The sequence below is a fragment of the Rhinoraja longicauda genome, chromosome 36 (genome assembly GCF_053455715.1).
Source record: "Rhinoraja longicauda isolate Sanriku21f chromosome 36, sRhiLon1.1, whole genome shotgun sequence".
NCBI classification, from domain to species: domain Eukaryota; kingdom Metazoa; phylum Chordata; class Chondrichthyes; order Rajiformes; family Arhynchobatidae; genus Rhinoraja; species Rhinoraja longicauda.
This window is the reverse complement of record NC_135988.1, coordinates 19493288-19618435: the sequence shown is the minus strand read 5'-3', so window position 1 is coordinate 19618435 and position 125148 is coordinate 19493288. Positions and strand designations below refer to the sequence as shown.

The window sequence follows — 125148 nt, the reverse complement described above, 5'->3', positions numbered from 1 at the left end:
GATCTTTACGGTCGCCCCATGGCCTTCAACGCTCCTGGAAAATCGATGCAGACTAATCCCAAACCCTCAAGATGCTCCGAGTGTCCCTGCGGGGAGCTATCATCCCCGTACACGGGAGAGGGGCAGGGATAGGGAGGGGAGGAGAGGGAGGGGATGAGGAGAGAGAGAGGGGAGGGGATGGGGAGAGGGAGGGGATGGGGGGAGAGGGGGGGATGGGGGGGAGAGGGGCAGGGATAGGGAGGGGGGAAGAGGGAGGGGAGAGGGAGGGATGGGGAGAGGGAGGGATGGGGAGGGAGGGGATGGGGGAGAGGGAGGGGATGGGGGGAGAGGGGCAGGGATAGGGAGGGGGGGAGAGGGAGGGGGGGAGGGGATGGGGGGAGAGGAGGGGATGGGGGAGAGGGAGGGGATGGGGGAGAGGGAGGGGATGGGGGGAGAGGGAGGGGATGGGGCAGGGATAGGGATGGGGGAGAGGGAGGGGATGGGGGAGAGGGAGGGATGGGAGGGAGGGGGGAGAGGGAGGGGATGGGGGGAGAGGGGAGGGTATGGGGGGAGAGGGAGGGGATGGGGGGAGAGGGGCAGGGATAGGGAGGCGGGAGAGGGAGGGGATGGGGGATGGGGGGAGGGAGGGGATGGGGGGAGAGGGAGGGGATGGGGGGAGAGGGAGGGGATGGGGGGAGAGGGAGGGGATGGGGGAGAGGGGCAGGGATAGGGATGGGGGAGAGGGAGGGGATGGGGGGAGGGGGAGGGAGGGGGGAGAGGGAGGGGATGGGGGGAGAGGGAGGGGATGGGGGGAGGGGGAGGGAGGGGGGAGAGGGAGGGGATGGGGGGAGAGGGAGGGGATGGGGGGAGAGGGAGGGGATGGGGGAGAGGGAGGGGATGGGGGGAGAGGGAGGGGATGGGGGGAGAGGGGAGGGGATGGGGGAGAGGGGCAGGGATAGGGATGGGGGAGAGGGAGGGGATGGGGGGAGAGGGAGGGGATGGGGGGAGAGGAGGGGATGGGGGGAGAGGATGGGGGAGTGTGGGGCGCCGCCCTGTAAGCCGGTGCCCTGATCCGCCCTCAGTCCCGCAGTGATCGCTGAGCCCGAGCGGCGCCGCCAGCAGAGGGAGCGCCGGTCCCGGGGCCGCGAGTCTGATGTAAACACTCGGGTCCCGGAGCCTTTGTGTTTTGCGGCAGAACTGAAGCTGCAGCGGCGGAGCCGACCCCGCCCGGGACACTCACCCCCCGCCCGACACACTCACACTGCCCGGGGATGCCGGGGCCGCTGCGCCGCTGAAGGGGAGCGTTGTCGTTGTCGTTGCCGGGGCCGTTGTCGTTGTCGGGGCGGGGAGACGGGAGACGGGCGATGGTCGCCAGGCGGGGAATCCATCCCTGCGTTTCATCCTAAGGTGAGGTTGGATTTCCCTGCGTTATTCCTCAGTCCGCGCTAACGTTTATTCAGCAGAATTACATGATGCTCGACGCATTTATTTAAAAGACCGTTTGCATTCGGCGCAGTTACCGTTGTGACCGTGAACTTTTGCACCGTCGGGTGGATTGTAAACGTTGACGATAAACAGGGACATGTTCCCGAGCCGGGTTGATGCGGGCCGTGCCGGGTTGATGCGGGCCGTGCCGGGTTGATGCGGGCCGTGCCGGGTTGATGCGGGCCGTGCCGGGTTGATGCGGGCCGTGCCGGGCTTATGCGGGTCGTGCCGGGTTAATGCGGGCCGTGCCGGGTTGATACGGGCCGTGCCGGGCTGATGCGGGCCGTGCCGGGTTGATGCGGGCCGTGCCGGGTTGATGCGGGCCGTGCCGGGTTGATGCGGGCCGTGCCGGGCTTATGCGGGTCGTGCCGGGTTAATGCGGGCCGTGCCGGGTTGATACGGGCCGTGCCGGGCTGATGCGGGCCGTGCCGGGTTGATGCGGCCCGTGCCGGGCTGATGGGGGCCGTGCCGGGCTGATGGGGGCCGTGCCGGGCTGATGCGGGGCGTGCCGGGCTGATGCGGCCCGTGCCGGGCTGATGCGGGCTGTGCCGCGTTATTCTGCAGACGCAGAAGCCTCGATCCCCGCCCCAGCCTTTGTGGGCAGCGCTGAATGTTCCTGCTTCTCATTAACAGCGAATAACCTGCGTCCCATTGATAACTCGAGTCTATCTAACTGTCTGAAGAAGGGTCTCGACCCGAAACGTCACCCATTCCTTGTCTCCAGAGATGCTGAGTTACTCCAGCATTCTGTGTCTGTCTTGGATTTAAACTTCCTGCACATTGTATGTACCTGTGGTGTCTCGGATTACGTACGGGCTGGGGCGACTGTGTTAACTTGTACATTTGCAACATGACGTTTCATTTCCTTTGGCGAAAATTTCTGCACAAAAATGTATTTTTGTAAAGAACTCCCGCTGTGGTTTGTTGAAGTGACATTGACAAAGTGAGGTGTTATGTGGAGATAAATCACTGAGTCACAGCAGCTCATCGTCCCGACCTGACGACAAGTTCGCCGTTACATTTTCAATTTGGATATTTAAAATGTTTTATAAACCAAATCTTTTGGCACATCCTGTGAAATCAATTGTCGTGTTTCACTCGATATAAAATTAGATCAGCGTAGTTCTCCTCTCTCTCCCTGAGCTCCTCTCCCAGCCCCCCCCCCCCCCCCATTGCAGCCGCAGTTCAGGAGGCGCCGACTGACACCGTGGGCCGAAGGGCAATACTGTTCTCGTTCTCAGGACGCGGGAAGAAGATGGCAGGAACTGCATGAAACTGTTTTAGGTTTATTATTATTGTCACACGTACAGGAACGGCTTTGTCTTGCAAGTTATCCAAACAGATCAGATGTCCAATACAGAGAATTTAGTTAGAACTCAAGTCCAATCGGTGGAGCAGAGGGGAAGATATAAAGGGCAGAATGTAGTTCTCAGCATTGTAGCGCATCAGTTCTGTACATATCACAAGAGGCCGAGGCCTAGGCCACATCTCTCTGCCACCTCTTGCCTTCCTGTGCATTGAAATTCCTATTACAGGCTCTCGTTTTAAGGATAAAAAAGACACAAAGTGCTGGAGTAACTCAGCAGGACGGGCAGCATCCCAAGAGAACTGGGATGTGACGTTTTGGGTTGGAACCCTTTACAAACCCAGTCCAAACCCAAAACATCACCTCTCTGTATTTTCCAGAGATGTTGCCTGAACCGCTGAGTTACTCCAGCACGTTGCGTCTTTTATTGTCAATCACCATCTGCAGTTCCTTGTTTCAATATTTTGACTGGTCCACTGCAAAATCTCCTCATTTGCCTACTTTGGGAAGTTCTTCTCTCTCTCCCTGAGCTCCTCTCTCAGCTTCATCCCCTCCCCCCCCTACAATCAGTCTGAAGAAGGGTCCCGACCCAAAACATCACCTATCCATGTTCCCCAGAGATGCTGTTTGACCCGCTGCGTTACTCCAACACTTTGCTCTTTTTTTGTGAAACAGCATCTGTTTCTGTTTCTGATTTTAAGGTAATATCCCTTTGTGGTGCAGCAGAAGAAATAGTTCCTCTCTCTCCCCTCTCAAATCTTTTAATCATTTAGGCCATGTTAATTGGATCATTTGTTATTCTTACATAGATGAGGATATACAAGCTGAGTTAACCTTGGTATCACTCTAGAGAGATCTCTCTGCCATGTGGTGCCCCGCAGGAGATGGGGACTATCACTGACTTGATGAGCCAACGGCTTAACGATCGTATGAAGCTGATTCAACATATTACAGCAAATGATGCGACAGCCAAGTGTAATACTTGCCAGACTTCTGCACCTCCAGAAGTTTCAGTTGATCTTTATAATTAGGCTAGAGTGGGCTTTATAGTTTTATTAAAATAAGGAAATATTGACATTTGTTCACTGCTGTTTGCAGTCCGTGTTTTTGCGTGTTGCCACTGCGTTGCCTGTCCCGCTGAATGTTTCATGTCCAGCAAGTGACCATTAGCTCAGGGCAGGTTCGTTCTAAACCTCTGCTTTTACCCAGTCTGTAACAACATCTCAACTGAGGTGGACCAGTTCTGTGAACAAGGTTTTGAGCCTGTACAATATCCATTTGGAATATATTCACATCGCACGGGACTCGCAAGTCAGGTCCACAAAGTTTCTGTGGAGCTTAAACTTGTAGTTCAGGTGCTGATCTTACAGAACGCCGCCTTGAAAAGCATCATTCAATAATGTTTGTAAATCGGAAAACACCGGTTGAAATGAAGCAACGTAGAACATTCCCTTGCTGTTGACTTGGGCTGGGCAGTGTCCATCAGAACGTCTCCCATTCATTATATAAAACACCAATGAGGTGGAAACGGAGGAGCTGTGTTTACACAGCTCACACTGGCCAGACTCCCTACCATCCACACATCACTGGTGCCAACATAATCAAGCATCTTTCACACCCTGGCCATTCCATCTTCTCCCCACTCCTGTCTGGCAGAAGGTACAGAAGTTTGAAAGCACAATTCCTTGCACACCAGGTGAAATTTTACAGAGGCCAATTAACCTACAGACCTGACATCTCCACCACATTGACACAGCTGGTAGAGCCGCTGCCTCATCGCCAGAGACCCGGGTTCAATCCCGACCTCAGGCGCTGTCTGTGTGGAGTTTGCACGTTCTCCCTTTGACCACGTGGGGTTTTCCGGGTGCTTCGGTTTCCTCCCACATCCCAGAGGCGGGATTGTAGGTTAATTGACCCTTTGTAAATTGTTCCTCGTGTGTAGGGAGTGGATTTAAAAGTGGGATAGCATGGAACTAGTGTGATCGATGGTCATTGTGGACGCAGTGGGCCGATGGGCCTGTTCTATGCTGTAACTTTCAACCAACCAACCATGTCCGTGTTATGTATCAGATACCTCTGTATAATCCCATTGACAAACACGGTCAGTTGCTTTTGTCTATAAGGGTTGAATTAAGAATAATTCTCGCTCTCTCCCCACCAATGACATATAGTGTTGGAGAGCAGCTGGTTCAGAACAAACCCTCTGGGTCGGGGATTAATCCCCCCTCTGCCTCTCACACGTTTGCACTAACGACGATGCCGCCCGTTTTCACTGCTGCCGAAACTCACAGTGCACGGTGTATGTAGAATCATTGTGGCTTCGTGTTTTAATCTGTTCTTGGCTGAAGTTTGTACTTAACCAAAGTGATGGTTCAACGTCATATGGAAGTACTAATGATGAGAAATCAGATGAAACCATTTGCCACGTCCAGGAATAACTTGGCAAAGGTCAGGTTGAGCACAAATTAGCAGCGGGAAGCAGCTGGGTCCAATGGCCCTTTTCTTCGAGACCTTGTGTTATAATTCACAATGTGTCTGGAGATTACTGAAGTGTTGCGATCCTTTGTCGGCATCGGGTTGGGGCCCTTTGAAGCCCCAGACCCTTTGCTGAAGATTCCAGTCCCTTGTGTCTGCCACACAGAGACAGATGTCGGCAGGTTTATTCTCGTCTGTCTGATGAATGGAAGTTGCGTGACGTGACCACGGATTATTGTGACTTGCAGTGAAACTTGACAAAGATCATTTGTGTCAATGCTGCTCACATTCCGAATCCTGGAGACGGGGAAGGTAACCGCTGGGAGAGAGATTCCCCAAACAAAACACTTTGGTGAAAGGGACTGAACTGAGAGTGTCGCTGGGCGCCAGACATGCTGATTCTGTGACCATGGGTGATCCATTAGGAAAGGCCAGTTCTGTGAGACTGTACAATCTGCTCAGAATCAAAACAATACGATTATACTTCAGCAAATGAATGTTGTGCAAGAACTGAGAGTCCATTATGGCATTACCACCAATCTCAGCCGGTAATCAGCCGCAGTGACGTTGAGCTGATGCTGTGAGTGGTGGTGACACTAACTCCCTCCCATTGACGGCAACCTTGCTGACCAATCCCAACTTCAGGAGGAACAAGATTGGGGAGAAGGGGATGGGATGGGAGGGGCAGTGGGTGAGGGAGGGGGGGGGTAGTGAGGGGGGGGGGTTAGTGGGTGGGGCTGAGGGGGGGTAGTGGGAGACGGTGAGGGGGTGAGGGGGAAAGTGGGTGGGAAAGGGGGTGAGGGAGCGAGGGGGAGGGGAGGGGGAGCGGGTGGAGAAGGGGAACGGGTGGGAGGGAGAGGGGAGTGGGTGAGGGAGGGGTGGGTGTTTGAGCAGAGTTCAGCGTCTGATCTCCACCTGCTTTCATGTTTACTACACCATCTGCATTCACAGTCACAGGTCACCTTGTTTAGTCAGATAATCATCTTATTTGAGAGAAATGCAGACTGTGGGGGTTTGAAACAATGAAGAGATGTACTAACATCCGTGTGATTTGCCTTTGTGTGAATGATCGTTCAAGGAGTCGGTAGGGGCGATGTTTATAAAGAATGTGGTGGGTTTGGGAGTGTCTTTGCAGAAGGTCACTGATGATTGCAGGAGGACACTGCCTTGTATATTTATAGCGATCAGTGTTACTGCAGGATGGCAGTCCCTGTGTGATACAGCTCACAGATACTGCGAGCTGACACTTGCCTGCGTGTTCTGCAGCACGCTGGGCAGCTGAATGTTGACACGCGTGCCGTCTCTATAATTGGAGAACACGGTTGCTCAAGTGATGTGAAGCCGACTGTGTAGCTGCAGGATAATACACACGTGCATGTTATAAAGTGCGCACTATTACTGGGGTGGGTGGGACCCACTATAACACAGTGTTACTGGGTGTGACACACTATAACACAGTGTTACTGGGGTGTGACACACTATAACAGTGTTACTGGGATGGGTGTGACACACTATAACACAGTGTTACTGGGGTGGGTGGGACACACTATAACACACTTACTGGGATGGGTGTGACACACTATAACACAGTGTTACTGGGTGTGACACACTATAACAGAGTGTTACTGGGTGTGACACACTAACACACTGTTACTGGGATGGGTGTGACACACTATAACACACTGTTACTGGGTGTGACACACTATAACACAGTGTTACTGGGATGGGTGTGACACACTATAACACAGTGGTACTGGGTGTGACACACTATAACACAGTGGTACTGGGGTGGGACACACTATAACAGTGTTACTGGGGTGGGACACACTATAACAGTGTTACTGGGGTGGGACACACTATAACACAGTGGTACTGGGGTGGGACACACTATAACACACTGTTACTGGGTGTGACACACTATAACACAGTATTACTGGGGTGGGACACACTATAACACAGTATTACTGGGGTGGGACACACTATAACACAGTGGTACTGGGTGTGACACACTATAACACAGTGGTACTGGGGTGGGACACACTATAACACAGTGTTACTGGGGTGGGTGGGACACACTATAACACAGTATTACTGGGGTGGGACACACTATAACACAGTGTTACTGGGATGGGTGTGACACACTATAACACAGTGGTACTGGGGTGGACACACTATAACACAGTGTTACTGGGTGTGACACACTATAACACAGTGTTACTGGGGTAGGAGTGACACACTATAACACAGTGTTACTGGGGTGGGTGTGACACACTATAACACAGTGGTACTGGGGTGGGTGGGACACACTATAACACACTGTTACTGGGTGTGACACACTATAACACAGTGGTACTGGGGTGGGGCATACTATAACACACTGTTACTGGGGTGGGACACACTATAACACAGTGGTACTGGGGTGGGACACACTATAACAGTGTTACTGGGGTGGGACACACTATAACACAGTGGTACTGGGGTGGGTGTGACCCACTATAACAAAGTGTTACTGAGGATTAGCGATGCGAGGGTTAAACTTATGTTGCACAACGGAGAAATGATGTTGCAGATGGGAACTGAGCTGAAATGTGGACTGGGTTGTGTAAAGTTTCCTGTGGAGTAATGTGCAGTAATGTTCAGATTAATGGTGATTGGTGCTTGTGGCATATGTAGGAAATGGGGGGAATCTGTTATTGAAAAAGGAAGAGTGGCATTTTCCACGCTGCCCTGAATGAGTGGCTGGGCATAGCTTGGTGGTTGGGAGGTGGCAGGGCGTTGGGTTCCTCCACAGGACTTTAGTTCAGCTGCACATGGATCCTGTGGGCAGTTCTGGTCCAGTGCTGAATGCAGCATCTCTGGAGAACATGGATAGATGACGTTTCAGGTCAGGACGCTGCTTCGGTCTGACCCGAAACATCACCTATCCATGTTCTCCACAGATGCTGCCTGACCCGCTGAGTTACTCCAGCAATGTGTCTTTACAACCCCTTGTCCGTTTGCCCATCTGTTGTTTGTCCAGTGTTAAACTGAATGGTCTGTGGTTCACTGGGACATTTCTATCTCTCCCTCAGTCCTTTGACACAAACATTGGCTAATTAAATATGTATGATATTGCCTTTGCTTGATATTATCTTGTGAGGATGAGCAAATGCAGTCAGTCGACCAGAGCTCTTAGCCTCTAAAAATGATTGATTTATTGAAAGTCTCTAATTTACCTACAGCGTGGGTGCACTTTATTTCATCTTCTGATGTCATGACCACTTGAAAAATACTGTATAATTTTATATTTACAAAATTATATGATAGTATAATATATTATATTATATAGTGTACAATAATATCTAATTATATGTAATCCTTTGAACTGTCTTTATCGGACTTCAACGTTATAACTTTGCAGTAAATGTTGCACCCGTTATCCTTCGTCTGTGCACTGTGGACGGTGGATTGGACTCAAACAATAGCTTTTCACTGTATCTCGGTCCACCTGTCAATAATAATGAGCAAACACACAAAATATTGTATATGGAATGTTGCCATCAGTGTCTGGGCATTCACTGATATGTGTTCAGTGCCGGTATCACCAAATGCTGGAGTAACTCAGTAGTGTTAGGGAGTTAGATGTGGCCCTTGTGGCTAAAGGGATCAGGGGGTATGGAGAGAAGGCAGATACAGGATACTAAGTTGGATGATCAGCCATGATCATATTGAATGGCGGTGCAGGCTCGAAGGGCCGAATGGCCTACTCCTGCACCTATTGTCTATGTTTCTATGTTTCTATGTCAGGCAGCATCCATTCACCCCTTGCTGCATCTTGCTCTTTGCTTTTCTTTACCTTTAAATATAATTTTGCCTTTGCCTTCCACATGGTCTCTCCCAGTTTGGTTGCACTTTCTTGTCATACCCCCCCCCCCCCCCCCCTGCCTTCTGTTTGTCCTGTCACACCTGGAGCTGTTTCTTTGCACATTTATCCATGGTGTCTCACTTACAAGCTCGGCTGTAGTGAGAACAGCAGCCCAGGTATTTGTAACACCAATGTTTGTCGGTAGAAACCTCTCCAGAGGAAAGAGGGAGAAGGGGCAGCTGTCTGTGTGTAGTTGGGGCGTAGAGTTGTCCTGTTTTATCTCGTGTGTGCACGTAAATGCAGAAGTTACTCTTGTTATCTCTCTGTGACATGTGCAGCCCACGCCCTTGTTCTGCGTCTTCACATCGGCAACAGGCTGCAGTTTACAAGAATACTTCTCGTCCTCTTCCTGAAACACAGAACAAAGCCCAGCGTGCCAACTCAGAGAGTCCAGTACAGTTCCGTGACAGGAGGTGATTGGAGATGCAGCTAGCACATGAACAGGCCCTTCGGCCCAGTAATGCTGTGCTGACCATGATGTCAGTTTAAACAGATCCCAGCTGCCTGCACATGATCTGCGCCCCTCAACGCTCTGTCTGTTCATGTATCTGTCTACATGCCTCTTTAAAGTTTCCATCATATCTGCTTGCACCTCAGTGTGTTCCAGCCATGCACCACTCTCTGTATTAAAGACCTTGCCCCACACATCTTTAACTCTCCCCCCTCTTGCCCTGCCCTCCAGGCTTTGACATTTGTACCTTGGGGGTTAAGATTTTCTGACTTTCCACCCTATCCATGTCTTTCATGAGAAACCAGTCCATATTGTCCAACCGCCCCTTGTAACTGACAGATCCCATCAGTGTGAGACAGAGCAGCTTGTTGTGTCTTGCCCCTAAATAATGGTGACTGAAACTCACAGTAATCTCTCCCGATGATGAAGAAATTAAGTCAAGATCCACATTTTGCTGTCGTGACGAATTCCACCTTGGCTGTTCCATGTTGGGCGGCAGATTATGAACTTGGCTCTTCTAGATTTAGTTTAGTTTATTATTATCACGTGTACATCAGTATCGTGTACATTGAAAAGCTTTTTTGTTGTGTGCTATTCAGTCATCGGAAAGACTGTACACGATTACATAGTGTACATACAAAGGGAATAATGTTTAGTGCAAGGGAAAGTCCAATTAAAGATAGTCCGAGGGTCTCCAATGAGGCAGATGGTAGTTCAGGACCACTCTCTAGTTGGTGAGAGGACGGTTCAATTGCCTGATAACAGCCGGGAAGAAACTGTCCCTGAATCTGTAGGTGTGCATCTCCACACTTCTGTACCTCTTGCCTGATGGGAGAGGGGAGAAGAGGGAGTGACCGGGGTGAGACTGGTCCTTGATTATGCTGCTGGCCTTGCCGAGACAGTGTGAGGTGTAGATGGAGTCGATGGAAGGGAGGTTGGTTTGTGTGATGGTCTGGGCTGCTGGCCTTGCCGAGACAGTGTGAGGTGTAGATGGAGTCGATGGAAGGGAGGTTGGTTTGTGTGATGGTCTGGGCTGCGTCTACAATTCTCTCCAATTTCTTGTGGTCCTGATGGAGCTGATCCCAAACCAAGCTGTGATGCATCCTGATAAAATGCTTTCTACGGCGCATCTGTAGAAGTTGGTGAGAGTTGTTGGGGACATGTCGAACTTCCTAAACCTTCTGAGGAAGTCGAGGTGTTGGAAAGCTGCTGATTTCCAGCCTCAGTGGAAATGAAACCAAATATTCTCTGAGATCATTCCATGTCTCCATGTTAAATCCACCCTGCCCTTCACAACAGTGATAACCAGCTGGACACGTTGCCATGGTTACCCGCTACCCTCTCACCACTGGTGCTGTCCAAACTGTGGGGGAGAAATCTCTTCTGTAGCGGGTGAAACGATCAACAACCTGCATTTACATAGCGCCTTAGGCAGAGCAAAGCTTCCCAAGGCCCTTCATAGGAATGGGGGAGGAACCAGGACAGATGGCCAAGAGTTTGGTCAATGTGCCAGCTTTCAGGAGAGTTTATAATGGACGGGCCATGACAGGGTTGAGTTAGCCTTGGCAATGAGACATTTTAAATAATATTTGGTAGTTCTATATGTGGTGGGTTTGGAAGAAAATCAATACTCTAACCGTAAATAATTAGTTTAATAATTAGTCATCTTCAGAGTGGAGCAGCCATGAAACGTCATTCTTGCTGCAGCGGTCTGGGTGATGGAGATTAATTGCTGGTGTATTCTACAGTTGACAAGTCCACCAGTTTTCAGACCCATTGTGCAATCATACATCGTCTTTGTGATGAACCCCGAATAAATAAACTCTTTTCAACAGGAAATATTAAACTGGGAAACATTAAAGACTGTACATGAATGCAACCGAGCCGCGCGCAGATGAAGGATAAAGGTTACAACAGTGAGTGCAAGATGTAGCACCAACTGGACTTGCTCTCTGCTTCTAGCTGTTCGCTCCAGGCACCCATTTAATCTCCACAGCAATAATCATTAAATTGCAGAGGAAACGAGGCCAGAGTCCCAGAATATCTGAAAGCAAATAAAACCCAATGCATTATGTTATTGATCCTGACAGACGCTGATACAATGGAGCAGTTATTAATGTCTGATTGACACACCGGAGTTTCAATGTGATTCTTTTCAATTAACTAAATGGAAGAGGCTTTTCTGCCTTAACCCATTAATTTGATGTTAGATGTGGGCGCGTGTTGAAGGAGTTAGACTGACTCCCATTCAGGGAGATGAGAGGAGAGTCACCAGTCCTCGTTTCACCAACCTCTGCAGTCACCCATCGACCACCCACAGCAATGACCACTTCCCCACGGTCAGGGAACTGACCGACTGACCGAGGCCAGAGAGGGATTACGTGTGAAGGTCGGGATTGTGCAGATTGATGAGCTGCAGGACCATTGCCCTTCCAATGACCGCTGCAGCAGGATGAAACGGAACCCCAGTGTCAATAAACAATAGGTGCAGGAGGAGGCCATTCGACCCTTCGAGCCAGCACCACCATTCAATGTGATCATGGCTGATCATTCTCAATCAGTACCCTGTTCCTGCTTTCTCCCCATACCCCCCGACTCCGCTATCATTAAAAGCTCTATCTAGCTCTCTCTTGAAAGCATCCAGAGAATTGGGCTCCACTGCCTTCTGAGGGTCTTTCTGAGGTGCTTTTTAAGAATGGCAAGGTTAGTTTTATTTTTAGTTTAGTTTTGAGATTCAACATGGAAACAGGCCCTTTGGCCCACTGAGTCCGTGCCGACCAACGTTCTCCTGTACACTAATGCTATCCTACTCACTTGGAACAATTTACAGAAGCCAATTAACTTATAAACCTCCGCATTTTTGAGTGTGGGAGACTGAAGCACCCGAAGAAAACCCACACAGTCCCAGAGATTGGCACAGATACAGGATAAAGGGAATAACGTTTTGAGCACGATAAAGTCCAGATTAGTAGACAATGCTGCTGTTGGAGTAGAGGTTTAGAAGAGTGGAGCCATTGTAATGAGCGATTGCAGGGACCAGGAGCAGAGAGAGGCCTGGCCTCAGTGCTGATGGGAGAGGCAGGTCAACATCGAAGGGCCTGTTCCTGTGCAGTATTGTTCCATCTTCTAAATAGAAGATTGCAACAACTTGCTGCATGATTTGACTTCCTCTGTCAGTTCTGGTTCATTCTCCCCACACTTCATGTTCTAACTAAAGCCCGACCCAACCCACTGTCTGAATGACTAAATACAAGTGAAACTGGAACACCCAGACCCTGGAGAGAAGTGCCAAGTAAATCTCGTGCGGCTAGATTTTGGTGTCTATAATTTAACCCGGCAAGTTACTCCAGCACTCTGTGAAACGTCACCTATCCATGTTCTCCACAGATGCTGCCTGACCCGCTGAGTTACTCGGTGGGATCTATCAGGATTAGGAATGTGGAATGCTGGACCACTGATGCCCAGAGTATTGCCTTGTAGCTGGACCTTCTACACTTCTCCCAGATTCCACGCCACAGACGTTCAGCTCATTGGCTCCGAATGCCCCCAAGTTCCCCTGTATCAAGCAACTGCAGACACTGCTGAGTGAAACACAAAGTGCTGGAGTGACTCAGCGGGTCTGGCGTGCAGCTTGGTCTGTTTCATCATGCCCACTCTGGTTCCATGGTCATTCACCTCCCCGGGGAGGTCATGTCATTGGGATGTGCCCCACATGTGTCCACACGGCCGCTGAGGGAACGTACAAATCCACGGCATGGCACTCAAAGCAAACGGCCGGGTCTGGAATCCATCCTCTACTGGTCGGTACAAAGGCAGCAGCTACGAAGGAACACCAGACCCAGTCTCACCTTCAGGATCAGCTTCTTCCCCTCTGTTATCAGGCTTCAGCATAAGCTAGGGTACTGTCCCATCCACCTCTACCCCATGGTGGACATTGGACTTTGTCTCTGGAACTAATGCGCTACAATGCTGAGAACTATATTCTGCACTCTGTATCTTCCCCTTTGCTCCACCTGTTGGACTTGAGTTTGGCTTGATTGTATTTGTGTATCGTATGTCTGATTTGATTGGCTAGCATGCAAAACAAAGCTATTCGCTGTACCTCGGTTCACGTGACAATAATAAACCTGAACCAGCCTGACTTTAACACGACCTCTGTTCCTTTGTCCGCACTGGGTCTGAAACATGGACCTTCCCACAGCAGGGTGGACCTGGAGCTCTGAGGGCTGACGGGATCAAGGGATGTGGGGAGAAAGCAGGAACGGGGTACTGATTGTGGATGATCAGCCATGATCATATTGAGTGGCGGTGCTGGCTCGAAGGGCTGAATGGCCTCCTCCTGCACCTGTTTTCTTTGTTTCTGTGATTCCATGTTTCTCTGTTTCTGTGTTTCTCTGTCTCTGTGTCTCTATGTTTTCGTATTTTTCTATGTCTCTGTGTCTCCGTGTTTCTATGACTACATGCACCAGGAGGCAGTGGTGGTGGATCACGTCTCCTCACGGCTTCTCAAGGGCATGGAAGGTTGTACAATATCGTCTGCCTCGCACGATGCCCACAGTCTGTGAAGGAACGGTGGAGACTGAGTGCCTGAAATTAAACCTGGTCAAGTTGACTTGTCCAGAGATTGATTATCAGGCAGAGGCCAGATGTTGAGGATAATGTGCATGTGCTAAATCTGGAATAAAGACATGTGGTCTTTCTCATGGGTCTGTGCTGAGAGGAACCATTCATATTATTTATTAAAGAATTAAATATCAGAAAGAGAGAGCGACACAGCCACGTTTGTGAAAGGTGTTAATGGGATCGCAGTGGATAATGTTGTTGGCTGTAAAACCACAGGGGTTTGTGGAAAGAATAAATTAATGGGCAAGTGATTAGTGTGGGGCTCAGACCAGGTAAACTCTGAATGGTTTCAGAATGACTGGAGGCAATGGGACATTGTGAATGTCTGTACATTGTTGACAACACAATAAATCAAATGGTGCATCAGACAATCAGCCTTCGTGATGAGAGATCTGGAGGATTATTCACTGCAGCCAGAGGGATTATTCCTGTAATTTGTGAACTGTACACTGACCTGCAGTTCCAGCAAACTGAGAGAACTGCAGGTTAATGAATTCTGGATTAAACGGGGTGATTTGATGAGCTCTTTGGAACCGTGGAAGAGGAATGTAACTCGTGCTGGGGCAGCACGGTGGTGAATGTACCGTCGGGGTGAACGTAATGATCTAACTGCAGGAGACCTTCACACCTGCCCCATGTACAATATGACCTCACACCTGCCCCACCCTCATACCTGCCCCACCTTCACACCTGCCCCGCCCTCACACATGCCCCACCCTCACACCTTCCCCACCCTCACACCTTCCCCACCCTCACACCTTCCCCACCCTCACACCTGCCCCACCCTCACACCTGCCCCGCCTTCACACCTGCCCCACCCTCACACCTGCCCCACCCTCACACCTGCCCCACCTGTCCCAGGCCTCACCTGTCCCAGGCCTCACCTCCTCTTCCGTGCCACTCCCTCCCTTCCCCAATCCTTCAAACACGTGCTTAGTTTAGAGATAGTCTGGTAAAGGCCCTTCAGCCCACCGTCCATGCTGACCATCGATCACCCACTCACACTAGTTCTATGTTATCCCACTTGTACATTCACTTCCTACACACTACGGACAATTTACAGAAACCAATTAACCCAGAAACTGCATGACTGGACAGCTGCTGTAAGTAAAACAAAAGCTGTGTGAAGGTGGCAGTGAGGAGTGGCTGGTCAACTGGCCACTGTAACTTGCCCCAAGTGTGTGGCTCAGAGTGGGGGAAATAAAGTAGAATTAACACGGGCATGAAGGTCAGTACAGACATGTGGGCCGAAGGGCCTGTAGCCATGTCGTGTAGCCTCTGTGATGGTCAGTACAGTGTAGGTGGGCCGAAGGGCCTGTAGCCTCTGTGATGGTCAGTACAGTGTAGGTGGGCCGAAGGGCCTGTAGCCTCTGTGATGGTCAGTAGTGTAGGTGGGCCGAAGGGCCTAATTCCGTGCTGTATCTATCTGTCTGCGTCTATAACTCCAGAGGGAATATCCATGTTTCAGTGCCAGTGAACACTCCTTGCCTGCAGCAAGTGACAGGGTAATGGTTATAATCAGACTAGGTGCCACTCGTCAGTAATGAGCTGTGATCCGGTCACTGAGAGCTAATTATGATTATCTGCAGACTCGCCCTCTGCACAAAGCAACGATCAAATATTATCCACATTTAATTATTTTTTAAAATCGATTAACCTCCCTGCTGCCGATGTTTGGTGAATGAAGGCAGTTCGTTTATTTGCCTGTGTGACCGGGTGCTTCGTGAGTCTTCACCTAAGGAAACATTTTAAATCTCACAGTTTACAGTTTTTGTTCCCGATAATTGCAGAAAATAGGATGTGTTCACTGGTCGGATGGCAAAACCCAGTGAAGACACTGGGAACTGCAGGTGCTGGTTAACCAAAAAAGACCCAAAGTGCTGGAGTAACTCAGCAGGTCAGGCAGCATCTGTGGAGAACATGGATAGGTGATGTTTCACAGAGTGCTGGAGTAACTCAGTGGGTCAGGCAGCATCTGTGGAGAACATGGATAGGTGACGTTTCGAGTCGGGACCTTGTTCAGAATGACCGGGACAAGGTCTGGCAAGTGATAGGTGGATACAGGTGATGGATCGTTTGATTGTCAGGTGGTTGGGGAAATGCCAGAGGTGAGGATGGGGGAGACCCCACCCCAGAGCACTCTGGGAGATGACAGAGAGAGGACCCCCCCCTCATCTCTGGGCAAAGTGGACGGCCCTTCCTTGTGTGTTCATTCGAGGGGCAGCACCTCTCAGTATTCCCCGTCAATCCCCCCCCCCATCCCCCCCACCGGCTCAGCCTTAACTCGTTATGCTACTGGTGGGCATGGGGGGCACATGTCTGTGCCCGGGAGACAGCGTCTGCTGTGCTGCCCTCCCACCCTGGGCTGGGGGTCTCTCTCCCACCCTGGGCTGGGGGTCTCTATCCCACCCTGGGCTGGGGGTCTCTATCCCACCCTGGGCTGGGGGTCTCTCTCCCACCCTGGGCTGGAGGTTTCTCTCCCACCCTGGGCTGGGGGTTTCTATCCCACCCTGGGGCATTGTGATCCCAGTGAGGGAGGGAGGGGCGGGCAGATTCAGCACAACGTTCACACTATATCCTCGTCTATAATTTCCATGCAGTTGCAATTTATCTGGGGCCTTATTAAAAATGGATCTGAGCAATTTGCAATAACAGATGTTAAACTAATTGGCTTATCTTCCCTCTCCCTTTCCCACTCTATCCTGTTACAGTTATTTTTTCATCCCTTGGGACCTTTCTGGGATCAAGGGGAGTTTAGATCACAGCCAATGATCCCTGAGATCTGCAGAAATTGAATTAATCCCATGTTCAGGGTACTTTCTCTCCACCTCTCCACACACACTCCTCCACCCCCTATTTCCTGCTATTTGTGGTGTGTTTATGGTCTTGTATTGTGAAGACAGACGCCAAATGTTTATGTAGCCTCACTGTGATGTCTTTAATTATGAATTATTAAGGCTTTATTAATTATTCTGTGGGTTTAACTGTGAGAGGCAGTGGGACAGTTCTGCCAAAGTAGCCCTTGATGCCTAAATACCAGAGCAGTCCAGCACAGGAACAGGCCATTCGGTCCACAATGTCCATGCTGAACATGACACCAAATTAAACCAATCTCCTCTGCCTGCATGTGACACATGTCCCTCCATATCCATGTGCCTATCCAAAAGCCTCTTAAACGCCACTATCATATGAGCCTCCACCACCACCGCTGGCAGCGCGTTCCAGGCCCCCACCACCCTCTGTGTAAACATAACTTGGTCTGCTCACCTCCTGCACACTTTGTGTCTATGGACTGCAAGCTACATCGACTGTTGTGGGAACGACTACCGTGTGTGCAGTAAATCCCAGCGCTGTCACGGTCACAGGTTTAGAGGCTATCCTGCTTCAACATCGTGATTGTGGCCCAAGTCATGTTGCGTTTGTTGTCATTGCAGGAGTCTGGTGAGGTTAAGGTGTAATGACAAGCTAACTCCAGCCCTGATGCACAGAAGCGGACCGCACACCACTATCATAAATCAGACATACATTTTGCAAACAGTAAAATAGAAAATAAGATTGCAAAACACAATTTAGAAAACAAAATACTGGCTGATGGCAGTGGGAGAGGTGGTCCGTAGATAGGGTTAGGGTCCCTGCAACAACCTGAGGCTGTTGTTGCACCTGGGGGTGTCAGGCTTCTGTACCTCCAAACACCCACCACCCTTTGTGTCAAATAGTTGCTCCTCAGGTACCTAGTAAATCTTTCCTCCTCACCTTAGAGCATGTTTAGAGCACGTTTCCCAGCCCATATCAAATTCAGCGAGCTCAGTGGCTAACTCACCTGCAACTGTTATCAATGGCCAGCGATGATTTCCCACAGAATGTCAGTAACTATGAACTTAAACTAATTCCTTGGCTACAAGGCATTGCGGTCATGTATCGCATTCTACAGATGGTAGTTGTACTCTCCTTATGGCAAGGTTATCCTTCCTCAGAAAATGGGGGTGATGGTTTAGTTTAGTGTAGTGATACAGCGTGGAAACAGACCCTTGTAGTCCACTCCAACCAGCGTCCACCTGTCCTGTATGTTGTACAGCAAGAATGTTCTCCACAGATGCTGCCTGACCCGCTGAGTTATTCCAGCACTCTGTGAAACGTCACCTATCCATGTTCTCCACAGATGCTGCCTGGCCCGCTGAGTTACTCCAGCACTCTGTCTTTTTTTTCGAATGTATATGCTGTTGGTCAGATGTCACCAAACATGAAAGGCGTTCTGGTGCAGGACAGTGGGAGGTACCTGGCTGTTGTGCTTCATGTATTTGCCTGAGAAGGTGGATTGTTGGCGTTGAGTTGACCTGTGTCTCCTCCGCACCTGGAGACCAACAGAGGAACAGGTCCTGTGGCCCACTGTGTCTGCACGAATCTAAACCAATCCCACCTGCCTGCACATGGCCTCTATCCCTCCTCCCTGCTGTCAACATCGCTATCATCTATGCTCCCCTCCCCTGGCAGTGTGTTACAGGCACCAACCATTCTCTGTGTAACATAACTGACTTTGCAAATCTCCTGTCATCTGTCCCCACTCTCACCGTAAACCTCTGCCCTCTGCCATTTGCACCTGGACATCTATCTATCTATATCTATCTATCTATCTATCTATCTATCTATCTATCTATCTATATAATACTAAAACTCAGATCTTGTGTTATATATATATATATGCGCGTAACAGCGGTTTCTCTGATTTCGTCAAAACGGTGAACCGTAGCGCCACGATTTTTGCACCGCCTTAATCACCACGCGGTTATCTGCTGCAAAATTGTTTTTTATTTAATTCGGTCGCATGTTTTTTAAGTTACAGAGGTTTTAAAGCGCTCCCCCCCCCCCCCTAAATTATAGGGGGCGCTGCGGTGCAGATTTAGTTTTCAGCTTGTGGCTTGTGACGGCTACATTTGTTTCGAAAAGTTTCCAGAAAAGGATTTAGTTTTCAGCTTGTGACGGCTACATTGTTTCGAAAAGCTAAATTGTTATTGCAAGTCAAGTCAAGTCAAGTCAATTATCTTTGTATAGCACATTTAAAAACAACCCATGTTGACCAAAGTGCTGCACATCTGATTAGGAAAAAAAAAAAAAAGAAGGTTATAGTGCTCACTTGACATACACAGATCAGGAGGACGGGCCCAACGGGCACACTTGGAGAGTAAGAGTGGGGCTGGGGGAGGAGAGAATGGGGGGTGTGGGGACGGGCCCAACGGGCCCGCTTTGAACGGGCACACTTGTTCTAGTATAATACTAAAACTCTGCGTTCGTATGTATGTGTGTATGTGTGTATGTACGGAAGATTCCGAAGTTTAACTTACAAACCCTACTCCTCCAAGACGGTACACCAAAGCGCTACCGCCGTATTCACCATTAACCTGGGCAACTATTGTAAGTACTTTCCTTCAAATTGAAGCTACCTTTTTAAAGCTAGAGAGATATTAAAGTTTAAATTTTCATTTCTAACCCTTTTCTTCAAAGGGCTACATTTGTTTCCAAAAGTTTCCAGAAAAGGATTTAGTTTTCAGCTTGTGACGGCTACATTGTTTCGAAAAGCTTCCAAGAAGTCTTTTTTGTTATTGCAAGTCAAGTCAAGTCAAGTCAAGTCAGTTTTATTTGTATAGCACATTTAAAAACAACCCACGTTGACCAAAGTGCTGCACATCTGATTAGGAAAAAAAAAAAAAACATCTGATTAGGAAAAAAAAAAAAAAAAGAAGGCTATAGTGGTCACTTGACATACACAGATCAGGAGGACGGGCCCGACGGGCCCAACGGGCACACTTGGAGAGTAAGAGTGGGGCTGGGGGAGGAGAGAATGGGGGGTGTGGGGACGGGCCCAACGGGCCCTCTTTTCTAGTTGTCTATAAACGGCTGTGCTCTCTGCCTCTCATAATGCTACGTACTTCTGCCAAGTAGCACATTGCTTGGGTGAGCGTGAGCTGTACACATGAGGCCGTTGTTTGACGTCTGGGCACTGCTTTGTAACACTAACTCCGTGTCTGCTTTTGTCCAGGTGCCCAGGGGAGTGGGCAGTAGGTGGGCAGGATGAGCAGTGAGGGCAGCCAGGAGGTGGTATCGCAGCCACCAGCGGCCAGCTGCCCCCGGAAGGAGGGCTACTTTGAACAGGTGGAGAGTGACCCGGAATACCTACGGCTGAGGAACCAGGCGCCCACCCTCAGGCAGGACTTCAACCTGATGGAGCAGAAGAAGAGGGTGACCATGATCTTACAGAGCCCGGTGAGCAATGGTCAGCCTGATGGCAACTATTGGTACCTCCTTGACTGCCCCGAACCGTCTCACTGACCAGATGGCCCCCATTGACTGTCTCGCTGACCAGACACCCGCCCACTGACCGTCACACTGACCAGACGGCCCCCATTGACCAGACACCCCACTACTGACCATCACATTGACCAGACATCCCACTACTGACCATCACACTGACCAGACTCCCCACTACTGACCGTCTCACTGACCAGACGGCCCCCATTGACTGTCTCGCTGACCAGACTCCCCACTACTGACCATCACATTGACCAGACGGCCCCATTGACCGTCTCACTGACCAGACACCCCCACTGACCAGACTCCCCACTACTGACCGTCACACTGACCAGACGGCCCCATTGACCGTCTCACTGACCAGACACCCCCACTGACCAGACTCCCCACTACTGACCATCACACTGACCAGATGGCCCCCATTGACCAGACACCCCACTACTGACCGTCAGCCATGATCATATTGATCAGCCATGATCATATTGATCAGCCATGATCATATTGAATGGCGGTGCAGGCTCGAAGGGCCGAATGGCCTACTCCTGCACCTATTTTCTATGTTTCTATGTCACACTGACCAGACGGCCCCATTGACCATCTCACTGACCAGACACCCCCACTGACCAGACTCCCCACTACTGACCATCACACTGACCAGTGCTCTGAATGATCTGGCAAGAACTGGTCAATTTTGGTGCCACTGCCCCTGATTTGAGTGAGTTCCCCCCTCCCCCCCCCCCCCCCCGGCACGCTGACGTGTGGCCGGAGAGTGTCCGCCGTTGTTTCTTGGTGCCTGGGAATAAATGACCGTGATCCATGGCCCTCCCGGGATGTGATGATCGGGGTTACCTGGATGTGATGACCGGGTTTACCAGGGTTACCGGGATGACTGGGATTATCGGGGGTACCGGGATTACCGGGCTGTAAGTGACCAAATCCTTGATGTCTTCAGGCGTTCCGAGATGAACTGGAATGTTTGATCGAGGAACAGATGAAGAAAGGGAGTGACTCAGGCAAGCTGTGGGCCCTGCAGCAGATTGTGGACTTGATGAGCAGCAGCTCGATGGGCATTCCCACCTCACCACCAGGTCAGGTCCATGTTCAGGGTTACTGGGCAGGGAAGCTCTTGGCAACAAACATTTGGAGATTCTGTGAACACAAGGAAGAGGCCATTGGGGCCGTCCCACCTGCTCCACCATCAGCACCACTTCCCCTCCTTCCACCGGCCCCTTACCCTTGCACTGTCTCCAGTGTCACCACTTCCCCTTCCACCGGCCCCTTACCCTGTCACTGTCTCCACTGTCACCACTCCCCCCCCCCTTCCACCGGCCCCTTACCCTTGCACTGTCTCCACTGTCTCCAGTTCCCCCTGAACAGATTCAGTAACTCACCCCATCGCTTCCTCAGAAAAAACATTCCAAAACACTTTGGGGCAGCATGGGAGAGCTGCTGCCTCACAGCGCCAGAGACCCGGGTTCAATCCCGACTACGGGCGCTGTCTGTACGGAGTTTGTACGTTCTCCCCGTGACCTGCGTGGGTTTTCTCCGAAATCGTCGGTTTCCTCCCACACTTCAAAGACGTACTGGTTTGTAGGTTAATTGGCAGGGTAAATGTAAAAATTGTCCCTAGTGGGTGTAGGACAGTGTTAATGTGCGGGGATCGCTGGTCGGCGCGGACTCGGTGGGCCGAAGGGCCTGTTTCCGCGCTGTATCTCCAAACTAAACTAAACTCGCACATCTAAGTGACAAATCTCCTCCTCATCTCCATGTTAAATGGATTATTGGTTATAAAGTTCTGATGTGTGTTACCCTTGTCTTGTGTTAATCTGTCATGTGGCACCTTATCATTTATCTTCTTGAGATCCAAGTACATTCAACGGGCTCATTTGTGAATGATTTCCATCCAAGGGGTGACGATGGTGGCACCAATCAATGACCTCCGCGCCATGGGCTCGATGTCCTTTGCCAAGGGGGAGAGGCTGATGCGTTGTAAGCTGGCCGGCACCTACCGTATACTCGACCTGTTTGGCTGGGCTCAGCTGGCCGACACCTACATCACAGTGAGTGGGCAAGCAGGGGAAGGCAGCGGCCTCCTTCTGTTTGCACTCAAGCATCTCCATCCTTCTCTCTCTCTCTCTCTCTCTCTCTCTCTCTCTCTCTCTCTCTCTCTCTCTCCTCTCCCTCTCTCTCTCCTCCCTCTCTCTCTCCATCTCTCTCCCCTCTCCACCTCTCTCTCTCTGCCTCTCTTCTTTTCTGTCTCTGCATCTCTCTCCCCCTATTCCTTTCTCTCTCTCTCCTCTACCCTCCTCTGCCTCTCTTGCTGCCTTCAGTTGAAAGCTGACAGCCAGACCAATACTGCACGTATTGCAGGAAATGTTTTTTCATCAGAAGCTGCTGGTTTATCTGCGGTTGAGGATGAGGGACATTGCCATGGATACGGGCAGCTTCTGCAGTGTGTCCAGCCTGCACGGTTCCCTCACCAAGGTGCTCTGGGATCAGCGGCCCCACCTGTGGCAGGAACAGAATTGTGGAGCGTCTCTTCCACGAGTCATTGCAGATGCTGCAGGACCACGAGTCTGGCACATCTGTGGATGGACCCGGGTCTGTGGTGCCCTGAGGCAGCAGCTCTACCCGCTGCACTACCGTGCCGCCCCCTGCCTTCCTGTGAACATTGGTTAATGACTGGGGGACAGGGCAATGGATGTGATGGGGGACTGGCCAATGGTTAATGACTGAGGGACAGGGCAATGGTTAATGACTGGGGAACTGGCCGATGGAGGTGATGGGGAACTGGTCAATGGTTAATGACGTCTTCTCTGTTTCTCCCTTCAGCTCCGTGTCAGCAAGCAGCAAGATCACTTCCTCATCATTCCCAGGGGAATCTCGTACGGAGAAGTGTCGGGATCCATCCTGGTGAGTGAGTCCCTCCATCGTCAACGGCAACGGGCTGTTAACCCTCGCACTCCTGGGCCGGCCTTGTTATAGCAACAAAGAACTGCAGAAGCTGCTTCACAGAAAAAGACACAAAGCGCTGGAGTAACTCTGGGACAGGCAGCATCTGTGGAGAACATGGATAGGTGACGTTTCACAGAGTGCTGGAGTAACTCAGCATCTGTGGATGGAAGGAATGGGTGACTTTTCAGGTCAAGATCCTTCCTAACCCTAATTCCATTGGGCCGAGCTTCTTTTCCAGATTGAAGCAACTATTTCCAGATTATTTTGTTTTATTTAGAAATGGGAAGTGGGGGGTGAGTGGGGTTGGGAGTGAGTGGGGGCTGGGTAAGTGGGGGTGGGGTGGGGTTGGGGGTGAGTGGGGGTGGGGTTGGGGGTGATTGGGGGTGGGGTGAGGGGTGGGTGTGAGTTGGGTGAGGGGTGAATGGGGGGTGAGTGGGGGGCGTGAGTGGGGAGTTGGGGTGAGGGGTGAATAGGGGGTGGGGTGGGGGGTGAGTGGGGGATGGGGGTGAGTGGGAGTGGGGGGTGAGTGGGGGTGGGGTTAGTGGGGGGTGAGTGGGGGTGGGGTTAGTGGGGGGGTGGGGGGTGAGTGGGGGTGGGGGGTTAGTGGGGGAGTGGAGTGGGGGTGGGGTTAGTGGGGGGTGAGTGGGGGATGGGGGTGAGTGGGGGTGGGGTGAGTGGGGTGGGGGGTGTGGGGTTGGGGGGTGAGTGGGGGGTGTGGGGTTGGGGGGTGAGTGGGGGGTGTGGGGTTGGGGGGTGAGTGGGGGGTGTGGGGTTGGGGGGTGAGTGGGGTGGGGGGTGAGTGGGGGGTGAGTTTGGGGTGGGTGGTGGGTGGGTGGGGGGGTGAGTGTGGGGTGAGTGGAGGTTGGGGGGTGAGTGTGGGGTGAGTTGGGGGTGGGTGGGGGGTGCAGGCAGTGGTGGTGCAGCGAGGGTTGACGTTTTGTCTCTACGTGTTTCTCCGCAGGTGAAGGTGAACATTCTGGGTGAGGTGGTGGGTCGGGGCAGCACCAGTCACCCTGTGGACCGCGCTGGCTTCAGCCTGCACTCGGCCATCTACTCGGCCCGGCCGGATGTGCGCTGCATCATTCATCTGCACTCTCCGGCCACGGCCGCGGTGAGTGACCGGTGACCCCGGTGACCCCGGGCTCTGAGCTTCGTGGTGATCCCGTTACCCTGAGCAACGTTCCCACCGCCGTATCCACGGAGGGGAAGTTCCTGATCGGACATCGGCCGGAATATCTGCCCCGGTCGTCAAACCTCAGCTCCCACCGACCGCAGTGAAAGCCCTGGTGCCAGACCAGTACAACATCACTCCCACACACACCCGTCACTCCCACACACACCCGTCACTCCCACACACACCCGTCACTCCCACACACACCCGTCACTCCCACACACACCCGTCACTCCCACACACACCCGTCACTCCCACACACACCCGTCACTCCCACACACCGGTCACTCCCACACACACCCGTCACTCCCACACACCCGTCACTCCCACACACACCCGTCACTCCCACACACACCCGTCACTCCCACATACCCGTCACTCCCACACACACCCTTCACTCCCACACACACCCATCACTCCCACACACACCCGTCACTCCCACACACACACCCGTCACTCCCACACACCCGTCACTCCCACACACACCCGTCACTCCCACACACCGGTCACTCCCACACACACCCATCACTCCCACACACCCGTCACTCCCACACACACCCGTCACTCCCACACACACCCGTCACTCCCACACACACACCCGTCACTCCCACACACCCGTCACTCCCACACACACCCGTCACTCCCACACACCAGTCACTCCCACACACACCCATCACTCCCACACACCCGTCACTCCCACACACACCCATCACTCCCACACACACCCGTCTCTCCCACACACTGGTCACTCCCACACACACCCGTCACTCCCACACACACACACGCCGGTCACTCCCACACACACCCGTCACTCCCACTCACCGGTCACTCCCACACACACCAGTCACTCCCACACACACTGGCCACTCTCACTCCCACTGGTCACTCCCACAGCCACCAGTCACTCACAGCCCAAGTCACCGGCCAATCTGTCACACGAGTGGCACTGGCCGTTGGCGTGTGAGGTAACACCGGCCGTTCCTTCTGCCCTGGTGGCCGGAGGGATCTCTTGCTCCCACCCATCCTCTCCTCCAGCCGAGGACAGACGCTAAATGCTGGAGTAACTCAGCGGGACAGATGGCATCTCTGGAGAAAAGGAATGGGTGGTGTTTCAGGTCAAGACCCTTCTTCAGACTGAAACGTCACCCATTCCTTCTCTCCAGAGATGCTGCCTGTCCCGCTGAGTTACTCCAGCATTTAACATCTGTCCGCGGTGTAAACCAGCGTCTCTTCACATCTTCTCTTGTCCTGCAGGTTTCAGCCATGAAGTGCGGCATCTTGCCTTTATCCCACGAGGCATTGCTGGTTGGCGATGTGGCTTACTACGAATACAACGGAGCTCTGGATACCGAGGATGAAAGGATCCAACTACAGAAGTGCCTGGGACCCACCTGCAAGGTACCTGCCCTTACACCTGCAAGTACCTGCCCTTACACCTGCAAGTACCTGCCCTTACACCTGCAAGTACCTGCCCTTACACCTGCAAGTACCTGCCCTTACACCTGCAAGTACCTGCCTTTACACCTGCAAGTACCTGCCCTTACACCTGCAACTACCTGCCCTTACACCTGCAAGTACCTGCCCTTACACCTGCACTGCTCATGGGTTTACATTTACCTTTTCCTTACATGTAGAAATGTTTGAAGCTTCCATTGCAAGCTGACGCTGGAAGAGTTGGCAACTTCCTTTCACAGTTGAGACGAGATTCCTCTAAAACCTGAAACCATTTGGTCTTGTTCCTTGAACCAAACATTAATGAGATGCTTGGCCTTATCTCTCCTCTCCAAACTCACCACAAACATGTCCACCTGTGTGATCTCCTGTCCTTCCCTGGAGCCCAGCCTCGCCACGCTGGAGCCAGGGCGTGTCGGCACGTTGTCTCCAGATCCCGCACACGGCATCTTTGGCAACATCTCTCGCGGTGGGTGGGTGCCAACTGTGAGACGTGACACACGTGTTAATCACCTTCCACCCAGGTCCTGCTTCTACGCAATCACGGCCTGGTGGCTCTCGGTGAAACTGTGGAGGAGGCTTTCTACAAAATCTACCACCTTCAATCAGCCTGTGAAATACAGGTACGGGCTTGTGTCGCCTATTGCCAGTTGATTCCAGTTTCGAGTTGTGGTTCCTGTGATGTACTGTTGTTCTATGTTCTGATTGCCCATTAATTCTCCAACAAGCTGCAACCTCCTCTCATGATGTTTTCAAGAGAGAGTTCGATCCACCTCTTAGGGCTAACGGAATCAAGGGATATGGGGAGAAAGCAGGAACAGGGTACTGATTGTGGATGATCAGCCATGATCACATTGAATGGCAGTCCTGGCTCAAAGGGCTGAATGGCCTCCTCCTGCACCTATTGTCTATGTTTCTATGTTTCTATTCTGTGCAAAATACCGCGGGTGGTGCAGCAGGAGAGTTGCTACCTCACACTGCCAGAGACCCGGGCTCAATCCTGACCTCGGGAGCTGTCTGTGTGGAGTTTGCATGTTCTCCATGTGGGTTTCCTCCGGGTGCTCCGGTTTTCTCCCACATCCCAAAGACGTGTGGATTTGTAGGTTAATTGGCCCTCTGAAAATTGTCCCTAATGTGTAGGATGCGAAAATGGGATAACATAGAGCTAGTGATTGTTGGTCAGCACAGGCTCGATGGGCCAAAAGGCCTGTTTCCGCACTGTATATCTAAAGTCTAAAGTGTGTGTAGGATAGTGCTAGTGTACGGCCTGATCGATGGTCAGCGCGGACTCAATGGGCCAAAGGGCCTGTTTCCGTGCTATACTGTCCCTGGTGGGCTGAAGGGCTTTGATGGGCAGAAGGGCCTGTTTCCGTGCTGTACCGTCCCTGGTGGGCTGAAGAGCTTTGATGGGCAGAAGGGCCTGTTTCCATGCTGTATCTGTCCCTGGTGGGCTGAAGGGCTTTGATGGGCAGAAGGGCCTGTTTCCATGCTGTATCTGTCCCTGGTGGGCTGAAGGGCTTTGATGGGCAGAAGGGCCTGTTTCCATGCTGTATCTGTCCCTGGTGGGCTGAAGGGCTTTGATGGGCAGAAGGGCCTGTTTCCATGCTGTATCTGTCCCTGGTGGGCTGAAGGGCTTTGATGGGCAGAAGGGCCTGTTTCCATGCTGTATCTGTCCCTGGTGGGCTGAAGGGCTTTGATGGGCAGAAGGGCCTGTTTCCATGCTGTATCTGTCCCTGGTGGGCTGAAGGGTTTTGATGGGCAGAAGGGCCTGTTTCCATGCTGTATCTGTCCCTGGTGTGCTGCAGGTTTCCTCGCTGGCCTGTGCGGGCAGTGTGGACAACGTGATTCTGCTGGACCGTGACGCTATGAAGCCGCTGGAGATGGGCTCGGTGGGACGGGCTGGGACCACCTTCGGACCGATGCACAAGAGCAGAGTCGGGGAGCAGGAGTTTGAGGCACTGATGAGGGTGCTGGACAACCTGGTGAGTCCCATCTCCAGCAGCCCTTCTGACCAACTGTGTTTCTCCACAGATGCTGCCTAACCTGCTGAGTGTTTCCAGCATTTTCTGACTTTATTTCAGGTTTGCTGCATCTGCAGTTGTGTTTACGTTGTCAGGATCGGCGCGGTTATTGGGCAGATGTAACTGAACAGTAGGTCATGGACAGCTCGTTGACAACCAAGTTACGTAGCAATTACAGCCGCAGAAAGGTGATGTTTGATTAACACACCCCTCAGCCCAGCGCACTCTGCAACGAATCACATCGTGGTGGAAGAAATGCGACTGAACTGTCTGCAGCACAATGCAGGGAAGTCCCGTCCAAACTCCGCCAATCATGTTCAGTTAGAGTCCGGGGGTCAATAATGGCCAGAGGGTCAAGCCCTGGACTCTCAGAGCTGCACATACTGCATGTGGTCTGAAGAAGGGTCACCCATTCCCTCTCTCCAGAGATGCTGCCTGTCCCACTGAGTTACTCAATAAAACATTTATTACTGCTCTTTAAAATTAATTAAAAATCTAAACAGATAAGATGGGATCATGGAAAACAAGTAACATGTGTGCATACATTTGAGGTGGCTCCAGCGAACACGTAAATGGAGCAGACACTGGACTGTGCTAACTCCAGATGAAAGCTTTCAGTATTCGTTGAATTTAGCTGGCAGATAGCACTCCCCTGGGCTTAAAGACTGTATGCCTCGCTGTCACCTTCCTCTCAGCGTGCAATGATCCATTCTACATTTCCTTTAGCAGCATCTGCTTTGATCTGTCGTTTTCACACCTTACCTTTCCACATATCTCTAGTTTCCCTCTCCCCTGACTCTCAGGCTGAAGAAGGGTCTCGACTCGAAACGTCACCCATTCCTTCTCTCCAGAGATGCTGCCTGTCCCGCTGAGTTACTCCAACATATCAGAGCTGTACCCTGCAGGATGCAGTGGGTTGATAGTGATCTAGTGGGATTATGAAGAGCAAGGGAGAAGTGTAAATAGAAGAACCAGAAACAGAACAATTATCCAAGACTACAGGGGAAGTAAACTGGTCACATGTACCAAAACAGAACAAAGATATCGTTGCTTGCAGCAGCTCAACAGGACATGTCAACACCGTGCTCTGGGAACACCGTACGATGCAGCAGAGCATTCAGTTTATATATTAAATATATAATACAATAACGGTGCAAAGACAAGTACAGTGATCCACAAGTTTATATAGTTTGTAGTTTAGGAGGTTGTTGTGTTCAATAGCCAGTTGGCTGTTGGGAAGAAACTGTTCCTGACCCTGGACAGTCCCGGAATGGCGGGACTGTCGTATGTTGAAAGGCTGGAGCAATTAGGCTTGTATACACTGGAATTTAGAAGGATGAGGGGGGATCTTATTGAAACATATAAGATAATTAGGGGATTGGACACATTAGAGGCAGGAAACATGTTCCCAATGTTGGGGGAGTCCAGAACAAGGGGCCACAGTTTAAGAATAAGGGGTAGGCCATTTAGAACAGAGATGAGGAAGAACTTTTTCAGTCAGAGAGTGGTGAAGGTGTAGAATTCTCTGCCTCAGAAGGCAGTGGAGGCCAGTTCGTTGGATGCTTTCAAGAGAGAGCTGGATAGAGCTCTTAAGGATAGCGGAGTGAGGGGGTATGGGGAGAAGGCAGGAACGGGGTACTGATTGAGAGTGATCAGCCATGATCGCATTGAATGGCGGTGCTGGCTCGAAGGGCTGAATGGCCTGCTCCTGCACCTATTGTCTATTGTCTATTGACGTTAGTTTTCAAGCTCCTGTAGCTTCTTCCTGATGGTAGGAGAGTGGCCAGGGTGGTGTGGGTCAGTGAGAGTGTGGCCAGGGTGGTGTTGTGTCAGGGAGAGTGTGGCCAGGGTGGTGTGGGTCAGTGAGAGTGTGGCCAGGGTGGTGTGGGTCAGTGAGAGTGTGGCCAGGGTGGTGTGTGTCAGTGAGAGTGTGGCCAGGGTGGTGTGGGTCAGTGAGAGTGTGGCCAGGGTGGTGTGGGTCAGTGAGAGTGTGGCCAGGGTGGTGTGGGTCAGTGAGAGTGTGGCCAGGGTGGTGTGGGTCAGTGAGAGTGTGGCCAGGGTGGTGTGGGTCAGTGATGATGCTGGCTGCCTTCTTGAGGCAGCGACTCCTGTAGATCCCTTCGATGGTGGGGAGGGGGGGCCGCGGGGGATCGGTGAGGCTACAGGCACACACACACACATACGCACACGGACACACACACGGACACACACATGGACACACACACACACACACACGCACACACACACACCCACACGGACACACACACACACGGACACACACACACGGACACACACACTGACACACACACACAGACACACATACGGACACACACACGGATACACACACATGGACACGGACACACACGCACGCACACACACACGCACACGGACACACACACACACATGGACACAGACACAAGGACACAGACACATGCACACACACATAGACACATGCACATGGGGACACACATGTACACAGATGCACACACACATGCACACGAACGGGGACACACATGCACACGGACGCACATGGACATACACACGGACATAGACACACATGGACATAGACACACACGGACACGGACATAGACACACACGGGGACACACACACATGGACACAGACACACATGGACACACACACACACATGGACAGACACACATGGACACACACACACACATGGACACACAGACACACATGGACACACACACGCACATGGACACAGACACGCCCAGACAGGGGCTGTTGTTGCTGACCTGTCTTGTGTTGTCAGGGTTACCGGACCGGTTATGCGTACAGGCACCCAGTGATCCAGGAGAGGACACGACACAAGAGCGGTGTGGAGATCCCGGCCACAGTCACCGCATTCAGCTTCGACGGCGACGTCTTGTTGCAGCCGGCACACTGGCGGCTCGGACACGGACACGGACACGGACACGGACACGGACACAAACAGCAGCAGGAGAAGAGCCGCTGGCTCAACTCACCCAACACCTACCTGCGGCTCAGCGGCGACCAGGAGCCTCACCGGGGACCAGGCAGCCCCAGGCCCAGCACCGCGGTAAGGCCACGCACACGCACACGCATGTGATGAACAGCTGTGGAGGTGCAGAGACGGGGCTGCGTGGGTGCAAGGTGTGGGTGCAGGGTGACTGAGTGCAGGGTGACTGGGTGCAGGGTGACCGGGTGCAGGGTGACTGGGTGCAGGGATGGGTCTGCTGCATTGCAGGGGTGGGTGGGGACTCTGTGTGCCTCCAGCACCCTCTTGTGGACGCCGCCAGCAGGGCAGCTTTCAGCCGCAGGGACTGAACGTGTGGAATTATCCTCTACACTTCCAGCTGAAGAGAGAGAGTTTCACGATGTTCCGGGTCGGAAAGCTGGAAGAGAGGAGGAGCGGGACAACGCCTGGCGAGTGATGGGTGGAAACAGGTCACCGTGAAGGTTCTCCCCCTCTCTCCAGCGGCAGTTCTTGTTGTACTTCGTGGTCCGGTACCTGTTGTACCTTTAGTGACTCTGGACGGACCACAAGTACACTTGTGTAAAAGGTTACATTGCTGGAGCTCAACTCCAGGCTGTTTATTCCGTGGTCATCTGGATCCAGAGTGACCGCCTAATCACACCCATCACTTATATACACAGCCATACAAAGTAGTTCTGGGATACACAAAGTAGTCCCAGCAATATCACAACATCCCCCTTGTCTTATATAAAATTGTTTTCTTTACCATTCGAGGGCTAAATATATTTAACAAACAAAACCAAAACATCATTGCTTTTTGCAAACAAAACCAATAGCACAACTAAACACAATTGCTTTTTTCGCCATCATGGTGGTCATTCCTCTGCGGAATTTTACTCATCGCCGGGTGGTCACACATTGCCGGGTGGTCACTCATCTCCGGGTGGTCACTCCACAGATATATACATTTATACAAAAGCATCAAATATAATACATTAAGCTTTCAGTACATATCACTACACAGGTCATTAAACACAAAATATTCATTTTGTTCCATATCTTCCCCTCAAGAAGACGTGCTGTGTAGATCAAACGTAGTGTAGGCTCTAGATGCTCCACCACCATGATTTGCCTCCCACTGCTGGGCTCCCACTGCTGGGCTGTCACTGCTGGGCTGGCACTGCTGTAATCGCGGTGCGCTGGCCCCGCCCACATGTGCTCCCGGCCCCGCCCACAGGTGCTCCCGGCCCCGCCCACAGGTGCTCCCGGCCCCGCCCACACGTGCTCCCGGCAGCAATATCACAACAGTTCTGTCAGATGTTCCACTACTGTCACCCCTGCCCCACCAGAGTCCCCACCAACATGTGCCCGCCCCACCACCTTCCCCACTTGGCTACCAGCACCGGGTCCAGCGGCAGAAGGGTCCCGACCCGAACCGTTCCTGCATGGTTGACTAATCCTGACCCTGACCTTGACCCTGGCCTTGACCCTGACCTTGACCCTGGCCAGACTGGCAGTATGTGGTGAGGAAGGTCCAGAGGGAGATGCTTGAGCTCCAGAGGGCCGCCTACTGCCCAATAAATGATGACCTAACCAACGCGGCACTGTGGGCACGGTGCCGCAGCGGGTGGAGCTGCTGCCTCACAGCGCCAGAGGCCTCTGGATCACATTCAATCCTGACCTCGGGTGCTGTCTATGTGGAGTCTGCTTGTTCCCCCCCGTGACCTCATGGGTTTCCTCCGGGTGCTCCGGTTTCCTCCCACGCTCCAAAGACGTGCGGGTTTGGGGGTTAATTGCCCCTCTATAAATTGCCCGAAGTGTGCAGGGAGTGGATGGGAAAGTGGGATAACATGGAACTAGTGTGAATGGGTGATCGATGGCTGGCATGGACTCAGTGGGCCGTAGGGCCTGTTTTCGTGCTGTATCTCTAAATGAAACACGCCGTGTTTTGCTGTCAATGTCTCTGTGTTCATTGCCACCACACATGGGTGCCCAGCCAACCCCTGCCCGCTCCCCACCAGTACCCACAGCCCCTCTGCCAGTGCCCCAGTGCCAGTGCGCCAGTGCCAGTGCCCCAGTGCCAGTGCGCCAGTGGCCCAGTGCCAGTGCCCTCCGCCATTGTTCTGCCAGGTAGGGTGAGCATGTGTGAGGTGATATCTGAACCTCTGCTTTGTAACAGTGGCTGAAGACTGACGAGGCCAAGAAATGCAGCAGCGGGACTCCAATCAAGATTGAAACGTCCAACCAGTTTGTGCCGCTGTTCACAGACCCCCGCGAAGTCTTGGAAACCAGGAACAAGGTGAGGCAGGTGGGGGGGAACAAGGTGAGGCAGGTGGGGGGAAACAAGGTGAGGCAGGTGGGGGGGAACAAGGTGAGGCAGGTGGGGGGGAACAAGGTGAGGCAGGTGGGGGGGAACAAGGTGAGGCAGGTCCGGGGGGGAACAAGGTGAGGCAGGTGGGGGGGTGGGGGGGGGGGAACAAGGTGAGGCAGGTGGGGGGGAACAAGGTGAGGCAGGTGGGGGGGTGGGGGGGGAACAAGGTGAGGCAGGTGGGAGGAGGGGGGGGAAACAAGGTGAGGCAGGTCCGGGGGAGGTGGGGGGAGGGGAACAAGGTGAGGCAGGTTGGGGGGGGGGGAGAACAAGGTGAGGCAGGTCCGGGGGGTGGGTGGGGGGGGGCTATTGGGCGGCACTCTGGGGCAGTGGTCATTCCCCAGACCAGTCGTCACTGGTCACTCTGGGTCAGGTCACGTGTAGCGAGGTAGTGGTCAGCTTTGCTTTGCATGCTGTCCAATTACATTAAATAATGCTGCATATAGATACAACCAAGTCATCCAGAACTAGAGCAAAGGGGAAGATACAGAGTGCAGAATGTAGTTCTCAGCATTGTAGCGCATCAGTTCCAGAGACAAAGTGCAATGTCCGCAATGGGGTGAATCAGACAGTACCCTAGCTTAAGGAAAGCCCATTCAGAAGCCTGATAATAGAGGGGAAGAAGCTGTTCCTGAATCTGGTGGTGCGCGCTTTCAAGCTTCTGTACCTTCTGCCGAACGGGAGCGGGGAGAGGAAGGAATGACCGGGGTGGGACAGGGACACGTCTGTGATCATGTCAGCTGCTTTCCTTCGGCAGCGTGAAGTGTTGATGGAGTCGATGGTGGGGAGTGTGGTGTGTGTGATCGGCTGGGCTACATCTACAATGGTGGGGAGTGTGGGGTGTGTGATGGGCTGGGCTACATCTACAATGGTGGGGAGTGTGGTGTGTGACGGACGGTGTATTGCGGTGGGTCAGGTTGTGCCGGTGGGCGTGCTGAGTGTGTGTCGCGGTGGGGCGGTGGGTCGGGTCGTGCCGGGCGTGACGGACGGTGTTGATCCTGTAGATCCGGGAACAGAACCGGCAGGAGACAGCGTGGGCCGGACCACAGTCCCAGCTGCTGGCCGCAGTGACCGACAGGAGCCGCAGCCCGGTGAGTGGAGACACCTGGGGTATATGTACATGTACGTGTGTGTACATATGTGTGTACGTGTATCTTTGTATCTGTGCGTGTACATGTGTGTGCATGCTGCGTGTACATGTATGTGTATGTGTGTGTGTGTACGTGTGTGTGCACGCGTATCTTTGTATCCGTGCGTGTACGTGCGTATACGGGCATGTACTTGCGTGTGCGTGTGTGTACCATGTTGCCACTGATCATGTGTGTTGCCCACAGTCTGCAGAAGCTATGCTGCTGCCCGTGGCCGCAGAGGGACCGGGGCCTGAACCCCCGAACCCCTTCAATGAGCTGACGGACCAGGAGCTGGAGGATTACAGGCGGGAGGTGGAGCGCAAACACCAGGCGCCGGACGGTAACTGCGGCTCACGTACCGCGCGGGGGAGGGGAGGGCTGGGGTGCGTGCACATGTGGGGTGTGCGCGCGTGTGTGCGCATGGGGTGTGTGCACGTGTGGGGTGTGTGCGCGTTTGTGTGTGGGGTGTGTGCGTTTGCGTGTGGGGTGTGTGTGGTTTACGTGTGGGGTGTGTGTGCGCATGTGGGGTGTGTTTTTCGTGTGGGGTGTGTGTGTGTGTGGGGTGTGTGTGCGTTTGCATGTGGGGTGTGTGCGTGTGGGGTGTGTGTGCGCATGTGGGGTGTGTTTGCGTGTGGGGTGTGTGTGTGGGGTGTGTGTGTGTGGGGTGTGTGTGCGTTTGCATGTGGGGTGTGTTTGCGTGTGGGGTGTGTGTGTGTGTGGGGTGTGTGTGCACGTGTGGGGTGTATGCACGTGTGGGGTGTATGCACGTGTGGGGTGTGTGTGCATTTGCATGTGGGGTGTGTGTGAGCATGTGGGGTGTGTGTGCACGTGTGGGGTGTATGCACGTGTGGGGTGTGTGTGCACGTGTGGGGTGTGTGTGCACATGTGGGGTGTGTGTGCACGTGTGGGGTGTGTGCGTTTGCGTGTGGGTTGTGTGTGCACGTGTGGGGTGTGTGTGCACGTATGGGGTGTGTGCGTATGCGTGTGGGGTGTGTGCGTATGCGTGTGGGGTGCATGTGCGTGGGCTCATCTGACTCTCTGAAATGAAACACTGGCTACCACGCCGGGTGTCCAATGGCAGAAGTTGGTGAAAGTAAGAATGGCCTCCGTCGATCCTATCATGGACACGCACACACGGACACACGCACACGCAAACACGGACACGCACACACGGACACACGCACACAGACACGGACACACGCACACAGACACACGCAAACACACACAGACACGGACACGCACACAGACATGGACACAGACACACGGACTCATGCAGGGACACACACACACGGGCACACACACATGGACACAGATACACACGGACACACACATGGACCCCCACACATGGACATGCACACACGGATACGCACACATGGACACGCACCCACAGACGCACGCACATGGACACGCACACACGGACACGCACAGACATGGACACACGCACACATGCACACAGACACGCACAGACACGGACACAGACACACGGACTCACGCACGGACACACCGGTGTGGGGCTGTGGGCTGCATGTTGGTGTTAAGGTGGGTCACTTGTGCCTAAGGTGGTTGAAGCATGATCTGGCCATGTGTGTGTTGAGCGTGTTCCCGTTGTACGCAGGTGGGGACGAGGAGGACACCTCTGCCGGCATCTCTCCGCTAAAGACCCCACTCACCTCGCCCGCAAAATCGCCCACCTCCCCCGCGGCCACAGGTAGGTCCAGCGACCCCGTGACCTACGACCCCGTGACCCCGCGTGACCTGCAACCCCGTGACCCTGCGAACCCGTGTGACCTGCAACCCCGTGACCCTGCGTGACCTGCGACCCGTGTCCGTTACTCCCCGTGTGATCCGGGCCCCTGTTACACTGGAGCAGCGGGGCGGGGCTGTGGTGAGGGGCGAGGCCGTGGTGAGGGGCGGGGCTGTGGTGAGGGGCAGGGCTGTGGCGAGGGGCGGGGCTGTGGTGAGGGGCGGTGGTGAGGGGCGGGGCTGTAGTGAGGGGCGGGGCTGTGGTGAGGGGTGGGGCTGTAGTGAGGGGTGGGGCGGTGGTGAGGGGCGGGGCTGTGGTGAGGGGTGGGGCGGGGCTGTGGCGAGGGGCGGGGCTGTAATGAGGGGCGGGGCTGTAGTGAGGGGCGGGGCTGTAGTGAGGGGCGGGGCTGTGGTGAGGGGCGGGACTGGCGAGGGGCAGGGCTGTGGTGAGGGGCGGGGCTGTGGCGAGGGGTGGGACTGGCGAGGGGCGGGGCTGTGATGAGGGGCAGGGCTGTGGCGAGGGGCGGGGCTGTGGTGAGGGGCGGGGCTGTGGTGAGGGGTGGGGCTGTGGTGAGGGGTGGGGCAGTGGAGAGGGGCGGGGCTGTGGTGAGGGGTGGGGGCGGGGCTGTGGCAAGGGGCAGGGCTGTAGTGAGGGGCGGGGCTGTAGTGAGGGGCGCGGCTGTGGTGAGGGGCGGGGCTGTGGTGAGGGGTGGGACTGGCGAGGGGCAGGGCTGTGGTGAGGGGCGGGGCTGTAGCGAGGGGCGGGGCTGTGGTGAGGGGCGGGGCTGTGGTGAGGGGCGGGGCGTATTTACAGCCCTGGATCTCGGCATCGTTTACCGGAGGATACTCTTTCCTGGGATTCCGTCTCTGGTGTTGTCATCTTGCTGCTGCGTGCGTCGTCCCGTGTGCTGTGCGTGTTGTCCCATGTGCTGTGCGTGTTGTCCCGTGTGCTGTGCGTGTCGTCCCGTGTGCTGTGCGTGTCGTCCTGTGTGCTGTGCGTGTCGTCCCGTGTGCTGTGCGTGTTGTCCCGTGTGCTGTGCTGTGAACCATGATGTCCTCACTGTGTTTCACTGAAACAAGAAGCATTCGCCCTCAGCCGCGGTGTTGCCCTTTGGCCTGTCTTCAACGAGGCTGGCCCACCCTGCAGGTCAGAGGGCAAGGGGAGGGGCCAGGTCCACCCCAACGTTGAACCCTAATGACCCCACAGTGACCCCCAGACCACGATGGTCTCTGCCTGTACGTCCTCGCTGCCCTTCTGGTCTGGGCCACCCCATCCCCGCCTGAGAGCCCCGCAACCCCAGCGTGGCACATGTGCACAACACGCTACATGCCAACACTGGCGTGTAGTTCACGGCGGTGTCGTTGCCCGCTGGGGCACAAATGAGAAGAAATGGTGGGGGCTGGACTTGCCTGTCAGAGCGGGCCCCTGTGGTGGGGGCAGGGGAGGCTCTGTACTGCCCAGCACCATGGGAAGAGGAGAGGGAGAGAGGGGCTGAGGGGGTGAGGGGAGAGAGGGGGAGAGGGGAGGGGGATGAGCAGGTGAGGGGGAAGAGGGTGCGAGGGGGGAGAGGGGCTGAGATGGGGGTGAGGGGAGAGAGGGGGAGGGGGAGGGGGAGAGGGGGGATGAGGGGGGAGAGGGGAAGAGGTGGCGAGGGTGAGGGGGAAGAGCGGGTGAGGGGGTGAGATGGGGTTGAGGGGGGGAGAGGGGGAGAGGGGTGATGAGGGGAAGAGGGGGTGAGGGGGTCCTGCATGACGGCTGACCCTCAATGCTTCGTCATTGCTGTGTGTTTCTGGCGTCCGCTTCTCACTTGTCGCCATCTTGTCCATTCTTGTTCTCTTGTGTTTTTTCTTTTGTTTACCTCGCGCTCAAGGAGTTCCACCTGACCCTGAGTACTTGTCATTGTAGTAAGTATATTGTTCGGCCCCTCCCCAACAGCCCCCTCCTGCAGTCCCTGACCCCCCACACAACACCACTCACACCTCCACAACACCACTACCCCCACAACACCACTCCCCCCCACAACACCACTCCCCCCCCCCACAACTCCAATCCCCCCCAACACCATTCCTCCCCCCACAACACCATTCCTCCCCCCACAACACCATTCCTCCCCCCACAACACCACTCCCCCCCCCACAACACCACTCCCCCCCCCCCACAACACCACTCCCCCCCCCCCACAACACCACTCCCCCCCACAACACCACTACCTCCCCCAACACAACTCCACTCCCCCCCCCCAACAACAATCCCCCCACAACACCACTCCCCCCCTACAACACCACCACCCCCTCCCGCCGGCCACAACTAGGCAACACCACACCCCTCCATACGTCCGTCTGCATCGCGCGGCTCCAACGGCTCCCACCCAATGACCGACTCCCCGTGTCTCCCACTCCCACACAAGGCCGCGAGGAGAGATAATGATTTCATGCACTAAGTGCATTTTGAGGATTTAATTCTGTTGAACATAGGATTAATTTGGACATTGAGACTGGGTTGTGAAACAGGATAAGAAGATTAGAAACTCACAACCGTTTAAATTAATGTTGTGCAGATAAATCCTGGTGCAGTCTAGTTTAATTTATTGTCCCGTGTACCGAGGTACAGTGAATGGTTTTAGTTGCATGCTGACCAGTCAGCGGAATCATGATCCATAATTACAATCGAACTGTGCACAGTGTACAGATACAGGACAAAGAGAATAACGTTACGTGCAAGGAACAGTCTTGTAAAGTCTGATTAAAGATAGTTTGAAGATGTTATACCCACACCACACCTGGTGATTGAAGCAATGGGGACAAATGGCAGCCGTGTGGATGGTATGATTGTGGCTCCTCCACTCCACATAAACCAGCACCATCCTCCCTCAACAGTGTGCAATGTTGGGGCCCGGAATCTGGGGACCCCCCCCCCCCCGGACCGAGACTGGGACAGCCTGCATCTCCCCACACCATCTGCCCTTCGCCCAGTGTGTGGTGATCATGGTTAACCTCAGCCCGCCTTCCATCCCTGCTCCTCGACTGCTGATCCTCCCCACAGCCAATCTACCCCCCCGCAACGCCACACCATCACGTCTCCCCCCCCCACAACGCCACACCATCACGTCTCCCCCACAACGCCACACCATCACGTCTCCCCCCCCACAACGCCACACCATCACGTCTCCCCCCCCACAACGCCACACCATCACGTCTCCCCCACAACGCCACACCATCACGTCTCCCCCCCCACAATGCCACACCATCACATCTCCCCCCCCACAATTCCACACCATCACGCCCCCCCCACAACGCCACACCATCACGCCTCCCCACAGCCAATCTACCCCCCCCACACAACGCCACACCATCACGTCTCCCCCCCACAACGCCACACCATCACGTCTCCCCCCACAACGCCACACCATCACGTCTCCCACCCCACAATGCCACACCATCACGTCTCCCCCCCACACAACGCCACACCATCACGTCTCCCCCCCCACAACGCCACACCATCACGTCTCCCCCCCACAACGCCACACCATCACGTCTCCCCCCCACAACGCCACACCATCACGTCCCCCCCACAGCCAATCTACCCCCCCCACAACGCCACACCATCATGCCCTCCCCACAGCCAATCTAACCCCTGCAACGCCACACCATCACGTCTCCCACCCCACAATGCCACACCATCACATCTCCCCCCCCCACAACGCCACACCATCACGTCTCCCCCCCCACAATGCCACACCATCACGTCTCACCCCCCACAACGCCACACCATCATGCCCTCCCACAGCCAATCTACCCCCCCCCCAAACAACGCCACACCATCGCGCCTCCCTGCATGCGGGGTTTGTTCGCTGTGTTGCCGATTCATTTACCGCAGAGTCCCTGCCCCAGTTACCATCTTCCTCCACACCATCATCTCCAGCAACCGATCGGCACCAGGGAAAGGATGGGTGACGTTTTGGGTCTGAAGAAGGGTCCTGACCTGAAATGTCACCTACCCATGTTCTCCAGAGATACTGCCTGACCCGCTGTGTTACTCCAGCATCTTGAGTCTACCCGAGACTGTTCTGTAACACTGAGCTGTTGTGCTTTTCTCTTCCCTCCCTCAAGAACTCAAGCCAGCTGAGGGTTTGACGGAGCTGGCGGAGCGAGAAGTGGGGGCCAGTGAGGGGGTGTTTAACGGGAAGGAGGAGGACCTGCCCGTGGAGGGATTGAGGACCAGCGTGGAGAACGGCACTGAGCCACCTGTTAAACCGGCCACGGACAAGACCGAGCCCCCGGCTAGTACCCCTCTCTCGCCCGACGGCTCGCCTTCCAAGTCTCCGTCCAAAAAGAAGAAGAAATTCCGAACCCCGTCCTTCTTGAAAAAGAGTAAAAAGAAAGAGAAAACGGAGTCGTGAAATGGGAACAGAGGGACATAAATGTAAACAACGTGACTGGCAACGAGCCCTGCCACGTTCCAGCTGTCTGCCGTACTGCACCAAGACTTGTCATGTTTGCACTAACCACAGTGAGCACCCACAGACACACACACTCACACACACACACACACCCACACACACCCACACACACACCCACACCCACACACACACCCCACACACCCACACACACACCCACACACACACCCACACACACCCACACCCCACACACCCGCACCCCACACACCCACACACACACCCACACAAACACACACACACACCCACACACACCCACCACACACACACCCACACAAACACACACACACACCCACACACACCCACACACACACCCACACACACACCCACACAAACACACCCACACAAACACACACACACACACACACACACACACCCACCACACACCACACACACCCGCACACACACCCACACACACACCCACACACACAAACACACACACACCCACACCCCACACACACCCGCACCCCACACACACACACCCACACACACACCCACACAAACACACACACACACACCCACACACACCCACACACACACCCACACACACACCCACACACACACCCACACAAACACACACACACACACACACCCCACACACACACCCGCACCCCACACACACACACACCCACCACACACACACACACACACCCTACACACACCCACACCCCTCACACACCCGCACCCCCCACACACACTCACCCACACACACACCACAAACACCCGCACCCCACACACACACACACACCCACACACACTCACACACCCACACCCCACATACACCCGCACCCCACACACACACCCACACACACACCCACACAAACACACACACACACCCACACACACCCACCACACACACACCCACACAAACACACACACACACCCACACACACCCACACACACACCCACACACACACCCACACAAACACACCCACACAAACACACACACACACCCACCACACAGACACCCACACCCCACACACACCCGCACCCACAGCCACACACACACACCCACCCACACACACACCCACACCCCCACAGCCACCCACACACACACCCACACACACCCACCACACACACACCCACACACACACCCACACACCCACACCCCCACAACCACACACACACCCACACACCCACCCACACACCCCCCACACCCCCACAACCACCCACACACCCCACACCCCCACAGCCACACACACCCACACACACCCAAACACACGCACGCGCGCACACACACACGCACACGGCCTGACTCTCACTCTGCTCCACGAGTCTTACAGTTGCACACCTTATTTTCATGAGTCCCACACCCTTCCATTTAAAATTGGTTCCTGGTTTAGATAGTTTCTGCGAACAGACGTGCAGCGCTGTGAGCATCGGTGTCCACATGAACCATTCTGTGTGCGTGTGCGTGTGCGTGTGTGTGTGCTTGCCACACAGCGGACCCGGCCAGGCGCTGGTTCGATGCCCTGTAAGGCAGCAGCCGCAGTGGGCACGGTGGTCACACTGATGCCAGGGCAGGCCTGGCACTGAGCATTAGGCCTGGCACTGAGCATTAGGCCGGGCCTGGCACTGAGCATTAGGCCGGGCCTGGCACTGAGCATTAGGCTGGGCCTGGCACTGAGCATTAGGCCTGACACTGAGCATTAGGCCTGGCACTGAGCATTAGGCTGGGTCTGGCACTGAGCATTAGGCTGGGCCTGGCACTGAGCATTAGGCTGGGCCTGGCATTGAGCATTAGGCCTGGCACTGAGCATTAGGCCTGGCCTGGCACTGAGCATTAGGCTGGGCCTGGCACTGAGCATTAGGCCTGACACTGAGCATTAGGCCTGGCCTGGCACTGAGCATTAGGCTGGGCCAGGCACTGAGCATTAGGCTGGGCCTGGCACTGAGCATTAGGCCTGGCACTGAGCACTAGGCCTGGCCTGGCACTGAGCATTAGGCTGGGCCTGGCACTGAGCATTAGGCTGTGCCTGGCACTGAGCATTAGGCCTGGCACTGAGCATTAGGCCTGGCCTGGCACTGAGCATTAGGCTGGGCCTGGCACTGAGCATTAGGCTGGGCCTGGCACTGAGCATTAGGCCTGGCACTGAGCATTAGGCCTGGCCTGGCACTGAGCATTAGGCCAGGCCTGGCACTGAGCATTAGGCTGGGCTTGGCACTGAACATTAGGCCTGGCACTGAGCATTAGTCCTGGCACTGAGCATTAGGCCTGGCCTGGCACTGAGCATTAGGCCAGGCCTGGCACTGAGCCTTAGGCTAGGCCTGGCACTGAGCATTAGGCTGGGCCTGGCACTGAGCATTAGGTCTGGCCTGGCACTGAGCATTAGGCCTGGCACTGAGCATTAGGCCAGGCCTGGCACTGAGCACTAGGCTGGGCCTGGCACTGAGCATTAGGCCTGGCACTGAGCATTAGGCCAGGCCTGGCACTGAGCATTAGGCCTGGCCTGGCACTGAGCATTAGGCCAGGCCTGGCACTGAGCCTTAGGCTAGGCCTGGCACTGAGCATTAGGCTGGGCCTGGCACTGAGCATTAGGTCTGGCCTGGCACTGAGCATTAGGCCTGGCACTGAGCATTAGGCCAGGCCTGGCACTGAGCATTAGGCTGGGCCTGGCACTGAGCATTAGGCCTGGCACTGAGCATTAGGCCAGGCCTGGCACTGAGCATTAGGCCTGGCCTGGCACTGAGCATTAGGCTGGGCCTGGCACTGAGCATTAGGCTGGGCCTGGCACTGAACATTAGGTCGGGCCTGGCACTGAGCATTAGGCCTGGCACTGAGCATTAGGCCGGGCCTGGCACTGAGCATTAGGCTGGGCCTGGCACTGAGCGTTAGGTTGGGCCTGGCACTGAGCATTATGCCAGGCCTGGCACTGAGCGTTAGGTTGGGCCTGGCACTGAGCATTATGCCAGGCCTGGCTCTGGGTGGGTTCCCCATGGAGCAGGGGGGAGAGCGGAGCGGGGAGCCACTGTATCGCATGTGTAATCTCTAATCTCGGTGCTGAGCAGAGGGAGGGAGGGGGGGAGGGGGGTTCACCTTCAGTTGGTGCTGCAGAGGTCGACACACTGCCACATCTCCATTGTAGGAAGCCTTCGGCTGTATTCAGTGTCACGTGTACCGAGGTACAGTGAAAAGCTCTTTGATGCGTGCTAACCAGTCAGCGGAAAGACTGTACGTGACTATACGTGACAGTTTAATGCAAGAAATTCTGAAAGGCAGCGGAGAGACCGCAGTTGAAGTGAGTGAGGTAACTAGTGATATTTTATCAACTCTCCCAAGCAAGCTGGCCCTGAACCGCCATGTCCATCTGTTCAGCAAGGAGCAGTGCAGTGGGTTGGGGGGAACTGTGGGGTTGGGGGGATCTGTGGGGTTGGGGGGGGTCTCTGGGGTTGGGGGGAACTCGGGTTGGGGGGAACTGTGGGGTTGGGGGGAACTGTGGGGTTGGGGGGAACTGTGGGGTTGGGGGGAACTCTGGGGTTGGGGGGAACTGTGGGGTTGGGGGGGTCTCCGGGGTTGGGCGATCTCTGGGGTTGGGGGGAACTCTGGGGTTGGGGGAACTGTGGGGTTGGGGGGAACTGTGGGGTTGGGGGAACTGTGGGGTTGGGGGGGGTCTCTGGGGTTGGGGGATCTCTGGGGTTGGGGGAACTGTGGGGTTGGGGGGGTCTCTGGGGTTGGGGGATCTCTGGGGTTGGGGGGAACTTTGGGGTTGGGGGGATCTCTGGGGTTGGGGGAACTCTGGGGTTGGGGGGATCTCTGGGGTTGGGGGAACTGTGGGGTTGGGGGATCTGTGGGGTTGGGGGGATCTCTGGGGTTGGGGGGAACTGTGGGGTTGGGGGGAACTCTGGGGTTGGGGGGAACTCGCATTGAGGGGAACTCTGGGGGTTTGAGTTCCAGTGGCCCAGTGTCCGTGTCAGTGTACAGGGCTTGTGCTGCTCTGTCATGTCTGAAGCAGGGTCTCCACCCGAAACGTCACCTATCCATGTTCTCCACAGATGCTGCCTGACCCGCTGAGTTACTCCAGCACTCTGTGTCCAAAGTAGTGACCGTTATAAACACTGGCCTGAGTGACCCCCCCACTGCACTGCTCCTTGCTAAACGACAGAGGGACAGGGCAGGTTCAGAGCCAGCGTGCTTGAGAGAGTTAATAAAATATCACTGGTTAACTCACTCACATCACCAGTGTTCTCTCTCCTGCCTTTTAGAATGTCTCACAGTACAGAGTTTGTACGTTCTCCCTGTGACCATGTAGGTTTTCATCAAGTGCTCTGGTTTACTCCCACACTCCAAAGTCTTGCAGGTTTATTGGTTAATTGGCTTGTGTAAATTGTCGCTAGTGTGTAGGATAGTGCAGGTGTACAGGGTGACCACTGGTCAGCACAGACCCAAAGGGCCTGCTTCCACGCTGTATCTCTAGTCTAGTGCAAGCAACTATACGTGTACCAACACCTTGTTTCCAGATAAACACTGCCTGCTCCAATCTCCTCCAATCCAAGGGTGGAGCTGAACCCCGCCAGCCCGTCACCCCATTCCAGTCTCTCCCACCTCTGCCGTGGGTTCTCCCATCCTTGATGAAGTCTGGGGAGAGAGTTGTCGCCAATCTCGCGCTGTTCCCGTGGCCCAGTGGCGGCAGCGTGGGTCTGTACTGTCCACTGCTGCTGGGTCCATGTGTACCCACACTCTGTGCTGTGTCCATGTCACCCTCAGTGATGATGTTCCTCGCTTACATGTGCTATCATCCCGTACAGCACGTCTGGGATATCATCAGACAACCACCTTCTGACCTGGGGTGTGATGTGTGAATCAGGCCATAGCCCCAGCCCACAACAGCACAGAGCCAGCCACACAGCAAGGTCTCGATGCCTCTGCCCACTATGGTCCACATCCTTCCCTCTGTGTATTTATCCAGATCCCCTGTGGCTGCTGTCCATGTGTGTCCATGCGTGTCCACATTTATCCATGTGTATTCACATATGTCCATGCATGTCCACGTGTATTCACGTGTGTCCATGCATGTCCACGTGTATTCACGTGTGTCCACGCTTGTCCATGCTTATCCATGTGTATTCACGTGTGTCCATGTTTATCCATGTGTATTCACGTGTGTCCATGACCTTCCTGGGCAACGAGGAGTTTTCTGCTTCTACAACCTACAACCATAAACCTGCACTAACTCATTTACACACTCACTCACTCACACACACACTCGCTCGCACTCACTCGCTCATACACACACACACACTCACACACTTGCTCACACACTCGCTCACACTCATTCACAGTTACACTCCTTCACACACACACTCTCACACACACACTCGCTCACACATACTCACACACACACACTTGCTCACACTAGCTCACTACCACCACCCATTAAACGTTTGATGTTGTTTCTCCTGATCCCAGCCATTCATGATTTGGGGCACCCCTTCCCCCCCCCCCCCACCTGCCCCCATTAAATGGGAACAATGCTAACTCCACATCAATCTACAGAACTATTCCCCCAGTGTACATAAACTATTCGAAGCTCACTGCCCTTGTGCGGTGGTCCAGATTGGATGTAACTTCCCCAAGCACGAGAGCTGTTGTACTCTCGAACTCTCCCCTCATCCTTGTGTTCATCTGCTCAGTGCCATCAAAGGTGTCTGACACAGAGCCCGAGGGCAGTGTGTCACTGCTGTTAGTGTCCAACTGACCATGTGAATGGTTTCACCACCTGCATCCTATCAAATCCAGCACCCATGTTACACTAAAGTGATCAATCAAACACAGCAGCAAAAATGTGCATTTAAAATCTATTCACTAAATACATTTGTATATGTCCTCATCAATTTCTTCACTGAGTTACTGAAGTGAATTTGTACTTCTAAATGTTGTGTGACACCATTTCATTCCCCAAGAGGCAAGTGTTAATAATTGTAGCCCGTTATAGGATATATCCAATAAACTAGGAAATATTCTCTAGTTGTTTCAATTGTTCTGCCTGTTTTGGTCATTGTAAGTGGTCATTGGTCAGTAGGTTAATTGGCTTCTGTAAGTTGCCCTGAGTGTGTCGGGAGTGGGTGACGAGGTGGGATAACATAGAACGAGTGTACGGATGATCGCTGGTCTGCGCAGAATCGGTGGGCCAAAGGGCCTGTTTCCGCGCTGTATCTCTAAATGAAACTACAGCCTCTCTGAGCCTCTCTCACTGCACCTCCCCAGAGCATGGACCAACTGCAGTACAGTACAGTACAACTCCAGTACAGTACAACTCCAGTACAGTACAGTACAACTCCAGTACAGTACAGTACAACTCCAGTACAGTGCAACTCCAGTACAGTACAACTCCAGTACAGTACAGTACAACTCCAGTACAGTACAACTCCAGTACAGTACAACTCCAGTACAGTACAACTCCAGTACAGTACAAGTCCAGTACAGTACAGTACAACTCCAGTACAGTACAACTCCAGTACAGTACAAGTCCAGTACAGTACAGTACAACTCCAGTACAGTACAGTACAACTCCAGTACAGTACAACTCCAGTACAGTACAACTCCAGTACAGTACAGTACAACTCCAGTACAGTACAGTACAACTCCAGTACAGTACAACTCCAGTACAGTACAACTCCAGTACAGTACAGAACAACTCCAGTACAGTACAACTCCAGTACAGTACAACTCCAGTACAGTACAAGTCCAGTACAGTACAGTACAACTCCAGTACAGTACAGTACAACTCCAGTACAGTACAACTCCAGTACAGTACAGTACAACTCCAGTACAGTACAACTCCAGTACAGTACAGTACAACTCCAGTACAGTACAACTCCAGTACAGTACAACTCCAGTACAGTACAACTCCAGTACAGTACAACTCCAGTACAGTACAACTCCAGTACAGTACAGTACAGTACAACTCCAGTACAGTACAACTCCAGTACAGTACAACTCCAGTACAGTACAAGTCCAGTACAGTACAACTCCAGTACAGTACAACTCCAGTACAGTACAGCCCCAGTACAGTACAACTCCAGTACAGTACAGTACAACTCCAGTACAGTACAACTCCAGTACAGTACAGTACAGCCCCAGTACAGTACAACTCCAGTACAGTACAGTACAGCCCCAGTACAGTACAGTACAGCCCCAGTACAGTACAACTCCAGTACAGTACAGTACAGCCCCAGTACAGTACAACTCCAGTACAGTACAGTACAGCCCCAGTACAGTACAACTCCAGTACAGTACAGCCCCAGTACAGTACAGTACAGCCCCAGTACAGTACAACTCCAGTACAGTACAGTACAGCCCCAGTACAGTACAACTCCAGTACAGTACAGTACAGCCCCAGTACAGTACAGTACAGCCCCAGTACAGTACAACTCCAGTACAGTACAGTACAGCCCCAGTCTACCCCAGTCACCACATCTAAGTTGCACCACGACTCTGAATGTTGGGAAGGCCACCAACTGATCACCCGATGCAATGGCCACCCTTGTGCTGAGCTCCAGAGGTCGTGGGCTGAAGGCTGACGCCGCGACACAGCACAAACATAAGCTCTGTCGGTGGTACTTATTTGTGAATGAGAAGTTTACCTGAGGGTCCATCTCATGTCAGACGGATCAAACCCTCCACAAGGTACTGGCAGCGGAAGGAAGTCTCTGGGGCAGGAAAAAAACTGCAGATGCTGGTTTAAATCGAAGGTAGACACAAAATGCTGGAGTAACTCAGCGGGTCAGGCAGCATCTCAGGAGAGAAGGAATGGGTGAGGTTTCGGGGTGAGACCTGGGGTGCTGGCTGGTTTTATCAGAAGATGATGTTCTGTTCACAGTTTTGTGGGAGATTCTGATGCTCGGTTTGCACCACAGAGGTGGGGACACTGCTGGCAGTCGAGTATTTTGGAATGTTGTGTGTGTGGGGCCAGGGATGTGCGTTCCTCCCTTGCTCCCCGTGTTCAGCCTTCAGTGTCGGGTAGTCGAGAGGAGCTGTGCAGGGCCACATCTTGTGTTCAGTCACAGTGTGAAGTGGCTGAAAGCTGGGGAACCATAGCTGGGGTGGGTGATTGCACAAGGCTTGGCTCCTCGTGCTTCTTGAGTTTATAAACTGAGAACCACATTGTGTACATTGTCCCCACACCCCCTCCACACACACGATCGTGGTCTAATCAGCGGTGTAGAGGCACCCCCTGTCGTCACCAATAGTCTACACTCCCACTCCACACACACGATCGTGGTCTAATCAGCATTGTGGAGGGACGCTGTTATCACCAATAGTCTACACTCCCACTCCACAAACATGATCGTGGTCTAATCTGCATTGTGGAGGAAGGCTGTCATCACCAATCCACTACACAAATGGTTTTGCAATTACACTGAGGATTTTGACAGCTCTGCTCCATGAGACGGGTTCTGTGAGTTAGTCCCTCGCTCTGTGAATGGCAGTTCCTAGAATCGGCCCTGGTTCAAACCTCCCTCGCTTGTCTGTGCTGACCCTTGCCCTGTACCTTACAATGAATGACTCCACGTTCCTTTCCAAAGCGACCACTCTCTGTGTGAGCTCGAGGGAACTCTGCCCGGATTACATCCAAATGCTCCTCACTCTGTCTTAAATAGCCTTTTCACGTTGGGCACCTCCCATTCTAAAAGAAGAAATAAATTTGAGATAAACACAAAATGAAAACCAAATATTAAAGACTGAGGTTATTGTCATTGATGTTTCTGCCTACGCTGTATAATAAACCATTGTTTCCCACCTCCACTGGTTGTGACCATAGCATTTAAACTGAAGGATATATTGTCCCAAGATTTGATGCATCCCTTGTGCTTGTGTGCAGAGAGCTGTGTTACTTGTGCTGTCCGTGACAATCTTTGCTGAGCGCCACGATCCAATGTGATGTACATGGCTTGATGTCGATATATACAAGATAAAGAAGTGTTGGTGCTTTGCATTTGGTGCCTCACTGTGATCTGGTTTCCTGTAAATACTCATGTGTCTCCGCTCAATGTGTGCCTGGTCTTTGTATTCTGCAATCCGTACTGTAATTAAAATGAACCTTGAACCGGCAAATCTGAACTATTGTGTCTCTGCGTCATTGTGAATCCATCAGCAAGATGAATGGGAAATGCTAGACCTACCAAATCCCTCTCTGTTCACTTTAGTTTATTGTCACTTGTACCGAGGCACAGTGAAAATCTTTTGTTGTGTGCTAACCAGTTAGCGGAAAGACAATACAACTCTGGAGGGGGGTTGCCCGAGTTCCATCTGCGACAACATGTCCTGAATCTTGTGGGGTTGTGTATGGGGAAACATCATTGGGGGGGGGTAGCACTTTATTGGGCTGTGATCTTTTATACCTGAGTGAGCCTGAAACTAATATTTGTCTGGCCTTTCTCCCCCTCCCAGAAGATTTATCTGTTGATTAGAATGGCACAGTGGCACAGTGGCACAGCTGCTGACTCTGCACCAGAAACCAGGTTCGATCTTATCCCGGTTGCTGTCTGTGTGGTCTGCATGTTCTCCCTGTGATCATGAGGATTTCCTCTGATTTCATAGAGTCATACAACATGGAAACAGGCCCTTCGGCCCCACGACCATGCTGATCAAGATGCCCATCTAAGCCTGTCCCATTTACCCGCGTTAGGCCCATATCCCATATTTGGATGTTGGAATTAGAAGTAACATTAGCAAATTGGCAGATGACACAAAGTTGGGTGACAGTGTGAACTGCGAAGAGGATGTTAGGAGGTTGTAGGGTGACCTGGATAGGTTGAGTGAGTGGGCAGATGCATGGTAGATGCAGTATAATGTGGACAAATACGAGGTTATCCACTTTGGCAGCAAAAATAAGGAGGCAGATTATTATCTCAATGGTGTTAGATTAGGTAAAGGGGAAGTGCAACAAGACCTTGGTGTACACCAGTCCCTGAAAGTAAGCATGCAGGTACAGCAGACAGTGAAGAAAGCTAATGGCATGTTGGCCTTCATAACGAGAGGATTTGAGTACAGGAGCAAAGAGGTCCTTCTGCACTTGTATAGGGCCCTGGTAAGACCACATCTGGAGTATTGCATGCAGTTTTGGTCTCCTAATTTGAGGAAGGACGTCCTTGCTATTGGGGCAGTGCAGCGTAGATTCACGAGGTTAATCCCTGGGATGGAGGGACTGTCATATGAGGAAAGTTGTGTAGGAAAATCACAAAATGGTGGAGTAACTCAGCAGGTCAGGCAGCATCTCTGGAGACTCAGCGGGTCAGTCTGAAGAAGGGTCTCGACGTCACCCATTCCTTCTCACCAGAGATGCTGCCTGACCCGCTGAGTTACTCCAGTACTCTGTGATACCTTCATCATATGAGGCAAGATTGGAAAGACTGGGCTTGTATTCACTGGAGTTTAGAAGGATGAGAGGGGATCTAATAGAGGCGTATAAAATTATAAAAGGACTGGACAAGCTAGATGCAGGAAAAATGTTCCTAATGTTGGGGGAGTCCAGAACCAGGGGCCACAGTCTTAGAATAAAGGGGAGGCCATTTAAAACTGAGGTGAGAAGAAACTTTTTCACCCAGAGAGTTGTGAATGTGTGGGATTCTCTGCCACAGAGGGCAGTGGAGGCCAAATCACTGGATGGATTTAAGAGAGAGTTAGATAGAGCTCTAGGGGCTAGTGGAATCAAGGGGTATGGGGAGAAGGCAGGCACGGGTTACTAATTGTGGACGATCAGCCATGATCACAATGAATGGCGGTGCTGGCTCGAAGGGCCGAATGGCCTCTCCTGCACCTGTTTTCTATGTTTCTATGTGTCAGTCCCGCCATCCCGGGAATTAATTTGGTGAACCTACGCTGCACTGCCATCACGTCACCCGTTCCTTCTCCACAGGTGCTGCCCGTCCCGCTGAGTCACTCCACCATTTTGTGTCTATCTTCAGTGTACATTTCCCCCCAACATATTGACAGTGGGCCTCACCTCACCTGGCGACGCCTCGCCTGGCCTCACTGTGGTCCTCCGGCCACTGGGAGCACTGCCGGCCGCTGGCGGCGCTGTGGTCCTCCGGCCGCTGGGGGCGCTGCCGGCCGCTGGCGGCGCTGTGGTCCTCCGGCCGCTGGGGCGTGCCGGCCGGGGCCGCTGGGGCCGGGATTGCGGCGGGCCCGCGCTTCTGGAAGTTTCTGGCACCGGGTCAGGGCGACGGCGGACATGGGGCGGAGCCGGAGCCGGTCCCCGCGGAGGGGTAAGTGCGGCGTGCCGGGGGGAGGGAGGAAGGAAGCTACCGGGAGCCCTTTGGCCCGTCGGAGCGGTGCGGTCCCTTCCCGTCCCCAGCGCCGCCGCCCACGGCCCGGTCCTCCCCTCCCTCTCCCCCTGCCCCCACTCCCCCCCCCCCCCCTCTCCCCCTGCCCCCTCTTCCCCCCCCCTCTCCCCCTGCCCCCACTCCCCCCCCCCCCCCTCTCCCCCTGCCCCCTCTTCCCCCCCCTCTCCCCCTGCCCCCTCTTCCCCCCCCCTCTCCCCCTGCCCCCCTCTTCCCCCCCCTCTCCCCTGCCCTCTCTCCCACTGCTCCCCCTGCCCCCACTCCCCCCCCCTCTCCCCCTGCCCCCACTCCCCCCCCCTCTCCCCCTGCCCCCACTCCCCCCCCCTCTCCCCCTGCCCCCACTCCCCCCCCTCTCCCCTGCCCCCACTCCCCCCCCCTCTCCCCTGCCCCCCTCTTCCCCCCCCCTCTCCCCTGCCCTCTCCCCCTGCCCCCACTCTCCCCCCCTCTTTCCCCCCACTCTCCCCCTGCCCCCACTCTCCCCCCTCTCCCCCTGCCCCCCCTCTTTCCCCCCACTCTCTCCCTGCCCTCTCTCCCACTGCTCCCCCTGCCCCCTCTCCCCCTGCCCTCTCCCCCCCTGCCCCCACCTCCCCTGCCCCCACTCTCTCCCTGCCCTCTCCCCCCCGCCCTCTCCCCCACTGCCCCCTCCCCCTTCCCCCACTCTCTCCCTGCCCTCTCTCCCCCTGCCCCCTCTCCCCCTGCCCTCTCTCCCTCCTGCCCCCACTCTCTCCCTGCCCTCTCTCCCCCCTCGCCCCCTGCCCTCTCTCCCCCCCCTGCCCCCACTCTCCCCCCCTGCCCCCTCCCCCCTGCCCTCTCTCCCCCACTGCCCTCTCTCCCCCACTGCCCTCTCTCCCCCTGCCCCCTCCCCCACTGCCCTCTCTCCCCCACTGCCCCCTGCCCCCCCCTCTCCCCCCTGCCCCCCCTCTCCCCCCTGCCCCCCCTCTCCCCCCTGCCCCCCTCTCCCCCCTGCCCCCCTCTCCCCCCTGCCCCCACTCTCCCCGCCTGCCCTCTCTCCCCCCGCCCTCTCTCCCCCGCCCTCTCTCCCCCCCGTGCCCTCTCCCCCCCCGTGCCCTCTTTCCCCCTGCTCCCTCTCCCTCTGCCCCTGCCCTCTCTCCCCCACTGCCCTCTCTTCCCCCACTGCCCCCTCTTCCCCCACTGCCCCCTCTTCCCCCCACTGCCCCCTCTGGCTCGCGCCCTCTGCCCCTCTTGTATGAAAGTTAAATGTATCGTTTCCGCAGAAATCAATGTGATTAAAAGCGAGGGGGCTGGACCAAGACGTACAGGTATGTAGGTTAATTGGCTGGGTAAATGTAAAAATTGCCCCTAGTGGGTGTAGGATAGTGTTAATGTGCGGGGATCGCTGGGCGGCACGGACTTGGAGGGCCGAAAAGACCTGTTTCCGGCTGTATATATATGATATGATATGATAAGAGGCATGGAATATGTGTGGTGCCCCAGAGAAGATAAATGACCTCAATTTCAACTGGCAGGTTCCCCTAGATGTTATGAAATGCATGGATTGAAAAGGAATCAATGTATTCCCACTACTCATGAAAGGGTAGAAAGGTGAGATGCTGGAGCAAAAAAAACAAGCTGCTGGAGGAACAGTGGGTCAGGCAGCATCCGTGGAGGGAATGGACCGGTGACCTTTCAGGGCAGGTCCAGGCATGTTTCTGTGCTCCATGTTTATTGCTTCTTGACCTCTAAGACAGCCACCTTATGTAGTCCAGGACTGAATGGTTTTACACAGCTATCCAATGGATTAATCTTCCCTGCCATCACATTCCAAATGTCACGATACTCTTCCTTCATGTGGTTTTGGCATCCATGCAACACTACGGGGGAAAAGAATGTTTGTAGTTCTCATGGTAATAGATGAAGAAAGGTTCCAACCCCAAATGTCACCTGTCCATTCCCCCCCCCCCCAAGATTTTCTTTATTTCCAAAAATAAACTTTATTCAGAATATTAAAATATGTATAAAACACATAGACAACAGTGCAAAAATTCTTCTGACATTCTCAGCGTGTAAACATTCATTAGCGTCATGTTCGGAAGTGTTCGCAAATTATCCTAAACCCAAACAACCTTGCTACTCATCACCCGCTGAGTTCCTCCAGCAACTTTGTGTTTTGCTCAAGATTCCAGTATCTGCAGTCTCTTTGTCTCCATTTTAAGGCTCAGTCAGAAGAAGGGTTCCGACCCGAAACATCGCCTATTCCTTCCACAGGTGCTTCCTGGCTCGTGGAGTTCCTCCAGAGAAAGAGAACGTGTTCCTGATGCAAATTACCAGGGAAGTTTTGGATTTGCGATAAAGGTTGTGATAGCAGGGCATATGGAAAGTCATATTTGTGAAAGATGAACAGTTTTGTGAAAAAGAACAAGTGTGTGAAAAGTGCCACTTGAAAACTCCATTGCCAGAGTGAAGCAACATGCATACCACCTCATATGCCACTTGGGTATCTTACAGCCTAACGGTATCAACATTGAATTCTCCAATTTTTGGAAACTTAACAACCCCTCCCCTGGATTTGCACCCATTTCTCCCTGTCACCTTCTCCCTTGCCCTTTTCCTTCCTCCGGCTTCACAATTCACGCCGACTTTTTGTCTTTTCATCTCTGCCCTTTGTCCAAGACCATAAGAAGTATGAACAAGAATAGACCAAGCAGCCACCTGAGCCTGCTCAGCCATTCAGGAGCATTGCAGTTGATAACAATCCTCAAGCTGACTTTCCTGCCCTTCTCCGTAATTCTTGATTCTCTTGCTGATTATCAATCTCAGTCTTAAATATATGCAAGGTCTCATCAGTTGCAGCAAGGAGTTTTAAATCTCGGGGGGGGGGGGAGTCTTTCTTGTATTTCTTTTAAATGGCCCCCTCTTTATTCGGAGACAGTGCCCTCTGGTGCTGGATTCTCCCACAAGCAGAAACATCCTCAGCATTTTCATTTCTAACCTCTATGCAACAATAAAGACTGCCCCTCATACTGCTAAAGACAGAATAGCTCAGACACGAGCACTGTGATGCCATCTACTCCCCTAATCCCACGGAACAGCATTGGTCTGTATCCCTCTACAGTCTTCCTATCCAAGTAGCTGTCTAAATGCCTTTTAAATGTTGTAATTGTATTTGCCTCCACACCTCCTCTGGCAGATCGTTCAATATAACCACCTTCTGTGATAATAAAGATCTTTCAAATCTGTTAAATTTCTCTCCTCAAACTCATACTCCAGTTTTAAGCTCCCCTGCTAGGAGTTCATAGGATCGACACAAAATGCAGGAGTAACTCTGCGGAACAGGCAACATCTCTAAGAATGGGTGAAGTTTTGGGTCCAGACCCTTCTTCAGCCGTCTGAAGAAGGGTCTCGACCCGAAACGTCATCTATTCCTTCTCTCCAGAGATGCTGCCTGTCCCGCTGAGTTACTCCAGCATTTTGTGTCTATCTTTGGTTTCGACCGATATCTGTAGTTCTACACAGGAGCTCATAGGAGCCCCTCATAATTTCGTAAACCTCCCTAAGGTCACTCTTCGGCCTCCTATGTTCCAGTGACAATAAACCCAATCTCTCCTTATACATCCAGGCATTTATTGAGACAAAAAAACAAATGCAACAGAAATTTGTTCAAGATCCAGGTGAATAATTGGCATACAATTTAGAGTGCACAGTAGTGGTGAAGCAGATTTGTACGTGTGGTTTGGGAACACATTGTGAGGTCAGCATGTGCTCATGACCACCTTAAGGCATTTTTAAATAACATCTTCCATCTGCTCCACAATTTATCAACAAGTTACTGCTGGGTTTATGTCATTGACCTCGTTGATTCTGGCTTATAATGGAGTTCGGCCTACTTGTTCACTGATTTACACCAACTTTGTATTTGGTTATGTCGGCATCATTAAGGCAACGGAATCCACCATTTTATTCAGTTAGCATTTTAGTTTGGTAATATTTATGGATATAACATTTTTTATCTCTGACTGCAGAGCGCCGTCGGTCAAGATCGACATCCAGAGAAAGAGAAAGAGTCAGGCGGCGTGAGCGATCCAGGTCACGGGAGCGAGACAGAGAGCGGAGGAGGAGCCGTTCAAGATCACCTCACAGAAGACGGTCAAGGTCTGTTTTGAACGATAAGACATTTATTACATTTTCTGCTTTTTGGAAAAGATTCTACGGCATTGTTACAGCATGTGTGTAAATCGCTGAGTAATTATATTTTTCTGCTTTCTGATGGGACGACAGGTCTCCACGACGGATAAGGTCAAGTTCAACATCTCCTTCAAGGCCGAAAGATCAGGAGGCAACAGAACATGAGATCTCAGGTAAGTGATAGGTCAGCCACAATCTCTGCTTCATCAACGCAGGTACAATCTGCAATTTCATGTGTCTTGAACAAATAGACATTTACTCATCTCCAATTGACTAGCCCAAGCAGTGATGACGTTTCTGGTCGAGACCCTTCTTCAGACTGATGTCAGAGGAGGGGGCGGGACAAAAAAAGGATGTAGTTGGAGACAGGAAGACAATGGTAGAACTGGGAAGAGGGAGGGGAAGAGAGGGACAGAGGAGCTATCTAAAGTTAGAGAAGTCAATGTTCATACCGCTGGGGTGTAAGGTGCCCAAGCGAAATATGGGGTGCTGTTCCTCCAATTTGTGATGGGCCTCACTATGACAATGGAGGAGGCCCATAACAGAAAGGTCAGACTGGGAGTGGGAGGGGGAGTTGAAATGCTGAGCCACCGGGAGATCAGGTTGGTTGAGGCGGACTGAGCGAAGGTGTTGAGCGAAACGATCGCCAAGCCTGCGTTTGGTCTCGCCGATGTAGAGAAGTTGACATCTGGAACAGCGGATACAATAGATGAGGTTGGAGGAGGTGCAGGTGAACCTCTGCCTCGCCTGGAAAGACTGTTTGGGTCCTTGGATGGAGTCGAGGGGGGAGGTAAAGGGACAGGTGTTGCATCTCCTGCGGTTGCAGGGGAAAGTGCCTGGGGAGGGGGTGGTTTGGGTGGGAAGGGACGAGTGGACCGGGGAGTTGCGGAGGGAACGGTCTCTACGGAAAGCAGAAAGGGGAGGAGATGGGAAGTGGTGGCCAGTAGTGGGATCATAGAAACATAGAAAATAGGTGCAGGAGTAGGCCATTCGGCCCTTCGAGCCTGCACCGCCATTCAATATGATCATGGCTGATCATCCAACTCAGTATCCCGTACCTGCCTTCTCTCCATACCCCCTGATCCCTTTAGCCACATGGGCCACATCTAACTCCCTCTTAAATATAGCCAATGAACTGGCCTCAACTACCTTCTGTGGCAGAGAATTCCACAGATTCACCACTCTCTGTGTGAAAAAAAACTCTCTCATCTCGGTCCTAAAAGACTTCGCCCTTATCCTTAAACTGTGACCCCTTGTTCTGGACTTCCCCAACATCGGGAACAATCTTCCTGCATCTAGCCTGTCCAACCCCTTAAGAATTTTGTAAGTTTCTATAAGATCCCCCCTCAATCTTCTAAATTCCAGCGAGTACAAGCCGAGTCTATCCAGTCTTTCTTCATATGAAAGTCTTGCCATCCCAGGAATCAATCTGGTTAACCTTCTCTGTACTCCCTCTATGGCAAGAATGTCTTTCCTCAGATTAGGAGACCAAAACTGTACGCAATACTCCAGGTGTGGTCTCACCAATGCCCTGTACAACTGCAGCAGAACTTCCCTGCTCCTATACTCAAATCCCCTCGCTATGAATGCCAACATACCATTCGCTTTCTTCACTGCCTGCTGCACCTGCATGCCTACTTTCAATGACTGGTGTACCACGACACCCAGGTCTCGTTGCATCTCCCCTTCTCCTAATCAGCCACCATTCAGATAATAGTCTGCTTTCCTGTTCTTGCCACCAAAGTGGATAACCTCACATTTATCCACATTATACTGCATCTGCCATGCATTTGCCCACTCACCTAACCTATCCAAGTCACGTTGCAGCCTCCTAGCATCCTCCTCACAGCTAACACTGCCCCCCAGCTTCGTGTCATCCGCAAACTTGGAGATGTTGCATTCAATTCCCTCAAACAAATCATTAATATATATTGTAAATAGCTGGGGTCCCAGCACTGAGCCTTGCAGTACCCCACTAGTCACTGCCTGCCATTCTGAAAAGGACCCGTTTATTCCTACTCTTTGCTTCCTGTCTGCCAGCCCGTTCTCTATCCACATCAATACTGAACCCACAATACCGTGTGCTTTAAGTTTGCATACTAATCTCTTATGTGGGACCTTGTCGAAAGCCTTCTGGAAGTCCAGATATAACACATCCACTGGTTCTCCCTTATCCACTCTACTGGTTACATCCTCGAAAAATTCTATAAGATTCGTCAGACATGATTTACCTTTCATAAATCCATGCTGACTTTGTCCAATGATTTCACCACTTTCCAAATGTGCTGCTATCCCATCTTTAATAACTGACTCTAGCATTTTCCCCACTACCGATGTTAGACTAACTGGTCTGTAATTCCCCGTTTTCTCTCTCCCTCCCTTTTTGAAAAGTGGGGTTACATTAGCTACCCTCCAATCCTCAGGAACTACTCCAGAATCTAAAGAGTTTTGAAAAATTATCACTAATGCATCCACTATTTCTGAGATCCCGTTGGAGATGACGGAAATGTTGGAGGATAATATGTTGTATACGCTGGCTGATGGGGTGGAAAGTGAGGACAAGGGGGACTCTATCCTTGTTACGAATGGGGGGAGGGGGAGCAAGAGCGGACAAGACTGTCCCCGTTCGCTTACAGACTTCTCTCCAAGTAGCTGCTCTCTACTTTGCCAAGTCCTTTCTTGCATTGAAATCCTAATTCAGGTTGTTAATTTCCAGTCCATCTGTCCTCTAGACAATAGACAATAGACAATAGGTGCAGGAGTAGGCCATTCAGCCCTTTGAGCCAGCACCGCCATTCAATGCGATCATGGCTGATCACTCTCAATCAGTACCCCGTTCCTGCCTTCTCCCCATACCCCCTCACTCCGCTATCCTTAAGAGCTCTATCCAGCTCGCTCTTGAAAGCATCCAACGAACTGGCCTCCACTGCCTTCTGAGGCAGAGAATTCCACACCTTCACCACTCTCTGACTGAAAAAGTTCTTCCTCATCTCCGTTCTAAATGGCCTACCCCTTATTCTTAAACTGTGGCCCCTTGTTCTGGACTCCCCCAACATTGGGAACATGTTTCCTGCCTCTAATGTGTCCAATCCCCTAATTATCTTATATGTTTCAATAAGATCCCCCCTCATCCTTCTAAATTCCAGTCTATACAAGCCCAATCGCTCCAGCCTTGTATTAGTTAGATGGTGTATAAATTGTAAATTGCTTACATACATATATATGTTTATATTTAGAAGCAGACATGGAGGGTAAAACAGAAGAAGAGATTGAAATGTTAAAAATCATGGGATTTGGTGCTTTTGATACTTCAAAGGTAAGTGTGGATAGTTAAAAGCTCTAATTCATTTTTGGACAAAAATATGTTTACCTTGGATAATGTCTGTTAAAAGGAAATTAGATGAATTAGTTGGATGTCATCTGGATCAGGTCTTGATGAACAAGGCACTGCCATTGCAAAGTCACTTCACTGACAAATATAATTACATTCCCAAATATTTTTTAATAAACTGATATTGAATCACGAGCAAGAACTTGACAAATGAACATAAGCAAAATTACAATAATGAACAAAAACTAATCTGACAGAACCAGGAGCATTTAACTTCCACTGCAGTGTTTGGCAGAAAGGTAGTGACAATATTACAGTTCCTGGTTGTGCAGTTCTCTCAGTTGGAAAACGATCCCTTCAAGTTAGCAAAGTACCCATATTATGGAAAGCAAGAGGAACAAATTCAACACAATGCCTATTATCAGGACTTTAAAGGGTACAGTTCTGAGAAACTTGATACAATCATTTTAGAAGAGGTGAATAATAGTGGGGAATGTTGATGGATCTTATTTATATTGACTTGTGGAGTTTGATAAATACTTGCTGTAACAGACATATAGCCAAAATTGAAGCATGTAGAATTGAAGTCAAATGAATGGGCTGGATATGAAATTGCATACACCTCGGGACACAGAAGAGTCACCGCATATCTCTTTGTTTTGTCTTTTGTGGTGCACTGCAAAAGGCATGGAATCAGAACATTATGGCTAGCTAGGTGCAGATAAGCAGTGGTGCTTTATGGAGGCTCCAGCTAGCATGCAACTTGATCCAGTGAAAATACCCACGCAATTGCAGTATGGAGTTAGCAAATTAATGGCGTGTGCACATTTTTAAGCCACTACAAGATATTGTTGACCACGGTGAAGACATGACGTACTGAACCCTCTTCTGTTGAATAGTATTTATATTTAACACTTCAGAACATGCCAAAATAAATGGTGCTTTATGAAAGCAATTTCCATTTGGTTGATTTTGTTTTGTTTGCCATGGATTTTAATTGGATTAATGTGGTTATTAAAAAAAAACTTTGGCCTTCCAGAGGTTTAACAATTGAACTGGTAAATTAATTTGAGTTGAATGCTGCTGCATACTAAAATTTGGGCTCAAGAATTATGTTTAGCTGTAGAGATTTTCAACAACGATTGCATTCCAAAATACGTATTCACTGTAAAAGCACTTTAAGACATCGAGAATGCAACAGTAACTAGACTAATGCATGTTCGTTCTTTAGAGTCGGTACTTCCAATTGCTTTTCACTGAATCCTACCAAAATTGTGGATCTTTGGACATTGTGAGATGAGATGTAGGATATCTTGTAATCGCATTGGTGCCTCATACGTATGTGCATTATAAGAATGATTGACATGTAGATTATGATTATTTGCCCAGCGGAAGCTGAGTGAATGTTGTTCTACAGCTACATTTGTCTTGCCTATTAAAAATCTGAATACTATGGAGTTACTTCAGAAATGGAAGTTAATATCAGGTACCCTTAAGCATTATCCAGATGTAATAAGAATCTGATGATTTTTTTCTACCTGATCGTCCATATCCCTTGATTCGTTTAGACAATAGACAATAGGTGCAGGAGTAGGCCATTTGGCCCTTCAAGCCAGCACCACCATTCAATGTGATCATGGCTGATCATTCTCAATCAGTACCCCGTTCCTGCCTTCTCCCCATATCCCCTGACACCGCTATCCTTAAGAGCTCTATCTAGCTCTTTCTTGTGTCCAGACGTCTGCCAATCTTGCCCTGGAATTTGTTGAATGTTTACAAGCTTCTTGGGTGGTGAATTCCAAAGAATCACTTTAAGTAAAATAATTTATTTCCATCTCTGAATTAAATAACCAAACTCTACCTTGAGACTGCACCATTTTTCTCCATGATTCTCCAACCAGAGGAAGCAGCATCTTATCCTTTCAAAATGTTATATTGCACATAAATATCTAATTTCTCCAAAGCCCAGTGAGTCGATTTCCCACCTTTCTCAGTCTGTTCTAATGGCATAGCTCCCACACCCCAGGAATCATTCCAGCACAGATCCACGTGGGCCAACTCCCTAGACTGCTATAGTGTTGGTTACAAAAACACATCTCCAAATTGTACACCAGATGTTTTCACCAGAGCTCTGTGTAATTACAGTAAAACTGCCTGTTTGTAGTCCATTCCCCTAACAATAAGCACCATTTACCTGCCTATTGACCAGCATGAACATGACTTTACCTACATTTCCTGAACGATTAATATATACATGCTTTATTCACAAAATGCTGGAGTAACTCAGCATCTGCAGTTATTTTCTTACAATATATACATGCTAGTACATGTTGATAATACCAATGAGTCTTAGTGACAAACCTTTTATGTTTATTGTCCCATATTTCTATATTGCCATTCTCCCAATCCTCTATGTATTGTCCAACAGTAGATGATTTTAGTTATGTAAACTAGTTGTGTAAAGATTTTCTTTTGTTTCTTTCCAGATTCTCTGCTCTGTGTCATACTTTAGCCCTATCATGGTAATCTTCTGTATCAAGATTTAAGGAGGCATTGAGTGTTTTAAATGTGATTAATAAATTGGCAATGTTCAGTGACCAACTGTGGGCCTGATCCAAATATATGTGGACCAGAGCAGGATATAGTTTTCTAATATATTAAACATAAACATATATTGCTGTTGTGTTCAGACCTATTTGAGTAGTATGTGGAGTTTTAGATTTACACTATAGAGTAGGAATGTTACAGCATGGAGGTTTGTACTGATTCACGAGGATGCAATCCGATACGAGGGAAGACAAGTCAGCTGTTTTGATTGGAACAGAGGAAACGTTTAAGGGATTTTGATTAAGGGATTTTAGAATAACACCGCACAAATTAAATGAAGAGATTAGTTGCTTTCTCATTTATTCAGTTTTCGGGGTGCAGACATTGCTGGCATTCCAACATTTATTGGCCATGAAAATGTGGTGGTCCTTCTGGTGAAGTTGCTCACGCAAGCTGTCAATATGGGACAAGGATAATCTTCATTGGCCTCCAATCCACCATTCTAAGCTTTCATTCTTTCCACCACTGGTACACTGTGCCTGCAAGTGTGTACATTTATAAAATGCACCATCTTTACTTATCTAAGCTACTTCTTCCCCCAAACCTGTAACTTCTTCCATGAAGATGGGTAAGGATGACAAGGGCCTGGGCATCATACCTATAAGGTTCTCCTCCAAGTTGCACACCATCCTGACTTGGAAATATATTGCCATTACTTTATTGTTGCTGAGTTTATAGGTTGAAACTGAATACCCCAGAGCATTATTGGAAATACCTTCACCATCATGCTTATCAAAAGTTGCAACAAGATCTTGATCGGTTGTGGGCAAGTGGGCTGAGGAATGGTTAATGGCGTTTAATAGGGTTAAATATGAGGTATTGCATTTTGGGAAGTCCAACCAGGGCAGGACCTACACAGGGCTCTGGGGAGTGTTGTAGACCAGAGGGATCTAGGAGTGCAGGTACATAGTTCCTTGAAAGTGCCGTCACAGGTAGATAGGGTAGTCAAGAAGTCTTACAGTGCATTGGCCTTCATCGGTCAGAATATAGTGTATAGAAGTTGGGACATCATGTTACAGTTGTACAAGACATTGGTGAGGCCACATTTGGAGTATTGTGTTCAATTTTGGTCACTTTGTCACTGGAAAGATGTTAAGCTGGAAAGGGTGCAGGTAACATTTATGAGGATGTTGGCTTGACCTTTAGGGAGAGGTTGAGCAGATTAGGACTTTACACCTTGGAGTGCAGGAGGATGAGGGGTGATCTTATAGAGGTGTATGAGATCATATAACATATAACAACTACAGCATGGAAACAGGCCTGTCCGGCCCTACCAGTCCACGCCGACCATTCTCCCTGACCTAGTCTCATCTACCTGCACTCAGACCATAACCCTCTAATCCCCTCTTATCCATATACCTATCCAATTTACTCTTAAATAATAAAATCGAGCCAGCCTCCACCACTTCCACCGGAAGCCCATTCCATACAGCCACCACCCTCTGAGTAAAGAAGTTCCACCTCATGTTACCCCTAAACCTTTGTCCCTCAATTCTGAAGCTATGTCCCCTTGTTGGAATCTTCCCCACTCTCAAAGGGAAAAGCCTACCCACGTCAACTCTGTCCGTCCCTCTCAAAATTTTAAAAACCTCTATCAAGTCCCCCCTCAACCTTCTACGCTCCAAAGAATAAAGACCCAACCTGTTCAACCTCTCTCTGTAGCCTAAGTGCTGAAACCCAGGCAACATTCTAGTAAATCTCCTCTGTACCCTCTCCATTTTGTCGACATCCTTCCTATAATTTGGCGACCAGAACTGCACACCATACTCCAGATTCGGCCTCACCAATGCCCTGTACAATTTTAACATTACATCCCAACTTCTATACTCGATGCTCTGATTTATAAAGGCAAGCATACCAAACGCCTTCTTCACCACCCTATCCACATGAGATTCCACCTTCAGGGAACAATGCACAGTTATTCCCAGATCCCTCTGTTCCACTGCATTCCTCAATTCCCTACCATTTACCCTGTACGTCCTATTTTGATTTGTCCTACCAAAATGCAGCACCTCACACTTATCAGCATTAAACTCCATCTGCCATCTTTCAGCCCACCCTTCCAAAAGGCCCAAGTCTCTCTGTAGACTTTGAAAATCTACCTCACTATCAACTACTCCACCTATCTTAGTATCATCTGCATATTTACTAATCCAATTTGCCACACCATCATCCAGATCATTAATGTAAATGACAAACAACAGTGGACCCAACACAGATCCTTGGGGTACTCCACTAGACACTGGCCTCCAACCTGACATACAATTGTCAACCGTTACCCTCTGGTATCTCCCATTCAGCCATTGTTGAATCCATCTTGCAACCTCACTATTAATACCCAACGATTTAACCTTCTTAATCAACCTTCCATGTGGAACCTTGTCAAATGCCTTACTGAAGTCCATATAGACAACATCCACAGCCTTGTCCTTATCAATTTCCCTGGTAACCTCTTCAAAAAATTCAAGAAGATTAGTCAAACATGACCTTCCAGGCACAAATCCATGTTGACTGTTTCTAATCAGGCCTTGATTATCCAAATAATTATATATATTGTCCCTAAGTATCTTTTCCATTAATTTTCCCACCACAGACGTCAAACCAATAGGTCTATAATTGCTAGGTTTACTTTTAGAACCTTTTTTAAACAAAGGCACAACATGCGCAATGCGCCAATCTTCCGGCACCATCCCCGTTTCTAATGACGTTTGAAATATTTCCGTCATAGCCCCTGCTATTTCTGCACTAACTTCCCTCAATGTCCTAGGGAATATCCTATCAGGACCTGGAGACTTATCCACTTTTATATTTTTCAAAAGTGTCCGTACCTCCTCTTCTTTAATCCTCCTAATTTCCATCACTACTCTACTTGTTTCGCTTACCTCACATAATTCAATATCCTTCTCCTCGGTAAATACCGAAGAAAAGAAATTGTTTAATATCTCCCCCATTTCTTCTGGCTCAGCACATAGCTGTCCACTCTAACTCTCTAATGGACCAATTTTATCCCTCACTATCCTTTTGCTATTGACATATCTGTAGAACCCCTTGGGGTTTACTTTTACATTACTTGCCAAAGCAGCCTCATATCTTTTTTTCGCTTTTCTAATTTCCTTCTTAAGATTCCTTTTACATTCTTTATATTCCTCAAGAACCTCATTTACTCCCTGCCGCTTATATTTATTGTATATCTCCCTCTTTTTCCGAACCAAGTGTCCAATTTCCCTGGAAAACCATGGCTCTTTCAAATTATTATTCTTTCCTTTCCACCGAACAGGGACATAAAGACTCTGTACTCTCAAAATTTCACCTTTAAATATCCTCCATTTCTCTATTATATCCTTTTCATAAAACAAAAATTTCCATTTCACTCCTTTTAAATCCTTTCTCATCTCCTCAAAATTAGCCTTTCTCCAATCCAAAATTTCAACCCTTGGTCTAGATTTGACCTTCTCCATAATGACATTGAAACTAATGGCATTGTGATCACTAGACCCAAAGTGCTCCTCAACACATACCTCCGTCACCTGACCCATCTCATTTCCTAACAGGAGGTCCAACACTGCCCCTTCTCTGGTAGGCACCTCTACGTATTGCTGCAAAAAACTATCCTGCACACATTTTACAAACTCCAAACCATCCAGCCCTTTAACATCATGAAAGAAAATGACAGGTTAAATGCACAGTCTTTTACCCAGAGTAGGGGAATCAAGAACTAGAGGACATAAGATGAGGGGGGGGGGGGGAGTTCAATAGGAACCTGAGGGGCAACCTTTTTGCACAAAGGCAGTAGGTATATAAGAACAAGTTCACAGGGGAGAACTGAAGGCAGGGACTATCGCAACGTTTAAGAAACATTTAAACAGGTACAAGGATAGGATAGGTTTAGAGAGATATGGGCCAAACACAGGCAGGTGGAACTAGTGTAGATGGGGCATGTTGGTTGGCATGTGTAAGTAGGGCTAAACTGCCGCCTTCTATGCCGTATGACTCGATGAATAACTGCAGTGATTCCATCATCAGTTCTGGGGCACTTAGTGTTGAATACATCTCAATGAAAGGATTTTTTTTTAAATGACCTAAATGCTTAGCAATCCTATGTTGTAACCTAAAATCATTGCACACTAGCAACCCATATTCTTAGCAGATTAAATAATAGTCTCAAATTGTAACAGGATTCTGGGTCATTAAAGTACAATGTCTGCAGGCACCATATATGTACCGTTATGTAACGTACAATTTCTATGATGGAATTCCCCGTTTGTCATGCAGCTGGCAGCCACTGTTATTCCTCGGGTAAACATGCGCAATACACCCCAAAATGAAGCATGTGACAAGGAATCCAATCTCCACAAAAAAAAGCTCCTTTCCTTATGTAGTAATAAGGCTGCACACTATTGTTCATTTTTCCTTTCTTCAAACCAGCTGTACTGCTCCATTTAGAACGGAGATGAGGAAGAACTTTTTCAGTCAGAGAGTGGTGAAGGTGTGGAATTCTCTGCCTCAGAAGGCAGTGGAGGCCAGTTCGTTGGATGCTTTCAAGAGAGAGCTGGATAGAGCTCTTAAGGATAGCGGAGTGAGGGGTTATGGGGAGAAGGCAGGAACGGGGTACTGATTGAGAGTGATCAGCCATGATCGCATTGAATGGCGGTGCTGGCTCGAAGGGCTGAATGGCCTACTCCTGCACCTATTGTCTATTGTCTATTGACAGCGAAACACTAAAGTACAAACTGGAAATGCTGGAAAAACTCAGCAGGTAAGGCAGCATCTGTGGAATGAGAATGTTTCAAGTCAAAGAACACATCTGCAGCTGTATGATTTCCAATTACCGCGAGATGCTATTTTGGAACAGATTGAGTTGGAATTGAATCTGTTGGATCTTGCTCAGTGTAATGCATTCTATTTGCTGAAATTACAATCAGTGTTTCCAAGCTTGTCTGATTTGTATTCTGAATTTTGTTTTGTAGGGAAAGAAAATGGATGGTTCTGTTAATGCTTATGCTGTTAACGTACAGCAGAAAAGGAAATATCGGTGAGTATGCAGAACCTTTAGTTTAATTTAGAGATATAGCATGGAAATGGGCCCTTCAGCCCACTGAGTCCATGCCGACCATCGATCATCCCTTCACACACTAGTTCTACGTTATCCCAGTTTCTCATCCACTCCTTACACACAAAGGGCAATTTTTACAGAGGACAATTAACCTACAGACTCGCACGTCTTTGGGATGTGGGAGGAAACAGGAGCACTCGGAGGAAGCCCACAATGTACAGGGAGAACATACAAGAGAGTCAAGAGTATTTTACTGTCAGAGATAGAGATTGCCGTAACCATTTTGTAATTTGACAATATCGCAAAAATATAGCGACAATAGGCCAATCAATCCATCAAGCCTGTTGTTCCTTTGGTCGGTTTGGATCTAGCTGATCCAATAGACAATAGGCAATGGGTGCAGGAGGAGGCCATTTGGCCCTTCGATCCAGCACTGCCATTCAATGTGATCATGGCAGATCATTCTCAATCAGTACCCCATTCCTGCCTTCTCCCCATACCCCCTGACTCCGCTACCCTTAGAGCTCAACCAAGCTCTCTCTTGAAAGCATTCAGAGAATTGGCCTCCACTGCCTTCTGAGGCAGAGAATTCCACAGATTTACAACTCTGACTGAAAAAGTTTTTCCTCGTCTCTGTTCTAAATGGCCTACCCCTTATTCTTAAATTGTGGCCCCTGGTTCTGGACTCCCCCAACATTGGGAACATGTTTCCTGCCTCTAACGTGTCCAACCCCTTAATAATCTTATATGTTTCAATAAGATCCCCTCTCATCCTTCTAAATTCCAGTGTATACAAGCCTAGTCGCTCCAGTCTTTCAACATATGACAGTCCCGCCATTCCGGGAATTAATCTAGTAAACCTACGCTGCACGCCCTCAATAGCAAGAATATCTGGACTTCAGAAGGGCTAAACATCCAAGGACGTACACGCCACTGGAGATAAATGGGTCTATTGTGGATAGGGTGAGCAGTTTTAAATACTTGGGAGTCCGCATCACAGAGGATCTGACGTGGGCAACGCACATTGCCGCACTGGTGGGTAAGGCTAAGCAGCGCCTTTACCACCTTAGACAACGGAGGAAATTCAGAGTGTCTCTGAGGATCCTTCATTGCTTCTACTCTGGGGCTGTAGAGAGCATCCTGTCCGGCAACATTACAGTCTGGTTTGGGAACAGCTCTGCCCAGGACAGGATGGCCCTGCAGAGAGTAGTGCGTTCGGCAGAACGCACCATGGGAACTACACTCGCCCCCCTGCAGGACCTATACATCAGGAGGTGCAGATCCAGAGCAAGCAAGATCATGAGGGACCCCTGCCACCCCAGTAACGGACTGTTCCAGATGCTACGATCAGGCAAACGCCTCCGCTGTCACGCTGCGAAAACGGAGAGGATGAGACGGAGCTTCTTCCCACAGGCCATCAGGACTGTCAACTTTTATAACCCCAGAGACTAAATTTTTGTCGACAATAATAGTAACTTATTAACTTTATTTATATGCTGTAACTGTAATTCTTTTTTGTGCACAACCCGCAGGCATTGCCACTTTCATTTCACTGCACATCGTGAATGTGTATGTGACAAATAAATTTGACTTGACTTGACTTGACTATCCTTCCTCAAATTTGGAGACCAAAACTGCACACAGTACTCCAGGTGCAGTCTCACTAGGGCCCTGTACAACTGTAGAAGGACCTCTTTGCTCCTATACTCAACTCCTCTTGTTACGAAGGCCAGCATTCCATTGGCTTTCTTCTCTGCCTGCTGTACCTGCATGCTTCCTTTCGGTGACTGATGCACTAGGACACCCAGATCTCGTTGTACGTCCCCTTTTCCTGACTTGACGCCATTCAGATCAAAGTGGAGAGTATTCTACCACACTGCTTCCTGATGCTTTGTAGACGATGGAATGGCCTAGAGCTATCAGAATATGTGTCACACTGCAGATTACCCTGGACACCAAAGAGAGCTTATTTCTAATATTGTTACATATAAGAAATTGAATTTATGTCAAATGTATTTCAAATAATATGATACGTTTCAAATATTGCTGATTTGAACTTGCAATCAGATGAGCCACGATGGTCATGAATAGTGGTAAGGATCCAGGGGTCAAATGGCTTATCCTGCTCCTGATTCCTAATTAAATGCTCTTCATGTCTTTACAGTACAATTTAGAAAGTAAACTCTAAACTGCATAAAATGTCATTATAAACATAGCACAAAAAGTAAGGAAATTTGTGTTTGGTAGATTATTTCTTTGTTGTAACAATGCTTCTTGGCAATAAATCTTATACCGTTGGAAAGCCTGTTTATTTCCCTTTTAAATGGTGCCACATTTGTAAGGAACATGCATTTGTGGGATGAGCAGCAGAGCTGAGTATATGGGTTGCGCCCATGAAAAATTTGCCAAATCTTCTCTGCCAATGCCAAACAGCTTATTCTGCTGTTGCTATTGACTCTTGTTTTGAGCTTCTGGTACCCCCAGGTGCTGACAATCAGGTGCCTGATTGGCACCTGATTGGCAGCATCTGTGAGCATGGGCCCTGCTACAGTGGTCAGTAGGTGTCTGCTCCAAGAATCGGCATGCCACGTTTGACTGATCTGGATAGGGCCCGTGCGATAGGGCAACTTCAAGCTGGTGTTCCGCAAAACCAAGTTGCGGCATTATTTGGAGTGAGCCCTAGTACCATCTCCAAAGTGAAGGCCAAGTTCCATATAACGGAGGATGTCAGAGACAGGCCGCGAAGTGGGCGTCCCAAGAAGACGACACCCGAAGAAGACCGTTTCCTCACCCTGTCAGCACTTGGGAACCGTAGGCTGTCTTCTACAGATTTGCAGTCAAGGTTTGCAGGACGATATGGCCGACGGCTCTCTGCCCAGACAATTCGGAACAGACTGCACGCAGCCGATCTCCGGTCTCATAGGGCTGCCAGGAGGCCTGCCATGACTGCCCTTCACCGCCAGGCCCGTTTGCGCTGGTGTCGGCAACACGTGCACTGGAACCTGAACATGTGGAGGAACGTTATGTTCAGCGATGAGTCCAGATTCTGCCTACGGCAGTTGGATCATAGGGTCAAAGTGTGGAGAAGACGCGGAGAACGCTATGCTGATTGCTGCACCGATAGAGTAACATCTTTTGGTGGAGGCAGTGTGATGGTGTGGGGCGGCATCTCCCTCACTGGAAAACGAGGCTTGTCATCATTGGAGGCAATCTCAATGCAGAGAGATATCGAGATGAGATTCTGCACCCAGTGGCAATCCTATATCTCCACAGTCTGGGACCGAACTCTATCCTCCAAGATGACAATGCTCGCCCCCACAGAGCAGGGTTTCTCAGAGACTACCTCCAGAATTTGGGAGTGGAGAGGATGGAATGGCCTGCCAGCAGTCCTGACCTCAACCCCATTGAACACTTGTGGGATCAGCTTGGGCGTGCTGTTTGTGCCAGAGTGACCAACACAACCACGTTGGCTGACTTGCGACAAATGCTGGTTGAAGAATGGGATGCCATCCCACAACAGTGTGTGACCAGGCTGGTGACCAGCATGAGGAGGAGGTGCCAGGCTGTTGTGGCTGTGTATGGTTCTTTCACACGCTACTGAGGCTCCTGTTTATTAAATGAATAAATTGTTAAATTGCCAATATGTCTTGTTTCTTCAGACTTCAATCATCCAATCCACCAAACAACACCGAACAAGAGTCAATGGCAGAATAAGCTGTTTGGCATTGGCGGAGAAGATTTGGCAGATTTTTCATGGGCGCAACCCACATATTCAGCTCTGCTGCTCATCCCACAAATGCATGTTCCTTACAAATGTGGCACCATTTAAAAGGGAAATAAACAGGCTTTCCAACGGTATAAGATTTATTGACAAGAAGCATTGTTACAACAAAGAAATAATCTACCAAATACAAATTTTCTTACTTTTTGTGCTATGTTTAGCTTTAAAGAAATAAGAATTTATTTCTTGCAAGTAAAACACCGCATTTCTTCTCGCTGTGAATAGGCTCCAGCAAACATCCTTATTTTGGAATAGTGGCATCTAGTTCTAGATTTTCCCACAAGGGGGAATGTCTTCTCTAACTAGATCCCTCAACTACTTTGTTTTCATTACATGAGCAACTAGCACCTCTGATGTAGTGGCCAGTGGTAAACAAGCTCCAGTGGAAACCTTCATTGTGTAAATTAGAAAATGTTTGTAGAAAGTTGTCCTTGTGGTATTGATGTCATGTCAGAGGTTTAACATGTCTCTGAAACCCTGTATTTGCTTCCTATCTTAGTCACATAGAAACATAGAAAATAGGTGCAGGAGTAGGCCATTCGGCCCTTCGAGCCTGCACCGCCATTCAATATGATCATGGCTGATCATCCAGCTCAGTAACCTGTACCTGCCTTCTCTCCATACCCCCCTGATCCCTTTAGCCACATGGGCCACATCTAACTCCCTCTTAAATATAGCCAATGAACTGGCCTCAACTACCTTCTGTGGCAGAGAATTCCACAGACTCACCACTCTGTGAAGAAATGTTTTCTCATCTCGGTCCTAAAAGACTTCCCCCTTATCCTTAAGCTGTGACCCCTGGTTCTGGACTTCCCCAACATCGGGAACAATCTTCCCGCATCTAGCCTCTCCAACCCCTTAAGAATTTTATATGTTTCTATAAGATCCCCCCTCAGTCTTCTAAATTCCAGCGAGTATAAGCCTAGTCTATCTAGTCTTTCTTCATATGAAAGTCCTGCCATCCCAGGGATCAATCTGGTGAATCTTCTCTGTACTCCCTCTAAGGCTAGAATGTCTTTCCTCAGATTAGGAGACCAAAACTGTACACAATACTCCAGGTGCGGTCTCACCAAGGCCCTGTACAACTGCAGCAGAACCTCCCTGCTCCTACACTCAAATCCTCTTGCTATGAATGCCAACATACCATTCGCTTTCTTCACTGCCTGCTGCCCCTGCACGCTTGCTTTCAATGACTGGTGCACCATGACACCCAGGTCACGTTGCATCTCCCCTTTTCCTAATTGGCCACCATTCAGGTAATACTCTGCTTTCCTGTTCTTGCCGCCAAAGTGGATAACCTCACATTTGATAATTAATAAACCATGACCTTGTGCAAGCAAATGTGTTCATAAAAAACATTTTATTCAGCTGGAAGTGATCTTCTGCAAGGAAAGCATCACAGAACATGAGGTCCAGATACATCACATATTTAACAATTTGAAATACTTTTTCTGGCATCCGTCCATCTGCGGGAGATGATGGTGTGGCTTGGCGTTGTCCTGCTTGGAGAGGGGGATTTTTCAGTGTCCTCTCTATTTGATTTGGCCGCTGAGCCTGGGCAGGTAAATGGGAATACAAACTTGCCCAGCATCTGCATTCCCCTCTCGACCTGATAGGCTGATCCAGAGGGACGGCGTGGCCGCTGCGTCTGGGGCCTACTCGGTTGCAGGAGTTGCCGGAAGGCAGACGCACGAGGGGTCAGCCGGCCGTCTCTAGGGACTCCAGCTCCAGTGCCTTTGGCTCTCCTGAGCCTCACCCACAAGGCAGCGGGCGGGGTGCTATTTAACCCGTAGTTGGGACCTGGTTGATGGACGTCAGGACATGTCCACACGCCGGCGGTCCTGCACATCGCATCTCTGGGGGCCAGAGTTCCTCCGAGATCCCCGCACAGTTTAGCCTGGGACTGAAGGTGGCCGCAGTTACCATGTGTTGCCATGAGGAGGCACTGCGAGAGTCTTGATGATGCAGAGGTTATGTACTGGCAGGGGGAGGCTCACGCACTCGGCTCCCTTTTTCGCAAAATTTGCTTGCCAGTGGCATCTGGATTTATACCAGGGCACTAGACACATGCAACACCCTGTGGCTCGCACCACCAACACACCAACACACTATATGTCATTATAATGTATGTAAATACAAATTGCCACTGTTACTTCAATTAGAGTCGTTTCCATTAGAATTTGTTTGCAATAGTCACTTTTAATAACCTACTTTTCTTTCTCACACAGGCAATACATGAACAGAAAGGGTGGATTTAACAGACCTCTGGATTTCATTGCATAACCTATTTTAGGCCTGGACTGCCTGATGATGTGAAGTTATTAACACTGTCGTCAGACAGCAGTTATTCTTCATCTTATGCTATAGTTCCCAAGCATAATATTTTTTTGCACATCAGTGTAAAGCACTAGTTGTAGGCATGGTTTTCACACTTGTCAGTTCAATTTTGACAAGATTCTCTCCAAATACATTATCTATAGAAATCAGAACTGTTAATTTATGGACTCTGCAACTTCAACATTGATCTGTTTGTCCTTGAACTGTACTTTTTATTTCAGATTTTCGACATCACGTTTTTTATTATTATAGTATTGAAATTGTGAAAGCTTCCACCTTAAAACAAAAAATTTTGTGCAGAATATTTTCGTTATTATTAATGAACATCCAATTTAGACTAAACAAATGTAAATTGTGAATACGTAGAACACTGGTTCTAATGGGTTTGTAGGTACGGTCACATTAATATCTACTGCTAACTGTGTTCCACTTCTACATTACCGGATAGAAGATTCCTTTTACCTACTATTTCTTTGGTTTGTATCAATAACGAGCATCTTGCAAATTGAGTTAAATGTACAGTGATTTGTTGCAAATGCAGATGCTAGACATAGCCTTCAGTTTAACTGACACATTTTTGACATCTCAGTGACCCATTATGTATGTATGCATTCCACATTTTACTTTTCAAAAATCCCTTAGTCGACATAGTCAAGCATTGAGCAACTAAAATAAAAACCAATAGTTTTGTGAACTAAATAAAATTCAATGCTTGCACTAAGGTGTGTCGTGTGTAGAATTTTGGTGCAATTCATAGTTTGAGGTATTTACCATTCATTAGCTTCCCCGTTTTTCCTGGTGAATACAAATTCTGTCCCTCAATCTTCAGCAACTTTCCTACCATTCAATGATGTCCACTATAAACAGAGGTTTAAAAGGTTTCAACCTATCCTCACAGTCTCTAGACTCTATTTCACAGGGGAAGCCGGTCTCAAACAGGGAATCTTATGAATTGCTAGCCTCTGCTGCTGGAAATGTGAAATGCTCATAACTTGAATGAGAGACAACCAAACAAACTTCTTATCAGCAGTCGTTTCAGTACAAATCAGATACTTGCAGAATAGACAAAGGACATTTGGCCTCTTGTGTTTGGGGGCGGGCGGTGTTGTACGGTTAATGCGGCTAGATGCGAATGCAGAACTGAGGTTACAATCACAATCTTACTGACTGGTCTTCTGATTGGTATGTTCCTGGGCTGACTTTTGGAACAGCCATTCACAACCCTACAAGTCCTCATCCCTTTTATTGTGTAAACAATTGCATTTGATCATGGGAAAATCATGCCATTAACAGTCAAAAATACAAGGCAGGGGAATGGATTGTGCCGATAGATGGCAGATTAAATTTAATGTTACATTGAAGTTGGAAGAATGAGAAGCAGTTTAAACAAAAGCACATTCTGAAAGGAAGCTAACTGGATATGTGTGCATAATTCTAGATGGTGGCTGGGCATAGTAAGCAAGTGACAAATTGGTTGCAGGGTCCTGGGCTTCACAAAGTCCCAAGAGCAAGAAAGTCATTTGGGTTGTGTATAAAATACTGGGCTCGACCACAACTGGAATTCTACTCATAATTTGGAGAAGTTCCAAAGGCTTTCGAGGAGATTTATCAAATTGGTTTCAGCAATGAGTGACTGGACAGAATGGAGAAGCTGGGGTTGTGCTCTTGTAACAGGGGAGATTGTGAGGGGATCAATTCAAGAGGGTTGTTTAAAATGATGACTAGCATGGGCAACCACAGCGTGATTCCTTCCCCTTTGTCAGAGGGATTCAAACGTTGAGTACAAATTGATGGTGATTGACAAAAGCGACACAAAGGAAATTATTTTACACAGCGAGCGGTTGAGGACTTGCATGCTTTGCCAGGATCAGTTGTGGAGGTGGATTGTAGCATTCCAAAGGGAGCTAACAAGTAATTAGAGCTGCAAAGAGAGGAGAAGGGACTGGGACTAGCTGCAGAGGAGTGTATACTGGATGGACATGCCTCCCTTGCCGTAACCAATTTGTAATTTGACAGAATATCGCAAAAATATAGCAGCAGTAGGCCAGCCAATCCGTCAAGCCTGCTGTTCCTTTGGTCGGTTTGGATCTAGCTGGTCCAATAGACAATAGGTGCAGAAGGAGGCCATTCGGCCCTTCAAGCCAGCGCCACCATTCAATGTGATCATGGCTGATCATTCACAATCAGTATCCCGTTCCTGCCTTCTCCCCATTCCCCCTGACTCCGCTATCTTTAAGAGCTCTATCTAGCTCTCTCTTGAAAGCATCCAGAGAATTGGCCTTCACTGCCTTCTGAGGAAGAGAATTCCACAGATTTACAACTCTGACTGAAAAAGTTTGAGAGTTGTAAATCTGTGGAATTCTCTACCAATCATGCACTCAACACTAATTCCCCACTGTCTTCTGGACTTAGATCCGTAGTGATATCACACAACAACAGATCCTACGGCCTAACTTGGCTACACTGACCAAGATGCCTAATCTACACTAATTTCGCCTGCCTGTATTTGACCATTCTTTAATACTTAGAAAATATTTTGATCTTTGCCTTGAACATATTCTATGAATTCTCTGGGGTAGAATTCTGAAGTATTGCCATCCTCAATGAGAAATTCTTCATTCCTGCCTGAAGCAGCAGGCAGCCCTTTATTTTGACATATAAAACTCTTAAGAGGATTGGACAGGCTAGATGCAGAAAAAATGTTCCCGATGTCGGGGGAGTCCAGAACCAGGGATCACACAGTTTAAGAATAAGGGATAGGCCATTTAGGACTGAGATGAGGAAAAAAAATTTACCCAAACAGTTGCAAATCTGGGATTCTCTGCCACAGAAGGCAGTGGAGGCCAATTCACTGGATGTTTTCAAGAGAAAGTTAGATAGAGCTCTTAGGGTTTAGAGGAATCAATGGATGCGGGGAGAAAGCCAGAACGGGGTACTGATTGTGGATGATCAGCCATGATCATATTGAATGGCGGTGCTGGCTGGAGGGGCTGAGTGGCCTCCTCCTGCACCTGGTCTCTGTGGTGCTGGCTGGAGGGGCTGAGTGGCCTCCTCCTGCACCTGGTCTCTGTGGTGCTGGCGAGACGGGCTGAGTGGCCTCCTCCTGCACCTGGTGTGGGTGGGGGGGGGGGCTGGCCGGGCGGGCCTCACTGCGCAAGTCACACATCACTCGCTGTGACAGTGATCCGCATTACGTCATGGCCAACGGTTGCGGCACGTGGTCCGAATTGACGGACAACCAAGCCAGCCAATGGGCGGGTGGTGGGGGCGGTGCTGCCCAATCACAGCCAGGGGTGGGACCAGCGCTCTTGTTTTGAAAACGTCTCGAGCGGGCGGGGCCACGTGATTGGTGACGGACAATCCGGCCGACCAATGGAGAGCGGGTGGGCGGGCAGAAAGCGGGGCGCGGCCAATGGGCAGCGGGTGGAGGCGGGCCCAGGGCGGGGAGAGGGTGGGTCTGGGCGCGCGGCAGCTGTGCCTTCAGTCGTCCCAGGCACCGGGTTTGGGTAAACGTAGGAACCGGGCAGCGGGTAGACGCTGGCGGACGCGGGTAAACACGGGCAGCAGCCGCACCGACTTCCCGCCCGCCCGAGCACCATGACCGCCGTGCAGCTCATCAACATCGAGCGGCTGATCGAGGCCGCGCACTACTTGGAGCGGCGGGAGCGAGGTAAACAAACCCGGCGGCCGGGCACGGGGGGGCGAGGGGAGGGTGAGTGAGGCAGTGGGTGATGGGCATGAGGAGGGTGAGTGAGGGAGGGAGGCAGGGGGTGATTGGTGAGGGGGCAGTGGGGCGGTAAGTGAGGGGGTGATGGATGAGGGGGACAGTGAATGGGTGAGGGGGCAGTGGGGGTGATGGGCGAGGGGGCAGTGGGGAGGTAAGTGATGCCCGAGGGGCAGTGAGGAGGAGCTAGGCGAGGGGGCAGTGGGGGTGATGGGTGAGGGGGCAGTGGGGGGTGATTGGTGGGGGGGTGATGGGTGAGGGAGCAGTGGGGGGGGGGTGATGGGCGAGGGGGCAGTGGGGGGGTGATGGGTGAGGGGGTAGTGGGGGGTGATGGGCGAGGGGGCAGTGGGGGGGTGATTGGTGGGGGTTGAGGGGGCAGTGGGGGGTGAGGGGGCAGTGGGGGGTGATGGGCAAGGGGGGGTGAGGGGGCAGTGGGGGGTGAGGGGGCAGTGGGGGGGGGGTGATGGGCGAGGGGGTAGTGGGGGGGTGATGGGCGAGGGGGCAGTGGGGGGTGATTGTTGAGGGGGCAGTGGGGGGTGAGCGGGGCAGTGGGGGGGGTGATGGGCGAGGGGGCAGTGGGGGGGTGATGGGCGAGGGCTGTAGGCAACTACTCCAGACGGGGTGGGGTGGTCGAGAGTCAGAGGAAAGCATGAGGAGGGGACAATTGAGGGAATGGGGTAGGTAATGGAGCGTGTTAGAGTTGTGGGGGAGGGGTTGATTGAGAGTGGAGAAATTGGGGGGAGGGGGCAAATAGTGGAAGGGGTGAGTTGGTGAGTGACAGAGAGTTGGGTGTAATTAAGGGTGGGGAGGAGGGGAAAGGGGACAAGGATGGGGTGGCCAAGAGTTGGGGGAATGGTTGAGAGTGGGGGTGTAATTGGGGAGGAAGGCGTGGTGAGTGTGCTGATCAAAAGTGAGTGGAATGGAGAGGAGTGTAGGAATGTCCAGCTGTGGGGTTGGAAGTCGTGAGTTCAGGGAGACAATAAGAATATAAACAGGAATAGGCCACCTTGCCAACACTCCACCCTAGCCCAATCTATTAATTACAGGTTTCCTACGCTGTCCTTTAATTCCAACATAGTCTAACAGTCTATCGACCTCAATTTTGAAAACATTGTACAGCCTTTATAGACCCCTAATTAGACAATGTCAAAGATTTATCATCCTTTTTGAGTAAAGAAAATTCTACACATATCAGTCCAAAATAGTCAACCTCTATTTTCACTCCATGACCCCTGGCTCTGTACTCCTGGACCAGAGGACATAATTCCTGTATTTACACCTTGGGCATTGTAGGAATGTCATGTGTTTCGATGAGGACACCTCTTCTATGAAGGCTCGGCATCTGTGCTCTCGTCGTAAGAGACACCTGTCATCCTAGGAGCCAAACTAGTGAATCTTTGTGGCTAAATGTATCTTTTTTTCTGAGCAAGAGGGAATTGAGGGCAAGTGCTGTCAATGGGGAATGGGAAATGTCAGCTGTGGAGAGAGATTGGTGTAATGGAGAGCTGGGAATAGAGGTGTGTAGAGGGAAGGAGTGGGTGAGGGCAGTGTGTGGTCACTGTCTGAGTTGTTCTCTTGCCCTGTACAGAAGCTGAGCATGGTTATGCAGCACTCCTGCCCCACAGAAGCGAGAACTCTGGCAGCAAAAGCAAGAAGAGTGCAGGGAGCAGGTAAAGACCGGATGTGGTTGGCTGGCAGGCTCGTGGCTAGATTCCAAAATCCCCAACCTGATCTCCCCGTATATGATTCCACAGCTTGCCCCCATATCTGGGGATTAAGGCCTTTTTCTCAAAGCTGTACAGATCACTGTTTCTTGCGCTTTTGCAGAATCGATAATATTAATCATTCTGTTATTCAATAAGGATTACTCTTGGATTTAGCCAATTTGTATGCTATATTTTTTAAATAGTCCAGCTCTTCCTGTAATAATTCTGTGGTTTATTTCTTCACCCAGTTCCAGAACTGGGACGAAGGGTGACGCTGGTGGAGCACGTTGGATTAATCAGCAGTGAAATCTGCTTTCTCAGTGATTATTGAAGTTTGTGCTGTTTGTAAACAGGGTTATGGAAACAGCTTGCACTGAATCTTAAGAAGCTTGTTTGTTAAGAATCTATTGCAAGTATTTGTTAATTTTATTTTTTTCACCATTTAAACTAAATTTACTTCATTAAATTTCTCTTTGTGTGTGTGTGTTTTATTAAAGATAAAATGAATGTGGTATTTGGTCTGGAAACGGTCCAACTGTCTGTTTTGATCCGTGGACACCGAGTCTCAATGAAAACAAATTAACATTTGCTAATGTTATTAAAGAAGGGATAATTGATATGTCTGGGATTGTTCTTAAAAATGTTCTAGGGAGTTTATTTCTGAGTATACTCATCTGACTAGTTGTTTACTGACCTTTGTTGTGAATGGAAGGATAAAATCAGTAACCAACATTCTTTTGCCAGGTTTAGATTTCAGAGTGACAGAACAGTGGCAAGTTGAGTAGCAGATTTTGTTAGCTTTGGATATAGACAATAGACAATAGACAATAGGTGCAGGAGTAGGCCATTCAGCCCTTCGAGCCAGCACCGCCATTCAATGCGATCATGGCTGATCACTATCAATCAGTACCCCGTTCCTGCCTTCTCCCCATACCCCCTCACTCCGCTATCCTTAAGAGCTCTATCCAGCTCTCTCTTGAAAGCATCCAACGAACTGGCCTCCACTGCCTTCTGAGGCAGAGAATTCCACACCTTCACCACCCTCTGACTGAAAAAGTTCTTCCTCATCTCCGTTCTAAATGGCCTACCCCTTATTCTCAAACTGTGGCCCCTTGTTCTGGACTCCCCCAACATTGGGAACATGTTATCTGCCTCTAATGTGTCCAATCCCCTAATTATCTTATATGTTTCAATAAGATCCCCCCTCATCCTTCTAAATTCCAGTGTATACAAGCCCAATCGCTCCAGCCTTTCAACATACGACAGTCCCGCCATTCCGGGAATTAATCTAGTGAACCTACGCTGCACGCCCTCCATAGCAAGAATATCCTTCCTCAAATTTGGAGACCAAAACTGCACACAGTACTCCAGGTGCGGTCTCACCAGGGCCCGGTACAACTGTAGAAGGACCTCTTTGCTCCTATACTCAACTCCTCTTGTTACGAAGGCCAACATTCCATTGGCTTTCTTCACTGCCTGCTGAACCTGCATGCTTCCTTTCATTGACTGATGCACTAGGACACCCAGATCTCGTTGAACTCCCCCTCCTCCTAACTTGACACCATTCAGATAATAATCTGCCTTTCTATTCTTACTTCCAAAGTGAATAACCTCACACTTATCTACATTAAACTGCATCTGCCATGTATCCGCCCACTCACACAACCTGTCCAGGTCACCCTGCAGCCTTATTGCATATTCCTCACAATTCACACTACCCCCCAACTTAGTATCATCTGCAAATTTGCTAATGGTACTTTTAATCCCTTCGTCTAAGTCATTAATGTATATCGTAAATAGCTGGGGTCCCAGCACCGAACCTTGCGGTACCCCACTGGTCACTGCCTGCCATTCCGAAAGGGACCCATTTATCCCCACTCTTTGCTTTCTGTCTGTTAACCAATTTTCTATCCATGTCAGTACCCTACCCCCAATACCATGTGCCCTAATTTTGCCCACTAATCTCCTATGTGGGACCTTGTCGAAGGCTTTCTGAAAGTCGAGGTACACCACATCCACTGACTCTCCCTTGTCAATTTTCCTAGTTACATCCTCAAAAAATTCCAGTAGATTTGTCAAGCATGATTTCCCCTTCGTAAATCCATGCTGACTCGGAACGATCCCGTTACTGCTATCCAAATGCTCAGCAATTTCGTCTTTTATAATTGACTCCAGCATTTTCCCCACCACTGATGTCAGACTAACTGGTCTATAATTACCCGTTTTCTCTCTCCCTCCTTTCTTAAAAAGTGGGATAACATTTGCTATTCTCCAATCCACAGGAACTGATCCTGAATCTATAGAACATTGAAAAATGATCTCCAATGCTTCCACTATTTCTAGAGCCACCTCCTTAAGTACTCTGGGATGCAGACCATCAGGCCCTGGGGATTTATCAGCCTTCAGTCCCATCAGTCTACCCAAAACCATTTCCTGCCTAATGTGGATTTCCTTCAGTTCCTCCATCACCCTAGGTTCTCCAGCCCCTAGAACATTTGGGAGATTGTGTGTATCTTCCTCAGTGAAGACAGATCCAAAGTAACGGTTTAACTCGTCTGCCATTTCTTTGTTCCCCATAATAAATTCCCCTGCTTCTGTCTTCAAGGGACCCACATTTGCCTTGACTATTTTTTTCCTCTTCACGTACCTAAAAAAACTTTTGCTATCCTCCTTTATATTATTGGCTAGTTTACCCTCGTACCTCATCTTTTCTCCTCGTATTGCCTTTTTAGTTAACTTTTGTTGCTCTTTAAAAGAGTCCCAATCCTCTGTCTTCCCACTCTTCTTTGCTATGTTATACTTTCTCTCCTTAATTTTTATGCTGTCCCTGACTTCCCTTGTCAGCCACAGGTGTCTCTTACTCCCCTTAGAGTCTTTCCACCTCTTTGGAATAAATTGATCCTGCAACCTCTGCATTATTCCCAGGAATACCTGCCATTGCTGTTCTACCGTCTTCCCTGCTAGGGCCTCCTTCCAATCAATTTTGGCCAGCTCCCGCCTCATGCCTCTGTAATCCCCTTTGCTATACTGTAATACCGACACTTCCGATTTTCCCTTCTGCCTTTCCATTTGCAGAGTAAAACTTATCATGTTGTGATCACTGCCTCCTAATGGCTCTTTTACCTCTAGTCCCCTTATCAGATCAGGATCATTACACAACACTAAATCCAGAATTGCCTTCTCCCTGGTAGGCTCCAGTACAAGCTGTTCTAAGAATCCATCTCGAAGGCACTCTACAAACTCTCTTTCCTGGGGTCCATTTCCAACCTGATTTTCCCAGTCTACCTGCATGTTGAAATCTCCCATAACCACCGTAGCATTACATTTTTGACACGCCAATTTTATCTCCTGATTTAACTTGCACCCTAAGTCGAGGCTACTGTTTGGGGGCCTATAGATAACTCCCATTAGGGTCTTTTTACCCTTACAATTTCTCATTTCTATCCATACTGATTCAACATCTCCTGATTCTATGTCACCCCTTGCAAGGGAATGAATATCATTCCTTACCATCAGAGCAACCCCACCCCCTCTGCCCACCTGTCTGTCTTTTCTATACGTTGTGTACCCCTGAATATTCAGTTCCCAGCCCTGGTCCTCTTGTAGCCATGTCTCAGTGATCCCTACAACATCATACTTGCCCATGACTAACTGAGCCTCAAGCTCATCCACTTTATTTTTTATACTACGCGCATTTAAGTACAACACTTTAACTTCTGTATTTACCTCCCCTCTCACATCGTTCACAATTGGCCCTGCCCTTAATTTCTTTTCCGCTCTAGAACTTCTGTTCCCATTCTTCCGCGAGTCTTTTGCAATATCTCCTGTATTCCCTTTTACCTCATCTTCATATTCACAATTTGTTAACCCCTCCCCCCCACTACTTAGTTTAAAGCCACAGGTGTCACACTAGCAAACCTGCCTGCCAGAATGTTTGTCCCCCTGCTGTTAAGATGCAACCCGTCCCTTTTGTACAAGTCACCCCTAGCCCAGAAGAGATCCCAGTGGTCCAGAAATCTAAATCCCTGCTCTCTGCATCAGTCCCTCAGCCATAAATTCATACCCTCTATCTCTCTGTTCCTGGCCTCACCAGCACGAGGTACCGGTAGCAGTCCAGAGATAACTACCTTCGACGTCCTACTTCTCAGCGTTTTTCCCAACTCTCTAAACTCCCGCTGTAGCACCTCCTTCCTCTTCCGCCCGACGTCATTCGTGCCCACGTGCACAACGACTTCAGGTTGATCGCCTTCCCTCGCTAGGATTTTCTGAAGCCGGTCTGTGATGTGTTGAACCCTGGCACCAGGGAGGCAACAGACCATCCTCAAGTCCCTCCTGCTGCCACAGAATCTTCTGTCCGTCCCTCGGACTATGGAGTCACCGACCACTACGGCTCTTCCAGACTTCGGTCTCCCCTGTCGAGTATCCTTGCCAACAGGTCCGCCACTCGGACTGGAAACGTCTTCTGCCCCGACAGTTCCCAAGAGGGTATACCTATTTGCAATAGGCACAGCCACTGGGGTCTCCTGTAGTCCACGTCCACTCCCCCCGGAAACAGTCTCCCACCTTCGCTCGACCTGGACCCTTGGCGTGACAGCCTCACAATAGGTCCTGTCGAGGAAACTCTCGCATTCCCGGATGGCCCTGAGGTCATCCAACTGCCTCTCCAACTCCACCACACGTCCCTTCAGGAGCTGCACCTGGACACAGTTCTTGCAGGTGTAGCTCCCAGAAGCTCCCGCGACGTCCCTGTCTTCCCACATCCTGCAGGAAACACACCGCACCAACTTTTCCGCCATCACCTTGTGCCTATAACCAGCTCTGGCTTAAAACAATGGTATCCTCCTCACCTCAGCCTCCTCGCCGAAGACTCGCAGCCAAAGACTCGCACTTTTCTCACTGGGCTGCACCTGAACAGGGCTGCACCCTTTTGTGAGCCTTGCTTATATCACCAATTTAAATTGCCTGATTGTCCAATTTACCTGACTTCTCACTTAAACTGCCTGTTCAACTGTGATTAGCACTTACTTTACTGCTCAGCCAACGGGCGTCCTTGCTCTGCTCCCGGACTTTTCAAATTGACTACTACTTCCTTTTGGCGCTCTTTTTAAACTGCCTGTTCAACTGTGATTAGCACTTACTTTACTGCTCAGCCAACGGGCGTCCTTGCTCTGCTCCCGGACTTTTCAAATTGACTACTACTTCCTTTTGGCGCTCTTTTTAAACTGCCTGTTCAACTGTGATTAGCACTTACTTTACTGCTCAGCCAACGGGCGTCCTTGCTCTGCTCCCGGACTTTTCAAATTGACTACTACTTCCTTTTGGCGCTCTTTTTAAACTGCCTGTTCAACTGTGATTAGCACTTACTTTACTGCTCAGCCAACGGGCGTCCTTGCTCTGCTCCCGGACTTTTCAAATTGACTACTACTTCCTTTTGGCGCTCTTTTTAAACTGCCTGTTCAACTGTGATTAGCACTTACTTTACTGCTCAGCCAACGGGCGTCCTTGCTCTGCTCCCGGACTTTTCAAATTGACTACTACTTCCTTTTGGCGCTCTTTTTAAACTGCCTGTTCAACTGTGATTAGCACTTACTTTACTGCTCAGCCAACGGGCGTCCTTGCTCTGCTCCCGGACTTTTCAAATTGACTACTACTTCCTTTTGGCGCTCTTTTTAAACTGCCTGTTCAACTGTGATTAGCACTTACTTTACTGCTCAGCCAACGGGCGTCCTTGCTCTGCTCCCGGACTTTCTTGGAGACTTGAGTCAATAGACAATAGACAATAGGTGCAGGAGTAGGCCATTCAGCCCTTCGAGCCAGCACCGCCATTCAATGCGATCATGGCTGATCACTCTCAATCAGTACCCCGTTCCTGCCTTCTCCCCATACCCCCTCACTCCGCTATCCTTAAGAGCTCTATCCAGCTCTCTCTTGAAAGCATCCAACGAACTGGCCTCCACTGCCTTCTGAGGCAGAGAATTCCACACCTTCACCACTCTCTGACTGAAAAAGTTCTTCCTCATCTCCGTTCTAAATGGCCTACCCCTTATTTTTAAACTGTGGCCCCAACTGTTTCTTGCCAAATTTGAGACACTGCCACAGTTCAACAAACGAGCCCTTGATTTTTGAGTACCGTTGATAGCAGGCGGCATGCTGTAGGTTCTTGTAGCTCATTTTTATTTTCCTCTTTGTTCCACCAAATGCCCCTTACTCTGCGAAAAGAACTGCCATTAGCGCCTTGTAGAGAACCTTTTCTTTATCAGCAAAACGGCACAAAGTTGGTGGGTTTTTAGAGGTGGAATTTGTACATTGAAAAATGTTTGTAAGCAGTTATTCTGTGTGTTCTGCCAGCCATGTGGGCACTCTGCCGGGTTGGGTCCTAATGCACTTGGATGATATTTGAGTTTTGCTGCTGCTCTTGTGCAAATCGGAATGCCTGTTATTTGGTGGATTTCAATAAAACTGTCCCTTTGCAACAAAGCTGCAGCATTTATTTGACTGAGGGGGAAATAAAGTTTGGGGAAAAAAAGTGTCTATGAGCGGAGGGTTTGGCAATATATTGCAAGAGTTGAATGGTGAATTGTTTACCAGTTATGTGATGGTATTTTGTGTTTTTTGCGGTATTGGTAATCATTTTCTGCCAGAATGACTTGAAGCTTGTAGATTACCAGCTGAAGGGAAATCTTTTGACAAAATGCAAAACACTTTTTGGTAGGTTCCCAATACGATCCTCCGTGGTACAATTTACGCAGATTGTGCAAGTCCTTATTTTGAATTTGATGATATTTGGTTGTAAATTTGCCTGTTTTTTTCCTTTAAATTGAATGGATTCTAATCCACACTCAAATTTTTTTTTCAGGTCAACGCATAATGAAATGGAAAAAAACAGGTAGGCTGAAAGCTATAAAAAATGATGTGATAACTTAAATGTTGCTGTGACCGTATGGTTTAGTATTCTTAATGTAGAATTACAAATTCATATAGCAGGCCAAATGTCCTTCAGCCCACCATGAACATGCCTGCTATCAAGTACCTATCTTAATCCCACTTACTAGGACTTGGTTTGTTGTCTACTTGCAGTCAAGTTTTGAATGCTTCTTAAATGTTAGAATACCTGCCTTTACCACCACCCCAACCAATGCTCTCCAGATGCAACCGCTCTCTGGATGGAAAACCCCTTCCTCAAATTTCTTGTAACACTTGGACCTTAAACCCCTGGTCCTAGACAATTCTGCCATGAAGTGTTCTTACTTTTGGCCCTATCAATGCCTCTTATAATTTTGTATATCACTATATGGTTCTCTCCCTCAATCTCCTCAGCCCATCTCTTCTCTTATAACTGAAACTTTCCATCCCAGGAATCTCCTCTGCACCTTCTCCAGTACAGTCACATCCTTCCTGTAGTGTGGTGACCAGAACTGAACACATTATTCCCACTGAGTTACCCCAGCATTTTGTGTCTACCTTCAATTTAAAATTAAGTTTGCCAGCTTTCCTTGGATCACATGGACTCCAGCCTTTTGTCGGCCTTCCATGTGGAACCTTGTCAAAGGCCTTACTGAGTTCTATCTAAGCCACATGAATGGTGCTGCCTTTATCAATATATGGAGTTACCTATTCAAAAAAAGCTCAATCAAAACAATTGTACAGGATCTTCCACTATTCTTTGCTGACCACTCTGATCAATCCCTACTTTTCTAAATTTGGAGTAATCCCTCAGGATCTTTCCAATAATTTCACTTCCATTGACATTGGAATTCCATACATTTCCTGGTTTATCCCTGCTGCCCTCCTTCATAAAGCTTCTGCATTTGTTCTCTTTTATCCCTTCTAGTCATCCACTTTGTGACCTCTTATCTAAGGTAGATGATTTCACAAGTGAATATCAATTGTTGCAATCTTCACTTTTTCACCTAACTAGGCAACATTAATGTGTATGAAGGAACTGCAGATGTTGGTTTAAACCGAAATGCTGGTGTAACTCAGCGGGACAGGCAGCATCTCTGGAGAGAAGGAATGGGTGCCGTTTCGGGTCGAGACCCTTCTTCAGACTGAAGAAGTTTCTTGACCCGAAATGTCACCCATTCCTTCTTTCCAGAGATGCTGCCTGTCCCACTGAGTTACTCAATAAAACATTTATTACTACTCTTTAAAAATAATTAAAAATCTAAACAGATAAGATGGGATCATGGAAATTACATGGGATTGCTGCCTGAACCTTTCATTAAGTCATAAGCTGGCGATTCTGTTGGACAAGTGTGTTTCACCATTAGATGAAAAGAAAGGTTTTCTTTGTACAGTACTATTCTATTATATGTCCCCAAAAAATTTGTAGTCAATGAAAACTGGCTGCATTTGAAGAAAGTGCATCATACTGTTGACAAAGTCTATTCCAGATATGTGTGATAAAATCAACTAATTTGTTCTAATATTTACTCATTAAATATTTGCTGATGACACAAAGAAAAGTTCTGTTTTTAGAATGAGTGCGTTATGATCTTAGCATCATTTTATTGTTTTTGGCCAGGATTGACATTAAATTATTGGTAATAATTCTTGCGTGTAATATGTAATATTATGGGAATAGTTCGGTATCGAATGTTAAAAATGAACAGAGTTGGAATGTAAAATGTCTATTTTGCTGTCTGTCATGTTGTAACGCTAGACAATATTGTTGGAGTATTTAGTTAATGGTGGTAATCAATCTGCTAATCTCCGGGGTTTTTTAATCAACTAGTTTCTGATTATATGACCATGTAGCTGGATGTAATCATTGCTGTAACATGATTGATGTATGTTTTGCCAAAGCATCAAATCAATCCTTCCCTTTCAGAAGAGAGGTCTTGAGGAGAAACTGCTTGGAACAGTAAACCATCTATGTAAAGAAGGGAGGCAGTTCCTTTGCCGCTCGTTCCCTTGGCTCTGTAGATCAGATTGGTCTGGAGCTTGCAGTATTAGGCCTGTGTCGGGACTTCTTTAAAGCACCAGTTAGCAGTGGCAAGTGGTGCTTAGGAGTGATGTAATGACACATTTGCATAATGTCACAAAAATATTGGCTGCTAACCTGGCTACTGGAGGAAATGTTTGGATCATTAGATATCTTCTCGTCCTTGTTAAGTGGGAAGAAAGTTTGTGCTGTGAGTGAATGTTTAAAATTGGTTTGGTCAGCCATCCCTATACAAGTTGCAACACTGTGGACAAAATCTCATGGTCTTACTCAAACAAGTAACAAACAGCAAACTGAAAAGCAGCAAGGCATGTGGACAATGTCTTTCTGGTCTCATAATGTTAGTGTGAGAAGCAAATGCAAGGAGGATATGTTGTATTAGCAGCAGAAATATTTAAAAATTGCTGGTTTAGAGGGGTAATATAAGAGCAGTTTACAAGCAGCAGGTCTGCAAAGATTTGATGGACACTACATTAACAGTTACCTTGTTCACAGAAGCAGCCCTAACCTTCTACAGCAATTTTAATCTGTTTACACCACGAGGCATAGTAGCAGAATTAGGCCATTCGGCCCATCAAATCTGCTCCATCATTTGATCATGGCAGATCTAGGTTTCCCTCCCACCCCAGTTTCCTGCTTTCTCACAGTAACCTTTGACGCCCTTACTAATGAAGAACCTATTATCCTCTGCTTTACAAATACACAATTATGGCCTCCGCAGCCATCTGTGGCAATGAATTTGACAGATTTACCACCCTCTGGCTAAAAAAATCTCCTCATCTCTATTCTAAAGGTACATCCTTTTATTCTGAGGCTGCGGCCTCTTGTTCTAGATTCTCCCATTACTGGAAACATCTTTACATATACACTCTTTCTTGGCCTTTCATTCTTCGGTACATTTCAACAAGATCTCCCTTTGTCCTTCTAAACTCTAGCAAGTACATGCCCAGAGCCATCAAACGTTCCTCATACATTAACCCAATCATCCCCAGCATCATTCTCGTAAACCACCTGTGGACCCTCTCCAACGCCAGCACATCCTTCCTCAGATATGGGGACCAAATCTGCACACAATATGCAAATTCAACAACTCTTTAATAATGGTGGTTGGTGGTGAGCTGGTATTCAGACAATGCTACAGCAAATCACTCAGCAATTCAAGGTAATTGGCAAGTGGTGGATATCTTTTGTTACCCTGCGTTTGGTTGGTATTTGTGCATTGTACTGTTTATCATTTCCTGCACATTCCCTGTTGCATGGCAGTAATTTTTAGGTCATTCATTTCCTTGTACTAGAAACGGAGAAGCTGTTATTTCACAATCTGCGTACGGTTTGATTTTCTGAACACAATGTGAACTCAATTTTCGTTGAAATGTCCCTGTGTGTGTAATGGAAGAGCAAGTATCATACTATTATTGCATTTCATCCAGTTTTCTTCCAAACTACCAAAATTATACTTAAAAATTACAAGGCAAATGTGCAGTTTGTCCTGAATTGCTTTCCCCCCTGTATCCCTGCCACTACCTCTGGCACAAACCCTGGGCCCAAATCCATCTCCCTTGGCAGTCTTTTGTCCTTCCAGTCTTTCTCCTGGAGTTCCCAGCTGCAACTGAATTTGTTGCTTTTGCCAGTTATTTTGTAGTTACATGCAGTGCCAAGGATGGATGGGTACCAGAATGTTGCTGTTAACAACCTGTCCCTAAATACCACCAAGACCAAGGAGCTGATCATCAACTTCCGTAGGTCACATAACGGGGAATATGCCCCGATCTCTATCAACGGGGTCAGTGTGGAGAGAGTGTCCAGCTTCAAGTTTCTGGGCACTCACATTTCGGAGGACCTAACATGGTCCAATAACACTGCTGCGCTGGTCAAGAAGGCACAACAAAGACTGTTCTACTTAAGAACACTGAAAAAGTCTGGTCTACCCCAACAGCTGCTGACGACCATCTACCGCTGCACCATAGAGAGCATCCTAACGCATGGAATCCCTGTGTGGTACCTCAGCTGCACGGAGGCAGAAAGGAAAGCTCTACAGCGGGTAGTCCATAGAGCTCAGAGGGCCATCGGAACACAGCTACCAGACTTGGAGGGCATCTACAACACACGATGCCTCAGAAAAGCCACCAGCATCCACAAAGACTCTTCACACCCCTGCAACAGTCTGTTCGAACTCCTTCCATCGGGCAGACGATACAAGGCCTTCTATGCCCGCACCTCCAGACTCAGGAACAGCTTCATCCCCAGGGCCATAGCTGCTATGAACCGGTCCTGCTGAGCCGGATGGCCACAACGCATAGATCAACTTGCACTTTACCCTGTCCAAAACTGTTACAACTGTTCGTTTCGTTGGGTTGCTGCTGTCTAAATTACCTAAATTATTGCATCGTATGGGAGGCGCATTCCCAATCTCGTTGTACCCCTGGGTACAATGACAATAAAGATATATTGTATTGTATTGTATTGTATTGTGTCCACCTGTGGTAGATTGGCATGACTTACAGTTCAGTCACCTGATGGCACATAATTTCCAGCATTCTTATAAGCACTGTGACCTGTAGAACCAACGGAACCGTGCCATGTAGTGCCCTTCCAAGTCCGGAAGTCTAGGGAGCTTGCTGGCTTCACTCTTTGGCAACAGGGATTCCAAGGAAGGCCATTCCTGCAAGCATTACTTCACAGTTGAACGTCTATTGTACAGTTCTACCAAATTCTTCTCTCAAGGATATGCATTTCACTGCAAGTTTCTAAATCATTGGATGGCTCACCTTACCACCTCTAAATAGCCCAAAACGATGTAACACATAAACAGGCCCTTTCACCCACTGAGTCGGTCCTGACCCATTTACATTAATGCCATTTTATTCTCCCCATGTTCCCATCAACTCCTTCCCCCCCTCACCTGATTCTACCATTAGAAGCAATTTACAGCAGCCAATTAACCTATCACATCTTTGGGATGCGGGTGGTGCCAGAGCAACTGGAGCAACCCATGGGGAGAATGTGCAAACTCCACCCAGACAGTGAGCCAGTCTGCATTGAGGTGGCAGCTCGAGTAGCTGCACCACTGTGCTTCCCCTGTCTGTGGTGAATTGCCATGAAGTGCAGTGGGTACGGAGAATACCTGATTCACCGCAACGACTGGTCTTGTTCCTAAATGTTACTTTGAGCATTTCTGGACTGTCCTAATCATATAATCTTGCCTCTTTTACCTTTTTTAACACCACCACAAGGATGTCGAGTGAAGCTTCATGTAATGCAATGGTGTATTTGGGTGAGATGAACATTGTCACTGCTTCCTGATTTTTTTTAATACTATTGCATAGAGGTATGGAAGAGAGAGAGAACTTTGGAGAAACATTTTGCAGCTCCTGAAGGCTTTTCCTAGCAGTCTGTCCGTCTTTTTTTTTCCTTTTTTTGTTGTGTGTCGGTGTTGGGATGGTTTTTATATATATTTTTTTGGTTGTGTATGTGTGGGAGGGGGTGGTGGTGTGGGGGGGGGGGGACTTTTCTCTTCCTCACGGCGCGGGGTGCAGCTCAGCTGCGGGGCCTAACATCCCCCGGTGCGGCTTGGCCGCTGGACTTTACATCCCCCTGTGCGGCTTGGCCGCTGGACTTTACATCCCCCGGTGCGGCTCGGCCGCTGGACTTTACATCCCGGTGCGGCTTGGCCGCTGGACTTAACAGTGCCCGGTGCAGCTCGGCTGCGGGGCTTAACATCGCCCGGTGCAGCTCGGCTGCGGGGCTTAACACCGCCCGGTGCAGCTCGGCTGCGGGACTTAACATCGCCCGGTGCAGCTCGGCTGCGGGGCTTTACATCGCTGGTGCGGCTCGGCTGCGGGACTTAACATCGCCCGGTGCGGCTCGACCACGGGACTTAGCTGCGCAATGCTTGGTCGCAGGCCTTTCATCGCCCGGTTCGGCCGCGAGACGTTTCAGCGCCCGGTGCGGGGACTGTGCGGGTCGGTCGGGGACGAGCTGTCTGTCCGTGGGCGTGGGGAAGAGAGTGGAAGTTTTGTTGCCTCCATCACAGTGAGGGGGTGTTTGGAGTCACTGTGATGGACGTTTGTGTTGGGGTTATGTGTCTTGTGTTCTTTTTTTTCTTCTATGACTGCTATGTAGTTTCGTTCGGTACTTCGGTACCGAACGACAAATAAAGCTCTGTTATACTGTTATTATACTGTTATGATTGCAAAGAAATATTCTCCTCTTGTAGATACAAGGAACTGCAGATGCTAGATCCTTGAGCAAAACAACATGCTGGAGGAACTCATTGACTGGCAGCATCTGTGGAGGGAATAGATAGGAGATGTTTAGAACAGAAATGTCACCTATCCATTCCCTCTACAGATGCTGCCTGGCCGGCAATGTGTTTTGCGCCATGTTCTCCTACTCCCTGCTTACTGCACTGCCAACCGTTTCAAGAAGCATAACACAATCCAGAACTAATCAGTTCATTTCAATTAGCATTTTATCCACCAAATGTCAAATCTGGCATTCTCTTGGTAACATTTGCCTGAACAAGGAGGTTGACTCATTGATTTAAGCACAATGGTTGAAATTCCACTGCATTGCCAGTCTGCCATTTGTTTTTTGGATGATATGATAAACCTTTCCCGTGGATCTCACGGGCAATATTTATTCTCGAGCAATAATACCGAAGCAGATTGCCTGGCCACCTGCTAATAATGTGCCGTTGCTCTGCGCATCTTGTTATTTCCCCTTACAAAGTATCTGAAATATCTTTCATGCATTCAAGCCAATTCTGAAAGGAACGTGAAAAGGGCTATGTGATTAGTCCTTTAATAATTTCTTTTTAAAAATGACAATCCTTACCTCACCTGCACCATGGCTGCAGTGTGAATCTGATATTTGTGAGTGATTTAGCAGCAGCAGCGTATTGCAGTGAGTAGGGTGTCGAGGGGAAGTAAAGGAAGCAGAGGACACTTGGTGGTTACTTAATAATAATAATAATAATAATGCATTACATTTATATAGCGCTTTTCTAAACACTCAAAGACGCTTTACAAGGTTTACTAAAATATAAAAGAAAATAAATAGATAAATAAGTAAACGAAGAGAAAAGGAAAAAGAAGGTGAGGTAACAGTCAGTGATTGAAGGCAGTGCTGAACAGGTGAGACTTCAGTGATGTTTTGAATGTGGTGAGTGAGGCGGAGTCTCTGACGGTTTGGGGTAGTGAGTTCCAGAGTGTGGGAGCAGCGATGGAGAAAGCCCTGTCCCCCCAGGATCTGAGTTTGGTCCGGATGGGGGGGGACAGGAGGTTTGCAGCAGCAGAGCGGAGGTTACGGGTTGGAGTGTGTTTGTGGAGGAGGTCAGTCAGGTAGGATGGGGCCAGGTTATGGAGGGCTTTGTAGGTCATGAGGAGGATTTTGTACTGGATTCTCTGGGGAATGGGGAGCCAGTGGAGCATGTAAAGGACGGGGGTGATATGGTCACGGATCGGGGAGTTGGTGAGTAGACGGGCAGCGGAGTTCTGGATGTGTTGGAGTTTGTTGATGATTTTTGAGGGTGAACCATAGAGGAGGTTGTTACAGTAGTCCAGACGGGAGGTGATGAAGGCGTGGATGAGGGTTTCAACAGCTGTGGAGGAGAGGGATGGATGGAGACGGGCGATGTTTTTGAGGTGAAATGGTGCATACATGGCGGCTAATTGTCCCTTCAGTTAAGACACAAAGCCTGCATTGTGAAATCAGAGAAACTGCCAGGAAGGACGAGTTGAATGAGTGCTTCTCTTGTAAGATAATCCACAGCAAAACTTGGAGTGTCTATATCAAGCACATCAAAGCATTTGACAAATGCCGTCAATGTTGTTGTAGAATCCACCAATTTACTTGCAAAAGAAGTGAGTCAGTATTAGTGGCTTCTCCCATCTAATGATGTCAGCATTGAGACTCTAATCATCCTTAGATGGTCATGAAAGGCAGGTTGTATTGTGAACGTGCCTGACACTAGACGTTTGGAACAACATCTCCACCTTGTGCTCCACCACCAAGGATCTTGAATTTCCAAGGCAGGCCTAGCAAAAAACGACAGAAAGCAAACAGTCTTCCCACACCACTCATTTGCCAGCCTGTCAAGCACCTCTTGTCCCGTATATGGTAAGAGTCATAATCATCTCCAGATGCCAAAGTATTGAAGTGGAAGCAAGCCTCTATCCACCTGAGAGACCACAAGAGAAGAAAAAGTCCCAAATTGTGTGTCTCAACTGCAACGCTATTACCCATAAGTGCTAGTTATATTGTCTTTTATCTTCCACAAATATAGAATATAATTTGTGTGCTCGGTATTTTGCCTTTTAGTGAACCTGTTGCATGGAGAACAAATGCTCCTTGTGCAATACATTGCAACAGATGCATGTTATCTTGCATGCCTTTTAATGACTGATATGTACTCCTTTTGAGATCATATGGAATGGGTTTTAAAGTTCATGCCAGATCTTTCTAGGAGCTTCAGCTACAGAAGTTGATTCTATTTTTGTATATTGTTGAATTTCAACAGAGATAATATAGTTAATGTTTCAGATAAAATGTATTAGAGCTTTTTAATTCAAAACAATGTGGAATGTGGATATTTTGTTCTAAATTAGTTTCTGTAGTGAAAAGCCAACCATCCTGGCCAAAGATAGACACAAAAAGTTGGAGTAACTCAGCGGGACAGGCAGCATCTCTGGAGAGAAGGAATGGGTGACGTTTCGAGTCGAGACCCTTCTTCAGCCTGAGAGTCAGGGGAGAGGGAAACTAGAGATATGTGGAAAGGTAAGGTGTGAAAATGACAGATCAAAGCAGATGATGCTAAAGGAAATGTAGAATGGATCATTGTTAGCTGAGAGGAAGGTGACAGCGAGGCATACAGTCTTTAAGCCCAGGGGAGTGCTATCTGCCAGCTAAATTCAACTTGAATACTGAAAGCTTTCATCTGGAGTTAGCAAAGTCCAGTGTCTGCTGCCCTGACAAATTTCCCTTTGTGTGTTCGCTGGAGCCACCTCAAATGTATGCACACATGTTACTTGTTTTCCATGATCCCATCTTATCTGTTTAGATTTTTTATTATTTTTAAAGAGCAGTAATAAATGTTTTATTATTTTATGATATATAATGGTATTTGGCCTGTGCACAAATCTAATTGTGCTTGAATGGATGCTAATATTTGGGTGGTGCTGCCAATGCTATTTGTTCCCACTGTTTTCAAAGACATTCTAATTCTGTGCTTGGCTACAAAAAGTTTTTTTATGGAGAAACATTTGAGCCTTGTGTGTATTGTAGCGGGAAGGTGAAAACGGACACCTGTGGGTCACAGGCTCATTCAAGGCTTTAAATATCTGCAGATTAACCAAGCAAATGGGCGGTGCAGCTTGAAATTAGAATCCAAAAGAACATTTGTAATGAATATGAAAATCTTCCACATGTCTTGAATAAACACAGCTGCTCCATTTAGTTGTAAATGTTAGAGCCAGGTATTGCTAAACACAATCGGACATTATTGGAATCGTTCATAAATTCAGCCGGAGATCTTTTGTTTTTTACGAGCAGATGTATGACATGGATGTAACTCGAGTTACCTGGAGGACTGATCCTATGATATTTCTCCCACTTTGGAACATTGAGCTATTCGGATTTTGTGGACAGGAGAATGTTGTCTCGTGCATCCATTGGGTCAGAGTTATGTTTGCTAGAAAACAATCAGGATCTAGAGCATTGTTGTGGAAGCATTTTTATTTTCTGTTGTAACTATTTTTTAAATTATTTCACTATGGGCTATCAGCATTGCAGGAACAAGTAGCATTAACAGCCCTTTAAAGGTGGTTCGGAATTGCTGCAAACCTTGTGACAATTCTGTGCTGGTGAAAAAACAAGGAACTGCAAATGCTGGTTTACACAAAATGTTGGAGTAAAATTAGCAGGTCGGGCAGCATCTCTGGAGAGCATGGATAGATTATATTTTGGGCCGGGACCCATCTTCAGACTGATTGTAAGGTTGGTGAAGAGAGGACCCAATGTTTTTGTTTGAAAACCAAATAAATACACTGCAAAACGTCCTTTTATCTGCCCTGCTAACTACATCATCGTTTATTTAAAAACCCTAAGTTTTTGTCCTATGTGGCTTGTAAAGTGGTAGCTTTGCTGTCCAGTTTATTGTTATCTTTGCACAATCTTAAAAGAAATTTTAGAAAATTTCTATTAGCACTACCTATTTTAGAACCTAGTTACATTCTATCAGGCCAGATATTTATCAATAGCTTGACTAGTACTTTATCCCCTGTTATACTTGTGGTTTTCAGGTCACTTGCCCTCTTTCTCCTTGATTAAATGTTTTGGTGTACATATTAAATAAAAACATTATACTGGGAAATACTTAACAGATTAGGTAGCATCTTTGGGCAGAGAGACCATTAATGTTTATCCTTGTTAATCATTTTTCTCCCTTCATGGATTCCAACAAAATTGAGTGTTTCTAGCAATTTCAGATTTTTGTGTTCTATATAAAATTAGTTGAACATGTTTGTCATTTATTTTTATAACTCTGCCTTGGGCATTAAACACAAGAATATTTTTTCTGAAAAGATGTGAATCTAAGTGCTGGTTTACTCCCACCCTGTATTCTCTCTATCTTTTTTTTAAGTCAACCTTTCCTGTTTTCTGAAATATTTCTGGTTCTCAGTCAAGATATTATTCTTGCATCTCAATTAAGTCTTTATTTTGATGTAATACCATCCTTAGCAACTTTTGTAAGTCTTGGACGGATGACATTTCCTGTGGTCTTTATTTCACAATAGTATATCTGATCATATAGAATATTTCACAATTCTAAAATGTCTATCATTGTCCGCCCATTTTTACACTAATTTCCCAATTGATTTTAACATTTTTACCTGATTTCTTCATTTGAGACTGTTTAAAACTGTTTACTTTTGCTCTCAAAATACTTTATAAGATCAATCTCCCTCCTGGGATAAATAAAGTTCTATAGTATCGTATTATGATCACTCTTCCCGGAAGACCCTTTTCTGTGAGATTACTGATATGCTACCCCATGTTCACAGATCTAACACACACACAGTTCCTTGCTTGATCTGCAACTAGCTAAGACTATCTTTTATCAATTGCATCTGTAAATCATATTTTATTCTCTGAATTTATTTTTTAACCGTGTCTAGTTTACATAACATGTGGCTATCTAAAATGGATCAGCTATAACGACAGCAAGAAATATGTTGAATGAAAACAAAATTAGAACACATGGTAAAATGTCTCGACCCGAAACGTCACCTATTCCTTTTCTCCAGAGATGCTGCCTGTCCCGCTGAGTTACTCCAACATTTTGTGTCTATCTTTAGTGTAAACCAGCATCTGCAGTTCCTTCCTACATATTCAAGTTATGGCAGATTTAAGAAATTTTATTGCATATCTTTTAAAACTGCAGAAGGCCACGGGAATTGTTTACGTCACTTTCCTTGTGATATTGTAGACATTTCTAGTTGCTGAACACACCCTCTAATAATGTTTTGCTTCATGCCAGCATCAGATAGAATGTTGCAGAACAGGATCTTAAGAATATTTATAACTGAGGAATTTGATACATCACACAGCCAAGTTTTCTTTTAGTCCAATTGAGGAGCCTGCCTGTCTGAAATTACTTTTGTACAATTTTTTTACTTTGTTTTTGAGTTACAGCGTGGGTACACCCTGAGCATCGATTACCTGTTTACACTTGTTCTGTGTTATCCCACTTTTTCATCCATTCCCTACACATTAAGGGCGATTTTACAGAGGCCTACCAGCCCACGTGTCTTTGGGATGTGGGAGGAAACCCACACGGTCACAGGAAGAACATACAAACTACACACCGACAACACCGAGGTCGTGATTGAGCCCATGTCTTTGGAGCTGTGCGGCAGTGACTCTACCAGCTACGCCACTGTTCCTTTTCACAATAAGGACATTTTTAATTGCTAGTGCAATACAATTTCCCCCCTCTTTGTATGAGTGTATATGCGTTTTCTTGTTCTGAGAGTGGTTCTAATTCTAATGCTTTGGAATTGTTCTCACCATCAGAGCATAAGAAGTAGGAGTAGGCCTTGCAGGCCTTTAAGTCTATCTGCAAGTCAAGATCATGGCTGATCTTCCACTGCAATATCTTTCCCAGCACTATCCCATATCCTGTTGGATTTCTCGTCATTTAAATGTAATTAGCCTACACGGCTATCTTGGGGAGAGAGTATCAAATACTCCAAATTTAGGAGGATTTTTTGAAAGGTTCCAAGATCAGAGCTGCTGACATGCTGAGCTGTGCTGGAATATGCAGGCTCGTAAATGGATTCTAAATTCAATTAGTTTCAGGTGATCTGTTATTTGGGGTGTTCAGTTGGGAAACGGCTGTGTGAGCAGCTGCAACTCTGGGTTGCATACTGGTTGGAGTTGCGTGATTCAACCTTGCTCTCTCTCTACACTGACTGGCCAAAGCAACATCCAACCTGTCGCAGCAGAGTATAATTAAAGCTGCTTTTCACAGGGGCTGCAGTGTTGTATTGCTGTACTTATGTATTTCTGCATCGTTTCATGGAAGGCACATTACTGAAGAAGGGTCTCGACCCAAAATGTCACCCATTCCTTCTCTCCAGAGATGCTGCCTGTCCTGCTGAGTTCCTCCAGCATTTTGTGTCTGTCTTTGGTGTAAACCAGCACCTGCAGTTCCTTCCTACACTGTATTGCATGTGCAGTTGATTGTTGTTGATTGTTGTGATGTTCGCATACTGTCAATAGGAATGAATGACCTAACAGTTTTGTTTTGTTTTCCCCCTTGAGCTCACGGGAATTCCCCATCCTTGTTGCAGTCATAACCTTGAGGTGGCCAGCTCTTCATCTTTGATCAGTAAATCTTTGCAAATGAGACCAAGTCATGACTGAATCCGTTTTTCACCCCTTCCCCCCCCCCCCCCCCCCCCCATTTCAGTGAATATGCCTGGCCTCGCCCGTATCTTGAATGTACTCATCTCGCTAAAGGCTATTTGCAAAAGAACCAGAGAAAACGGGTAGGAATATTAATGTTAAGGACTGTCTGAGCCATCAGTGTGAACACAGTCCAGTACATCAGAAGCTTGTCACTTCCTTCCATCCAGTCTATCTTCACTGTGCATCGCATCAGGATGGCTGGGTGGACCATTAAGGGCGCCTTCACCCTGGCCGTTCACTTTGCTCTCTTCTACCTTCTGGGGGAAAATACAGGAACTTGAAAGCCTGAATGTTCAGACTTAAGAATGCTATTAGACTCTTGAAGCAAGCACCTCTCTCGTGCCCCCTTCCACATTCCATTATTGTGCTCTACCTCATTCCATTATTGTTAGTTTTTCTGCACTCCTTTGCACCACTCTGTTGTTTTGCACTAATCGAAGTTCTCATTACTGTATGTATACTGTTTTTCCTGAACTTCATGGGAAGAAGGAATTTCAATGAACCTTGGTGGGTATGACTACAGGCTAATCTGAATAATGATGAATGCTTGCTATCTAGAATGTTCTGCATTAGGGTGATTTGAGCAGATTCTATAATATTCAAAAACAAGCCTGAATACCTAACAGTAAGAAATGTGGAGGAATTTGTTAACTACCAAAGATCCAGTGCACATGCAATGGGCTGAATTATTCCACTAATTGAATTACTTGGGATGTGGGAAGCAGTTGGTGAGGGAGATGAAGTGCTGGCCCTTCCAGCTGGAGCTGACCTGCCTGCTTTGTGGAGGCAGGACCTTTGTGTTGCCATTAGCTGCTAAAAATGGTTATTGTAGGAAAAACCTTAAGACTGGGTTTGGAGACTCAAGAAACTGCAGATGCTGGAATCATGAGCGAAATACAGTGCTGGTTGATCTCGCCGGTCAGGAAGCTTGGGTGGTGGGAATGGACAGTCAACATTTAGGGTTGGGATGCTTCTTCAGACAGAAGATTGGCTTGAGTTGACTGGCCCTCTTGTTGAAGAGCCTGAACCGTTTTTGTGCACGGGCAGATTTCACAACCAAAATGACCAGCCCTGTTGGTGGTTGGTATGATGTTGAGCCTAATACTTAAAAAGGCATTGAGAAATTGTCATTTGCACGATATTGTTTACACATCCTTTACTGTCCAGCAGTTGCCATGTTTTTGATTCGATCAGAATCTAGTGTTCAGAAAAAATATTCTATTACTTTAAAGATAACAATATTGAAATGGTAGTGTAAATTCAAGATATCATTTTATATGGCTTCATTTATCATTAGGCTTCAGGAGCCTAGCAATGGGTTTTGGAACAAAGTGATTCTATCCAGCTTGATCAGTTCCTGTTTTTTGACTTGTCAACAAATGACAGCATTTCAATTGCAGCAGCTGCACGCCTGGTATTTCCACAAATTAACTGTTAGCTTGAGTTCCGTGAGCCTGGAGTAAAATGAGCACGTGCCATGTGGTCCACGGGGTTGTGTGACATAATGTGCCGTGTTATCCTGGCCTTGTTCCTGCAACTTGTAAATTCACACATTGTATGCAGATTCTGAGGCATAAAGCGTGATGAACATGAAGAATCAGCAAGGCTGCTTTTATTTGCACATGGAAATGCAGGGAATGATCATGTGCAGGCAGATGAGATCAGTTCAACTCGGCATCATCTTCAGCACAAACATTGTGGGCCAAAGGGCCTGTTCCTGTGCTGCACTGTTCTATGTTCTATATTTGCAGCCAATTCAGCAGCCCTTCAAGGTCTAGCTCTGCTGCAGTTCCTTCCTGCTTTTGGTCGATGCCCATTTGGGCAGGTCCATGTATGGGTTAGGAGCAGCAGTAGGCCCTTTCAACCTGAGAAACAACCTGTCACTGCAGTGCTGATGTAATCCTCCATTGTCCCCACTTGTTTCTACAGAGTCTGCATGATTTATTATTTCATTCAGAATGTTCCTCCTGAGCAAACAGGTCACAATTGCTCAATTTTGACACATTGAGTTTGGAATAACCCACAGTTTTCAACCCTTAAATCCTTGTGATCAGACTCTGATCAAGGTTATATTGTGCAGCCCTTTGCCAATGGGTGTCATTTGGGAAGTGTTGACTAGATGGCATCTCTACCCTTTGGGTTATGTTTGCCAATTTCACATACTGACGTTCTCCAGTTGATGAAGGAACTTCCTGTTTTATATCCACTTGTTCCCTTCCTCGTAACACCAAAGCACCTCAAGATTGGCACTGCCAAAACCGAGGGTACTGTGCAATTCTCTCTACCCCATTGAGGACGTTGGACTTTGTCTCTGGAGCTGATACACTGACGCTGAGAACGATATTCTGCGCTCTGTATCTTCCCTGCTGCTCTATCTATTGTACTTTAGTTTGAGTTGATTGTATTTATGTGTAGTATATCTGATCTTTTTGGATAGGATGTAAAACAAAGCCTTGCACTCTTACTTCAGTACACGTGATAATAAAACTTTTTTTAAAAAATTGAAATATGATCAGCCAGTTTATGAAATTCAATTTATTAAAGAAGGAAAGTTTTAAAGTGAAGTGGAGTTGCAGTTTTACCTGATCAGTGATCTAAAAGGTGCAGCATTTTGGAGTTTTCTTTTCCTATCGGTTGTAAATTTAAATGAGTGTCATTTTTGTTTAACCAGGCGAGCCCATCTGCGACTTTGCTTGGAACGCTTGAAAGAATTGGTACCAGTGGGAGCAGAGAGTACAAGGCATACCACGCTCAGTTTACTTACGAAGGCCAAGTTACATATCAAGGTAAGCTGCAGGCAGAAACTCTGCACCCTCATTAGCTCTGCAGAAAAACTTGGCTAATTCACCACTGGTCTTTCAGGTGTTAAATGTAACATCTCGTAAAGCTTCATTGCAATCAGATATGTTTTTAGCAACTAAAGTCTATGTTTCTTGGACTATTACATATCCTTTATCCTCGGACAACAGTCAAAATTGTTTCCAAGTGCATTAATTGCATGGTATACTTCCTCGAGCTCTTCTTGAATTGTGGAAATATCATGCCACTTTTTCAGTACATGTTTGCAGTGAATATTGACGAGAGATATCTCAAAGCCTCTGCCTTGCCACCATCATTCAAATTTTGATTTGTGAAGATACATAGATGGAACAGAGATCCAGTATTCCACCAGCAAGGGGATGGAAGTGCACCTCAAGGTGATTTGGTACCACCAGCTGACTGGAGTGGATCCTCGTAACATTTGAACTTGGGATGTTTATTTGAGCATGTCTTCATTTCATGTTCTTTTAACAGGCACTTGACCTACTGGTCAATGTGAATGAATGTAAGAAATATTTTTGTTTCCAAACAGATCACGTACCAAGGCTTCACTATCCTCACTCAGCTTGCACCACCAGCAATCGCTTGGTTCACTTGGTCTTGGCTATTTCGAGTATTTGGCTTTTTATTTCTGATTCCCAGGACGTGCGGGTTTTTTCTTTTGCTCTTCAGTTATTTGTGTTTCCTTCCAGACACTTGAAGAAGGTGACAGGAGGGCGCTTCATCAGATAGACCAGCTGCAGCGAGAGCAGCGCCACCTGAAACGGCAGCTGGAACTACTTCACATCGAGAGGACGCGAATGGATAGCATAGGATCAACGGTTTCTTCCGAGAGATCAGACTCTGATCAAGGTAATATCTAGAGCCAGAACAAACATTCACTGCAAGATCATCTCTCATGTGCTTCTTCCAATGAGTTTGTTGGTAGAGAGTTTAGTTTAGTTTAGTTTAGAGATACAGTGTGGGAACAGGCCCTTCAACCCACCGCGTGCGCACGACCAACAATCACCTGTACAGTAATTCCATCCTGCATACTAGGGACCCTGAGCTTTCAGTTGTTGCTCTTTAATTCCTTATCCTACTTGAACAGTAGCTTATGTCTTTGGCCTCTGTCACCGTTTCAATAGAGACAATCGCAGCCTGAAAGTTAGATCTTCATCTCCGGATTTGAGCACTTGAGTCCTCAGCACTTTTCTCAGTGTTGTTTAGGGGCTCACTAGTTCTTATCTAAATTACAATTAAAACATAAAGTACATGCTATAACACCAGGATAAGCACTCAACCAAGAAAACCAAGCCCAAAGCTAAAGTACTATCTAAGCTGATTATTCAAACTGATGCTAAGGACAATAACTAACTCCGTATGCAATAATCAGCGACCTACATGTTAACTAGCACATTAAAAAAACATCGTGCAGATGCAAGTATATCATAACTAACTCCATATGCAATAATCAGCGGCCTACATGTTAACAAGCACATTAAAAGAAACTAATCGTGTAGATGCAAGTATATCATTGGGGTTATCAAGTAGGTACTTCCCTTCATTGATGTTTCGTTGAGTTAGGTTCACGACGCCTTGGGAAGACTCAACAATTAGTTCTGGCGTCTCCGAACAACCCCCCTCAATACCTAAGATAGACACAAAAAGCTGGAGTAACTCAGCGGGACAGGCAGCATCTCTGGAGAGAAGGAACAGGTGACATTTCGGGTTGAGACCCTTAATACCTGCTCTCACCAACTATGTTACCAGTACGTACTAAACAAAGGAAACTACAGACGATTAATTCACTCAAATTAATTCAAACAAATGCTAAACACTCGCATCCTGTCTGCCACTTATCCTAACCCATCATTAAACTTGTAACGCCACAAATATCAACCTTGCATAAAACTAGGATACACTTGCACAGGATACACTGACAAAGAAATAGACATACTGCATGTTATGCATTTCCTTTCTGCCCCCAACTGACACTATTTTTTCTCCACCAAATCCACCTACTGCTTTGCTCTGCTGCGTCTGACATCTGCTTTACGACCTGACGCAAACTCTGTCCACAAATTCCTAGCTTTCCAAATAGCGATGTGGTCGATCTCGCTATGAAACCTCTACAAACCACCTCTTCCGGACATATTCTTGCTCTTCATCCTCACTGCTCAACTTCTGCTGCCAACTCTACATATCGAAGCTATTTCCTTTCATACACCTCATCCACTAAGTTCTCCCAAGGCACCATCAGTTCTATAAAATACACTATCTGCTGACTAACTGACCATAACACAATATCAAATTAGTACTAATTATTTCCTGCAGAACCACAAGCTGTCCTCCCAAATCACCTTCATCTCCCAATCATTGGCTCCCCGTAACTGGCCTGACTCTTGCCTCTCTGCAAACTTCCCCCCTCTACCTTTCTCTCTCACATGGACAAAATGATTCGCTACACTCCCAGTCCTATGCCTACTGAATTCACTTGTGCTCTCCTCCTCTCAATTGCTGCAATACCTGGTTATGCCGCTAAGTATACCGACCCTGAGAAAGACTAGTTCCACATCCTGACAAAATATGCCTCAACGTTGCCGCCTCTAATCACAAGGCCCCCACCCACACCCACCCATTGAGGTTCTGTGGTGATGACAGCACATCATAAATAGCCCTTATAAGGAAACTTACATGACCTGCCTCCATGCACCACGGGTTCCTCCAGCTAAACCTGCTCTTTTCTACACTTTCCCAGTTTATCCACTGTCCCGGCTTAGCCTGAGCTACTGCCCTTACACATCTCACAGCTTCTGGGGAGGGATTTCAAGTGCGCTCTAGTAATTTTGTCTGGATTAAAGGAGGTACCGGACCACCAGTAGCCGGTAAGGGTGTGTGGAATGCAATCTGGGATACTGTATCTGGATGGTCAGTTCTGATCATATTGAAAAGCAGAACAGTCTTCTAGAGTCACATGGCCTTGTGCAGGGAGGTTCTACTGCAGTTGTACAGGGCATTGGTGAGACCGCACCTGGAGTATTGTGTGCAGTTTTGGTCTCCTAATCTGAGGAAAGACGTTCTTGCCTTAGAGGGAGTACAGAGAAGATTCACCAGATTGATCCATGGGATGGTGGGACTTTCATATGAAGAAAGACTGGATAGACTAGGCTTGTACTCGCTGGAATTTAGAAGACTGAGGGGGGATCTTATAGAAACATATAAAATTCTTAAGGGGTTGGAGAGGCTAGATGCGGGAAGATTGTTCCCGATGTTGGGGGAGTCCAGAACCAGGGGTCACAGCTTAAGGATAAGGGGGAAGTCTTTTAAGACCGAGATGAGAAAACATTTCTTCACACAGAGAGTGGTGAGTCTGTGGAATTCTCTGCCACAGAAGGTAGTTGAGGCCAGTTCATTGGCTATATTTAAGAGGAAGTTAGATGTGGCCCTTGTGGCTAAAGGGATCGGGGTATGGAGAGAAGGCAGGTACAGGTTACTGAGCTGGATGATCAGCCATGATCGTATTGAATGGCGGTGCAGGCTCGAAGGGCCGAATGGCCTACTCCAGCACCTATTTTCTATGTTTCTATGTGCCCATTTGTGGTTTTGGGTTGAGCTAATTGGGCTGTAGTTTCCTACTTTTGGTCTCCCTTTTTTTTTAAAAAGGAGTTGCATTGTTATTTTCTAATCTAATTAAATATTTCCTGAATCTGGGGAATTTTGGTAATGTTCCAAAGAAACATACCACTTGGTTGTGGTGAATGACGGTCATGATGCTGTGAAATTGGCCAGGGTTGGGAGATGGGACTACTTCTGGGGGTGTTGCCAGATAATTTCACTGCATACATTAGATGATCATTGCCATGTTAAACCATAAATTTCCTGTAAATTAAAAGACTTTGTAAAAATAAGTAGTGGTGTTGTACAAAGTTAAAAAAACACAGGTTTATTTCAACAATATAAACTTGCAGTTAAATAAACGGAAAGGGAATCTAAAATGATTAACAAAATGCAAAGCGTCTCACTACTTCTGGTGATCTTTTGTTTTTTCCTGCAGAAGAAATCGATGTGGATGTTGAAAGCACTGAGTGTTTGACGAGGGAGCTGGATTGGAACAATAGTGGTGTGAGTGACTCTGACGAGCAGATCAGCGTGAGGAGCAGCGGCAGTGATGAGGGATACTTCAGCACAGGCATCAAGCGAATGAAATTGCTCCCAAACCCTCACAAAACTCTTGCCAGCCTATAAAGGAATCCAGTCCCGTCGGATAGTACTTTCATACGATGAATTACTACTCTGTGGTTGGACTTAGTGTTCTGTAGCACAACATGTCTTTTTCTCTCTTATTCATCATGCTTATTGCCTCCTGGTACTTCAGATTTACCCTGAAGAACCTACCGATCACTTTAAGAAATTAAGGGAGGTTTGGAGAGGGATAGGAGTGCATTTTACTCTGAAGGCACATTGTTGTTTTATGTGTTTGTTCCTGCTCACCTGTTTACACCCCTCAAACTCTCGCATCTCCCTCTCCACCAGCACTATATTTTGCCTCACTTACAATCCTTGGATCAGAAGAGAACAATTTAATAGGCGCTCACGGGCAACTGCATGTTCGCCTGCAAACATATTTGCCCAAGGGCACTGAGTAATAATACAGTCTGTCGCTTATGTACAATCGCATTTTCAAGTTTGTGATCTGAGAGCTTCCTTTGTGTTTTTCACAAATTGAACACAACTCCTTAGAGCAAACATGCGTCCACTTGTATGTGTCTTAATAGTTATATATTCGTAACGGGTAAACGTCAATTTGCTTGGTTTCATTAGATATTCCACCTCCTGGCACCATAATGCCCAATCATTTGGTACTAGATGCACTCCATGTCATCTCATCTGCTTCAGCTAGCACCTGGAGATTATTCTAAAAAGTGGAACTGAAATGAAAACCCTGCCTGAAGATTTGTTTTTAAATATTTAGCCGTCAATTTTGATTTTACTTTTCAGGTAATTTGTTTTTAAAATCGCTGAGCATTCTCACGCAAATGCAAAATGCTGGTGTTGCTGGGAATATGAAGCAGGTACGGTGGCATCTTGGTGACGCAAACGATGGCTGAGAGAGATAAACGTCTCCTTGCTCTCGGCTCATTCTGCCATGAACCCTGGAATATTCCCAGCACCTACAGCATTTTGCATTAGAACTTTTCATGGGTCACCAGTGTTCTAAAATAGATTCAAGTCCAAAACATGAGTCTTGAAAATAATGCTACAGTTAAATTCTATGGTCACTATAAATCTTGTACATTTAAATTTGAAGTTGATTCTCAGACACAATGCTTTGCTTTGTGCCATCTGATGAGTGTGACAGTTTGAGGTCTGTTTTGTTCCTCCAGTATTGTTGTGGGTAGCCATGGTCTAAGTAGCTCATCTTGAATTTTGCTGGTGTCACTTGTCTTTCCATATCGTAAAATAGTTTTAAGGGTGTGGAGTATAAACAGCAGAGGATTGGATGGCTGGAATTGGAACCCATTTGCCTGGGCATTGGCACATTATATGTGTTTCCCAAAACATCTGTGGTAAACTGCAGAGTCCCTGCTTGCTTTTTTAAAGTTTCTGATAAGCAGTCTTGAATCATCAGCCTTGTGCTGACATTTCTTTCAAATACCATCAGCCTTGACCTGTTTCCATCCCTGCCAGCATGCTGGAGAGGCAACAGCAGCCTGTTAGAGCAGTCTGTAGTGCTCTCATTCAGTGAGTTAATGCAGGGCAGCACATGCACTTGATGGTAGCCACAGACTGGTTACTTCAATGGTGTACACACCAAGCACTTCCATTTGTCTTAGAAACTTGGGGCATTCTTGTTTTTCTTTGACACTTTTCATAGCTTGTTTTAATTTACTTATTTGTTATTGTTATATATGTGGATTGGCTTACCTGGTCCACATGTACTATGAAATGCTTGCTCCAACCCGTAATTGTTTAGAAATGTTGTGTATTCTAGATGTTTAGTTCCTCGTTCACACACACGTACCAGTACCTGCAATAAGAAACCTCACCTCAGTGGGGCAACGACCTGTCCGTACATTACTGGATTTGTGTGTTTTTATCTTTTTGCATTCCATAAAATGATCCTGTCCATTGCAGTTCTAGTGTAATTTCTGGCTATTAACCGCAATTGAAAGGCAAAATAAGCTCTAAGTTCAAAAATGAAAATAATTTGGTACAAAGGTTTGGTGTGGTTTTGAAGACACCTTGCCCTTTTTCACACCCAAGACGGGGCAGTGATTTTACTTAGTGGCAGGCCACTTTTACCCTTGTGTTGCTAATGGCAACAGTTCAATCATTAACACTTTGTGACAGTTGCACAAGTACAAATAGGTGTCTCTGACACCACCTGCTCAGAGCAACCAGCAAACATCTGTTACAGCTATGAATTCATGATTCTCTCTTCAGCCTGTATCAGGAAATTACTTTACTGAACAAATATATGTCAGTCCAGGAAGGCAGCTGAACAAAGTGTCTTGACTATAACTCTGTAAACCTAGTTGGATCTCCACAAGAATGCCACCAGTGTTCAGTTCATGCCCTCATGTCTCTGAAGTGTATCTGGTGCTGGATGTGAAGTTTGCCTCGGGCTGGTCGAGGGCTGCACATACAAGGCCAAACTCACTTGGAGAAAGACTGCCTCCAAGAAGTGGTCGTAGATCTACTTAGAGTTGTGGCAAGTACATGGATAGGACAGCTTTAGAGAGTTATGGACCAAGCACAGTCAAGTGGGACTAGGGTAGCTGGGACATTGTTGGCCGGTGTGGGCGAGTTGGGCCGAAGGGCCTGCTTCTACACTGTGTCTATGACTCTACAGTGAAACTGTAGCTGTTTTGAAGCCTGTCTGCTGTTTTAGTGATAGTCCCCCACTCCCTTTTTACAAAAGCTCTTTGCAGTTAGAGAATGCACACCAAAGTTGGTGAGTTACACCTTATTTGTTAGAGCTTGTTCACTTTCCAACACCTGTCCTACCTCTCTCAATCTCTGTCTTCCCCTGATTTTCTCCACCCACCTGCCTTATCCGATCATCACACAAACTAATTTTACCTGCAAAGTGCTTCTTCAATCGAAGAAGGTCCTGACCTGAAACGCCACCTATCCTTTTTCTCCAGAGATGCTGCCTGACCCACTCAGTTACTCTACACTTTGTGCATATCTTTGGTATAAATCAGCATCTTCAGTTCTTTGTTCCTAATTTTACCTGCACTTGTACCTGAAGATGCCAGCACTGATCGTAAGTGTACCATCGTCCCCACAGCTTCATTGTCTTGCTCTGCTTAAAAGGCAACACAAACAGCTCTGTAGCACCAATAGCTTAATGAATTGCACCTTCACGGTTCTACTGCACATGAGTGAGGAGAGTCATGTGGCATACGCAATAACTCAGTGCAGAGGTGTTGGCATCAGTAGAAATGTACATTGGTACTCTCACCTGCATGATGGGTTTAAAATGAATGCTGAGCATTCTACGCATTGTACCAATACGTCACTCTGCTGAGCAGAGAGAACACGTCATGCTTTGTTTAGAAATTCTTATCTTATTTCCAGTTGTACTTCTCGTTGTTCTAGAGTGTGTGATTTCTCATTGTGTGTAGAATGCACCAGCCCTTCTACATTTGCACTAATCTTCCTCACTATCGGTATGCATGGATTTTCTTTTACAAGGAATTGCAACATTTTCTCAATTTTATTGTTAACTAACAAGACAAAATTTAAATGGACGATCAAAAGTGCTTCATTACACAGTTGTTACTGGGCTTATTGGCACTGATGTGCCACCTGACAAGTTCATGCCTAGAGCATTAGTTCAATGTACAGCACCCTCGAACAACTTACACTTGAACTTTGATGCTTTTGCCCTGCAGCCACCACTTCACAAGAGGTGAAAACACATGTTCAAAGACCAAGCATAATCTTTAGTTGTGGGGCAGGGTGCTAACCTCTCTCCTGGTGAGAAGGTCATGCATGAGATGTAACTACAACGATGCAATAAATTTTCAATATATTCTCAACCAAAATGCAGTATAAATAAAGTCGCAGTGTCGGTAAGCCTGTTAATAAATGTGAAATGGAATGATGCCTTGTGCTCCAGATTGTAATTACTAAGTGTCATTGGAGTGTGACTCTTCCCCCTCGCCAAAGTATGATTTCATCTGTTGTACAAATGAGAGGGGGGGGGGGGGTTACAAAGTCTGCCTGCCCTGTTTCTGAATTGAGCACTTTTGAAAATGCAATACAAAACACCATGGGGTATTGTTTGTGAGGAATATCCTGAACATGCACCGTGGAATCATCAAGGTGAAAGTGTGCCTTCTCCTCACGTCTGCACACTGTCCTCCAGATTTAATCTGAGCTTTTGTGTGGGTCAGTCTGTGTCCTTTTACATATAATCTACCAGCTTTTAACACTGACTGTACCTGATAAAGACCTGACTTTTGCTTAGGTAGACTGTAACATGGTTGAGTTACTACCAAATGCTTTCTGCGATTGTGGAGCTTTACCAGAGTAGGATGAGGTCTGCTTTGTTAAAAGTCTTACAGAGTGTAGTTACTGTGCAGTCTGGGGTGCAGCCTTTCATAATCCGGTTCTGGTTTTGGCACTTGTGTTGTAAATGTTATGGTCAGACAGGAGACAGCAGTCCCAGTTGTGGAGCACCTTAAACAGGAGAAACATGCACTTGTGTCCTCATTTACCAGTCATTTTTTCCCCCATTTTAAATTTCCATGTCAGATTGCAATATAGAAACAGCCTCTGTAATCACAACTAGCTGCCTGTGATGATTTCTAATTTGATAATACTCTGCAACTGGGGGTTCAATAATAGTGAGCAGCAGCAGCTCCCCATGGACTTTTATCAATAAAACTTTCAAAATAAGTGGGGCCTTGTTCACGTAACATTTGCAGTTGACATGTGCAGAAGAGTTGGTCCTGTTCCTTCACGTAATTGTAAAACAACCCTTGGTGCTGGATAGTGTTTGTATGGACTCGTGTTCTGCTTTAGCCGAGACGGTGTGCACAAGGCAAACTGGAGAGGAATAGATTAGTGGCTCTGGAAGCATTAACTTCCTCCAGAAACTTCCTGGCACAATTTGCTAGCTTGCTTCTAATGTGTTTATTTCAGATATTTCCATCTATTATATGCCTGACAATTCGGTAAACTATGAATTGTTTTAGCGTTGCCTTTGGTTTGATGTTTCCCCAGTTTTTTCAACATTCTTTAGCTATTCAATGCTGTTCATTTGAAGAATCCTCGTGGTTGTGTGCAGGACGAGTAAAATTAGGATGTGCAAGGCAGATGCTTTCATTTTAAAAGAAGAGTAGATTGACTTAGAATTTTGACATTTCGTATCATTAACCCCCTGAATCGGAAGATTTTCTCCATATCCTGCAGTCTGTTTGATCAAAGGAATTCCTACAGGCCTGGTCCTAACTACAGGTAGCCTACAATAGACTCAAGAAGCTGGAGTAACTCAACGGGTCAGACAGCATCTCTGGAGAACATGGAAAGGTGACATTTCACAGAGTGCTGGAGTAACTCAGTGGGTCAGGCAGCATCTGTCGAGAACATGGATAGGTGACGTTTCACAGAGTGCTGGAGTAACTCAGCGGGTCAGGCAGCATCTGTGGAGAGCATGGATAGGTGATGTTTCAGGTAGTGAGCCTACTTTCCTCACTCTTGGGGCAGCATCCACTCTCAACATTGGCTCTAGCTGAGCCATGTATAGAGAACGATGCCAAACACAAAGTGCTGGGGTCACTCAGCTGTTAGGCACCCACTGGAGGGAGTGAACAGATGACGCTTTGGGTCGGCTGAGGAAGGACACGGGCTTTTCAAAAAAAACCTCTGAAGAAGGGTCCCTGCCAAAAACAACACTTATTCATTCCCTGCACAAATGCTGCCTTGCCCGCTGAGGTATTCCAGCACCTTGTTTTGCACAAGGTTCCAACTTCTGCAGTTCTTTGAATGGATGTCCTTCAGTGACGGCCTCTTTGGCCATCGCTTGATTGGATTAAACCGTCCGCTTGGGGGGGGGGGGGGGGGGGGGGTGTTGATTGTATTAATTTCAATGGGATAATACATTTGTGGGGGAGTCCTCCACCCTAATTAATCTTCCTGATCTCAATGTTGAGCCAGAACAATAAGAACTGAAACTCTGGGGAGAATACAACACTTTCATCTGCACGGTAAAAGATTGTTGTGTTCTGCCTGGGTGAGTGATGGGTGGGGGGGAGGGAGGACACAATTCCTTATTTTACATATGCTGATTATTGTAAATACCTTATCCTCTGTCAAGGCTATATTCCAGGTAGCACATGTGTCTGGCAACTGGATGTTAGACATGTTTCTGTGTATGTATACTTAATGTATTGTTCGACTGTTGTATAAAATTAAAAACACAATTTATTTCATTATTTTATTGTCTCTGTTGTGATCTGTTTGCAGTGATTGCATTCCACACTCAGTACTCAGTAGATGCCTTAGTAAGCAACAAAAAGTAGTTCAATATATAAAAACACAATACAGTGCAAAGACAGAAACATGCCTCCTCCAAATCTCTGGTCATATCAAGGCAGTTTGTAGTTGTGTGTAGTTGGAGGTTGTAGTGTTTAAACGCCTGAAGAAGGGTTTCGACCCAAAACGTCACCCATTCCTTTTGCTCCAGAAATGCTGCCTGTCCCACTGAGTTACTCCAGCTTTTTGTGTCTTTGGGTTTAACAGCCTGATGGTTGTAGGGAAGAAGCTGCAGGTTTCCGATTCCTATACCTTTCTGATGGCAGTAGTGAAGTGAGAGCGTGCCAGGGTGGTGTGGTCCTTGATACTGGCTGCCTTTTTGAGGTAGTGATTGCTGGAGATCACTTTGGTGAGGACCGTGTGTCCACCACGTTTTGTAATCTTCGTTCCTGTGTGCTTTTGAGGAACCTGTCAAATTCAAGCCTTGGGTCTCTGAAAATATCAGGTCTGATTTTTAGTTTGGAGATACAGTGTGGAAACAGGCCCTTCAGCCCACCAGGTCCTCACTGACCAATGATCGCCCTGTTCTATCTACACACCATGGACAATTTACAGATCCCAATTAGCCTACAAACATGCACGGCTTTGGAATGTGGGAGGATGCCGGAGCACCCAGAGAAAACCCACGCGGTCATGGGGAGAACATACAAACTCCGTGCAGACAGCACCCGTAGTCAGGATCGAACCCGGGTCTCTGGCGCTGTGAGGCAGCAGCTCTACCTGCTGCGCCACCCTGACCTTAGCCTACGAAGATATGTATTGCTTGTTTTCTCATTTTAAGGCCTGGTATCTTGGCGGCAGTGAGTGGGGATATGGGGCCTTGATGATTGGCGGCAGTGAGTGGGGATATGGGGCCTTGATGATGATTTGCGGCACTGAGTGGGGATATGGGGCCTTGATGTCTTGGCAGCACTGTGAGTGGGGATATGGGGCCTTGATGATGATTGGCGGCACTGAATGGGGATATGGGGCCTTGATGTCTTGGCAGCACCGTGAGTGGGGATATGGGGCCTTGATGTCTTGGCAGCACCCTGCATGGGGATATGGGGCCTTGATGATGATTGGCGGCACCTGTGGGGATATGGGCCCTTGATGATGTCTTGGCAGTACAGTGAGTGGGGATGGGGCTGGCCCACTACGATTCTGTTGTAGCCACTGCCGCTCCATGCACCTGCTGCAGGCTGACCCCGATCTGCTCGATCTCCCGGCTGCTGCTTCCCCTTCCCACACCACAACCTGCACCCCCTACACCTGCAGCAGGTAAAGGCACGCGAGGTGGTGCAGTGGCTCGGACATTGACCTTCCAACGGATGTTGAGTTGGGGCCATCTTTGAACCATTGGAATACAGGCCTATCTCAGAGGTAAGATCCCATTTGAAATGTACTTCTGCAAAATTGTACGTATGAAATGGACGGGAAATGGTGAGCTGGTGCACAGAATGATGGGCTGGTTATTGAGGAACTGCCTGTTCTTCATTACTTCCTCATCCGTGGTTAACACTTGTTTTCCTGGCCATGCAATGAGAACCTGTGATGGGTTTAAGGCTGCAACAGAAATGCAGCATGACTTCCCGTTGCTGAGTGAGTACCAGGGCAAGTACCTCATTATGGTCCTTGCAGTTATGAAGGCTACAACCCATTGTGCTGCACCTGATATTGTTTTTGTCACAGGGCCAACGTTTAAATCCCTGTGTGTTAGTCAACTGAGCCCTTGCAGTTACACTCACCAAAAGCAGCCAATTGAGTGATTTTTGGATTTGCTTTGCTTCATGTGCCTCGTTGCCACTTTGCTTTGGTAAAGTTTACCTCACTAGCCACAGCCACATCTCGCCCATGAAGTTACCAAACTACTCCAACCTGCCAGTGTCTGGCCCTTTTCCCTCCAAACCATTCCTATCCATCTACCCAAGCAACTCTTTTAATAATTGTACCATCCTCCACCACTTCCTTTGGCAGCTCGTTTCATATGTTCATCACCTCAGTGTGAGAAAGCTGCCTATTGGCCCTGTTGATCAACGTCTGTTCTAAGCTTGGGTCACTTTCTTCAGTATCCACTAGACCACCAATGTACCGTCAAGCACAACCAAATCATTATCAACATTACTGTGAGAGGAAATCTGGGGGCAGTCCAACACAGTGACAGGGAAAAGGTGTAAACTCCACACAGACAGCACCCAAGGGTCAATCTCTGTCCCCTGGCACAGTATGGCAAAGCATGACATGCATCCTACAGTGTTCTGTTCATTGACCTGGTCCCATCAATATCTAACAAGGGCAGGACCTACACAGTAAATGGTAGACCTCTGGGGAGTGTTGTAGAGCAGAGGGATCTAGGAGTACAGGTGCATGGTTCCTTGAAGGTCGAGTCGCAGATAGATAAGGTGGTCAAAAAGGCGTTTGGCACATTGGCCTTCATCAGTCAGAGTATTAAGTATAGTAAGTTGGGAGGTCATGTTGCAGTTGTATAAGACGTTGGTGAGACCAGACCGCATTTAGAATATTGTGTTCAGTTCTGGGCACCATGTTATAGGAAAGGTATTGTCAAGCTTGAAAGGGTTCCGAAAAAAATTACGATGATGTTGCCAGGACTAGAGGGTGTGAGCTATAGGGAGAGGTTGAATAGGCTGGGTCTCTATTCCTTGGAGCGCAGGAGGATGAGGGGTGATCTTAAAATCATGGGAGGAATAGATTGGTGTATGCACAGAGTCTCTCCCCACATCCTCCCTAGGGGAATCGAGGACCAGAGGACATGGGTTCAAAGTGAAGTGGAAAAGATTTAATAGGAATCCAAGGGGTAACTTTTTCACACAAAGGGTGGTGAGTGTATGGAACAAGCTGCCAGAGGAGATAGTCGAGGCAGGGACTATCCCAATGTTTAAGAAACAGTTTGACAGGTACATGGATAGGACAGGTTTGGAGGTATATGGACAAAGCACAGGCAGGTGGAGCTAGTGTAGATGGGACATGTTGGCCGGTCTGGGTAAGTTGGGCTGAAGGGCCTGTTTCCACACTGTATCACTCTATGACTCTATTATGCTGCCACAAGACCAGCACTTGAATTTTTGCATAATAATCCTATGCAATACCTTATCAAAGGCCTTCTGAAAATCTAAATACGCCACACTAAATGGGTCCCATACCTATTCTTATTCCTGTATTTGTCAAACATGATTTTTCTTTTCATAAATCCACGTTGGCTCTGTCCAGTCCTACTATTAATTTCTAGGTGCACTGTTACCACTTGACAGATTCTCGCTAGCTGCTTGCTTTCCTGCCCACGTCACGAAGTGCAGGAGGTGGGTTTATTGATACATAGATTATCCATGCAGTAGGTGGGTGAGGGCGAGCTGATGGAATGCGCAAGGTAAAATGGAATTGGCGTAGATAGAGTGGATGTGGAGAGGATGTTTCCACTAGTGGGAGAGTCTAGGATCAGAGGGCACGGCCTTGGAATAAAAGAATGTACCTTTAGAAGGGAGATGAGAGGAATTTCTTTAGCCAGAGGGTGGTGAATCTGTGGAATTCATTGCCACAGACAGCAGTGGAGGCCAGGTCAGTGGGTATTGAGGAGATTGACAGGTTCTTGATCAGTATGGGTGTCAGGGGTTACGAGGAGAAGGCAGGAGAATGGGGTTGAGGGGGAAAGATAGATCAGCCATGATCGAATGGAGAAGGTTTGATGGGCCAAATTGCCTTTCTGCTCCTACATCTTCTGGTTTTATGGTCTTCTAGATGGTCAGCATGGGGATTATAGTCTAAATAGCCTGTGCCCATGATATGTAAATCTATCACCTCTGTCAAAACAGGTTCTCAGAGTTGGCCTTTGCATCCCTCTCATTTTGCCAGTATTATTTTTGCTAATGTTGATTTATTTTGGCTTCACATTCTCTTTAAACATGTTTTCAAACTGGGAATCCCTTTGGCTCTTTTCACAGAAGATAACCCAATATTGTTTAATCTTTGGGCTAGTTCTTCCCCGGTATCATTTCTCCTGCCTCTGCCTCAGGCCCACATGAAGCTGCTCCAAACACAGGAACTCACACTGGATGACATTCATTAGAACTTATGTTTCATCAAATTTATATTGCCAGATTCTTTGTCTTTTTGCAAAATCATTTATCATTTATATGGAATATCTTGGATAACCTAAGAGCTCCCCAAAATTTCCCAGTCACTGGAGTACTTTTGAAATCCAGTTTCCATGGTGAAGGTCAGCCAAACTCTGTGAAATAGCAGTGCAATAATGGTCAGACCGACAGATTGATTGAAAGATACAGCATGGAAACAGGCCCTTCAGCCCACCAAGTCCACGCCGACCACTGACCACCCGTTCACAGTAGTTCTATGTTACCCCACTTCCGCATCCAATCCCTACACACTACGGACAATTTACAGAGGGCCAATTAACCTACAAATGCACACGTCTTTGGAATGTAAGAGGAAACCTAAGCACCTGGAGGAAACCCACGCAGTCAAGGGAGAGCGTGCAAACTCCACACGAAGCACCCGGAGGAAACCCACGTGGTCAGGATGGAACTCTGGTCTCTGACGCTGTGAGGCAGCAGTTCTACCCGCTGACTGGTTGATGGATAAATACCGACCAGACCAATGGGACCTGACCCACTCCATGAAATAATTCCTATTTCATCTGTTTGAAAGAGCAGATGTACCTCAGTACATCATCTCGCTCCATAGACAAGGGCTTCAACAGTGCAGTTAGGACCAAATCCTGAGATATCATGAACCAGCACTCCCTCATTATTTTCCTCCTCTATGAAGCTGGCAATTCTTTGTTTGACATCATCTCGCGTGTAAGTTTACCAGGAATTACCGGGTGGAAACCCTAGTTTGCATCATAGAAACATAGAAAATAGGTGCAGGAGGAGGCCATTCGGCCCTTTGAGCCAGCAGCGCCATTCATTGTGATCATAGCTGATCGTCCACAATCAATAACCCGTGCCTGCCTTCTCCCCATATCCCTTGATCTCCCTCCATTCCTCGAACTGTAGCCTGGCCTGTCGTGACAGAGATTAATTTCAGTCTAAGCATTAGTCACTCGACAAGCAGTAAATCCCGCTGTAATTAAGTGAAGGTTTTGTGCTGATAAAGGCTCGTGACATTCCTAAATGACTGAAGTCACTCAGGGTTGGGTCACGATTAACACGCACCTCTGTAACTCCCAACCTTGGAGCAGTCTGTCTCTCTGACGAAGCTTCTCTCCAATGTTGCATGTGCTGTCTTATTTCCCACAAGACCACCACTGTTCAAAGATACCTTCATACGCGTTGGGTGCACTTTGTATACAGGCTGCCTCATTGTCCACTCTCAGCCAGCTTGTTCATTTATATATAAACATACTCTAAATAGGTTTTTATTTTTGTGACCTAAATATTACAAAAATGAAAACCTATTTAGAGTATATTTATTATTATTTTCACGTGTACCGAGGTACAGCGAAAAGCTTTGTTTTGCATGCTATCCAAACAGATCAGATATACTATACATAAATACAATAAAGTCAAACTCAAGTACAACAGGTAGAGCAAAGGGAAGATACAGAGTGCAGAATATAGTTCTCAGCATTGTAGCGCATCAGTTCCACAGACAAAGTCCAATGTCCACAATGGGGTAGAGGTGAATCGGACAGTGCCTTAGCTTATGGAAGCACCATTCAGAAGTCTGATAACAGAGGGGAAGAAGCCGTTCCTGAGTCTGGTGGTGCGCGCCTTCAAGCTTCTGCACCTTCTGCCAGTTGGGAGCGGGGAGAAGAAGGAATGGGACATGGTTTTGATTAAGTTGGAGCTGTTCACAATGGTGGGAAGTGTGGTGTGTGATGGACTGGGCTACACCTACAATGGTGGGAAGGGTGGTGTGTGTGATGGACTGGGCTACATCTACAATGGTGGGGAGTGTGTGTGTGTGTGTGTGTGATGGACTGGGCTACATCTACAATGGTGGGGAGTGTGATGTGTGATGGACTGGGCTACATCTACAATGGTGGGGAGTGTGATGTGTGATGGACTGGGCTACATCTATAACTCTCTCAATTTCCTGCGGTCTTGGGCAGAGCTGTTCCCAAACCAATCTGTGATGCAACTCTACAGTAAGCTTTCTATGGTGTATCTGTAGAAATGTTTAATAGTCACTGGTAATGTGCCGAATCTCCCCAGTCTCCTGAGGAAATAGAGGCATTGGTGTCTTCTTGCCTGTTGGTCCACAACAGGTCGTTGGCAACATTAACACCAAGGGACATCATGAAGTGAGAAGGTCGTCGTAGATTTGTTACTGGAACAAGAGACAAGGTAAAGACTGAAAACAGTAATATAGGTTTATTGAAAATCCCCCCCAAATCTGCAAACACTGGAAGATTCTAATGATAAACCTTGGACTTGAAACTTTGTCAATAGACAATAGACAATAGACAATAGGTGCAGGAGTAGGCCATTCAGCCCTTCGAGCCAGCACCGCCATTCAATGCGATCATGGCTGATCACTCTCAATCAGTACCCTGTTCCTGCCTTCTCCCCATACCCCCTCACTCCGCTATCCTTAAGAGCTCTATCCAGCTCTCTCTTGAAAGCATCCAACGAACTGGCCTCCACTGCCTTCTGAGGCAGAGAATTCCACACCTTCACCACCCTCTGACTGAAAAAGTTCTTCCTCATCTCCGTTCTAAATGGCCTACCCCTTATTCTCAAACTGTGGCCCCTTGTTCTGGACTCCCCCAACATTGGGAACATGTTATCTGCCTCTAATGTGTCCAATCCCCTAATTATCTTATATGTTTCAATAAGATCCCCCCTCATCCTTCTAAATTCCAGTGTATACAAGCCCAATCGCTCCAGCCTTTCAACATACGACAGTCCCGCCATTCCGGGAATTAACCTAGTGAACCTACGCTGCACGCCCTCCATAGCAAGAATATCCTTCCTCAAATTTGGAGACCAAAACTGCACACAGTACTCCAGGTGCGGTCTCACCAGGGCCCGGTACAACTGTAGAAGGACCTCTTTGCTCCTATACTCAACTCCTCTTGTTACGAAGGCCAACATTCCATTGGCTTTCTTCACTGCCTGCTGAACCTGCACGCTTCCTTTCATTGACTGATGCACTAGGACACCCAGATCTCGTTGAACTCCCCCTCCTCCTAACTTGACACCATTCAGATAATAATCTGCCTTTCTATTCTTACTTCCAAAGTGAATAACCTCACACTTACCTACATTAAACTGCATCTGCCATGTATCCGCCCACTCACACAACCTGTCCAAGTCACCCTGCAGCCTTATTGCATCTTCCTCACAATTCACACTACCCCCCAACTTAGTATCATCTGCAAATTTGCTAATGGTACTTTTAATCCCTTCGTCTAAGTCATTAATGTATATCGTAAATAGCTGGGGTCCCAGCACCGAACCTTGCGGTACCCCACTGGTCACTGCCTGCCATTCCGAAAGGGACCCATTTATCCCCACTCTTTGCTTTCTGTCTGTCAACCAATTTTCTATCCATGTCAGTACCCTACCCCCAATACCATGTGCCCTAATTTTGCCCACTAATCTCCTATGTGGGACCTTGTCGAAGGCTTTCTGAAAGTCGAGGTACACCACATCCACTGACTCTCCCTTGTCAATTTTCCTAGTTACATCCTCAAAAAATTCCAGTAGATTTGTCAAGCATGATTTCCCCTTCGTAAATCCATGCTGACTCGGAATGATCCCGTTACTGCTATCCAAATGCTCAGCAATTTCGTCTTTTATAATTGACTCCAGCATCTTCCCCACCACTGATGTCAGACTAACTGGTCTATAATTCCCCGTTTTCTCTCTCCCTCCTTTCTTAAAAAGTGGGATAACATTTGCTATCCTCCAATCCACAGGAACTGATCCTGAATCTATAGAACATTGAAAAATGATCTCCAATGCTTCCACTATTTCTAGAGCCACCTCCTTAAGTACTCTGGGATGCAGACCATCAGGCCCTGGGGATTTATCAGCCTTCAGTCCCATCAGTCTACCCAAAACCATTTCCTGCCTAATGTGGATTTCCTTCAGTTCCTCCATCACCCTAGGTTCTCCGGCCCCTAGAACATTTGGGAGATTGTGTGTATCTTCCTCAGTGAAGACAGATCCAAAGTAACGGTTTAACTCGTCTGCCATTTCTTTGTTCCCCATAATAAATTCCCCTGCTTCTGTCTTCAAGGGACCCACATTTGCCTTGACTATTTTTTTCCTCTTCACGTACCTAAAAAAACTTTTGCTATCCTCCTTTATATTATTGGCTAGTTTACCCTCGTACCTCATCTTTTCTCCCCGTATTGCCTTTTTAGTTAACTTTTGTTGCTCTTTAAAAGAGTCCCAATCCTCTGTCTTCCCACTCTTCTTTGCTATGTTATACTTCCTCTCCTTAATTTTTATGCTGTCCCTGACTTCCCTCGTCAGCCACAGGTGTCTCTTACTCCCCTTAGAGTCTTTCCACCTCTTTGGAATAAATTGATCCTGCAACCTCTGCATTATTCCCAGGAATACCTGCCATTGCTGTTCTACCGTCTTCCCTGCTAGGGCCTCCTTCCAATCAATTTTGGCCAGCTCCTGCCTCATGCCTCTGTAATCCCCTTTGCTATACTGTAATACCGACACTTCCGATTTTCCCTTCTGCCTTTCCATTTGCAGAGTAAAACTTATCATGTTGTGATCACTGCCTCCTAATGGCTCTTTTACCTCTAGTCCCCTTATCAGATCAGGATCATTACACAACACTAAATCCAGAATTGCCTTCTCCCTGGTAGGCTCCAGTACAAGCTGTTCTAAGAATCCATCTCGAAGGCACTCTACAAACTCTCTTTCCTGGGGTCCATTTCCAACCTGATTTTCCCAGTCTACCTGCATGTTGAAATCTCCCATAACCACCGTAGCATTACATTTTTGACACGCCAATTTTATCTCCTGATTCAACTTGCACCCTATGTCGAGGCTACTGTTTGGGGGCCTATAGATAACTCCCATTAGGGTCTTTTTACCCTTACAATTTCTCATTTCTATCCATACTGATTCAACATCTCCTGATTCTATGTCACCCCTTGCAAGGGAATGAATATCATTCCTTACCATCAGAGCAACCCCACCCCCTCTGCCCACCTGTCTGTCTTTTCTATACGTTGTGTACCCCTGAATATTCAGTTCCCAGCCCTGGTCCTCTTGTAGCCATGTCTCAGTGATCCCTACAACATCATACTTGCCCATGACTAACTGAGCCTCAAGCTCATCCACTTTATTTTTTATACTACGCGCATTTAAGTACAACACTTTAACTTCTGTATTTACCTCCTCTCTCACATCGTTCACAATTGGCCCTGCCCTTAATTTCTTTTCCGCTCTAGAACTTCTGTTCCCATTCTTCCGAGAGTCTTTTGCAATATCTCCTGTATTCCCTTTGACCTCATCTTCATATTCACAATTTGTTAACCCCTCCCCCCCACTACTTAGTTTAAAGCCACAGGTGTCACACTAGCAAACCTGCCTGCCAGAATGTTTGTCCCCCTGCTGTTAAGATGCAACCCGTCCCTTTTGTACAAGTCACCCCTAGCCCAGAAGAGATCCCAGTGGTCCAGAAATCTAAATCCCTGCTCTCTGCACCAGCCCCTCAGCCATAAATTCATACCCTCTATCTCTCTGTTCCTGGCCTCACCAGTCAGGCTCCATAGATGCTGCCTGACTTGCTGATCTTTTCCAGTCAATAAATCTGTACCAAAAAAATAATTTTATTGACTGTTTTAGGCTGTTACTATTGTCCTATTTAATTAAACAGGACCATACTTCAATAATGCCTCAGCAGTCTAGGGATCAAGTCAGATGTGCAGGATATGCAACAGCTCAGGTTAAAGGCACTGAATGTTTCAAACAGCCTGCTCTGACATGTCTATGACATGTGTACAAGTGTACTCGACCCCAACAAGCCTTCAGCATTAGTTAGACATCTGGGACTGCACGACCAAATGCAGGAAGCAAGTTGGTTCCATCAATATTTCTCAATTAATATTCACGGCCACCTGTGTTTGATGGTGTTGTTAGAAGAGCATCAATAAAGACATTTCTTTCTTTTTCAAATGAAAAATCCAGAGGCAAGTGGGAAGAGCGATATTTGCCAAGATTCAAGGAACGACAGATGCTGGAATTTGCAAATGTCACACTTGCAGGAACTACTTGTCCACATGTTCAAGGAGTGTTTAGTGGTAGTTTATTGTCACATGTACCAAGGTTTTTGCTTATAGTTCAGCAAACAGGTATTACTGTGCATGAGCACATCTTAGATATAGTACCAGTACATAGAAAGAGTACACTGAGGTTGTGCAGGTGTGGGGCCATTGTAATCCAGGGTTTGGCTCTCGGGTGGACCGGACCGGACCAGTCACTGAGGTGTATGCTCCGTGTACGTGTGTGAGTGCACCCGTGTGCTTGTGTCCAACGTGTTTGTGTCCACATGTGTGTGTTCACACGAGTGTGTTTGCACGCGCGTGTATGGATGCGTATGTGCGCGCGCGTGTGCATGCATATGTGTGCATGCATATGTGTGCATGCATGTGTGTGTGTACGTGTGTGTGTATGTGTGTGTGTACGTGTGTGAGTGCATGTGTGTACGTAAGTGAGTGCGTGTGTACATGCGTACGTGTGCATGTGTGTGCGCACGTGCATACGTGCGTGTGTAAGTGCATGTGTGTGCGCGTGTGTCTACAGGGATGTTAGCTATACACCGCTGTAGTTTTGTTTTCCATTAAATGACAGCCTGTCGTGCCTGAGTCATGGTGCAGGCATTGCGTTGATCATCAGAAGCTGTGGTTTCAATGAGACACGTAACGATGGTACAATGAAATGTTTACAGCGTAAAACCTTTTGACTCATGAGGTTTATGGTTCTTGAATGGGGTGGAGAATGTGTTATTGGTTCTGAACCACGGGAGGCAAGCTGGGGAAGGGGTCAGGGAAATGTTTCTGTGTGGCTGCCGGTAGTTTTGGAACGCCTTGCAAGAGTCCTGGTGAATGGTGAGGCCCATTTGGTGAAAGTGGACACTGAAGCCCAAGGGTGGAGGGAGAGAATGACCAGACTGTGGACGCCCAAGCCCTGGGTTTGAATCTTCCTCATGCCCTCTTCAAACACACGAGTTGGATGGATCTACCTAAGCTTAACTCCTTCAGCCCCCTGAGTCATGCCAGCCCGCAACCACCCACTGGCACTCCTGCGTTAATTCCCTAGGCGGGTCTGGGGTGGAGCCGATACTTCCTCTTGGAAGCCCAATCCAAGAACGCAAGGTGGACACAAAATACTGGAGTAACAGAGGGACGGGCAGTATCTCTGGAGAGAAGGAATGGGTGATGTTTCAGGTCAGTGGTGTGGGCAATCAGGTTGGCTCAATCTCTGGAGAGCTTACGATGGATTACCCACCGCACCTTCCAGTGAACGGTTCACCACAGAACATGGGACAGTACAGCACAGGCCCACAACAAACGCTGGACATGATGCCAAGATCATCACCTGTCTAACTGCACATAACCCATATTGTGTGTGTGTATATATATATATATAGCCGCCACCCTGGTGTGTTCCAGGCAATCTCCACCTTCTGTGAAGAACTTGCCCACACACCTCCATGAAACTCTTCCCCTCTCTCCCTTCCCTGTCATGGATGGCAGGGGCTCTGGGGAGTGTTGTAGAGCCCCTGTCATGGATGGCAGGGGCTCTGGGGAGTGTTGTAGAGCAGACGCATCTATGAGTGCAGGTACATAGCTCCCTGAAAGTGCTATCTCAAGAAGGATTTCGGCACATTGGCCTTCATCAGTCAGAGTGTTGAATAAACAGTAGATGTTGGGAGGTTGTGCTATGGTTGTACAAGACATTGCTGAGGCCACATTTAGAGTATTGTGTTCAGCTTTGGTCTCCCTGTATTCAGAAAGATGTTAATGGGGTTGCCCCCAATATTCCAAATGTGTATTTATTTTACAGGTATAATATAAGGTATATGTTTAAATGCAAGTTGTGGCTTGCTATTTTATTGTAGAGCAGCTTACACCTTGTGCTTGTGGATTAGTTTGTTCGCTGGTGTCACCTGTAGCTGCTCCTCAGTCCCGTCAGATGTGGAAAGAATTTAGTTTCCAGCACAGTGACCCAAATATCAGTAATGATGTCCTCACCGACAGACCATTGCCCAATCCCCTGTTACCCAACGTTACCCAACGGGCCCGTTGTGACAAGCAGCAGCAACAGGAAAGAGTTTGTGTATTGTGAGTATAAGAAAATAACTGCAGATGCTGGTACAAATTGAAGGTATTTATTCACAAAATGCTGGAGTAACTCAGCAGGTCAGGCAGCATCTCAGGAGAGAAGGAATGGGTGACGTTTCGGGTCGAGACCTTCTTATTATGAGGGCGCATTGATTACAGTCTGCAGCCTGAGAACACTGGCTACCACGGCTGCATAACCACGCACAGGATACGCGTCAGTCTGGCCGCTTAGATATCTGCTGACTCACGGAGTTTGCCTCTCTCCACCCCCCCCCCCCCCCGCTTCATTCATCCCCTCCCTTCGTTCCCCCCCCTTTCGTTTCCTCCCCCCCCTCCCCCCAGACCACAGGCCTGTCTCACTGAGGCTCGAGATTTCCCAAAAGCCCCACAGGTGGTCAAGAATGTTTACTGTCAAAAGTCCCGAACCAGAACAATGAAATTCTGAACAGCTGCAGCACAGCGGTATAAACATGATGCTCTGTGCACTCCACAGTGAACAGCAGAATAGTTCAGTGAACATGTAGTGGCTGGAGGTTCTTGTTGTGGTGGGAGTTTACATGTGCCATCACCCTGGACATTGGTGCCACTGGTCAGTGGGCATTGGTGCCACTGGTCAGTGGGCATTGGTGCCACTGGTCAGTGGGCATTGTGGGGTGTATGTGCCACACACCTCCTTCTCCCCCCAGCCCACACCTGCTGCTTTCCAGTGGGTAAATGCCAGCCAGGGTCCTACACTGACCCCTACACCGACCCCTACACTGACCCCCACACCGACTCCTACGACCCCATAATGACCCCCACACCGACCCCAACACTGACCCCCACACTGACCCCTATGACCCCCACACTGACCCCACACTGACCCCT

At 48.5% G+C, this 125148-nt stretch overlaps 3 protein-coding genes across 4 annotated transcripts; all 3 read left to right on the top strand.

The window, feature by feature from the left end:
- Window positions 1-1090: 1090 nt before the first annotated feature.
- Window positions 1091-40723, top strand: LOC144610414 (beta-adducin-like). Its single transcript, XM_078429071.1, has 15 exons — window positions 1091-1386; window positions 20258-20481; window positions 21479-21614; window positions 22435-22586; window positions 23359-23439; window positions 24443-24592; window positions 25907-26050; window positions 26629-26727; window positions 27910-28086; window positions 30897-31184; window positions 33262-33381; window positions 34455-34541; window positions 34785-34920; window positions 36196-36288; window positions 40434-40723. The coding sequence occupies exons 2-15, from the start codon at window positions 20290-20292 to the stop codon at window positions 40721-40723; spliced, it is 2145 nt and encodes a 714-aa protein (XP_078285197.1). The 5' UTR covers window positions 1091-1386; window positions 20258-20289.
- An 11103-nt stretch (window positions 40724-51826) lies between these two features.
- snrnp27 (small nuclear ribonucleoprotein 27 (U4/U6.U5)) lies at window positions 51827-74032 on the top strand. 2 transcript variants are annotated; one of them, XM_078428755.1, is made up of 7 exons: window positions 51842-51985; window positions 53296-53340; window positions 56041-56170; window positions 56297-56376; window positions 59440-59519; window positions 67109-67173; window positions 73204-74032. In XM_078428755.1, exons 1-7 carry the CDS (start codon window positions 51952-51954, stop codon window positions 73256-73258), a joined length of 489 nt encoding a protein of 162 aa, XP_078284881.1. In that variant the 5' UTR covers window positions 51842-51951; the 3' UTR covers window positions 73259-74032. The 2 variants fall into 2 exon arrangements, with proteins under 2 accessions (XP_078284882.1, XP_078284881.1); XM_078428756.1 differs by lacking the exon at window positions 53296-53340 and having other exon boundaries at window positions 51827-51985; window positions 73204-74031.
- A 2776-nt stretch (window positions 74033-76808) lies between these two features.
- mxd1 (MAX dimerization protein 1) lies at window positions 76809-111520 on the top strand. The gene is made up of 6 exons (XM_078428921.1): window positions 76809-76982; window positions 78625-78706; window positions 85599-85628; window positions 101329-101443; window positions 102170-102329; window positions 105514-111520. The coding sequence occupies exons 1-6, from the start codon at window positions 76910-76912 to the stop codon at window positions 105702-105704; spliced, it is 651 nt and encodes a 216-aa protein (XP_078285047.1). The 5' UTR covers window positions 76809-76909; the 3' UTR covers window positions 105705-111520.
- The last annotated feature ends 13628 nt before the right edge of the window (window positions 111521-125148 follow it).

What these genes read in the sequence shown, in the direction of transcription:
- LOC144610414 (XM_078429071.1), top strand. Translation starts at nt 20,290, where the DNA reads ATGAGCAGTGAGGGCAGCCAGGAGGTGGTATCGCAGCCACCAGCGGCC. An exon ending in CCATGATCTTACAGAGCCCG is followed by an intron (nt 20,482 to 21,478) that starts GTGAGCAATGGT and finishes TGATGTCTTCAG; the next exon opens with GCGTTCCGAGATGAACTGGA. An exon ending in CAAACACCAGGCGCCGGACG is followed by an intron (nt 34,921 to 36,195) that starts GTAACTGCGGCT and finishes CGTTGTACGCAG; the next exon opens with GTGGGGACGAGGAGGACACC.
- snrnp27 (XM_078428755.1), top strand. Translation starts at nt 51,952, where the DNA reads ATGGGGCGGAGCCGGAGCCGGTCCCCGCGGAGGG. An exon ending in GTGCTTTTGATACTTCAAAG is followed by an intron (nt 59,520 to 67,108) that starts GTAAGTGTGGAT and finishes TTTGTTTTGTAG; the next exon opens with GGAAAGAAAATGGATGGTTC. An exon ending in CAGCAGAAAAGGAAATATCG is followed by an intron (nt 67,174 to 73,203) that starts GTGAGTATGCAG and finishes TTTCTCACACAG; the next exon opens with GCAATACATGAACAGAAAGG.
- mxd1 (XM_078428921.1), top strand. Translation starts at nt 76,910, where the DNA reads ATGACCGCCGTGCAGCTCATCAACATCGAGCGGCTGATCGAGGCCGCG. An exon ending in AAGAAGAGTGCAGGGAGCAG is followed by an intron (nt 78,707 to 85,598) that starts GTAAAGACCGGA and finishes TTTTTTTTTCAG; the next exon opens with GTCAACGCATAATGAAATGG. An exon ending in GAGATCAGACTCTGATCAAG is followed by an intron (nt 102,330 to 105,513) that starts GTAATATCTAGA and finishes TTTTTCCTGCAG; the next exon opens with AAGAAATCGATGTGGATGTT.